This window comes from Pyrus communis, chromosome 7 (assembly GCF_963583255.1).
Source record: "Pyrus communis chromosome 7, drPyrComm1.1, whole genome shotgun sequence".
Taxonomy (NCBI): Eukaryota; Viridiplantae; Streptophyta; class Magnoliopsida; order Rosales; family Rosaceae; genus Pyrus; species Pyrus communis.
In genome coordinates this window covers 3,650,830-3,755,243 of record NC_084809.1, presented here as the reverse complement: position 1 = coordinate 3,755,243, position 104,414 = coordinate 3,650,830, and the positions used below count along the sequence as shown (strand labels likewise).

General features: G+C 36.8%; 13 protein-coding genes and 1 non-coding gene across 14 annotated transcripts; 4 read left to right on the top strand and 10 right to left on the bottom strand.

The window, feature by feature from the left end:
- Positions 1 to 12,990: 12,990 nt before the first annotated feature.
- On the bottom strand, positions 12,991 to 18,585 carry LOC137741191 (agamous-like MADS-box protein MADS2). Its single transcript, XM_068481001.1, has 8 exons — positions 17,931 to 18,585; positions 14,714 to 14,795; positions 14,555 to 14,616; positions 14,328 to 14,427; positions 13,919 to 13,960; positions 13,790 to 13,831; positions 13,481 to 13,623; positions 12,991 to 13,378 (listed from the first exon to the last, which is right to left on the bottom strand). Exons 1-8 carry the CDS (start codon positions 18,113 to 18,115, stop codon positions 13,294 to 13,296), a joined length of 741 nt encoding a protein of 246 aa, XP_068337102.1. The 5' UTR covers positions 18,116 to 18,585; the 3' UTR covers positions 12,991 to 13,293.
- Positions 18,586 to 28,884: 10,299 nt separating this feature from the next.
- On the bottom strand, positions 28,885 to 29,884 carry LOC137740972 (uncharacterized). Its single transcript, XM_068480777.1, has 2 exons — positions 29,731 to 29,884; positions 28,885 to 29,371 (listed from the first exon to the last, which is right to left on the bottom strand). The coding sequence occupies exons 1-2, from the start codon at positions 29,841 to 29,843 to the stop codon at positions 29,143 to 29,145; spliced, it is 342 nt and encodes a 113-aa protein (XP_068336878.1). The 5' UTR covers positions 29,844 to 29,884; the 3' UTR covers positions 28,885 to 29,142.
- Positions 29,885 to 29,977: 93 nt separating this feature from the next.
- Positions 29,978 to 30,051, top strand: TRNAI-AAU (transfer RNA isoleucine (anticodon AAU)). Its single transcript has one exon. It is a non-coding gene; the product is annotated as a tRNA-Ile (tRNA).
- Positions 30,052 to 31,298: 1,247 nt separating this feature from the next.
- LOC137739385 (MYB-like transcription factor EOBII) lies at positions 31,299 to 32,280 on the bottom strand. Its single transcript, XM_068478953.1, has 3 exons — positions 32,139 to 32,280; positions 31,904 to 32,033; positions 31,299 to 31,761 (listed from the first exon to the last, which is right to left on the bottom strand). The coding sequence occupies exons 1-3, from the start codon at positions 32,278 to 32,280 to the stop codon at positions 31,299 to 31,301; spliced, it is 735 nt and encodes a 244-aa protein (XP_068335054.1).
- Positions 32,281 to 35,325: 3,045 nt separating this feature from the next.
- On the top strand, positions 35,326 to 40,695 carry LOC137739796 (tRNA (guanine(26)-N(2))-dimethyltransferase 2-like). Its single transcript, XM_068479508.1, has 12 exons — positions 35,326 to 35,722; positions 36,398 to 36,700; positions 36,811 to 36,898; positions 37,155 to 37,276; positions 37,538 to 37,677; positions 37,769 to 37,841; positions 38,218 to 38,306; positions 38,396 to 38,501; positions 39,121 to 39,333; positions 39,420 to 39,614; positions 39,864 to 39,941; positions 40,129 to 40,695. The coding sequence occupies exons 1-12, from the start codon at positions 35,627 to 35,629 to the stop codon at positions 40,363 to 40,365; spliced, it is 1,740 nt and encodes a 579-aa protein (XP_068335609.1). The 5' UTR covers positions 35,326 to 35,626; the 3' UTR covers positions 40,366 to 40,695.
- A 397-nt stretch (positions 40,696 to 41,092) lies between these two features.
- Positions 41,093 to 43,558, bottom strand: LOC137741141 (UDP-arabinopyranose mutase 3). Its single transcript, XM_068480945.1, has 4 exons — positions 43,247 to 43,558; positions 42,012 to 42,262; positions 41,756 to 41,924; positions 41,093 to 41,614 (listed from the first exon to the last, which is right to left on the bottom strand). Exons 1-4 carry the CDS (start codon positions 43,556 to 43,558, stop codon positions 41,276 to 41,278), a joined length of 1,071 nt encoding a protein of 356 aa, XP_068337046.1. The 3' UTR covers positions 41,093 to 41,275.
- Positions 43,559 to 47,012: 3,454 nt separating this feature from the next.
- Positions 47,013 to 49,959, bottom strand: LOC137739718 (cytochrome P450 85A-like). The gene is made up of 9 exons (XM_068479399.1): positions 49,624 to 49,959; positions 48,972 to 49,293; positions 48,557 to 48,706; positions 48,215 to 48,460; positions 48,031 to 48,117; positions 47,853 to 47,931; positions 47,644 to 47,750; positions 47,405 to 47,529; positions 47,013 to 47,218 (listed from the first exon to the last, which is right to left on the bottom strand). Exons 1-9 carry the CDS (start codon positions 49,812 to 49,814, stop codon positions 47,131 to 47,133), a joined length of 1,395 nt encoding a protein of 464 aa, XP_068335500.1. The 5' UTR covers positions 49,815 to 49,959; the 3' UTR covers positions 47,013 to 47,130.
- Positions 49,960 to 62,843: 12,884 nt separating this feature from the next.
- On the bottom strand, positions 62,844 to 66,745 carry LOC137740938 (PI-PLC X domain-containing protein At5g67130-like). The gene is made up of 8 exons (XM_068480743.1): positions 66,316 to 66,745; positions 66,096 to 66,218; positions 64,507 to 64,644; positions 64,220 to 64,318; positions 63,804 to 64,107; positions 63,314 to 63,534; positions 63,120 to 63,206; positions 62,844 to 63,003 (listed from the first exon to the last, which is right to left on the bottom strand). Exons 1-8 carry the CDS (start codon positions 66,445 to 66,447, stop codon positions 62,971 to 62,973), a joined length of 1,137 nt encoding a protein of 378 aa, XP_068336844.1. The 5' UTR covers positions 66,448 to 66,745; the 3' UTR covers positions 62,844 to 62,970.
- Positions 66,746 to 74,463: 7,718 nt separating this feature from the next.
- LOC137738833 (uncharacterized) lies at positions 74,464 to 75,350 on the bottom strand. The gene is made up of 3 exons (XM_068478306.1): positions 75,259 to 75,350; positions 74,874 to 74,962; positions 74,464 to 74,775 (listed from the first exon to the last, which is right to left on the bottom strand). The coding sequence occupies exons 1-3, from the start codon at positions 75,280 to 75,282 to the stop codon at positions 74,628 to 74,630; spliced, it is 261 nt and encodes an 86-aa protein (XP_068334407.1). The 5' UTR covers positions 75,283 to 75,350; the 3' UTR covers positions 74,464 to 74,627.
- Positions 75,351 to 79,036: 3,686 nt separating this feature from the next.
- LOC137739299 (COBRA-like protein 4) lies at positions 79,037 to 81,366 on the top strand. The gene is made up of 6 exons (XM_068478852.1): positions 79,037 to 79,088; positions 79,175 to 79,254; positions 79,442 to 79,898; positions 80,326 to 80,473; positions 80,564 to 80,844; positions 80,923 to 81,366. Exons 1-6 carry the CDS (start codon positions 79,037 to 79,039, stop codon positions 81,204 to 81,206), a joined length of 1,302 nt encoding a protein of 433 aa, XP_068334953.1. The 3' UTR covers positions 81,207 to 81,366.
- Positions 81,367 to 81,480: 114 nt separating this feature from the next.
- On the bottom strand, positions 81,481 to 84,607 carry LOC137739298 (COBRA-like protein 1). Its single transcript, XM_068478851.1, has 6 exons — positions 84,353 to 84,607; positions 83,849 to 83,928; positions 82,849 to 83,305; positions 82,609 to 82,768; positions 82,233 to 82,510; positions 81,481 to 82,070 (listed from the first exon to the last, which is right to left on the bottom strand). The coding sequence occupies exons 1-6, from the start codon at positions 84,456 to 84,458 to the stop codon at positions 81,781 to 81,783; spliced, it is 1,371 nt and encodes a 456-aa protein (XP_068334952.1). The 5' UTR covers positions 84,459 to 84,607; the 3' UTR covers positions 81,481 to 81,780.
- Positions 84,608 to 87,578: 2,971 nt separating this feature from the next.
- LOC137739300 (uncharacterized) lies at positions 87,579 to 90,616 on the top strand. The gene is made up of 6 exons (XM_068478853.1): positions 87,579 to 87,906; positions 88,278 to 88,659; positions 88,752 to 88,948; positions 89,621 to 89,765; positions 89,885 to 90,038; positions 90,282 to 90,616. The coding sequence occupies exons 1-6, from the start codon at positions 87,866 to 87,868 to the stop codon at positions 90,305 to 90,307; spliced, it is 945 nt and encodes a 314-aa protein (XP_068334954.1). The 5' UTR covers positions 87,579 to 87,865; the 3' UTR covers positions 90,308 to 90,616.
- A 129-nt stretch (positions 90,617 to 90,745) lies between these two features.
- LOC137739301 (uncharacterized) lies at positions 90,746 to 92,733 on the bottom strand. The gene is made up of 3 exons (XM_068478854.1): positions 92,276 to 92,733; positions 92,108 to 92,155; positions 90,746 to 92,008 (listed from the first exon to the last, which is right to left on the bottom strand). The coding sequence occupies exons 1-3, from the start codon at positions 92,627 to 92,629 to the stop codon at positions 91,826 to 91,828; spliced, it is 585 nt and encodes a 194-aa protein (XP_068334955.1). The 5' UTR covers positions 92,630 to 92,733; the 3' UTR covers positions 90,746 to 91,825.
- A 1,448-nt stretch (positions 92,734 to 94,181) lies between these two features.
- LOC137739384 (metalloendoproteinase 1-like) lies at positions 94,182 to 95,075 on the bottom strand. Its single transcript, XM_068478952.1, has one exon. It carries the CDS (start codon positions 95,073 to 95,075, stop codon positions 94,182 to 94,184), a length of 894 nt encoding a protein of 297 aa, XP_068335053.1.
- Between the last annotated feature and the right edge of the window lie 9,339 nt (positions 95,076 to 104,414).

Sequence of the window (104,414 nt, the reverse complement as noted above, 5' to 3'; positions counted from 1 at the left end):
AAAATAACCAATAATGTTTAACGTACCCATAATCAAGTCCGGGTTGTTCTGAGCATCCTGCAGGGAAATATTGTGAATACGCCCCTGGCCCTGCTGTCGTCCACCGCGACCTCTGCTCGCTTGAACACCACGACCTTGAGCTCCACGCCCCTGACTGGGCCGACCCATCTGTCTCGAAGACCCTGCACTACTAGTGGCAATCTCACCCTGTTGATACTGTCCTCCTTGGTACCATTGAGAACCACCAACTGGAGCTGGAGGATACGGCATGTAGTTGCTGGGATATGGGGGATAACCACCTTGTGAATACGGGTCCTGGGGGTACTGATACGGTCCCGGAGCATAGGGAACAACATCACCCTGATAGTGATAGGCACCACCTCTACCTGCTTGACCATAATTACTCGGACCTTGGATTTGCCGAATCGGTGCAGGTGGCGGCATAAAGGTCTGCTGCGGCTTCTGCTGCTGACCCTGGGGACAATTCACAGCTATATGTCTCATCTGTCCACACATGAAACAAGCACCGTTGCCACGCCTACACTCACCGAAATGTCGGTTATTACACCTACGGCAAAATGGAACTCGGTTTCGACCACCATCACCTTGTCTCTGGCCTCGAGCACCTCCATAAAACCTACCTCCACGTCCTTGTCCAGAGGCACTGAAACCACCACTAGACGAACTCGAACTGGCACCACCCCTTTTAAAGTTCTGAGTTTGGCGAGGCCCAAGCGACACTTGACTTTTCCCTTTGTCATCTTTCTTTTCATCACTGTCACTCGACATATTCTCTGAGTCCTCTACCCTCAACAGTATCTCATAGAACTCCTGGTAGGACTCACAGTGAGTAGTAGTCGCCATAGAACGCCATCTCTTTCTAGTGCCCAAGCGAAAACGACGAAGCATCTCCGCCGGATTACCAGCGACATCAGGATAGTAACGAGACAAATCAGTGAACTTACGATAATACTCGTTAGCCGTCATCTTTCGCTGTTTCAATTCAGTGAATTCCTGTTTCTTACGATCGATATACTCAGGGGGTACAAATCTCCTTTGAAATACATCCTTGAAAACATTCCAATCGGTCTTCTGAGCTGGAGTCAACCTCCGAAGTTCTTGTTCCCACCAAGCTGCAGACTCCATCTCCAGAAACCAAGAGGTTGTCTCAACCCACCTTTCCATATGAAGGTTCCCCTGGTTATGTAACACCCGGAAAGTCTTCTCTAGGTGTTCCAACCAACGTTCTGCGCCTTCGTGACCCTCGTTACCTTTAAACTTATCCAACTTCAGGTTATACATAGTCTCCAGAGGAGTCATCTGGGGAGGGCGCATCACTGTTTGAAGGGCTGTAGCAATCATTTCCCCCAACTGAGTAAGATCAGGGAAACTAGACTCATCTGAGCGACGTGGTTCCCGACGAGGCGGCATGATTCTGACAGAAGACACCAACTATTAGAATACTCACAAAGACACAAGACTGCCAAACCTGGCTCTGATACCAAGCTGACACACCCCGACCGAGATCAGGGCGTGCTGGCCGTCACTCGAAGGTGACGTAGCCATGTGCGCGTGCGAAAGCTAATGAGAAGGTAATATAAAAGTACTAATAATTAAAATCCTAATAACATACAAAGTACTAGTGTATGTGAGACACAATTCAGAGCAAGTCTACAACAGTCCAAAAGAAAAGATACGACATATGTACACCCGAAGGTGACCCTACAATGGTGAATGTCTGTCAGAAATGCCGGGACGCCCTCTGGGATAAACCACCGAACTCGCTAGACCACTAGAACCTGGAGGGGCGCAAAAACAAAAGCGTGAGTGGGCAAAAACAAAGTTCTTTGAAAACTCTTTAGCAAAATACATTCTAACCCCTCGTCGTAAAACCTGTATACTTCCCAGAAAATGAACATATATACGTATGTATAGATATGCCATTCATGCTCACAATATGCCATTCATGCTTGAGAATATGCCACAACAGAATCTCATAATCAAATATGAATGCTCAAGCGTAAATTCACATCAATAACATATAATCTGGCAGCCGGGAGTCACCTAACGTGACATGTACCGCTGCCTATAGAGCTCCAATCTCAACTCAACATCTGAATCTGCACACAAGTCGGAGCCACCTAACGTGGTCTGTACGACAAGACTGGGTGTAATATATATATACGCTCTAGTGCTACGATCACGTGAAGACTATGCGAATAATCGCGGGTCACCTACGAGTCGGAACCACCTAATGTGGTCTACACGACAAGGCTTGCACCTAACTTGGATCCAAGGCGAGCGTGTGGTGCTGGTGAACATCACGTGAAGGACTATGCCCTGGCCCTGGGCGGGAGCACTAACACCGGGGGTGCAGATTATGAGCTCTCTAAGCATTTCAAACTACGATTGCATAATAAACAGGAATGCATAACCACATGAATACCGCTTACCTGGCACTTACCTGTGCGTCCACAGCACCAAATACACATATATATATATATGTATGCCACTACTAATACAGGCGATGATGAGTAAACAACATTCATATGATGCATGGCATAAAACAATTAACCTTTTCTATTTAATTTCTGGGAATTAATATGTATATAGGTATATACGGAAAACAAAAGCCCACTCACTGATAATTAGAAGGGTCGTAGCCCCCCTGCCTCGAGTGTGTACGCTCGTCTTCGGAAAACGAATCACCTAAACGCGACAAAGTTACGAAAACATTAATTTAAAAGCACCTAAGCAACTTCTCGTAATAACTTCTCATACATTGCTCAAATTGGACAAATGAATATACCAACGTGACCTACACAACCTCAGGATCACGCCCATATTTTTAGAAAAATTTTTGGACCACGCACGCGCCGGCCAAGGCACGGACCTACGCGCCCCCCACGCACGGCCACGTGCCAGGCACACTGACGGTGTCAACAGACGCCGTCAGGAATATTCCGTTAACTGACGGAATATTCCGTCAAATCTAACCGGATTCCGTCACTGCCGTTAGGAATATTCCGTTAGACTTAACGGAATATTCCCCTTTCTTCTCCGGCGAACCTCCGGCGCCGGCGACGGCGCCGGAAAACTGGGTAATTTTCAAACTAAGTTTTCTCCTTCGTTTTTCAACCATTTTTCACGTTCTTTATACCAAAATGAAGCTTAGGACTAGTAGAATCACGTTAGACTAGTTTTAAGGCCTAAAAATTGCTAGATCATACCTGTCCACAACTTCAAAGTTCGGCCAACTTCGAACCTAGCCTTCCCAACGTCCAAATTCACCCAACGAACCACTCCGAGGCTCCTTGGGACCTCACAAACACATCTACAAGCTTAGAAATTCCAAAAACACACTAGTTTAGGTTTGCATGAACAGTGCAATAATTCGGCCATTGTTGAAACGACGTGAAAACGTTCGAATTCTTACCTGGAATTGGTATGGTTGTGCTCCTCACAACCTCACGAGTTCAATGGTGTAATTGGTTCCTTGTTTGGTGAAGATTTGATTAGGTTTGTGTGTGGTCCGTATGTTGAGAAGAGAAGAAGAAGAGAGGACTCGGGGAGGAAGAGAGAGAGAGAGAAAGAGAAAGACAGAGTGAGGGAATGAGAGAGGGAATCCCGGGAGAAAAGTGAAGATATAAGTGTGTGAGTGTGTGTGTGGTCCTACAACACCACACTACACAAAACTACACGTACGTTTAACGAACTAGGGGGGTAAATTTGTAATTTCAATGTACGTTTCGATATTTCCGGGACGGGATGTTACATAATGCTATAGAAATTAAAATTTTAAACTAAATTTGAAAATTAAATGATGTGTCACCAACAAAAGTAAGTACATTAATCAAAATTTAAATAATAATCTAATCATCAACAATCACATAATTTAATTTACCAAATTTAACTTAAAAATTTAATCTCTCTAGTATTACACCTAATATAATTGGGTAGATTCATGAGGTAATAAATTCGTAACACTAATACTTCTGCGTTGTTGCGTTGAAAATGCACAATACCAATTTGTATCTAATTAAATCAGAGGATAGGTTTTTTTTGTTTTGTTAAATTCAAATCATGATGGGTTTTCCAACCTTCACCCAGCATTATTTATTTGGAAAATAAAATCTATATTATTTTTAGATATCAATTTTGTAGCTTTCTTAACATGAGATAAAGTTGGACAAAGAAAAGGTCGAAATTATAATATAGCTGGATACCTAAAAGTCAAACAGCAGCGGAGATCAACACTCAGCAATTCAGTTTCATACCATAAAAGGGCAATTAACATGATCCAATTACATCAACTTCCCCAGCAGTCATATGACGAGGCTCAACTTTATTTCTTCGTGGTAAAGAGGGGTAAAACACAAGCATCATCAACTTGAATTTATACGTGTAAATTGCGGTGTAGCTAAGTTAGCGATAACAATATGTTTTACTTTTTGCATTCAAGTTTGCATTTTTTTTTATATATTTTAAATGAATTTAGTAACTATACTATTATTTGTTAAGAAAAAAAAAGATTTATACGTCATTAATTAAAATATTCTACCCCTCATTTTTTCTTCATCTTTTATCTCAATCTTTTATACGAAAATATTTTATTTTATTTTATTTTTAAAAATAAAAAATAAATGAGACGAAATGCCGATAACTTGTGGCGCCTGTCTAGCACCACGATGGCAGTCTCCTGGCCACACCCACACTGTAAAGGGAAAAGGCAATAGGGAGGACTTCATTTATCAAGTCTTCTAGTCAGCTACTTTTATGGATAATCAGCCAACACTTATTGGCATGTTTGTTTACACGAAAGCATTTGAATTATTTTGATTTTTTTTAGTGTTTACTAGAGGCTGATATACTCAAGACTTCTATTGTGTTTACGGACAATTACGAAACCAAGACGTATACAGTTAGACTTCACATTAGAATTCGTAATCCAATGTTTGAAGTAACAAGAATGAATAGATTGTGCAGTAGTTGATCTCACACTTATTTACTTTCTCTCACATTCTTAACTTTCTCATTGGATATTATTATTCACACATTTATTTTTATTTTCGACATACATTTGTTAACATTTTACCATAAATTTTCTTTAATTTATTATATTTGATGAATGAAAATAAAAAATAAAAATAAATGTTTGAATAGGACTACAATTCTCATTTCATGACTTCCCTCGTCCAATTTAACTACATAGGAAGAGACTACTAGCTAGTAGCTGCAATACAGCCATCTTCAATTTACGCCCATAAATATAGTTACTTTCTTTACTAGTTTTATGCACAAAATCCATAAACAAATATGGACATCACAATAAAGGGAGAATCTTTGGATGAGCTCTTTGATCGCGTGGCATATTTCATCACTTAACATCAACAACTGTATCTTAACTATTGAAACGTTGTTTATTTTATTAAGGGAAAACTAATGAAAATGATTTGAAAGCTTTGAGTTTTAATCAAAATGATGAAAATGTGTTGTAAGTGAATGATATCATGAGTGACTTTTTAGAGTAAAAATATCATTTTTGCTAATAGTAAACAGTACCAGAAGTGTTTCGTTAAAACTCCCTTTAACAATTGCTGCATAGTTTCTCTTTTCCAATTGTTACCTCCTGCTGCTGCTGCTGGTGGTTGGGTCTCTCTCTTTTGTCAAATTAATTAAATTGGTTTTGTTTTTCGTTCGTGAGGTGGCTTCTTGTGTTTGTACATGGGGCTGGGCCCTTCGATAGAGGAATGACCTACCTGCACTCTTTAGGTTTTGACGTTTCTTGTGTTTAAGAAGGCAGACGTTATGGTAATGTTCCGAATCAATAACACTGTCTTGTGCATGTTTAAGTTTATATCAAATAGCAGTTTGCTCTTAATTTGTTTACTTTTATGCACTCCTTTGAGCTGGTTTGTAAATTAACTCGGGATTTCTGTATTATGCTTCTATGTACTCTATATATCGAAAATTTTTGCAAACTAAATACGAGCTCAGTTGACAACTACCTAATCCTTTACTACTAGTGTATAATATTGATCAAGAGAAGATCGACAAACAGGGGCGGAAGCACTATATGCCTAGCATAGGCCTACGCCTACTCTCACTCTTTAAGCCCTCCTAAATATTCAGTATTATATATTTATTTATTTCTTATAAGCTTAGTATTATACGTTTTTTTAGTTTACACAAAACTCTTAAATTCTATTCACCAATGGTTAAAACAAGAGGTCTTTTTTTCTTTTAACCCAACGACACTAATCCTAAAACTGAATTTAACTCTTATTTTGTAAACAAGTCAATAACTCTTAAATTTAAAATTTGAAGTCTACTTTAGTTTTATCAAAAAAATTATTTTACATTGCCAACCGAAAGAATAATAAACCTTGAGCTTTTCCTTCTTTCCTTGTTGAATTTCATATATTTTGTCCTCCAAATTTCCAACCCAAAAACAATATTCAGGTTTGTAAATATATTTTTTTTTTTGTCGAATTGTAAATCTCTTTGTTCTCTTTAACTTTTTACTAACAATATTGTCTAAAAGCATGATCTCCCTAGCATTTTTCATTGACTTGATATTGGAAGGTTAATTTCTTTTTACTCCTCTTTAATTTTGATTAACTACTCTCTATATTGACTAGATATTGGAAGGAAAATTTAATTAGCTCACAACTCCAAGCATGTATTATACCCTCTTGTAAACATTATCTTTCTTTCTTTTTTTTTTAACATTTAGCCACTGAATACGACGGTCTGGTGGTATTCCTCTTCATTTGGAAGTGGGAGATCTTAGGTTCGAATCTCGTAGACGGCGAATTCGATACCAAATTAAGCTGCCCATTGTGTGGCTTAGCCGAACTCTCATTCCCTTAGTGTAAAAATATCAATGTACTAAAAAAAAAAAGTGAGGCCCCTCCTCACGTAAAATCTTAGTTCCGCCACTGTCAACAAAACTAATCAAATTTAAAATCTTTTACAGCTACCAATGCATAGTCATGGCATCTGCGACCGTGACCACCCTACTCTTGAACTTGAAATTAATTATTATCTGACTACATTTCCAAAAGCACCGTATTCCATACCTTTTAATAATACGGCTATATGCATAAGAGAGGGGACCATTTACTACAAACTATGAAATCCTAAAATTTCAAATTAGTATGGTGGAGAACAAGTGTGATAAAAAAGGAAGATTTCTCACTTTTTTTTGTGTGGTTGTGCACATTTATTTATTTTTATATTGTTTGGTTAGTGATATTCGCTTGCAAATTTTTAAAGTGAACTAACGGGGTTTGGGTTTGATGTTAAATTCTGTTGATGAGTTTCGCATTCGATTACTTGAAGTGCGTGGTAGGCCTTCAAGAGCGCCCAAAATCTATGAGATTCTTTGGCTTTCCCTGTAAATTTGAAGCCAAGCTTAATACTGATGGTGCGGCTTGTGGCTCTTCGGACTAGGTTGGGTGATAGGATTTTTGTAAAAATAAGATAAAAATACTTGCAAGAGAACATCATAATTGTAATATAAACGGTTCAAGTAAAGTCATTTTCCACATAGATTGATATGAATAACTTGTATTTAAAGCCAATTCTTAGTTAACTATTTAAAACAGATTTTGGAAAAGAATTTGAAATTGTGAACGAAAACTAATAAAAGCAGAAAATTAAATAAAACACATGAAATCAACTTTTAATTGAAATCAGCAGCGGAAAATTAAAGAAGACTCGTCAAGACCGAGTATTCTTGGATTTACGCTTATCAAGTTGCTCCATGAATATCTCCACTAGCCGGTCTATATTAGTTTCTCATATATATCGTGAAGGTAGTCAAATGGTTAATTGTTTAAGCAAACTTCGGTGATGGCCATATTGGGGTTCATTTGTGAAATTCTTATCCTTGGTGTGATGATGCAACCTTTGTTCATGATTTTTCAAGGCTTTCGAACTTCCACTTCTTTTGGGAGTTGTTTTTAATGGATTTCCCATCTTCGGAATTTGAGTTTCGGTGTTGGTTTGAGCCGGGTCATCCCTTTCCCCGTAACACTTTATTTTTCCAGAATAATTGAAAGACATGATTGTTGCTGCCATGCTCACTTTTTTTAACCGATCTGTACTTTCAGTGGAGGAAAAAATATCTGTTATCACAAACAAACTTTTCGCACTATCGAGTGAAGCAGAGATAGCTACAGTACAACCAAATTACATTCACATGTGACGTGTGTGGTTGCACAGATATGTATGGCAATTTCTCTTATGAAGGGGAAACTTTCGTGTTACTGACGCAAAGTGCCAGTGAACTTTGATGTACTTGGGGAGTGAGATAGATAAGAGGATGCATTCACCCGGTGAACTTATTTTATATAGGATTAGGATTTTCTCTTCTTTTTCCATCTCATTCCATCTTCTCTTCTCACATTCTTTATTTTATCTTTCTCTTTCTATAAAAAAAATTAATATAAAATATTAACATGATTTAACCGTGACCGTTCAAATAGGAGGGAAGATCATTGAATTTTTATAGCATGTGTGTGCTGAGATCATTGAATTTTTTTCAGAAAATGCTTTTAAATGGCTGAAAACATTTTTAGAGAAAATATTTTTAAAACCAATCTTTAGTAGACATGTAAAGTTAACTCTGGAAAAGCACTTGAAGTGCTTGCAGGAAGCACATAATTAGTGTTTCTTTCGGGAAGCACTTCACGTGTTTTTAGTATAAAAAAAATATTTTCTCTAAAAATACTTTTAATCATTTAAAAATATTTTTCAAACGAGTCCATTATTTATAGACTTACTCCTAGCTAGATAGGAGTATAAAGTTTTTCTCCTTTTTTTTCCCTTCTAAATTTCGAATTAAACGAAGTTTTCCAAACAAAAAGAGAATGACCAAGTTATTATTTTTTTCTCTTTTTTTTTTTAAAAAAAAAAGGCACCGTTGGGTGGCTTCACCATTGCAAATCATCTTTACGAAGGTCGGAAAGCCTCACAAGGGCATTTCAGTCCCCTCTTACTATCATCTAGTGATTCACTAAATCTATAAATCGAACTCAAAACGTACCGTGTTGAATACGAACATGTAATTCGTTCACAATTACTTGACCACCCATGATGTTTGAGAATGACTAAGTTGTTGGCCATGTCATTGTTTGTTGTTGTTTATTGCCTTATATTTTCTTTATATACATATCAAAAGATTAACATGATTGAATTATGCAATTAATAGTGGATAATACTCAAGGATGTGGGGAAAATGTTGCATATTATGAGTAAATTAAGCTGAGAGACGGGGGCCCAAAACATCATGCAATTAAGCTGCATATTTAGTACTTAGAAACCTTAAAGCAATGATGAGAATAGGGGTGCAACTTGAGTTGGACCAATCCGAATAATTTTATGTTCAATCCGAACAAGTGGGTATTTTTTAAGTTATAACCCGTCCAAACGCAACCCAATTTTAACCTGTTCATTGATTGGGTTGAGTTAGGTTGATCAATTGCCCGTCCATCCCCCCAACCCAACTCAACTCACCCCGACTAACCAAACTCAATCTAACCAAATTGTAATCCATATCAATTAATGCTTATACTACACTCAAATGAGCCAAGTCCAAAAACCAACGCGATTTCTAATTTTTTTTAATAAATTACGCTTTATAATTACTTAAACTTTTAGGGAACAAAAGGCTTTGATTAGTCAGCCCATATTTGCAGTTTCTAAATCCTAAAGTTTTATAGTAGATGGATTTATGAAATTAAAGTTTGCTAGCTTTGATGTTACTTGGCTTTAGGAATTCTTGAAAACTATGTTGTTACAAGATTAAACTACAAAAAGTTGGGCAACCCAAATCCTACCCAAGTAAACCTTAAACCAATTAAACCCGAACCCAAATGAACCTGAATGAAACTCAACCCGAATCCGGACCCGAATGGTAAAAATTGAGTTGGGATTAGAATAGTACACATGCAAACTAAACGGTCCCAATGAATCAAACGTTGTTAAATCAAACCTCGTAAATCTATGTACATGTATCTCTTTGGTCTAGCACATGCATATATGGGACCATCTGATTCTCTTCACGCGTATATAATTCAACCCTTCACACTATCTCAAATATAAGGACAATTAAATTAAAATGTGGCCCTTATTGCTTTGGAATATGCACCTATATATGTAAGGTACAAATTATAAATATAAAAATAAAATAAATTTTTTTTTACTAATTTATTACTGGCAATACGCGCCTCTTAAGATATTTTGAACACAATATTCATCATTTTCCTTATTTTTTTATTATATTTTTCTTTCCCCTTCACGTGGGCACCATCAACTTTCACTTATCCTTTCATTTTTTTTATTCTTTTCTCTCTTCCCACTTATATTTATATTATATTTTATGATGACCAAATTACCCCTGCATTATTTGATATATTATATTGAGCTGCTTTTGGCTTTTTTTTTGTTGAGGGGTAATTTTGTCCTAATATTTTTGTCAAGTGCATGACCCCAAAGTTTTTGTCAGCATGCGTGACCCCAAATTGGTGCTTTCGCTTTCTATTATATATATATATATATATATATATATATATATATGTATATATATATATATATATATGTATATATATATATATGTATATATATATATATATATATATATATGTATGTATAGATATATACATACATACATATGTGGGGTTTATGTATCAATGTATAGGGTAGGAGCTTCAATGAAGGATCCTCAGGTAACTTTATTTTGAGATACACTCTAATGAGAGGAATTAAATTAAAGATGAATTGAATTAAGAAGGAGAGTCAAAATCAGATTCCCGTTGAAATGATTTACTAAAAAATTTCTGCAATAAGGATAGGAATGGTACTAATTCCATATAAATGGTTTACCATTTAGCTGAATCAGAATAAAAATCAATATGATTATTAAAATGTCCTTTTTATAAATTATTTGTATGTTCATATTGTTTTCTAATCATTTATATAGTAATTAATTATTATCCATATATAATAGAAATTCGATTAGTTTTATTGATTTTTACCCATATATTTCAAATAAAATTGGTCTCTTTCTAGGGTTAATAAATTATTATAACTTTTTTGGTTAATAAATCATTTTTGGTTTAATTAATAGAAAATCAAGTGAGGGCAGTGTTGGAATAAAAAGAACCAAGTAAGGGCATAATTGGTTAAAGGAATTCATTCCGATTCCCCCACATGCCAAGGAATTCAAATACCTTCCTTGTATAGGAGTCCAATTCCTCCAAAAGAGGAGTTGGATTTCTAAATTCGTGTGGACACCACATACATTTTGATCATACCAAAGTTAAGTAAACAAAAAAGTATTCCGTAATCTAAATCCAATTTTTTAAATTTCTGTGATTCACTAGGGTCTTCTTTCAAAAATTATTGTAGCAAAATATTACCTAAATTTAAAGCCATTTAATCTTCCAACTAAATGGTGGTCATTTTTTTGATTCATATGCCCACCTATATAAGAAAGGTGATCAACAATGTTATCTGTATTTTGTGTCTAAATGATATTGTTCTTCCTTAAGATATTGCGTTCGTCTAAGTTTTATAAGAATGATCTTTTTGTTGTGTTGTAAGCCTATTTGACTGAACAACTAAAGGGCAAAGGGAGGGGGTGTGGCACGGCTAGAGAGAGAAGATAGATATGTGATTTTGAGGTGTATGTTATCTTAATGGTGCCCTTATTTATAGTAGTAGGGACGGTAAATTCTTTAGGATTGCAACTCTAATAAGATAATATCTAATCTACAAGATATGGTAGAATTCTACAAGGATATTTCAAGATATAATAGAATTTACACGATCACATTCATAAACATTAAGACTACAACACTTTGATCGAGATTAAAAAAAAGCGATTCGATTCATTGAAATAAAATTCGCAGCAAGCCCAACAATATATCTCTGTCAGATAAGGTGATTGAAAGAATTTCTCAATAGACTCCATGATCTTAAAACCACCCCACCACCCCAAAACCCCTCTCTCTCCTTTCTCTATATTCACATGCTTCTTCAAAATACTAAATTTATAAAAATTTAATTGTGCTTTATACGTGATTGTACTGCCACTTATTATGGGCTTAAGTTATAACCAACTTATATTGGGCTTATGGAGGAGAGAAAATGTTGTAAACCCGAGGACAATACAAACACATAGGCCCAACTTTTGTTTTGTACAAACTGACCGGGCTTGACATAATTAAGAGACCTTTGATTCAACTAAGGTCCCAATTTTCTGCACAAGCAAGGTATTTGTTTAGAGATATTTCTCTTCTCAATGGCGAAAGAGGTCCCAATTTTGAATTCTTCGCTACAAGGCTTATCATTGGATGTACTTGACCCCAATAACTCAATATTTTCCCCTTCATTTTTTGGTCTTCAGCCTTATATCTTTATGCACAAATTTAATGTGCATGAGAATAAGAATTATCTATCTATCTATTTATCTATATAGGTTAAGGTCTTGGGGACACACGTTTCTGACATACGTTTGTACACGTTTTTTGTGGGAACCACTCCGTTATGTATTTCATGATCCAACCGTCTATTTTCTATTTTATACTCAAATTTCATTTCTACCAAAAATTACCCAAATCCGAAACCATATGACCGTTGAATAAAATTTATTATTTCTTTGTAGAACCGTATTTGTCCATTTTTTTCACTACAGATAAATATCTTAATGGTTTTGGATTTGTCTAATTTTTTTGCAAGGATGATCTATGAATACATTACAAAATGAGCCCTACAAATTGGGTGTCAAAGCAGGATCCTAACCCTATACATATATCCAATCTTTCTTTCTTTCTTTTTTTTTTTTTTTTTTTTTTTTTTTTTAACAAACGATAGTGTTTGTGAGTTAGATTGTTAAATGTTAGGGAAAGGGGATTGATGGGCATCAAACCCGCACCAATATGCATAGAAATCATTGTTTTCTGCCACTGCGATAAAGTGTCATCTGCAACCAGTCTTCTTTTAAAAAAAAAGAAAACATTATACAACCATAGCTAGTCTCAAAGCAAGAAATAAGTTCGCAATATTGTAAACTTAAGCCCTCTAACAAAAGTTAAAAGGACTTTAGGCCTTTGAAAGGTCCCCTTGAAATTCAGTCACTGCTGATTTTATGTGAAATTAAGTTACATGCAGTTTATATATTGCCAGAAAAAAAGAAAAAAAGAAGAAAGAAAAAAGCACAAACTTGGGTATATGCTTTTTTATGACTGATTAGAGGCACTGATCAGATTCATCAGCAGCATAATCTCAAAGCATCCATCCAGGGATGAAACAGTTCACTTGTTGGGCATGAGTTGTGGCACCCATCTGCTCTGACCCCTCTGCGGGATACCTGTAAATTAGTTAAACTAATTAGCTTCTAATTAAGCTATTAGTGAAGTTTAACATAACTTATTCAGATGAATAATTAAAAATTAAATACTTGTATAATTACCCTATTTGCAAAGTGGGATTGCAATCTAAAGGCTGGAAGAACCCTTGGGATTGAGCATGGTGATGCTGGGTTCCATATGCCATACCCTGGTCACCTCCTTCCCATGACTGTCTAAGTTGATTTCTTGAACCAATTTCATCCAACTGCAATATTCATATGCTAATATTATTGAATATAAATATTCAGAATTAATCAAGACAGCACATTGGACCGTTGTGAGACTCGTTAGTTTTTTCTTACTGATGACGGTGTCACAATCAAAAGAGCACATTAAAATTTAACCGCAGTGAGCCTTGAGACAGAAATTACCTTCATTGTCAAATCCCTGTTGGCTTCGATTAACAGTTGTTCCTGTAATTAGAACAAGGTAGATAATTCACTTTTAAGCACATGAAACTGCAATGCTTTCATTTCTCGGCAAAACTGGAAGGCACATACCTTGTTCTGAAGGTCAGAAAGTTGGTCCAGCAGATACTGGGTCTGCAAAGCAAGATGAGATGAACAATTAAAGCAACATCTCCTAAAAGAGCTGAAAGGGGGTAGTTCAAGCCAATACTTCATTAAAATCTAAGGGTTTGCGCGAGAATGCTTTCTGAATGGCTAAATGCACTTCCAAATAACGAAAATTGGTTATGGCTATGCTAGGCATAACTAAAAGTTGTTTTGATTCCTAAAAGCACTTTTACCAAAAGATTTGTTGTGTTTCCATTAAATCACTTCGAGCAGAAGTACTAATAAGAAAAAATATTTTCTACATAAGCAATCTCAAACGGGCCCTGAAAATGGATGATGAATTCTGCCAAATGGTCAATGTATAACTCATAATTTGATATTAAACTGAAGTTACCTTAGTGGACCTAACTTGCTTCAAGGAGGCCTCAAGTTGGCGCTCAAGCTGCTCAAGCTCCTTCGTGTTTAATGGACCCAAGTCCTCACCAAGAAGATTTCTACATGCATGGATACAACATAAATTGAAATTATTCATCAAAAACGTAAATTTCTAAGCGATAAACAATTCCATGAAGACCACAGTTAATCCATTGGCTTAATTATAATTCACAGATGATTAATTACCTCTGAGTTCGTTGTAGGGACTCACATCTACCTTTGAGTTTCATGTACTCACGATAGCTGCTCTGATATATATATATACATGCAAAGTAGCAAAAATGTATTAGCGAAGTTTTAAAATTTATACACGATATAGAAAACTAGCAATTTATTAGGTGTTACCTCAAGTTCCTTTGCAGGTATGTTGACTTGATCCACCGCACCATAACTGCACTTTTGGTACCTTTCTAGGGTTTTGAGAATGCTAAAGAAGAAGCGAGGAGAAAAGGAAGGGGGAAAAAAGACCAATTAATTAGGATAATAAAAGATGAAATTTTTTGTATATGAGAAGAAACCCTAACATGCATGCCAATCCATGTTGTAGAACTATTTTCCCAGCGAAAGACACCAAACCAAAACTCACTGCTATCATTTGATATGAACTTCTCATGTCTCAAATGATTACACATATATAGTCAATTATTGTACATATGATTTAGTGTGCCCGAAATACGGGACAGAATAACATATTTCATAATGCAATTGGAGGTTCTCCGATTGTATAATAATATGTAGTGTTATGTGTGTGTGTGTGTATATATATATATATATATGATATTATAAGAACAAGAGCTTGTTGATTTCTTTGCATAATTTCAATGCAGCAAAGTATTTTCATCAATTATAAATCGAAGCACCCTGGACACAATAGTCATCATAATCACTGGATTCAGCATATAAATACGCCATGTATTCTTTCATGCGAGCAACATAATTGTCCTAGTTTAACTACATTTCAACAAAGCAAGGAGTTCGCTCATTATACTCAAGAATGGTTAAGTAACATTCTCATCCCGATTTACATATTATGATGTCAGACATTTAAATTAACAACGAATCCACACAAGAAAGTACATGATTAACGTTCGAAATTGACAACCTAATATAAATGTTTTTCCTAAATCCTTATAGTTAGTATTAACAACAAATATATACATACATTTTTTTTTTCACACATGAAACATATCTAAACCCAAGAATCTCATTTCACAAGTAAGGAAGTAAAGGGCTTCCTGTTAATAGTCATTTCAGGTTACGCCAAATAGATAAATTATATTAAAAGAAAAAGATACTGAAACAAACAAATTCTTCAAGTATCTGCGTAAAGATAACAAAAATAGCTTGTCAGCACTCAAATATATTGTTGAATCTCTTTACGTAAGCCAAATTTATGGTTCTGATTGGACATCTTTTCATATTAGAAAGTACCAAGCTTTAGTTTAAAAACTTGCCTCTCATTACTTACATTGGATTTATGAACGTGTCCAATCCATTTTTTTTTTTTAAGAGAGACTAGCGGGTGGCTTCACCATCATAGTCCACTCTTTTGGGGACCATGTGGACTACAAACCTGAAATTCATCTCTAACTACTGAGCTTTTGCGTGGTGGTTCATTTACTGGTTAAATATATTTGGTTTATGAATATCCTACACATACCTAAAAATTACTAATAATTCCTGAACCCCCATATGTAAAAACCCTAGAATATTAATTGTCTCCTGAACACAATGAAAAACTATAATCTGCACTGTTAAAACTTAACAAACATGATTTGCTTGCACAACAGACATACACATATAATCACAAAGATTAATGCTGAACAGAGAAAAAAACTGTCTTTAATTAAGAAGTGGTGAAGCAAAAAGGAAAAAACTTTAATTTTTCTTTTAAGTAATTCATGATTTGAAAGATGTCACACAGCTTATAATCCACTGTACAATAGATATAGTTCTTCTTTGATAGATGTGTCAAATATACGGGTTTCAGAGCAAAAATAATCACAAGAAGTAACTTTCTCAAATACATGCATGCCAGAGAACTCTTGAGTTTCAAATTCTATGGAAAAAGCAATATAGGATCATTATGATCTCAGGCTTTTGATGCTCACACCTCTGGAGTCGATCGGCCATACTCTCTTTAACTCAATCAATTCATACAAGGGGACTAGCTTGAACAAGATAGTGCAAAAGATGAATTACTTTTTTTTTTGTCAAAGCAAAAGATGAATTACTTAAATTTTATTTAATTAAATAATTAGAAAAGTTTATATGAAATTTAATTATAGACTAATAATGTTTTACTTTCTCGTTTCCTTCTTTTGCACTTCTCCCTCAGGGTTTTGTTCTTTAAATCCCTTTAATATTTGTTCAATTAATCCTAAGGATAGAAAATGAGGAAGGATTGAAGGGAGAGAAAATGGGAGTGCGAATATCACTTTTTAATTATATTTCAGGACTATGCATGCAAGGGGAAGAAATTAAGCAGAAAGAAGTAAAGGCAATCTTTTTTCATTTAACCAAAAAAAAAAAGAAAGAGACAATCCTTGCTTGCAAAGAAGAAATCAAATTAGAAGAAAGAACTCCAAAGGGTAAGTAAAATAGGAACATTTGTGCTTCAGATCCAGTAATGCAAGAATTAATACCCAAAAAACTGACAAAATATCAGTTTGTGCAATAAGGTACATGAAATTAGATGAAAACCCAGAACCTTAATCAGCTAATGCAACAATTATAGTGTCCCAAAAAATGCAAAAATTAGCCCAAAAAATGAACAAAATATCATTTGGTGCAATCAAATACATGGAATTATATGAAAATCCAACATCTTAAATAGCTAATGCAAGAATTAGTACCCAAAAAATGAACAAAATATCACTTTGTAAAATCAGATACTAAATTATATAAAAACTTAACACCCTATTTTTTTTTGAACAAAAACTTAACACCTTAATTAGCTAAACAACATATACACATATTTATCACAAAAATTAATTTTAAATAACGGATAAGAAAATGAATCTTTTCAGGTAATGGAACTTAAAATTTATATCATCAGCCTTGTGAGACTATTATAATTAATGTTTCCAATATATATAGCACTAAAAATTAATTTCAAGAAAAAGTAGAAAATTTACAAATAGATGCTTTTGCAATAGTAGAAGCAAATATCATATATATGGATCCCAGTGCAGCCCATGATGAAATCTAAATTTGTATCATCAGCCTTATGAAATTAATTAATTAAACAAAAAAGAGAGAAAATTTATGGAAGAGGCTTTCATTTGTAGAAGCAACTAAAATCATATATGTGGATCCCAATGAAAGAAATTATAATTTGTATCATCAGCCGAATGAAAATTATTAATTAAATAATTAAAAAGAGAGAAACTTTGTGAAAGGATTACATTTGTAGGGGCCATTAAATCATATTAAATTGATCCCAATGAAACCCATGAAGAGATCAAAGAAACTATAGAGAGAACAATTAACAGATCCCATCTCAAATCCAGAAATTACAGAAGGAAAATTTTGATCAGACCATATACATATAAGGAATTACCTAGGGCTGCTACAAAACTCATAGAGCTTGCCACGGTTGGAAAAGACGATGAGAGCAACCTCAGCATCACAGAGAACGGAGAGCTCATAAGCTTTCTTCAGAAGCCCATTTCTTCTTTTTGCAAATGTGACTTGCCTGTTTATCTTGTTCTCTATCCTCTTCAGCTCCACTCTTCCTCTCCCCATGTCCTTAATTACTAAAAATATTATCCACCCAAAAACCACCCCCGCACACCAAACACCCACAAACCCCTTAATTATTTTTCTTTCCCTTTTTTTAATGTATATATTTCTTAATTTTGTGTATCTAATCACCAAAAGTTTTGATCTTGGCAATATTTTCTTTCCCTTTCTTGTTCTTCTCTCTCTATCTTTGGTACAAATAATCCTCCTTTTCTAGGTCAGTACCAAACTGTAACCAAATATGTGAAAAAACAAGAGAAAGTTAGATACTCGCTCAGTTGGAAAACCCTAAAGAGATATGGAGGAGAGAGAAGAGAGAGAGAGAGAGAGAGAGAGAGAAGAGAGAAAGATCAGAGCTTGTTGTCTTGTAGTTCTATCTCTGGAGTCTTGGCTTATCTTTTAACCTCAGGTTCCGATCTACACCCAGAAACTCTGAAATGAAATTTAGGGTTGGTGTTCTTTCCAGTTTCATATAAAATCTCATTTTTTATTAATTTTTTGTTTTGTTTTGTACTATTTCTTTTGTGTGAGAGAATTCTACAACCAATTGAGCGCGTTTGGCAGTGTCATCTTTTGTAGGAAAAGACTTTTGTGACAATGAAAACTCACATGTACTATTGTGAAATTATATGATGAGAAACGCTAAGGTGATTCTCTTAAATTGGGGTTATATATAAACTCTCCGTCATTTCATTTTTTTAGCATAATATTTTATGATGTTGGCATGTGAATTGTGTAAAAAAAAATAAGGTGACGGAAAGTTCATGAAGAGTCCCACTTTTGAAAGAGTATCATTAGCATTTCTCTTATATGATTTACTAATTAACAATTTTGCAACATGAAATCATTATTTTGGTTGTCCATTGTGGTTTTCCGTGAATGACGAGTTAAAACTAAATTATTATGATTGATTATTGTACGTCTTAACCTAACTTTTACCCTTTATTATAGTTACTTATATATATATATATATATATATATATATATTACTTTTCATGTTTAGGGTGATTACAAAATTGTGGCTTTCGCTTTCTCCTTACATTATGAGGTTTTGAAATTGTATTCAATCTATATTTTAACTGTTTGGATGCTTGAATCTTTGTTAATTTGATGACTGGACAGATGATGTAAGGGAGTGTAAAAGCCATACTTGCAATATTATGACAAACTCTGTAACTAGTTGTCGTTTTGGGATACAAATTTAGCATGAATTAAGAAGTTGAAGCTTAGTGATGACTATTTTAGGTCCATATAGATTGTAGTGTATAGTGTGACGTCTACATCAACTTAAAAACGGTAACTTTGTGGCTCATTTTAAAATACCATCCTAATCACATCAGGGAATTTGCGAACAAACGTTCTTTTTGAAAAAACATTTCTAAAGGGCATTAACAAAGAACATTTCGCTTAGTTGATCAAGAGCATTATCTTGCTTTCAAAATACTGAATTCGAATCTCTCCTATCCCAAAAATTGCTTGTATAAAAATAAGGATTAAAAAAAGAAAAAGAAGATCATTTTTCACAAATGAGTTTGGGAGGTATTACACACGCAGTAGGGCGCGTGGTAATTTGAATCAGTTGGATGGATTTCATGGTATGTACTGTTCTCACAAGTAGCATATCGTCGTCACCTACCTTAAAACAGATCTCACGTGTTTGTGTCTCACTGGCCTGATCTTTATTTTGAAAATTAGAAATTAAAAATAAAATGGTTTCTTAGACCAAAATGCCTCTAAAACATTAGGTCATTTCTAATCGACCCGGCCAAATAGGGCTAAAAATAACTCGGAATGACACAAAAATCGTCTCCAACCGAGGGTTAAGGCAAAAGGTTTGTGGGCCCCACTGGGCCCAAACTTCCAAATTAAGCCAGCGGGCTGGCCGTTTCCAGCCAGCCAACCAACCCTCCAGCTCCAAAATGTCAAGCTGGACATTTTGCTAGCCCTCCAGCTCAGCTTATTTGAATGCCAACGGCTACCTGGCGTCAGCATAATGCCAGCTAGCAACGGCTAGCTAACGTCATATTGCCGTCAGGTTATCGTTGGAATTTGAATTTTTTTTTGGACGAATTAAAAAAAAATCTAATTTTTTTTTTCCTATAAATACCTACACCATTCCTACAACATTAAAAGCTGAAGATAAGAAATGTTACGTATATAAGAATCCAAACTAAAATTTGCACAATCAATTATACCTCGACATGTGGCACTTGAAATCTTATCTGCAAAATTATTAAGATTACATAAAGATAAGAAATTTGGAAAGTTATTCACTTTAGCGACACGTGTCACTCGAAATCCTATCCGAAAAATTATTGAGATTACATAAAGATAAGAAATCTAGAGAGTTACTCATGTTAGAGACATGTGTCACTCAAAATCCTATCCAAAAAATTATTGAGATTACATAAAGATAAGAAATCCAGAGGCTTATTCATTTGGCAACAAGTGGCACTCAAAATATGTCCGAATATCTTATTTTAACATGGTAATTTAATTTAATTAACTATATTAATTTAATTAAAATAATAAATTATGTTTGCCCTATAGCCCTTGGGCCCCCTCAGTTGGAGATGGTATAAAATATGGCCTAGCAATGTTCATTAAAATATAATTTCTTGCAGGACTATAGGGCTAAAGGGAGCCCTTTGGCCTCCTTCGGTTGGAGATGGCCTTAGGGTGTTGTGGTGCACGGGGCTATTTCAGATTGGATTAGATTCAGGGACTAAGTTGGATTGGACTTGACATGGACTGAGTAGTATAAGAATAATGAAGCATCTAGTGCGGTGTCGAACTAAGTTGCAGACTACATTATTTTTTAGATCCAAATATGTTTTTTTCATTTTATTATTATTAACCCCTCTCTCTACCTTTCCTTTCTCTTCTCTTGATTTCTTTTTTCCGTTAGTCAAATGTCCAAAATAACCCTAATACAAGTCATGTGCAAGTATTTTGGATGAAAAACTTAATTATGTTAGGATATAAGATGACAAATTAATAATTTCGAAAAGTTGAAATGACAAATCCCTTAAAATTTTATTTCATACGACAAATTGAAAAAAAATGTATAAGTTCGTATGATAAAATTTCCCAAACGATGTGTATAGTATGAACTATGAACTATATATGCAATGTCCATAATCTAAGAACTTATCCATAGGTTGTTTAAATCAGAAATGTGACTAAGAATTTGAGACATTTCAACTCCTAAATGTAAATTTATAGCCGCAAGAAGAAACAATGTTACAAGTGTTAGATTTATTGATTACATTGTAAGAGATACAAGTGTGGCTTAAAGACTTTGTAGTAGTCGATTTTGTTTGGTTGGAAGTCTAAAGATCAATGTGCATACGAGTTATTAGTCTAGTTGTATTTTTCTTCCAGCACATTGTTGAAAGAAATCTCAATTTCAAACTTCTTTTTCTTTAATGCCTTATTTTTATGAGAATCTAAACACCCCAAATAATGTATGACCACAAAAATGTAAGGGACAAGAACCAATGAACAACCATTTTAGAATGAAAGATGCATTTCAAGAACAAAAGGATAGAACAGAAAATTTAATAGGGTTGCATAATTACGGCAATTTTGACACAGAGTGAGGACCGTCGTGAAGTTGTGAGAGATCAAAATATAGAAAGTTTCATGCTTGTTATTAGATCGATCATTCAATTATGACATTAGAACGAGGTCGTACGTGAGTCAAACGAGATGCATAAATAGAATGCCAAGGATTGGTTTTACTTCGTTCTACAAAGCCAGAAATGCTACATTGCTTAGACCACAGGTTAAACCAGATTTGCTGATACACAAAGGGCATTCATATTATACTCAAGAATGGGGAGATATTTTTTCAGTGTGCCGAGAACACGACCCGTTACATCACGTGTCATAATACAAGTGGTTGGATACTTAAAAAAAAAAAAATATCAATCACTTGTACTGTGACACTAGGTATACCAAGCTTTGTTCCTAACCCACTAAAAATTTCTCCAGAATGGGTAGTTCAGTCAATTCACAACCTAATTGCCAAATGAATGCAACCCATATGGGAGTGGAATAATGTAACATCCCACATCAACCAACAGAGAGGGAGTGATGCGCCTTATATGTACATGACCACCTCCATATAGCACGAGGCCTTTTTGGGAACTCACTGGCTTTGGATTCCATCGAAACTTCGAAGTTAAGCGAGTTCGGACGAGAGCATTCCCAGGACAGGTGACGCACTGAGAAGTTCTCATGTGAGTTCTAGAAACAAAATCGTGAGGGTGTAGTCGAGACCCAAAGCGGACAATATTGTACTACGACGGAGCAGAGACTAGGATGTGACAAATAATCCATACCAAAAATATAAAAGGATGTGTGATTTTCTTTGATGAAGCATTGCAACAACTGACGGAACATCTGGCATATGTGAAAAAGGCATTTGTGGCAGCTAAAAAAATTAAAAAAATTAGGAGGCAGGTGGGAGATATACGTATATGTGTGTGTGTGTGTGTGTGTGTGTATCCTTCTGATGGGTAGGTTTCTAAAGAAATTATTGAACAAAAAATAGAGGGTTTCAGAAATTAGATTAGGTCAGTTTCTGGAATAAAAGAATATTACCAACGTCCTCACGTTTTGAGGTCCATGCGTCTCCACAACTCGCTATCACTCAATTGCTACAAAAGGGCTAATAATGTCATTGGAAAGATATTTTTCTTTTGGACAATGCTTGTGTTATAGGGACTTACATAATTGTCCCTTTATTTACGACTAACGAATTTTTACTGTACGAATATCATAATTGAAACAATTCATTCTCGTGATCATCATCTAAGGATCAAAGTATGCAAAATATTCAATTTTGAGATCTTTTAGCTATTCATATGCATATAACAAATAGACGGTTCATCAAGATGATGCTACTTGTTACCAAAATTGTTGATTGATTTGATATGTATGGATGACTAAATGATCTTCAAATTGAATGATCTTTTGCATATATAATCATTAAATGATGATAAAAACAATAAATAATTTTGATTATGGTGTTGGGACGGTAAATATTCATTAATCGTATGTTGAGGGACAAGTAAGTTCTCCGTAAGAAAACACATGTATTATCCTCATTATTTTCCCTTGACAAAATAATTAGGGTTTCTTCATATATTATCTTTAAAATGTGGATTTACGATACTACATATTGCGATTTGCATGCGATCCTTCTTGCCATGCGTGATCTTTCACGTAATGTATTTTCGTGGTTTAGGGTTTAACTTAGGTCAAAATATAATAATGAGGAAGAAAATGGCGAAAATTAGTCTGCTAAAATAATAAATATCAACAATAGAATTAGTTATATTATTGTAATTAATATTAAAAATAGTGTGATTGTGTAAATCCTAAGTAGAGATAAATTATAAATCTTTCGGAATCTAGAAAATCTTTCTTATTAGACTTTGTATTACTTGGAAAAACAAGTTATTTTCTCTTTTTACTATAAATAATGACACTAGTCATAAAAATCATATCCTAGAATTCTCAAACCTTTCTCCATTTTCTTTGCCGCACTCTCTATTTCTCTATCTAAATTTAGGTGGCCTATAAGTAATGACACTAGGCATGAGAAATTGTATCCCAAAATTCTTCAAGCCCTTCTCAGTATTTTGGAGGCAGATTGTCTGCCCTCCTGTTATGGTGCCCTCTCCATGTCCTTCTATTTGTGCGGTCACGGTTAAGCCATGTCAACATTTTATATTCCTATTACTTTTTGTCTTATTATCTTTATAAAAAAAATTAATATAAAATATTGACGTAGCTTAACCGTGATTGCACAAAATAGGAAAGCGTTTCATTTAGAGAAAAAATCAATAAAAAAATCAATAAAAAATCAATATATATATATATATATTTTTTTTTTTTTTCGGTGACATGAGAAGTGACTGGAAGGCGTTTCATTTATGGGAATATAAGAATCCTAGAGTTAAAGTAAAATATTTGGTACGTACGACAGATTTTTAAAGTTGTAAACCAGAGTCATGCATGGGCATGTACTTAAAGATGAATGAGTACAATTATTCAGTATGTGGAACCCCATCTAAATTATTCCTCTTCAGTTTTGAATTTTATATCTAAAGAATTGTACACGTAGGAGAGATTTTTGAGTATATATATCCCCTTGTGTTTTAGGTACACATTAAAGATAAGCCGATATTTTCGTCCAACTAAACTCAAAACTTACCCTAGAAAATAAGCCGGTCATAATAAAATATTGGTAATGAAACACAATAAACAACCTAATTATATATATATGTGCATATGTGTGTGTGTGTGTATAGATGAAGATTTTTTAAAGGAAGGGATCTCTATTTTTTTTTAAATGGAGATTAGTTGTGGGGGCCACAAATCAAATTTTAACGATCCGAACGTCTATTTTTCAAGTTGCACCTCATAGATTATCCTTGCAGAATATTAGCCAAATTGGAAATATTTGAGGCATTTAATTGAGTTCAAAAAAATTTGACGAACACTATGTTCCAATAAACATTGAAATTTCATCGTAACAATTAAATGGGCAAATGATTTCAGATTGAATTGAATTTTTTCATTGATGACCTATGAATCGAGATTTATAAAATAAACAGTTCGGATCGTTAAAGTTTGATGTGAAATGAGTCCCACAACTAATCTCCATTTAAAAAAAATAGAAATCTCTTTCCTTAAGGAGCATGTATATAGATGAAATGTATGATAGAATAAGGGCTATATAAATATAGAGAAGAGTGGTGAAAGAATGGTGAAAGAGATGTAAGGAAAGGTATACCAAATACATTTCAATATTTTGTTCTCGTTCTTCATTATTTATTTTTTCTTCTCCCTCATTCAACCTTTCTTCATTCCCCGTGTACTTTTATCGTATCTCAAACAAATTAAAATTAAAATCAAAATTGTTATCAAACGAGTTTTTAAGTTATTGGACTACGAAGTATAACTATTGTTTAGCCGGAATGATATATATACATATTAATTGTCTTGATTTAAAATATAACAAGTTAGGAATGAATTGTACTCGAGGTGTTAAGAATTTAATAGTGTTTTTCGTGCATTCGTCATGTTTAAATGCCCTCTCGTTCAATATATCTTATAGAAAATGCATTCGACATATTTATCGCAAGATGAATTTTTTGTTGCCTATAAATTGGCCAGCTTGAGATTCACATACACTCTAGGACTTGTCAACTTTGAGCAATCCCCCACTTGTAAGCAATTCGTAATGGCAAATATTGTCGGATTTCTCGAGCTCGAGATACTATTTTGTAATTCTCTGTTTTGATGGGCTACTAGCCCCAATGTTTAACAAAAAAAAATTAATCTAATGGGTCATTAGGATAGAAAATTCTCATGGTTTTTATTTTCCTTGCAAGTTAAATGCTTAAAAAACTAAAGTTCACCCTCACATTTGATCCATGCTTAATCGTATTTAAGGCCAACCAACAATGAACATTATCATTAAAGAAAAAAAAAATCATTGAACAAACTTAGTACTACGGTCAAATGATAATCATATTTACTTACAAGTGAAAAATTTTAGATTCGATTTTCAACAAATACAAATTTTAACCACGTTATTACTAGCTCGTTATGAGATTAAATCATAAATAAAAATGAAAAATAATGAAAAATGCTTGAAAACTTTGAGTTTTAATGATAAGAACAAAATAAAAGGTAAATTGAATAGTACATGATTGATTTTTTAATGTAAAAATATAATTTTTCGTTAAAATTAACAGTACTGTTAACTTTTCGTTAAAAATATCTAAATAAAAAGACAGTGCTGGAACCAGGCAGGCAAAATCGAAAACGGAGATAAACCAGTTAAACACGCGTTTCCATAGGAAGAGTCCGTCTTATGTTCCGACCTCAGAGAAGCGCCAGTTTCCAAGGCCCAAGGTGACTGCTGAGTGTCAAAGCAGCACTCCACCGACTACGTGTCGACCGCCCATTGGGGGTCAGAACAGTACCAGGTGACGGACAAGATTGATGGCGAAACCTCCGTACGCTCTCAACCGGCGTCTGCCCCTCGAACAGTAAAATGCTCTGTTCGGACGCGTGTCGCTAAACGACAGGGGTAAAAACAGAGTTACTTGGTGTTTAATTTTGGCTGTCAACGTCTTGTCGGACGCGTGCTGGGAAAAAGCTTGAAAACTTGAAAGGAGTCTTTTGCCCGTTTGATTATGCTTTTTGGTTATGGAATTCACGTAGTCGTAAACAGTAAATGGTAAAAGGTTAATGGTAAAAATGGTCGTAGTAGACGGAAAAGGATTTTCTGGGATTTTAGAGATTTCGTGATTGTGATCATTTATTGTATATCGTACAATTATATATTATTTTAAAATTTAAAATTAAATATAAATAATACTTAATAAAAATTGATCATACAATATATGATGAACGATCACGATTACGATCACAGAATCCTTAAAATCCCAAAAAAAAGGATCAGATGAGGATCCTTTTCCATAGTAGACTAGTAGTAGCACTGTACCTTGTAAGATGTTAAAAGTCAAATGGTTCTCATTATTTGAAGGGAAATATTGTAGTAACACTGTACCTTGTAAGATATTAAAGTCAAATAGTTCTCCGTATTTGAAGGGAAATATTGTAATTTTATTTTTCATTGGAGAAAGTCAATTTTAAATTATTCTAATTTGTGCAGAAGTTGATTTGAACTTGAATGTAATTTCAAGTAGTTACTCTATGTCACATCATTTTTGTTGATAAAATTGGTTTGTATCAACAAGAATTTAGTGTTTGGTAGACTTAAATGCATTTCGAACTGTAATAATAATCTTGAAAAGAAATCCAACATAGGAGGGACATGGATTCTTTGATCCAAGCTCAAATGTGTGTCACAAATGAACCTGAATCAAAACTCAATCCTAGTACCCTAGTCATCCTTGCTCAAACTCGAAGCTTAGTCTAGTATTGACTAGGTCGAGCCACCAAATGAGGCCCGGTGTGGCATTTCACATCTTTTAATTAAAGCGATAGTGAAGAAAGTGAAGAATTAAACTCATGATCTCAGATGCATAGATGAATGTTCTTAATCGAGGCCATGCCATTTTTCTTCTTTTAATTCCAAATTTATGATGGACCACAATTTCTGTTTATTTCTCATTGCAAAGTCATCCGAATTTTCTGAAATAGCATTACAAATCTTGTCCAAATAACCAAATACATTTGAATTCTGGTTCTCTTATCCTTCTCCCATCAAGTGTGCAAGTATCTTCTTAGCTTAGGTTACCAATATAAGAAAGGCATATTACCTTGCTATATTAGGGAAGAATGAGAGCTCCAATATCCAATACAAGTTGAGTATTCACAATTCGGAAACAAAGATTAACTTTTATTGTCCCCGAATGAACACAACGGCATTCTTATACCGTATTTTTTCATTGTGTTCATTCAGGTTCATGTGATGCAAGTTATTCTCCGAAAGAGAAAGCACAATTCTTATTAATCGCAATGTTGTAATTTAGATTCCTTCTGAATTTCGCAATACGGATCTGACGGATCGAGTAATTTGAATAGTTTAAGAGAAGGGGAGAGAGATCAGGACTCTTGATTTGTATAAGGTGGACCAATAAAATTGGGTATGAGGCTGTAAGATTTAAAATGAGTTTTCCGGATTTCTCGATCTGTCGGCTTCAGACTGCAAAGATCCGGATAAGATCTCGAGTGGTCCTAAAAATAGTGAGGGCTAATATAGGATACCCACAGTGGCACATATCAAATCCACCATAGCAGAATTATCATCTTAGTGAACTTAGTCAAGTTGGGCCCTGAGTTGCTGCTCAGTGCACCAACAGGCAACAGCAGGTTCCAGGTGCCTTGTCACTTCGCAACATTTATAAGCATACATGGAAATATGCGTAGCACAAATGCGATATGATTCCTCCCACAAACACAATAGTGCCGTGCTTTAAGCTTCGCCCGTAACACATGTGAGCATGTCTGGGAATCAAAGTGACACATGCTAAATGCAAGGCCATTCTATCACTTACAATACCCCGTCAATATATCTAAGCATAATTTCAATGTATCAGTGCGAGTGTTTACGAAATCTGCAAATTTTAGAATCATAAAGGCAAAATGCCAAAGCACAACCACATACAGTAAATATCACCCCTTCGGCCGCTCCCCTAAACCAGCCTTCCTACCAATTTCAAAGGGTATATATACTTTCCTTGTGAGCTGCTATCTTTGGCAAAAACCTTCTCTTTCCAGCTAGCAAGGCACTTCCTAATAGTTTTGCATCAGTGTCCAATCTACCATTTGGTCTTACAACAACACACTCCGGATATCTTAAATTCCTAGATCAAAGAAAATAACTGTGGTGTGAGGGTGGTGGGAATGAAGAAAAAGCCGTACGATATCACTTCTAATCAAAACCAAGTTTATGACGGTGTTATCAAAGACGTGCATCGGGCACCCCTTGAGAGTTGAGGCACTGTATGGGCATACTGAGACCAAATATCAGATCATTAGCAGGAGCAGATGGAGGGAGAGGAAGGAAACCGTTCATCTGAAGGTCAGATGAATGGTCATATTATAGCCCCATAACTTCTTGTATATAATATATGCCATGCCCCCTACTAAATTCTCAGGCTCCACCATTCAACCGGGAGCATAAGGGCATCAATCAAATTCAAGCACATACATTATATCAGGCTTATCAAAGATGAACATTCCACGAAAAGCAAGAACAACATAGGACCATAAGGACATCAAACAAATTCAAGCATATTATCAAGGATGAATATTCGACGAAAAGGGAAAGTGCAGAAAGATTCAGAATGTATATATATGGATTATGCACCGCTATATCTCTACTGTCTAATTTGGGTTCATAAATTTCATTGGCCTACATCACTGGTACCAAACAAGTATGGTGACTGAGGGCGAAGAAAGCTTTGACATTGATTAATCTTTCTAAGATAACACAAATAGCCTGATCAAGTTTTAGTTTACACAACCAAGCAAGCTCAAACAGATGTTGGTTTAGAGCAATCGGGGCATGAAAAATGACCTCTAGCTTGACAATTGGTGCAAGAGATGGATCTTACTTTCGATCCTTCACCACCAAGCGATTCATACATGTCGTCGATGAGATTTGATCCGAGCATTTGACCTTCTTTGATCAATCCAATTCCTTTGCATCTTGAGCAAGCTATCAACCTCAGATTGCCACATCTCTTGCACATTCCCAAAGAACTGAACATTCAAAGGTTTGACGTACACAAAACATAAATTAGAACAATAATCCTCGAGTCACCAAATTTGTTCAAACGTGTCCTGTGTATGCGTCGAGCTCCTTACTTGTTCAAAACAAATAAGGTCTAAAGCGGACGTCAATTTAAATCAATCAAACGCTGTCACGTCATTTGGTGGATCTTTACTCAAATCACCAAAAACGTCTAATTATATTGAGGCAGATAGGAAATTTTCATTAGTACATGGGGTATTTCTACAAATCTTGGAAACTAATCAGAAGTTGAAGATTAGTAAGTAAAATCATTAGGAAGACTAGTGTTTAATGAACAGATATGAAACGGGGTATTAGTAAGTGTTACCTGCGCTGAGAGGCGGAGATGAAAGCATCGATCTTCGGGGCGGCAATGGTGGCGCAGAGGAGCAGAGTTCCGACACCAAATCCAGCCAGCTCGCTCGCCGTTATGTTATCCATTTGCTTGGCTCTCTGTCTCTCTGCTTTCCTCTCCGGTCGACCAGAACATGCTGATAAGTGATCAGTGAAAAAGCTCCTTATCCGAAACTTAAGTTTCCAACATAATAAATAATTTGGAGCTATTGGACAACAATGGCCTATTAGCTCAGCTGGTTAGAGCGTCGTGCTAATAACGCGAAGGTCGCAGGTTCGAGACCTGCATGGGCCATATTTTTTAAGTTTCTTTTTTTGGCTTCTGGGCTTTAGAATTACGGGTTTAATCTATCCAGCCCAAGTACATTTTAACAATTATGTTAAGCAGTCCGTGTTCTTCTCTTGCTAGATAGAATTCTACGAGCCCATAACTAATAATAGTTTGATTCTTTTATTTGTGGATGAATATCCGTTGATTCGAACAATTAAGATCATTTGCCTTTGCGTCCGTAGTTTTACTATTGATTTCCCCCTCGGTTTCTTTTCTTTTCTTTGCTGAAAAGGACTACATTTCTTATATATATTATTGATTAGTGCATACAATTCAATGTTATCGTCGTTTACCTCTTTACCAACGTTGTGATAAGGTAAATCTAATTAAGAAGCGGTCAGATTTGTATCACGGTGAAACAGAGGTACCAACGACGTACCTGCATGCATGTATCTAAGCTCTTAATTAACTGATTAATTACAGTAATTACATAGTAGTATATGGGCAGGCTGATCTGACCTTTAATCTTTTGGTTTCACCGATCAGTCGGTTGTTCGCATGTCTGCCTACCTCATGTCAACAGTCAATTAGCTTTCAAAAGATATATACTTATAAGTGGTAGTGATCAGCTTCGATTGTGTATATAGACAACTGACTTAGTACTTGATGAGGTTTTGATCAGTTCAGCTATTGGTGCGTTCTCAGTCCCCTTGGTTGGGGTTACTAGTGATAAAATCGATACTTTTTCTCTATCAATCTCCAATAATTTTCCATTTAAAAATAATTGGTTAAATTGTTGCAAAACAAATTGTTTCTATTGTTTGGTTACAGATTAGTGTCTTTCGTTGATCACTGCATAAAACTGTGTTTTCTTTCAAGCTAATTTAAAGTCCATATATATGCTTTGTTTTCTTCCTTACTGATCACTCATCTAAAACAAGTTTAACGGATACAAAAGATCACACTACCTCTTATATATATATATATATAGAATTTTATGGATATGCTTATGATAGCTAGCTAGCTGGATCAGATCGAGGTTCATAATCGATTGTGTCAGTTGGCGACATAAAAATAAAGATAGTACCAATCTAATGAATGATCAGCATTTCTAATTAGAAGATGTAGCCTCCTCCGTTATAGAATGTGTTGGAATGTCCTCCTCCCCCACATAAAGCAGGTGATTTGGTTTCACTTCAATTCTGCATTGATATATTGCTCAATTCCCCTCCAGAAGATAAAGCTGCTGCAGTATTTCCTTGATTGTTGATCTACATGGCTACTCTGTTGCACTGGTTTAAGCTTGTATGTTGCTGCGGATCCATTCGACCATTTACGTCGTCTAAGTTCCAGAGCTTGCCCATGTAAAACCCTTCTTCTCCTAATAAATCTGACCAAAATTCCACACTTGCTTGGTGCATCAACTTAGGCAAGCAAAATTTGTATTCCTCCGTATTTTCTGGCCTTGTTGCTTGTGTTTTATGGATATCAGTATTATTCATATTGTTTACTATTCTTTGGCTGCAGGCTTCCAAATCTTGATGTGGTGGTGGTGTGGCTCTTGTTTTCATGTTTTGATCTACCTCTAATTGTTGTTGTTTTGCTTCAAGAATCTGAGCTTTTCTTTTCTCTTGCTTCTGAGTGCATTTCTCTTTCCTTCTGAAATGGGTTCTCCAGAAGTTCTTTACCTCATTGTCTGTTCTCCCTGGCAAGTATCTTGCAATGGTAGACCATCTGTAAATTCATATAATAATTCACATCAGAATTATTTTTTTTAATGTACTTGATAAATATTTAATCGAGAGAGAGAGAGAGAGAGAGAGAGAGAGAGTGTGTGTGTGTGTTATCTAGCAAGGGTATTGTTCTTATTACTTACTTGTTACCCCATAAAGCATGCAATTCAACGATGATGTCTTCCTCCTGAGGTGTTATATGCCCTCTCTTTAGTCCTGGCCTCAGATAATTTACCCATCTGAGTCTGCAACTTTTCCCGCTCCTGTTCAAACCTTAAAATAAAAAGAAAACCCTAATTGAGCATGCATGTCTAAGACTATCAATTAATCCAAAATTAAAGCTAAAAAATTAGACTAATTAACTTGGTTAATTATTACCTGTACACCTAGCCACAGAACTCCATCTTCCCTCTCCATGTAAGCTGACATATTCACTGAGCAGCTTATCCTCCTCACGAGTCCAAGAACCTTTCCTCCATCCTTGTTCTGACACACCACCCCAACCCATCATAGCTACCATCTTTCAGCTCAACTCAATAGGTAGTACTTGCTTGTTTTCTTTGTATTCTATGGGACGCTGGTTATATTGCACAATGCATGGTTAGGTTAACTTCATTCCCTTTATATGCACACATAACACATGGTAAGTATCTTCCCCCTGAATCAGTGGCTTGAATATATTTTGCTTTGTTTAATACATTGATGATCTCAGTCAAGATCTTTGAATCGAATCTCTGCTTCTGTCTCTCACCATGTCATGAAATCGAATTGATCCTTCCCCCTACAAACCTGAGTACACGTGTTGAGACATGGATCTCAATCATCTCAACACTTCCAACCAATCCCAGTACAACAGCTGGCTCGTCGAGCCCTAGTCCTTTTACTATATGACATCACCCTCTCCGGATCCTTTTGGTGAGGATCTTAGAAATCCATGAATCGTGTCCGTTCATCGTACATCTTGCGATTAGTTTTTATCAGGTACTGTTTGCGTTTAATTTTAAATAAAAATACTTTAAATGATTTCTGACTGCACGATGTACGATGAACAAACACAATTCACGGATCTCCGGAATCCTCACAAAAAGGATCTGGCGAGGATCCAAATTCTGACATCACCACTAGATCATACCTTCTACATAACAAAAAAGCCACATATCAATAAAAAAAATAAAAAAAAGCCACTTATTGATAAAAAACACACTCATTTTTACTTATTACACATTCATCTTCATTCGATTCGGCAGCCAAATTAAAATTAAGAATGGTGTGTGAGAAGTAAAAATGAGTATGTGAATAACATTACAAAATAAAAACACACACACACACAAAGCCACGTTGTATAACTAATCTGTCATTGTTATTTAAGATTAATAAAGAAGTTTCTTAATAAAGGAATGAAACATAAAATTCTTAACTAAGCCGAAATGATTTAGTGGGTCTCCTTGGAAAGTAGCTCTTATCCAACTAGGGTTTAACATCTGTGTAAAACTATTTGCGTGCTTAATCACCATTGTTTAGGGTAATGAGGGGCAAAAAGTTTTGAAAGGAGAGGGGACACGATTCACCTATCCTACACCTGGCCTTTGGGCTTCATCTACTTACCTAATTTGGAAAGTTGAGAAGTGCTTCATTGGCTTAACTCATTTGTTTATGCATTATCTGCCTACATATAGGTATTGATGGTTATAGAAACTATATATTAGTGCTAATATTTGAAAAGGTTACAGAAGATCTTGTCAAGCTTCAAGATTTACAGTGTGAAATGCACGATTCGATGGGGCCGAAGAAAAGAAAATATTTTACAAAAGCTTTTGCTCCTCTAAACCCTTTGAGTAATATTACTTCATCAATGACGAAACCCTACTTTATGTTGAACAAATAGGTTGGGCTAATTATAAATGTAGATATGAGAAGAAGACTTATAAGAAAATTGTTAAAATATCTTCAACTGGAGATGCAAAATGCATTAAGTTAAGGTATTTTGTATTTTTGGTTTGCTGAAAAGTTCTCCAATAGACGAGATATAAAAAACTATTTTGGTCGAAAAATGTAGATAAAGATGTAGCTTTACATCCTTTGAAGGTAGGCGTCGTCAGTCAAAGAGAAAAAAGTAAATGGAATACATCTCTCTTATTGAAGATGATCTTCATAAGCCTCACAATAAGATAACAATAATATAATTTAAATTCGCCTTTAGCGAAAATCGAACTTAAGACCTCTCACTTACAAGTGAAGAGGAATACTAGTGACATCAACAAAGGGATTATGTGAGGGAGATTGCTAAGAGTTGTATGATTTAATATTTGGGAAGCGTCTACTGTTGTCAATAAGGGGATTACATGTGGGGGATGTTAGGAGCCGTCCAATAATATCCGCCGATTGATGTACAACCGATTGATGTACCAATTCGGTGTTATGGTACAAACGGGTCAACATGACCCATTAAAAGTACTGGCAATAACGCGAATGACGATATTGTATCCACTTTGCAGGGCTATGCATGTTTGCCAAATGGGCCTCCTCATCTGAAACTCACTTGGGTACATAGCAACAAAGCTCTTTTGGATAAGTTGAGCCCAAACTTGCGAAGGAGACAGAGTCCCTACACATTCCCTTACAATACAACCCACGAAATCGTTTGTCTCAATTCTCAATTTACATTCTGTCTAGCCCAGGATGACCGTCATGTCCAAATTGATGGTCATCTTGGACATAACACAAGCGGTGGAGTCAAGGAGTGTAAGCCAATGGATGAATTTTTAGGCATGGTGAGGTCAATGTCACGAAAACTGTTGTTGTTGTTAGAACAATATGCTCACCAGAATTTGAGCCATTTAGTGGACAAGTTTATTGAGGACTTGCACTAATCTCCAAGCGAGGAGAGATTATGTTACAAGACTGTGAGTGAGTGACGAAAAAGAAACGTCAATTTATAACTTCTCATTTTGTTTATTACTGGCTTATTGTGAGGCTTAATTCATTCTCTCATCCTCTTAATGTAAATAATATCGTTTGTTTAAAAAAAAAAAAAAAACACCATGAATACATGAAATGATTTATTTCATGCACTATAACATTTATTTTCAAGACATTATTGGGGTTTGTCCCATAAATTTGTTAACTTAGGCCTCCCACAATAAGCCAAGAAAAGTGAGTCTGAAACGAATCACGCTCTTGCAGTGGTCAGAAGATTTGAGTGTGATACCAAACATATTGAACTCACACTTGTGCATTATTAGTGTTATATAATTTATATGTATCAAACTTAAGCTGTCTAATACTATATATAAGTATCACACTCACTCAAACTATTATGAAATACTATATATAAGCATTACACACTCAAACTATTACAAAAGACTTACATTTATATGAAATGACTCAGTTTTATAACAAAATATGTTTGTATTTGGCTATTTGGCTTAGTGATACTAATAATTTAAAAAAAAAAAATTGTTTACAACTTTTCTTATTTGGAGCCCCGGATTGGGGGTGACCCGACATCCCCGCCCACTCCGCGCACCACTTTTACAACTTCCCGTTCATGTTAGGGTTTAAGCAGAAAAAAGAAGAAAAAGAAACGTCAATTTATCCGAAAAATCAAAACATCAAAACATAAATCGCGATTAGCAGCAAAAGATAGGGTTAATTAATAAGCATATTTTTGCTGTCTACAGTCTACCTATAAAAAGTCTTCAGTTTGAGGCTCCTTGCACAAATTCGCAAAATCCAGCCAGGGGTTCCATAGAAGAGGACGAAGAATAAGAAGGGAAGAGAAAGGCTCCTGCTTTTTAGAGTTTTGAGTTTGTTCTCGGAAGGAAGTGATTTGGGGTTGTTTTTTTTTGCTTGGAAGTGGAGGAACAATGGCGACCGATCTCAGTGATTACGCCATCATCAAGGAAGGAGAGGCTGAGATTCTCATGCATGCTAAGAACCAAGTGTTTTACAACAAAACCCAGGTGCCAAAATCTTCTCTTTTTGTGATTTTTGAATTGGGTTTGTTGGGTTTGGTGGGATTTTTGAGATGATATGTTTGAGGTCTTTTTGTGTTTTTGAGTAGTTCTGAATTGGAAGTGTGTCGGGTCAGTGTTAGTTGGTGAAAAGTTGGGTTTGGTTGCTGGGGAAGTATTGTAGGAATAGGAAAGATTAATGTTTAGAATCGAAGAATTTCGATATGCGAACGGTTTTATTTTTGTGATTAGTAATCGTTGAGGAATGTGTGTGATGAAGCCTTGGATTGGAAATGTTAATTGTGTCTCGCATTTGGGAGCATGTAAGTGAAGGAAACCCAATTCATATATTGAATTTTGTGTTGCTCAATTGGCTCATCATTTAGATTAAGTATTTCTGCTTACGGTTTATATATGCAGTGCAAATTCAATATGGACAAGTTAACCTAGTCTCGCCCAAAGTTCTTTGCTTTCGAATACTTAACATCCCGTTTTGATTATGTTATTAGCAGTTTTTTTTAGTATGGTAAATATTATGTAGGGGGTGATTTGCGATGCGTGACTGTTGAATTTTCAGGATTATTGATCACTATTTATTGGATACATTCAATCACTTAAGTATGTTGGCTGACTTTTAGATTTAGTAATTCAGGAGGCTTGATTGTTTCATTGTGTAATAATTAGGTTAACAACAGAGACGTATCCATTGCTGTTCTGAGGACATTCATAACCAAACGCAAGGAGGAGCATGAAGCAAGATTGTCCAAGAAAACAAAACCTGCGGTGAAGGAGTCTGACAAAGATGCTTCAAACTGTGTCGTAGAAGAAGTACCTATTGAGCCCGCTAATCATGAAGAAAAAACCAATGGAGATTGTGAAATGGCAGCAGAGGTATCTCAAGATGAACCATGTAGCGTTTCAGAAGAACCAGAGAAGGTCACTGAGGGAAAATGGTGTGGGGAACTGAAGCCACCAAGAGTTCTTGAGGTTTTTTCATGAATTTTGATCAGAATCGATTAATTAGTTTCTTTCATCTTTGTTCTTTAATCTGGAAGATGCAAATGCACATTTCTGTTTTGTATCATTTGCGTTCACAGGCCTTGTCAGCTTCTGGTTTAAGAGCTCTTAGGTATGCTCGTGAAGTGGAAGGAATTGGTCAAGTTGTTGCTCTAGACAATGATAAAGGTAGATTTTAGGTTTTCTCTATCTACTGCACTTAAATGTATGTGGCCAGTTTTTTTGTTAACCTTTTAGAAGGTTACTTTGTTTGTTCAAAAGAAAAGGAATAATTAATGGACATATAGACCAAATTAGATGAGATTATGGACTTCTAGTTTCTATTTAAATACATATTGATATACCCAAGTTGTAGATCCATATCAGCTTTTCTTATTACTTGTAAACATCAGAACAGTTATCACTATTATTCGTCTTCCTGCAGATGCTGTTGAAGCTTGTAGGAGAAATATCAAGTTCAATGGTTCGGTTGCATGTTCAAAGGTGGAATCACATCTTGCTGATGCCCGTGTGCATATGCTCACCCATCCAAAAGAATTTGATGTGGTATGCCTATGCTGTTTTATAGTTTATGCTATTTCTGAAGGAATTCTCATTTAGAATATTTATCAGAATAAAATATAATATTCTGAAATTATTTGAATAAAGAAGGGACTGGAATTGGTTTCATTAACGGGCCCACACACTTCCCAATGATTACCCTTATTCCTTTCTTCCCTGGAGATAATTCTTTTGTGCGGATTCCTATCATTTAATACTTTTTAGCATAAAGAGTAACATACTCTTTGCTGGTTATTGGTGTTTCAGGTCGATCTTGATCCTTATGGTTCTCCCTCTGTCTTCTTGGACTCTGCGGTTCAATCTGTTGTTGATGGAGGATTGCTAATGTGTACGGCAACTGATATGGCTGTGCTATGTGGTGGTAATGGGGAGGTTTGCTATTCAAAGTAAGCACTCATACCTTTTTGCTGATCGATTTTGATTAGGCATATATTCTGATTCTTGGACTGAGCTATCTCAAACTGTTCTGTTGATTAGATATGGTTCCTATCCATTGAGAGGGAAATATTGTCACGAGATGGCTTTGAGGATCCTCCTAGCTTGCATTGAGGTATCATCATGTCCTTGATTAGAGATTTTACGTTGAACATGCAAACTACTTGAAACCTGTTATTTAACAATTTAACCTGAAAGGTAGCAGAATTGATATTGCATTTGTATTGGTAATATAGTCGCTGACAAATATCTTTTCTATAGCAAATATTTACTGTATTTTTTTTGGCGTAATGATGGTGATTATAGGTTTTCAATTAAGTTTAGCTTGAAGTTAGTTAACTCGATAGGAAAATGACTTTATAAACATGAAGAGTGCCCCTAATGGACCATAAGTTATATTTCAACTCATTTAAATTGGATGTGTGTGTGTATCATATCTTTAAAAAAAAAGTTTTTGGGTGCATGGTTAATTTCTTCTTTGTACAATGCAGAGTCATGCAAATCGATACAAACGATACATTGTTCCTGTGCTATCTGTTCAGATGGACTTTTATGTCCGAGTTTTCGTCCGTATCTACTCGTATGTGAACTATTTTCTATATCATTCAATGTTAGCTTTTAGGCTTCTTCCTTTTGCTGTTGTATGATAGTTCAAATGATTGGTTGCAGTTCTGCAAGTGCAATGAAGAACACTCCCCTTAAGCTCTCCTATGTGTATCAGTGCATTGGTTGCGATTCTTTTCATCTTCAGCCTATTGGAAGGACTGTCACAAAGGTATGGTGATGATATAATATACCTTGAGAGTTAGGTTGTGCTCATCTATTCATGACAAATATCATGTTAAAAAAGTTGATTTTCTTGCTTTTCCTGAACTATACGTAAACCCCTCGTCTAAATTATAGTTGTAACAATGACTTTAAAAAGTTAGATTGACCGTTATGAGGGTTGATTGATTGACACTACCTTTTAGGACAGGTATATTTCAATTATAGGACAGTTAACTTCAATTATAGGACGTTGATCTCTCATAGTTATTAATTTTATTTATTAGCAAGCTTTGTCCCCTTGCGGAATATCTTCTTATAGTTCTCCCTGTGTGTGTATTAGACATGTTTGACTGCTTTGATTTTTACAAAGATTTGTGTCTGTAGCAGGCTTGATGCTTCGGATAAATGGATTTATTTTATTTCCTTTATTTATAAGGAAAACTAACGAAAAGTCCAAAAAAACTTCCCTTTTAATGAAAAGCCCTTTTTAAAGGTATAGTGAATAGTACCAGGGAAATGTATAAATGTGGTTTTTCGTTAAAAGTGAACAGTACCGGGACTGTTTTGTTAAAACTCCCTTATTTATATCAATAATTTTCTGATAAGGGATTTCTTTTCTCTTTCAGAACACCAGTGTGAGATATTTACCAGGTTTTGGTCCCGTTGTTCCTCAAGAATGCAGTGATTGTGGAAAGAAATTCAGTATGGGTGGCCCTATATGGTCTGCTCCTATTCATGATCAAGAATGGGTGACTTCCATACTATCTGATGTGAAGTCTATGAAGGAGCGGTATCCCGCTTATGATCGCATCTCTGCTGTACTAACAACAATTTCAGAGGTGTTCCCTTTTTCTAAATACTGATCCTTTTAGACACAAATTAGATGTGCTAAAGCAGTTCCACTGATGTCTGTGTTTGTTTGCAGGAACTGCCCGATGTTCCTTTGTTCTTGAGTCTGCACAACCTCTGTGCCACACTTAAGTGCACTTCCCCATCTGCTGTGATTTTCCGTTCTGCTGTGATCAATGCAGGATATCGTATATCTGGAACTCATGTGAACCCTTTGGGGTTGAAATCAGATGCTCCCATGGATGTCATTTGGGACATAATGCGCTGTTGGGTGAGCTGTCACTTTCAGCTCTTATTTGTTTCTTGCGTGATGCGTGTATAAATTTTTCAACTAGTTCACAATCTTCTAAGATCCCTGCACATAGATTCCTTCCCACTCCCCAATTAACAGTGTGGTTGTGTTGTTGCTTTCCCTGTCTCTACTCTCTAAATTATGTAGACTTTCTATGAGATTAGTGCTATTTACTAGTTCTTGCATTGGGCGTGCGGTGGTATCTTATTGTGCCTTCATTTTGTGTAGGTGAAGAATCACCCGGTGAAACCTCAGCCTGCGGATCAGTCAGGAACCGTGATACTTGCCAAGGAACCTGTTCTTCAAGTATGTTTCTCCCATTTTTGAATATTAATTATGATTTCTTTTTTCTTCTGATTATATATGCCTTTTCTTCTTTTGCTATGTGCATTTAATTTCATGGAACAAATCACCCCGTGTGTATGTGCACGTTTGAGAGGGGCAGAGAGAGATATCTAGCTAACCACTCTTTTTGACATTTTCTGTTTTGCAGGCTAACTTTGCTCGAGCTGTTGCGTCTCTGAGCAAGGCACAAACCAAGAAGGTAGCACGCTTCCTGCCAAATCCAGAGAGGCACTGGGGGCCAAAGCTTAGGGCAGGTCGTACAATCACCAGCAAACACATCTCTCTCTTGGGTCCGGAGGCTGTCAATGAACATCTTAACCATGAAGATGGCGAGGAACATGACGCCAAACGTCAAAAGGTTGAAGATCAACCCACCCCAAATTGAAGATGAACGGTTTTAAGTTTGTTGACCAAGTTGGCCTAGAGCTCCATCCTCCCATTACCGAAACAACGTACATAAGCCTTCTTCCTATTCCTTTTTATTTGGAGACGGCGGGAGGAGAGAGGGAGGCTTCTCGCAACCATTAATGAAGCGACGAGCAACTGGAGCGGCAACTTTATATTTAATTAGAAGCCAATTTTCAGCAATTTTGAGTTTGATAGACGATTTTTATTTATGTTTGCGTACTTTTGAGTTTGTAAGCAATTTATCTTGGTCACATTGACTTCAATTTTGATTAATTTCTGTCTGATATTAAACTTTAAGTTCCAGTTACTTATCTCCTATGTTTGAGTTGTCTCACATCAAACAATTCAAACTTGAGTATATGGGCTCTTGGAGCTCCCTTCTTGTTAATCATATTTATTAGCGAACGAAGAGGAGCCCTGCAAATGAGAGAAACTTAGATGCAACGGGATGGTGTAATGATGCCAAACTGTAGATTGACTTGAGTTTTTACTTTGGGCTCTTGGGAATACATTACATGGTCATCGACCTCGTTATGTAAAAAGACTTAAATAAAAAATAGAAATTATATTTGGATGTATAAAACTGACATTTCCGATCAAGATAGTAGAAAGCTGGACAAAATATGCCCAAATACTAGGAAAACATTTTTTCTCTGGATTTGAATTCTATATGAACTACATACTTTTATTGCACTAAGCTCATTGGACAAAGTTAAATAAAAATTACATCTGCCGATATGCAACTCAAAGCGATGACCAAAATGGCTCAGGAGGAGGGTTAAAAACAAAGATTACAATCACTAAACTAACGATAAGATATAATCCCAGAAAGTACAGTAAAAATATAGAGCAAAATGCAGTTGAATCAACTTTTTTTTATCATTTTTTCACTTGGCCTTGCCGTTGGCCAGTTTAGCTCCAGGACCATTAGGGTTGAGCTCATCCCAAGCTTCAATCCATGTGACCATGGCGTCGGCCAGCTTGTCGAAGTAGGGATCGACCTTGCTGAGCTTCTCCTTGACCTGCTTGGAGAGCTCAATGTAGCATGCTTGCACGGTGGTGCAGTCTTTGGGAAGGACAGCAGATTGGAAGAATGGGATGATCTCTTCCTGCCAGAAGATGCCCTTGTACTCCTTCCTCAGGTTCACAAATGGATTGCTGGCTTTGCTGTGGTAGATATATGGCAGCCCTGTCTTCACTCCAAGCCCCAAATGATCTGTTATCACCTGAAATATTCATGACCGTACATTGTTAGTATCTGGGATGACACATTGTTCTGAAACTGACCTGACCGATATATGCAACATAATATATTATTCAAATGAAAAAAAAAAATTGTATGGTTAAAACAAGAGAAGAAAGGGAACCTTGGTGCACCAGCCAGCCCACATATCGTCGTAGCGTCCAATTGGTTGACCGTCACCCATGAGTCCAAAGTACATTGCAGGGCCGATGAGGTCGCGGTCGAAAGCCAAGTTCATCCCACACATTGGGAACAATGTGCCCTTTGGGATTGTCAGAACAGCATCCACAAATCTAGTGGAAGCATACGCATATAATTTTAGGAAACATATATTGCAGAATGCGTACAATGCAAAAGGTAGGGTTTTAGGGCGTGTCTACCTGGTGTTTCTCTCAAGTGGCTTCACAAGCTGTGTTGGTGCATCATAATCCGGGATGTTGAGCCAGAGACCGTGAGAGACAGCAGTCGGAACACCCTCACGGAGACTGAAAGGGTATCCACGAACAAAATCCGCACCGTCTCTGAAGGGATCATAAAGGGTGTTGAAGAAAAATGGGGTGGATGGTGAAAGGATGTTCTTGATGTGTTGCTCCAGTGCATTTACTGGTTTGCCAGATGGGTCTGTTGCAACCTATAAGCATATACACACAGAAAATCATGATCACTTAAAATATATGCTAACAATTTCACAGTTGTAGTACAAACAAATTGAAATTAAGTACTTCAGAATTGGGAGGAAAGGACAGAAGCAAGTTGCATATAAAACAAATGCATACGCTATATCTTTATCTAGAGCCCATTCCAAATATAAAATAGTGGGGATGGAGAGGAGAATAATTTTCTTCCAATGAGAATGTCACTATAGCTGCAACATTCTAAAACAATTACAAATTAACATGAAGAAAAGTTAAAAGGCATTACAGTATGTAATTGACTTGGATGCTAATCACACATTGATATGTGAGACAATTAAAAAGTAAGACATGTGTGATTGATTTGAGATACCGTCATTGTCGTTACAGTTATTGCATACAATTTTCTCTATTTAAGGAGAAGGGGACTATTATCTAAACTGATTTAAGATAGGGATTTACCTACACACAAATGCTACTGTTTGTAATGATATCACAAGTCAAATATGGCAGTTTCATGTGTTTAATTTGACACTAACAAACGTTATTCAATCCAAATAAACTCGATCACTATTGAAATTTTTTTGTCAATTCAGATCAAACTAGATGCCATCAACAGTGCTTTTAGACGTACAATCTCTACAAATTGAGGAAGCTTATACCATTTTATATGTTACAGTATTAGATGGTGTGTCAACAATGCCGTCAATATTCATATAATTAAAATATATAAAAACAACAATTTAAACATAGACTCCTAGAGATCAAACACATAATTAAAGGAAGAAAAAAAAAAAACGATAGTGACAGAAGAACGTGCCCCATGTATGATGCAATCATCTATATTTCACGCAAAAGTATGAAATAGAAGATCGAATAATACCAAGATCCAGAGTTTAAAAACTCGAAAAAAAAAAAAAGAGAATTTAAAAACAAAAACAAGATTGGAAAACCTAGAAAAATAAGAAGAGGAGAGGATATACAAAGCAGTCATCGTCGATGGTGAAGATGTACTTCTTCTTGGACACCATGTAACCGAAGCATCGGCAGGCAGAGTCTTTGAACGAAATGCAGGACGACCTCGGACCCAGAATCCTGTTAATGTCGTTGCGGTTGTAGAGCTCGTAGTCGAAGCCGTCGGGGACCTTGATGGTCTTCGTCGGATCACCGTCCTGGACGATGATGAGGTGGTAGGGCTGCAGGAACGGCCGCCACATCTCGAGGAAGTCGAGGTTTCTGATGGTCGGGATCACAATGTCGAGCTCATCCGTCAAAAGGGGTGTCGCTGAAGCCATTGGAGGATCGAAAGGTGCAAAATGAGAGAGAGAGAGAGGAGGGGGGGGGGGAGTGAGAGGCGTTGGAAGGAGGCGAGGGAGTTTGTATAGGAATATAAATGGAGGGGGACGTGGTGGCACTTGAGGAGGAGGAGGAAGCGGCACAAGTGTGGGGAGTTAGGGAGGAAACGTGTCCGAGGTTTACAGGTGAAAGAGAATGGTTCAAACCCTCCCAAAAGCAAGCTGAGATTGAGATTTGCAACTGTAAAAAGACCAGATTTTGATTTTATGAGGTTTAAAAAGGACTTTGACTTTAGCTTTTTAGATTCTAATTCTAGTCATCCATTGTTAACGTCCCACGTGTTGTTTATGAAGAGTTTATGGCATTCGTTACAATAAATTTTCAGTATGACCGTCTTATAACATATCTTTTTGTTTACTATTAGTATACGTTAGGTTGGGAGCATAAGAAAAACTTCAATGTAGCAATGAGTCACGTCTTTGACCTTCATATTCTCTCTCACGCAAACACACATCTGTTTTTTGGTTAATTAGACACCATTTGTGTCAACTTGGTAACACTTTATTGGCTTAGTATACATGACCGTTCACGAGACATCTATGTAAGATTGTCTCTTAGTTTGGAAAGTATACTTTATCATTCACATATATTATAATATGCAAATTAGTAGCAACGCATAACGGTGTGACTGTCATATTCAAAAAATTATTTATGCTTGTCACGCTATAAAAACTTTCATGTATATACCTGAGATATTGCATTAGCAGTATCTCGATTAGACCTTTGGGTTCGGCTCTAGAGGAGTTAGGTTTCATGTCCCCCTCTTTTCTTGTTGATTTTGTTTCTACAAGGTAAAGGTTTATGTCCTCCTTTTTTTTCATATATATTTTTTTAATCCTTTTTCTTGTATTATGAGAGGTTAGGTTGTCCTCCTGACTAGGTGTACCCTTTTTTTTTTCTATATCAATAAAATTTCTCTAGTACCGTCGAAGTTTTCATAAAAAAAAGACGAAGAAGCATTAGCAGTATCTCAAACTAATCATACCTTCTTATTTGAGAAGGTTAAAGACTTAAGATATGACTTGTCTCTCCACACGCGGCCACATGTGACTTACAAATTTTAAATTATGCGCGAAATGTGAGACACCACATAGCTTTTTTTTTTACAATTTGGGAGGAGCTAATTTACAACAGTACGTACGAATTTACCACAAGTTAACTGAGGATGTATAAATTACGGGTAAATTATGGCAGCGGTTTTTGAACTTATACTAGTTTTTCACTTTAGTTTAGTCATTCAAATATGTAACTTCCCACTTAAATTGTTCGCATGTAACAGTTATGTAACTTTCGTCTATTAATATTTGAGGTTAAATGTTACATTCAAGATAGTAATTGGGACACTTGATGCAAATGGAGGGCAATCGGACTAAGTTAGAAGACCAAAGTGAAACACGATTACAAGTTGACCAACTTGTAACGTAGATTGCAAAGTAAAAGAAACCAAATTTACTACAAGTGTTAAACCAACACATTGTACGCAAGGAGGAGGAATTGTTGAGTATGGACAATCTGTACGGTTAAAAAAGAACAAATAAACATTAGACATGGAGAGAGGAGAAAAATACTTCGGATAAGGATTGTCTGTCCTTCCACTTTCGATGCTCTCCTATTTTGTGTGATCACGGTTAAACCACATTAATATTTTATATTGTTTTTTAAGAGATAATAAGACAAAAATAAATAGTAATATAAAATATTGACATGACTTAACCGTGATCAGACAAACAGTAAGGCATATAAAGATACCGAAAATGAAAGGGCAGACAATCCTTGTCCAAATACTTCTAGTATGGACCGGTGTAGTTTACACCAAAATTTGTAACTTGTTGAATTTCTCACTGCACATCCAGCTCTCCATACAAATAGTGCATGTCGTACACTTGAGTATGATATCGAAAAACGTGTAGGATTAGAAAGTTACACATGTAATAGCGTAGGGGCTCGAGTTTTTCTTTGCGTCCAATTCACTTTCAGTTACAGTGTATATGGGAGTCTGGACTGGACTCTGGACTCACCTTGATTCCGACACATTTATTTTGGGAGGCTTAATCTTCATATTAAGCAACCTAGTAAGTTCATGTATGAGACCTTATTTACGTTTCCTTCCTCCATTAGTGGGTAGAATTTTCAATGACTCGGAACAAAAACCCATATGGTCTACAATTTCACTTGGGTACAACTTAGCCCACTAAACTAAGGACATCTTGATCAGCCCAAAGGAGAATGTTTGGATTTTGTATTTAGACGACCTGATCATGTATTTTGTCCAACATTAATACAACAATATTACATCGTCTTTTAAATTTTACTTAAACTTTTATTGACAAGCATATCAAAACAACGAAAAGGTGGTTGGACAATACACACGACTAAGCGGCCTGAACCAAGATTCTCTCTTATTCCAATCCAAAAGTGGGATCCTTGCTCTCAACCACTATGATTGCGAGAGTGTTTCTAATTAATGGAGAAATGAGAACTTGAACTTGAAGCAACTTAGAAGAAAAACATTATTAGACTAAGATTTAGTTGGTGGGATCGTACTCTATATTTAGTAAAATTTGAATCTCAACACACTTCCATACTGCCAAATACCACAACCTTCTTTCGTCCTTTCAGGTATACTGCTACTTGGACACTATGGAAAAAGGAAAACATTTTATAGAACCCAAATAAAATTCTTTTTGTGCATATTATTCTTTTTGTAGAAATATTCTAGAATTCATTTGAAGATACCTTATATTAACTGCAAGTCTGTAAAATATAGGTTGGAGCCTGCTATGCAAGGACCTAGGGAAAAACATTTTGTCATTATAATTATTTGTCAGTTGACAGTTTTTCTGTGCATCTCAACTGCAGAAATAAAATAGGTTGCATTTTTGCTCACTATTTTCGAGAAATTTTTAGTGTATTAAAAATACGATTTAATACATCAAATCTCATTATATAATTGGTTGTAATTTTTTTTTTTTAAATTTTCAACTAATTGTATTATTACACTTGTTGTATCGTGCCGTGTTCTGATACATTGAAAAATCTCTTACCATCTCCAAGTGATGGTGATGCTCATCACCATGAGATTTTTAAAGGTACCCGGAACACGGATACATACGTCATATGTCATTATACAAGTAAAGAGACACTTGGAAAAAAAAAAAAAACTTTCCTTTCCTTGTATAACAACATATAGCGTAACGTCTCATGTTCTGGACACATTGAAAATCTTTCCTTACCACCTTATTAATTACTGTTAAATTAGTTTAAATTTCAAAATTAGTATAATTGACAAATTAAATCAAATTCATCTAACAATATTCAATTAGATAATAAATATCACCATTACTTTAGGTTTAAGGTAAGTTAAGCAAATATTTTCAATAAGAATATCCGACAAAAGGAAAATGGTCAAATTCCATTAATTTTCTAATGTGTTAGCACCTTATCATACATCATATTTCTCTCCCATGCCCTATATATTGTGTTCTCCCTTTTTTCCATGTACATAAATTAGTCAGTAAGATGAAACCCTAAGGTGCAGTCCATTCGGGGCCTCTACTCTTGGAAATTTCATCAGTTTGTCTCCCCCAACTTCTTCCCACCTGCAAGGATATTAGAACTTTATCTTTAATAATTTAACAATCAATCAACGAGCTAAAGCTATGTGATGAAGCTGACTGCTTAAGTTACACCCAGAAGAATAATTGATCAAATTTATGGGCGGTCCTATGAAAGAAACACTTATTATACTTTATTTTTCTTTTGGTAAAAATCAGATCAAAATTTACCTGTATCTAGTTACAAAGTAGTGCAGGAACGTTGAAATTTCTGCTATCCCCAACTCCCTTCCTGGACAGAGCCTGGTGCCACCTCCAAATATAAAGAAGAAGTTTGAAGACTCCAAGCTCTTGTCCTGCATTTTGCATTCAAACCTAGTTTAGAAATTCCGACTTTTGTTCAAATTCCGAGTTTATTTCCCTCTTCAAAGCCGAGGGGGTCAGGGAAAAATACAAATAGTTTCACTAACCAGCCATCTCCATGGGTTGAAGGTTAAAGGTTCCGGATACAGAAAGGAGTCATAATTAATCTCTCTTGTATACACATAGATTCTCCATCCTTTCGGAATCAAATATCCTGTTTAAACATACAAAAACAATTGTTACAATTAAAAAAAAATATATATATATATTAATCATTAAAAATAATCTTAAATATGTAACATATATATTTTCTTACCATTTAGTTCCATATCTTGAGTGGTTTTTCTTAATACCCCATTCACAATGGTGGCCAATCTTGAGGTCTCAAATATTACCTGCAGGGTAAAAAACAGCATGAAAGATATTAGCAAACCAGCTATCATAACCAGAGCAAATGGTAAATCCAAATTTATCAAGGGTGAGAAATTTCTTACCGCACGAGTAAACTTCATAGATTTCAAGTCGTTCCAGTCAATTGGGTCCTCTGGATTTTTCTTTTCTCTAATTGCCAAATGCTCTTTCTACAAAATGTGCAGTTAAAAAGTCAGAACCAAAACTCCGAAGTTAAGCAATTTTGGACGAGACTAGTAACAAGAGAAAAGCATATCATAAACTTACTCTGAGTTCTTCAAGCACTTTGGGATGATCATGGAGGTACTTGACAGCCATCATGGAAGTAGTCGAAACGGTCTCATAACCCGAGTACAAAATCGTGACGACCATATCGATTATTTCTTCGTCACTTAGTTTGTTTTTATTTTCATCACTTCTCAGTAAGCAGCCAAGCATGTCCTGATGGACTTCTTTGGAAGCTCTTCTCTCCTCTATAAGCTTTTCCAACATGCTTACAATATTCTTCCTTGCCTGCATAGAAAATGGTTCACCAATCTCAGTTGCTGGACCTTCCACAACAACTTCCATCAGAGATTTTAGTGATGAGAAAATAAATCGGATGTATACCTGAAAACCGCGGCAATAATTCGTGCCAGGAAGATCAATAGGCAATGAAATGGTGCCTAGCACAAGCTTGAAGAACTCTGTCTTGAATGCTGGAGTGATTGAGCTTGATTCAATGCCTGCAATCTGCTTCAGAGATGATAAAAGTGCCATCTGTATAAAACAGTTGAAAAAAAATCGATTACAAAAGTGAATATTGAAGGAATATTACCATAATATGTTTACTAATCCGTAATCAGCAACGAGGAATTGAACTAAGGAGTTCAACTCCACCATAATGATATTTTGCGGGCCCGACTTATATTTTAACTCCACACAGTTAGTAAACACACAAGTAATCCGTAATTAGAGTCAAACTAACTACAGTTCGACTCTGAATACGGGTTAAAGGAAAACATGGTAATGTTGTTACACAAACCTCTTTGGTTTTTTCTTGAATGTTGATAACTTGGTTGTCCCAGCCAGTGAGGTGGGATCTCATGAACTCATCAATTTTGGGCAAAATCTGGTCTCTGATCATGGTAGGGTTGATGAGGGCAAGCAATGCCCCTCTCATGTACTTGTGAGTGGAGCCATGGACTGCTGCAATGTTGCATTTTCCCAAAATATCCAACATGGATTGTGGGTAGCCAGGAACAAGCCCTTTGGCTTCATTCATTAGGATGTATCTGTTCACCTCTGGATCCATGGACACCACTGTAGGGCACCCCAATATGTGGGATTTGAAAAAACTCCCATACCTAACCAAAAATTAGCAAATTAATCAAAAGAAGTTTACTGAAACTAACCCATAGAAATATTCTCTTTGTCAATTGGTGACCAAGAAAAGCACGGTCACTGACTGTTGATTTGATATCAATAGTGAAGAATAAATAGATAACCATTAACGGTTTAATTTTGACCGTTAATATCAAATACAATGGTAGGTGACCACAAATTCTTAGTCACCAGGTGATTGAGAGAACGAGACTCGAAAAATCCACCCATTTTTGAAAAAAAAAAAAACAAACCCAGAGAAAAGCAGAACAAAACTTGTATGGAAAACAGAGGAAAGTGAAAACTATAATCACCTTGCTCTTTGGTTTTTCATGAAGTTTGGACCTTGCTTGAGAAACTCAGTGGTTTCACCAAAGACTGGCCAGCCCATTGTGCCTGGAGGGAGACCTTTCTTTCTGTATCTAACTTCGTTCCATCTGAGAAGAGCAGAGCAGATGCAGAGCAAACAGAGGAAACAGAGAACCACTACCATGAAGACAGCCATTGATGCTTTGCTCACCTAGAAGCTGCAAGGAAACCCTAGACACAGGGAGCAATCAATGGTATGGGCATGCTCTAGTTTTGTGATGTAGCCAAAAGTGTTGCACACATATATATACATATAGGAGTAGACCTCTCCCAATTCTCAACCACCATATGAGAGAGAGAGAGAGGGAGCATATTATAGGCCAATCCATGCACCCTATACAAAGTGAGGGACCCTAATCTCTGACCTCGAGTAGTAAAAGCTCACTGATGACTAAAAAGTGTTTAGTTACATAGAAAACTAGAGCACAATACGTGTACAACTGGGCTAGAATATTATGAAAAAAAATTGAGATTTCATCGTAAAATTATTTGACAACAGAACTTAAGTAAATTTAAAGTTGACTAAGGTTGTGTGTCCGCTTATTTACAGTCAAATACAAACTCACTCTTTACAAATTAGAACGGTTTAATTAAAACCCCATGTTTTATAAAAACTAAAGAAGAAAGCAATCTTTCCAAAACTTTTAACTTACCGCACGACCCAACAAAGATTTGAAGTTCCAAAGCCAAAGCAATTGAATTAACAATGTTTTTCCAAAAGTGAAAAATTAAAAAGGTTTTAACTATCGTATTCATAAACTAGTTTGGACTTTGGGGGAAGGATGCTGCGGAAAATTTACTGCTGTAATATTTAAGTTCGAGGGTACGAAATTCCAAGAAATGCTATAACCTTAAGTGGTGAATTTGAAAGGCACATGCAGACCACCCTATAGGGCCTAATAGAAAAGTGACTCCTTCACATGTTCGTCAACAAGATCTGGCAAATGGAATTACGAAAACCAGAAGAAGACACAGGAGCTTGTTTACCATGTGAATAAGTGAGGAGAGAGAGAGAGAGAGAGAGAGAGAGAGAGAGAGAGAGAGAGAGAGAGAGAGAGAGAGAGACGTATTTTTGGTTCCATTCCAACGTTTGAAACTGGAATGCCCCTTGTTCTAGTTTGAAGCTGTGGACAGTAAATTCCTAAACCCCACTATTGACTTTTGGACTTTTAATCTCAAACACTTTCCTAAACCCCTTGTTGTAGTTTTGGATCTCTCTGTCTTTGTCTCTGTCTCTCTCTCTGTCTCTCTCTCTCTATATATATATATACACACACGTACATATACATATATATATATATACATACTTCCAAAAATAATCTCACAATACCATAAATCATGCCTCATATATGAGTATGGAATAACATATCCCCTAACTAACTTCGACTCATATTATAAATTTGAGTCATTAGTTGAATTAATTCTTATTTGAATATGTGATTCTACGATGAATTCATAAAATGATAAGATAAGTATTTATCGTGTTTGAATTACCATTATCATATACTGAGGCCTCAACCTTCTTCTTCAATAATTGATGAAAAAAGGGCCACAAACATTTATCATCCCGCCCACCATAGTTAGCAATTTACGTCTAAATCCCGTCATTAGTAGGGCATCTTTACCATTAACAATCAAGTTAAGCAGCATACGCAGGCTGAACACAGGAACATCCTTACATTGTAACATAGTTTACGATCATATTTTACAAAACATAATCTGCTGATTATATGCATCTCGAGTACTCCTTTTTCCTTATCATTTGGTCGACGGATAACGATATGCCAGTGTTCTTTAAAAGCTTTAATGGTATCCATTGATCATCTGTGCAAGATCAAGTACCATAAATGTTACATTGGTTGGTGTGAAGAAGATGCTTTGCGACTTTGAAGTACGAGGAAAGAGTAATGTTAGAGAGATTAAATATGTAAACTAAATGGTGTGACACAAATAAGAAATCGGCACATTAATCGATACTTTATTAATTATCCAATAATCAATAACCACATCATTTGGTTTACACAATTTAATTTAAAATTTTGGTCTCCCTAGCATTACCCATGAGGAAGTATATATCTCTACTTGTTCTTACTAGAAGCAATCCTCAATAGGTCAATATGTTGAAACTTAAACTTCAAATGCCAAATATATGAATGAAAATTTTGGTCACAAATAAAGCCAAAAACCCTAGAGTGCTAACTAGACCTAGCTAGTTATAGAAATTTTCCATTAACTTCTGTCTACTTGTTTTTATTGAATAATTTGTTTCAACAGAAGAAATCTATGGTCACTTGTTGCTTATGATATTAAGGGTGTAAAGAGAACATAATTGTTTTGTTTCAATACTGATTCTCTATGAATCAAAATACTGATTATCTATTCTCTCTCGTTTGATAAAGTGAGGGAGCTCAATCAATGTGCTAGGGTTCATCGTGATGATCAGGATCATGATTCATAATTAACATGCACCACACATTATCTTCGGGCGGCTCCGTACAGTAGGTATCGATGATCGTCAGTCTAATCAACATGTTATATTATTTTGATGAGACATGGCTCGTCCTGTAATTTCCCGTTTATCTCTTCTACTCTCATTTTGTTTCTTGACATTGGTTTGAAGCTGATGGCTTGTCTTTGAGTGGCACAGAAGGTGGATCGGATGGTGACTTGAAGAAAGGTGTGGATCCATAAAGAGATCCTTAGATAGAGATTTGACAAAAAGGGTGCATTTACCAATTGAACTTGGTTATCAAATTAAACAGTCGGTAATTGTACTAGGATAATGAGAGTTATTACGGTGACGATAATGTTATGTGTGATCCTCATGCACTTGTACACTCGTAAAAAAACAGAAGGAGATATTTTGTAGTTCGTCATTTTATGTACGTTTCATAATCGAATACAGAATTTCAACGTATCGTATAATCCAAAATCTATAGTATCATTTTCTCTTGTATTTCGTTGAATATGGTACCTTTTATCTTTTAATGTACTTGTTCCAAATGGAGAGTAGCTAGATTTCAAAAATTGAAGAAAGATATGTCCCAACAAAGCCTATAGGGATGGGATGTATATCGAAACTCCTTGGAGTTTTCCAGTGCACACGGGTGTCTTTTTTAGCAGGTGACAAATGGCACATAGACACCCCTTAATTCTGCAAGTTGTTATCCAATTCCAAAATATTTTGCTAGAATTACCATGGCATGATTAGGAAGAAGATTGCATGCCGACATGAAATGCATAAATAGATTGATTGAACATGCTAAATTCAGGAAAAATGGGGGCCAAAGCAACTTAATTATGAAGAAAATAATAATAAGAGAGGAAACTAAGGAGAGAATAAGAGAAAGCGATATGTGAATGATAAGGAGTAGGGGGACTACTTATGTGAATAAAAAAAAAAATTGCACGGAACGGAATTTGCAGATGGAATACATACGATACTGGTAGGCTGCAAAAGGTTATTATGAGAGAGAGAAGAGGGGGGGGGGGGGGGGGGGGGGGGGGGGGTGGTAAGGGGCCATATGGTTGGCTGCTGCAGAGGGGCAGAAGAGAGAAATGGAAGAATGTCTACCCACACAAACGCACACATGCACTTCATGCAAAAGCTCTTTGCTTTTTTGATGAAATTAATATTTATATGAATATGAATGAATAATTATGTGATATAAAGTTGTGATGTACATTGACACATCCAGTTGCACGAGGGCCTCTATTTTGTTCTCTTCTACTTTTTCAGGCCAGAGCGGCAGAGATGGGTACCCAACCAATTATTTCCTCTAAATTATTGATCTCTTATACAACACGGGTGGATGGGGATGTGTGTGTGCGTACGCAATTCATCAAGGCACATTAAGTTGTAATTGATAACTTAATTTGTTTTATTAATTCAAAAGCATGAACATTATGCAGATGTGGGATTTGGATGGCCATGATAGGGTGTTAGTCCTCGTAATCTCTCTTATCAAATAGTTTAGATTATCTTTTTTTTTTAAAGAAAAATTCTTAAGGCTATCTCCAATCCAAGGATCTAAAATTTAGGTATGTATTTTTAATTATTTATCTATACCTAAGGTTAGTCAAAATTTTCCTCAAATGATAAGGGACCTGTAACTCTCACCTACAACTTTATCTCTATTAATTAATAAAACCCTCTTTGTCAACTAAAAGAGGGTGAAAAGACAAATTAGTCTTCTATTACTCAAAAAAAAATGATGGGCAATAATGTAATTTCACAGGTCCAAATTTTAGTGTTTTTATTGAAACCTTACTTACAGGTGATGTTAAAATGCCTCCAATATTAAAAAAAAGAAAAAAAAACCAATAACAAAAACCTCCCACTCCTCCCATGTTTTCTCTCTCCCTCTCTCCCTCTCTCCCTCTCTCCTTCTCATTTTCTAAAAAAATGTGTTCATACACACAAAGTGTGTAGGCAAATGCTAGTAATTTATTAAACTTTTGTATTTCATTGTTTGTTTTTTTTTTTTGGCTAATAATTTTGGAAATAGTTTTGCATAATCTATCTTGTTTTATTAGTATGAACATTTTGTTGTAAAAAAATTTAAATTAAAAAAAAAAGGAAGTGAAATATGAGAAAATTGACTTTTTATTTTTTATGGATTAGTGAACAAATGGATGGGTATTTATAGAATTTTGGAGGAGTGTTGGTTGTGTGTTAGTCCTTGTAATCTCTCTACCACAACCTAGGCTCGGTTCCGCCGTAGCACGATATTGTCTGCTTTGGCCCCTACCACACCCTCACGGTTTTGTTTCTGGGAACTCACACGAGAACTTCCCAGTGGGTCACCCATCATGGGATTGCTCTCTTGCAAACTCACTTAACTTCGGAGTTCCCATGGAACCTGAAGCCAGTGAGCTCCCAAAATGCCTCGCACTAGGTAGAGATGGGAATATGCATATAAGGCTTTCACAATCCACTCCCCTAGGCGATGTGGGATGTAACAGCTAACCAAATTTATAGTAGATAGGCCATTTCAACTTTCAAGCATATAAAATTTTAGATAACCCACTGGGAAGTTCTCATGTGAGTTCCCAGAAACAAAATCGTGAGGGCGTGGTCGGGGCCCAAAGCGGACAATATTGTACTACGGTGAAGTCGAGCCTAGGATGTGGTGGGGACTCGGGCCAGGATGTGACAATTTGGTATTAGAGCCAATCCCTGGCCGTGGTGTTCGTGCGAGAGCATTCCCATGATGGGTGACCCACTAGGAAGTTCTCATGTGAGTTCCCAGAAACAAAACCGTGAGGGTGTAGTCAGGACCCAAAGTGGACAATATAGTGCTACGGTTGGGGACTCGGGCCAGGATGTGACAATTTGGTATCAGAGCCAATCCCTGGCCGTGGTGTTCGGGCGAGAGCATTCCCATGATGGGTGACCCACTGGGAAGTTCTCATGTGAGTTCCCAGAAACAAAACCGTGAGGGTGTGGTCGGGGCCCAAAGAGGACAATATCGTGTTACGGTGGAGTCGAGCCTAGGATGTGGTGGGGACTCGGGCCGGGATGTGACAATTTGGTATCAGAGCCAATCTCTATCCGTGGTGTGCCAACGAGGACGTCGGGCCCCTAAGGAGGGCGAACTCGCTTAACTTCGGAGTTCCGATAGAACCCGAAGCCAGTGAACTCCCAAAAAGCCTCGTGCTAAGTAGAGATGGGAATATACATATAAGGCTTATATGATCTACTTCCCTGAACGATGTGGGATGTAACATTAGCTCTATAATGTTCGAAACTTTAGGTTGCTCACCATTATGTTGAAAGATTGTTTTCCTGTTACACAACATGATTTCTCCATTATATATGTGACATGCATGATGCATAATGAGAAAAGATTAAGTGAAATAAAACATGGAAAACAGAAAGTGAAACCCTAAAGTGAGGAAAACAAAAAGTGGAAACCCTAAAAGTCAATCTTTTGGCCGGCCAAAAAAGGGCAAAGAATAATCAAAACTCTCTTTTTACGACAGTAAATTGAAGCAGTCGGTGTAAAATATGTCAAGTATCAACTACATGCCAGTGCCACTGAGAAACGTCTTGAGACTCACAAATCTCAGTTCCCAAGCTCTGAACTTGGAAAATAAATAGACAAAACAAATATTAAACAAAAACTATTTTTATAAAATGAAATAATTAAAAATATTTGTGCAGAAGTGGTAAACGGGTGCCCTAAAATCCAAAGGATCCCTTGACAGAAAGATGCATGGTAAAGATTTTTCGCTGTTTCTTTGTTTGTTTTGTAGTTTCTTGACATCTTTATCCAAACCACAAACCCACTCCCCATTCCCATATGATGATTGTGTGCACGTGTGGTAGGTCTATCCACGTGCACCTGTTTTATTCGCTGAATTGATTGATTTGTTCTTTGCTTCTCTTTCTCTCTCAACCCTTCTTCTTCTTCTTGCCCTGGCTCTCTGATAAATTTTACCCCTTTGCTTCTGTCTCTTTGCTATCTGTCACCTCTTTCACCCACGCTTGTCTTTACTTCTTACCTGGGGTTAATAACAATATTCTATTTTAACCTTGTACTGTTACTCCGGCAAAGTCGTACTGTCGGTAAAGATGGGCGACCAGAAGCTATATGTAGTTAAGTGCTCATAGTCATGGCTCATTATATTTTTGGTCAACTCATAGCTCGTCAAATCCCTCTGTACAAGTTGCACCTTTTTGTTTGTTTGAGAAATTATCATAGCCATAGTATACCTTAGTATGTACAACCTTTATTGTTCATTCATTCATTAAGTTACGTAATAAGTTATACAAAAACGTTATAAGATGAATTGTTATTTTATCTCTACTTAAGAGAATAGTACCTCTTAAACTACTTTTAGTTCCTTTATTTTTCAGTTAGAGAAATAACAAATCAAATGAATAAATCCTGTAATTAATATGGCTTAGGTTAGAAATCTTAGCATATACAAACACGCACTTATATATATATATATATATATATATATATATATATATATAAACACACACACACACACACATAATACAGAACAGAAGTGACTACTTGAATTCCATTATTGTTTCTTTGCCCTTTTATGCTGAATGAGTGATTAGACAAAAAGAAAACTACGTCCTATTGGTATTACAACACGTGTGTTTCCCCTACGAACAATATCACCTAAGCAGAATTGATCCTTTCTCATTCACTAAGGGGACGTTTGTTGCGCCGGACTATCTCGGACTGGATTAGCTTCAAGGACTAAGCTGGACTGGCTTAGACTAGACTAAACTAGACTAACTTAGTGAAGCGTTTGGTGCAGTATTGGACTAAGAAACTGGATAATAACAAATTCTAATATTATTTTATTTAATATATAAATTATTAATATTTTACTATGATCTTATCTTTTTCTCCATCTTTTCCTACCATTTCCGTCCCACTCTTTTCCTCTTCTCTCATCGTCCCACCCTCTCCCTCTTTTTTTCCTCTCAGACCTCTCAATTCATGTCTCTTTCTCATTCCTGGTCAAACTCCTTATTGATTCCAGTCTCTATTTCTCTGTCCTCCCTCCCTCTCTAGCTATGCTTTGTTCGAACGGAACCTCACGACTCCAATTTTCCCGACGAGTTGCAGGTTTCCCGATGTGTTTTTTGGCCAACCCTCATTAAATTGGATGAAGTTAGCACCGCCAAAAAATTCATCACCATCCCTGGACCGAGATCTTAGCTTTGCATGCTCAAATTTGTCATGGATTTGAAGAAGCCCAAACAGGCCGAGACTTCCAGGCCATTTTCCGGCCACATTCGACCACATTTTGGCCTCGATTCAAGTAAAATCGTAATCTTGTCACTCCCAGCTTCAATTTGGTATATTTTATATGAAAGTTGGTTGTGAAATGGATCTAAAAGAGAGTCGGGAAGTTAATGATTGATCTAGGTGACTGACAATGACGAGGAGTCTGTCGGGAGTGGTCGTTGAGCATGACAAGGACGAGAAATAGAGGATAGTCTTAGCTAGTCCACTGGTTATTGGAGGGTCTCACTAAGACCTCTTAGTGAAGGGTTTTGTCCATGCTAGTCCCCTTTAGTCTCATTAATGTTAGTCCCAGCATGGAACAAACACAGTATTGGACTAATAGCTAGTCCAGTCCAGTCCAGTCCGAGTTAGTGAGGGCAAACAAACGCCCCCAAGAGAACTTTCAATATACCTAAAACACGAGTACGTACGCAATGTGTGATTATAGAAATAGAATGATAATAGAAAGAAAAAAAATCTCCTTATTTGTATAATGACATATAACATACTGTTCCGTTTCAGCCACATTGAAAAGTCTCTCTTCATTCACAAACAGATTTAATTGTTCCTAGGAATATTTGGAACCCACTATTGTTTGGTCATGGATTCTTCGTAATATTAATTGCATGAACAATTACTTAATAATTTCCACTGGTAATTACTATGTGTTAATTCAAAAATCAAGGGGTATACATTTTTTGTTTCATATTTTAACATCGTCTAAGATTTTTTATTAAACAATTGTGCTTTCTCATTACTATTCTTTTCAAATTACAATTTTGTACGCTTGACGCATTGCACCGAACTCCCAATTCTGTATTTATTCATGTCAAACGGGCTGCGCATGGGGCACCACTGTATAATTTTCCTTTCTCGAAGATCAACCCATCCCTAGCTTGTTTTATTATATAACCGAGGCTAACTTGCATGTGTCCCTTGTCATGTGTCGCAGCTTCTAAATTGGAAGATTTAAACTAACAAAACCAAAGCTGCAATTACGGTTGAACGTAATTATGTCGATCGAGGGAACTTCTTGATAAAAATCAACCATATATCCAGATAGTTACTTACGTTGGTAGTTGCTAGTTGTAGAAGGGCCACTAAAGTACCACAAGTCCTCTGGCTTTGCCAATTCCTAGCTAGCTAGTTTTTGCTCGTGGCAGTCCTGCAGAGAAGAGGTCAGGTCACGCGTGCTGGTATGTGGCCAATTGGCCAGGGCCATGGGCATTGACATACATACGTACGTCCGTTTGCATAACTAGGGTTTCCTTTTCTATCTTATACTCCAGTAAACTTTCAGCTACTTGATGCCCATAATAAAGGCCTACTACACTCTTTCAGATAAAATACAAAAATAAAAAAATAAAAAACCTAATCCCAATATTATTGTACTCCCATGCAAACTCGTGCATGCGATGCGTCCCTTCTCTTTAATTTGTACGTGCTCTCTCTGCCCTAGACAGACAAATCTTCCAATTTATAAATATATTACATATCTAGGTACCAGCTAGTTTGGGTATATATATAATATCCAGAAACTAACAATTGATATACATATAATTAGTGTTTATAATTATGTAAGTTGGAGAGATTATGATGAAAAGCTTGGGGAGGCAATAAGTACGTATGTGGTTCCAAGCAACAATTTTGGAAAAGATTCTGATAAAACTTTAGGTACCTTGGTTGGCTCCACAGCAGAAGGGTGAGCACCCCCACTCCCATGTGTGAAAGGGTCCCCAATTGCAATTTGTAGTGATGCATAATTGCTTGTCTTTGCTGTTGTTTCTTTCATTCCTTCCCACTATTGTATTTTTAAAATTATATTATTTATGTTGCTTGAATGTGTGTTTGTGTATACATTCTCATCTCCATCTAGAGTAATACTGTACATACTCTCTTAAATTGGAGATAGTCTTTTTGTGTCTGCAACACTAATTATTTACCACGAGTGAGGAACTTGATGAGTGATGCTCGTGAAGAAAATATACAACAGATTACGAGCAGACTCGCTCGCCATGCATGCATTGAGCTTGAGCTGCTTGGGTGAGTTGAGTCCAGGAATCCAGATTAGGTAAGCTAATGGTTACATATGGGCATGGGTGCCAAAACCCACGTGATCGGGTGGCTGCTTGGACACAACGAGTGAGCAAGGATGAAGCTTGTGGTGGGGCTCTCCACACACAGACAGGGGCTGGTCTAGTCCTGTGGTGTAGTTGTGTGCATTAACAAACAACAATGGAATTATCAATTATGGATCAAACGATATGCCCAATTTCATTTGCATGTTACCCCCTCGTGGGTGTTTCGTAATCGTCCTTGGTACCTTTGTGGAATATATAATATTGACAAGTACCAGACACTCAGCTCCTAGTGATCGATCGATCGATATCCATCATCCCAACCCCCCCTACCCACAATATCCAACCATTGATTGATCATTTCAATGTTTTGTCACAAGAAATTTAATTTTCATTTCATTCATAAAAACAAACATCTTTAATTTATACACTTGCGCATTCATGTGTTAATATATAGGATGCGACATGTTAGTTAGTCTTGTTAATGCACACAAGTGCTACACATGCCTATGCCGTGAACATGAAATGAAAAAATATGAAGAGAATTAAGTTAGGTCATGATGAGGGCTCGTTTTCAGAAATCCAAACCAAAGAAAAAGGTGGAAAGAAATATACTTAAGGAACGTATTAGTAATAACCCCTGCATGATCTAGATTCAGACATGATTATATTTTCAACTAATCTGTACGTTTTTGCAGTATAACAGATTAGAGAATGTGTTGTGTGCCAATAAAAGATTTCTCAACAGATCTTGCATTATTCAGCCCTTTTGAGCGAAATAATATAATGTGTATAGGGAATTCTTCAATCAATCCGTAGCTATTGAGTAGTGCGTTGACGACAAGAGTACTCCACGAACACATATTCATAGTCCAAATGATATAAAATACATGCAGTGAACATTGCATCACAAAATACCCATGAATATGTAAAATTAGAAAAGAAAAAAAAAAAAAAAAACATTTTTCTAATGCTTCATTCATGATACACCAATAACATGAAACCCATTATTCTGGCACAAAAGCAACATCGAATTCGAAGCATGTTACTGGTTAAAGTAATATTAATTAGGTAATCACAAGTTGATCTGATATCCTATATTATTCCTATCCACTGTATAATTGAACCTAAGGACATTGATTTTACAAATAATATAAATATTTTTATTCCTTCGCTCAAGATTGCTAGCATGTGTTTGGATGCCTCCTAACCTACCAACTCACATGCTCCACACCAATTAAGATCCTTAAGATGAATTGGGAACATAATATAAGATTTAATTAGCTACTCGACTCTAACTAAACTACTGGGAATGCATGCATTGTTTGACTCTGGATTCATCAGATTATGACCTCTTTAACTTCGAATCTCTTAGTTAGCTAGTTTCACGACTACCCATCCAGTCGGTGATGCCAGAAATGTTAGATCTTGGATGGCTAAAATTCTGAACAAATATAAGTTCTTTAGAATTTAGCCCTGATTTCTAATAAGTTAAATTTGACCACTGAGTCACTGACTAGTGATCAGCAAGAATTTCAGTTTTTTGGGGAAGCTTCAAGTCTATAACAATACAGTGTAATAAGAAAAATTAAACTTGGTCACACTCACGAGTCATGAATTTGACCGAATCAAATCTTAGAAATCACCAAATTGAGCTGATAATTTGATTACTTATAGTCAAGTGCACTTGTTTTATTGGTATAGACCTATATCCTTTAATCAAACTTTATTCACGTTCTTTTCTTTCCTTTTCTTCGTTTGGGTAGTAGGTCAAAGATCATAAAATTCAACCAGACATTAGCCTACTAAGGTTAAGGTTAGATTATCCAGTTTGTTGCTATGCGTGGAAATATTGCCCCTGCAGGTCCCTAGTGATTAAGTGAACGTGACATCCACTTCAATATGTACGTTTACTTTGGTTTTATTCACCAAAAAAAAAACTTTACTTCAATTTTAGTTTTTTAATTTGCTTGTAATTAGCATCGATGAGACATCAATTAAATCCATCAATCTACTCCTAATATAGGTCGAACAAAACAAAGAAATAATACATTGCGATGCAAGTGGTAAATTGTTATGGTAGTTAGGGTTTTTCTCGACAACTCATTGCCATACGGAATTAAACTCTCTCTCCTCCTAGTTGTGTAATATGGATTGTGTTAAAAAAAACAAATTAAACAAGAAAAAAAGGAAAAAAAAAACACAAAACTATGTTAGAAAAAATAAGGATTGCAAGAGGCTTATAGTCTCAAGTTTGTTATAGTATGTACTCACTAAGATGTTCGATTCTTCTTCTCCAAAATCAACCGAGAGAGAGAGAATTAATGAACTAAGGGGAACAAATGAAAACTAAAACAATTATAGATTTTGGATACAGATGTTGTACAGCTCAATTATTGGTACAGACTAAACCTAACTAAACAAGGTGCGATCATTTTAGTACTATCAGTGGTTGGTTGGTTCCCATGACAATGCATGAAAGGATAATTAAGGGGTTTTCCTTGTGTTATCTAATACTCACTTTCCATCAATGTAGCCCATTGTTTGCACAAGACAGCATGGAATACATTATACTTTGTTTTTGGTTACCTATACAAATACAAAATAATTAAAGCCAAAGTTCTGAGCTTTTAGTTTCATGCAGCATAAACAAATTAAGAAAACAAAATTAAAATAAAATGATTCTGATAAGTACTTTGAAAATATATAGCATAGGATTCCATCACAGGATGTTTTGCCTTCAATAGACAGCTGGAAATCATTACAAGTTTCCACATATTAAACGTGTATGAACTAAGTTGTTCATGCACTTCCATAAATTCTCTCAAGTTAATCATGTACGTTCTGGAAAAATATTTCATGTAATACTAATGCAGTTTTTATTCACTTGGAAGGACACTTGTTGGTTAATTTATAAACCATTTTTCTTATGTAATACTGTTGTTCGTGGACTTCCATATTGTTTTCTTACGAACCCCTAAATGTCATATTGTATAAAAAAAACAAATCTGGATTTAGTATAACTATATATCGTTAAAAAATGAGTAATGTTGTTGCTAACATTAGCCATCCGATCCCCCTTGGAGCTACTTAGTTATGACATACACTGTTTGTGACGATGTTTTAGATGACATCATTTAATGTTGAAGTCTATATCGTAGAGGTGCTCAAATTCGATATTGAATCCATTTTGTATTTTATCCATCTAACTAATTATCATTAACACAAATAGTTCGTGTGAAAAAATCGAGTTATATGAGCCTTACAGGATTGAAGAGTAAACTGGTAGTTTTCGAGTGACAACATCTTTCATCTACTAAGAAGGAAGTGACAAGGAATTTCAATATATATTTTTTTTTCCAAAGAGCAATTACAAACCATGCTGATTCCTTGCAATATTCCTACAGTTCTCTTACAGATTTAAGCTTTATTAAATGAATTTGTATTGTCACTCCTATGGCTTGCAAGACCCTGGAGGTGATCCTGGCTGCAATCGAGAACATAAATTATTAAAAAAAAAAAGAAGATATATTTTTATGAAGAAACTTTGCTACAATACAAAAAATTATTTTGGTGAACAAGAACCAAAGTTTCTTAGCTTACCACACATGCATGTATATCGTTACATCCACACAAGAGCTCCCCATTGAGATTGTCTAAAGCTTGAAACGATCCTCCTCCATCACTCCTCTGCATCAAGAACCATACATGTATAAATGAGTAAAGTTTCCCTAATTTAAATTTCAGACCTAAATTTAAATCAGAGGTTATTAAACAGGGGAGAAAAAAAGGCATGCCTTGTAAAAATCAACAGAAACAAAGTTAGCCCATCGGTTGCCAGCAGCTCCATGACAAGTGTAAAGCATGTTAATCAGATTCCCAGAGTTATCTACGCAACTGCCTTTCTTAATGGGAACAGAAGCAAAATAATTCACCAAAACCAAAGATTTGGTCTTGTCATCAAGAGGTGATGATTGTCCTCTATTTGAACAAGCTTCCTTCATTCCATCATCCCCATCTGCAAAGTTTGGTGTTGTAAAGTAAGACATTCATTCATACATTCCCCTTCCTTAAGAGGCATGCTGACCACGGTAGATGTAGCGGGATCCATATCAACAATTATGTACTCAAAGTATCGATAGTATATCAACAATGCAGGCAACATTACCAATACTAGATAATGCAATATGCTTGTCGATATGGATCCAGCTCCAGGTAACTTAATAACAGATGGAAAATCATTTGATAATATTTTAAAAGAATGAAGTTGGTATGTTTGCTTCTTACATTGGTTTTCAACCATGTAGTTCCACTGGTAAGCGATTCCTTCGGATTGTTCCTTGGCTTTTTTTGAAGTAAACACAAGTAGCCTTTGGTTCTTGGCAACCATGTCACTAACTAGTGGCCAGTCCTGGCCATTTTTGGGCATGCTTGTCACGGGAAACCAATATTTCTTCAACCCGGAAGCGTCGAAGACCTTTGTCAATCCATTTGGAGCTTCCACATAGTCCTCTAATATCAATGTCACAATTTCTGATGGGTTGGCTGATAAAAATGCTTCAACTTCCTTCAGTGTATCTATAGCTGGTCCCTACATATTTGGGAAGCAAGGTTGAGGCAAATACATTTTGTGTGCAAGTTTCTTAATCTCAAAGAATATATATACAAGAAGAAAATGAAGTATGGCAGATGGTATTGCTTACAAATGCAGTAAAGTCATGGCATTCTCCTTTAAAAGAATGGCACAACCACACATCATCTTTAAAATCATACGTATCCAGCATCAAGGCTCGAACTCCACCCTGTAAGAAGTCAATGAGTAATGAGATACACGACTAAAAGAGAGCTGCTATTAACACTCTTAACAAGTCATCATGCATATAAGGCTGCACTTTGTGCATGATGACCTTTTCGAGAGTGCTAATAACAACTTCTGAACAAAATTGAAAAGGCACAAGGCCTACACGTATATGAATGAAGGATGCAATACATTGAGCTGTTGAGTGACAGTTTCTTCTTGATTGTTGAAGGTAACGCGAGGAATTCCAGTATGAGATGGCTCTCCGTCAATTGCAAAGGCATTGTGGGTTGTCAAAAACGCATACTTGTTGAACGGCAGAGAATTGTTCTATGTCAAATGAAAAAACACAACTAATCAAATATACTATTAACCTTTCGAGGCAGATTCGGTGCTAATTGAATAAAGCTCAACTCGACGAGAATCCGAGTTAAGAGAAGGTATAATTCAAGGAAAATGATAAATAGACATCATGTTAATTTCTTTTAAAGTTTAATCATGCTCGGTGTTTCTGTTTGATTATTCAATCAAATATATAAAAAAAATAAAGAAAAGTGTGTTAGAACTTAAAAATGTGTGTAAAATTCACCTCTCATCATTCAACCCTAGCTAATTGCCAAGCCTATTAGGCCATCTCTAACCAAAGACTGGTCAGAGGGTTCGTTTTAACCCTTTGGCCCTCCAAGAAATTAATATTTTAATGAACAGTGCAGGACCATATTTCTTACCATCTCCAACCAAGGGCCATAGGGCTTGTTTTAGCCCTGTCACAAAAAACCATCTTCAACCGAAAGCCAAAGGGCTATAGTATGGAATGTGAAGAATTGAAATAAAATGAAGTAAAATAGTATGGAATGGTGAAAAATATGTGAGAAATGGTGTAGGAAAAAATTAGAAATTAAAAAAAAAAAAAAAAAGGCTATTGGGCATAAAAACAAAAGGTGGGCTGGGACCATAAAAAAAGACTAAGCCCTAAACCCTAAAGTGGGCTGGGCAATGGAAAAGAACAAAAAAAAAAAAAAAAAAAAAAAAAATTTGAAATTAGGCTAGCCAGCAGGTTAGCTGGCTGGCTAAAAGTGGCCAACCAATTGGCCCTTTTAGATTTCGTGAGACCCACGAGCCCTCTGGCCTAGCCCTCTGTTGGAAACAGTTTTCGGACGTTTTTTAGCCCGCTGACCCTATAGATCATTCGGTTGGAGATGACCTTAGGTCAAAGTGTGAAAACCCCAAATTGACATGCATGAGTGTGCAGTATCCTCTGCCCTTATTGGGCCTAAACGGGCCCAATTTCCAGGCCCAAACCAAACTCCTTAAGGCCAGTGAATTGTGGGCATAGAAAACTGTAAAATTCTTTTCAATGGTTGTGACATCCGAAGACTCGACCCAAAATAAAAAAAAAGACATCCGAAGGAGCCGGCAGTCATGCTCAGATTCCATGGAGTCAATGTGACATAGTGGACCCCACCCCATCCCTACTCAAAATCTCCTGTTTTTCCTCTTCATGATACGGTCATGTTTATCTCAATTTTTCTCGTCTTTTAGAAATTTAACCACTCGAAGGCATTGATTATACTCAATGGGGTTTTGAGTATTGCTCGAAAGGCCTCAAGAGCTGCTCAAGCAGTTTCGAGTGGTTGTATTTCTATATCTTTAAAAAATCAGACAAAAATCTTGAATATATTACAAGAAACGGTAAGTGTCCAAATTTTCTAGAGAGAGGGGGGTAGGTAGGTTAAGTGTCCAAATTTTCTAGAGAGAGTGGGGGTAGGTAGGTCACATACCAATAGTTTGAACTGTTCTGTAATGGCTGATCTTATACATCTAGTGCCTGAGAAGCCTTGTGGGCAAGACCCGCAGAGAAGTCCGGCCTCACAATCGGCGTCCGTCGAGCATTCGTCCAAAAGCTACACATTTGAAAGCAAAATATCGTCACTCTTTCTTTTTTCTGTCACAAAAATTACATAATTCAGATGCATAGATATGAAAAGGAGAGGCACAAACCTTGCACTGTCCAATGCTTAAAACCGCTGCGAAAACCGTGACTAACAAAACGAGGTTCTGCTGAGTAAACCCTAAGTTCTGCAGAGTCTTCATGTTGCAAGTTGCAACCCAAAAGTGATGCAGAGTCTTCATATTGGAAGTTGCAACCCAAAAGTGATGAAGGGAAACTGTGGTCGTTGGGTTTTGGTGACCGAACTTAGGTTTCTCAGTTTTGGCTGAGAAAACGAAGTCCGCAGAACTTCTGAATGTAGATTAAACTGTCTGGGAGTTCTTACGGGTACGGATATAAATGTTCATCCCAAACAAAACCAATCACATCCATTCACAACAAACACGTTGGGATGGAGAAGAAGAGGAAATGTTTGAATCACTCGAGCCGTAACGGAACATCCTTAACCTTGGACCTTCACTCCCATGTGAAAATATTGACCTGTGGCTAAGGACTAAGGAGAAACAAAATTAAAATGGCATAATTTCCATATTCCATATATGTTTTGTTTATCCTGTGTTTAACTATGTATAGTATGCAAGTGTCTACCTTTCTTGGCCGTTTGGCTAAGAAGGAATGATTTTTTATTTAATTTATAAGACGCGAATGAAATTTATCTTTTCTAACCTTATCATATTAACATAGTATTTTCATTCTTTTTTTGTTTTTGGCATACCTTGAGACTTGACGATGGTAAGTTATTCAATTCAGTTGAATCTAGACAATAAATAAGGGGTGGTGCTACATATATCAAATTCATGCACCAAATATTGTGGCACACTCTACATTGTATATATTTTTATTACAATTATTAATCAAATTTTAACTTGAATTAAAATATAAATTTGATTGTTTCCACATCACGTAGTTGCAAAATATATATGTAACTATTTGATGCGCCTAGTATTATTCATAAACGAATACCAATGGCTAATATGTATGTAGAAAGAATATAGGATGCTACATTGAATGTGTCCAAGGTATCAAAATGTGTAAAATTAACACATTAAAATAAAGGGGTAGGTGATGGTGATGGTGATGGTGATGGTGATGGTGATGGTGATGGTGATGGTCTTGACCTTCTTATTTTTTTGTGTTAGTCATTGGTCAAAGTTAAAGGAAAGAAAACTGCAATTTTACATCATAAGGTTTGGAGGTCATTTTCAAAATGAATCATGAGGTTTTTAACTTTCGCATATTACACGTTGCTTTTGAAGTGAACCAATTTAATACTTTTGTCGATTTTACTACCTAATTAGACGTTAAATGTTGATATAATATAAATTAGGCCCACATAAGAGACACACGTTGATTGTCAATTTTATAAAATGGTTAAAAGAGTAAAATAGTAAACTACTAATATGCAAATGTTGGCTCAGTCTATACTCTGTCAATACTTAACATCTAATTAGACAGCGAAATTGTTAAATTAATGTACTTTAGAAACCACATAATGTCATATACAAAAATTGAAACCTCATAACTCACTTTGCAAATGACTCTTCAAACTTTATGCTGTAAATGCAATTACCAAAATAGAATCACACATTCATTGTCTCACATGGGCCGAACTTAAACAACAATAAACCTATAGCAATGGCCCTGTTTTTTATCCACACAAATTGTTTTCCTTTATGGTAATCTGATCCAACAAATAGTTAACAGACTACAATAGTAGGTAGGGGGAGCCCAAAACAAGCCCAGGCTCCATACAGTTTGGCATGCATTTTTTCTCTTTTAAACGTACACACACTTTCTGTTAATTTTGTCCTTTACACTCTTTAATTTAACAAATAGAAAATTAAAAGGAGTGTAATAGATAGTAAAATAGAGGTGTTTGACAAAACCGAGTTCATTGACATTAAACAATTCATAGCTCGACCTCACTTAGTTGGGTAAGTTGTTGTTTTGAACAACTTTTGTTTGTGTCACGCCCCGATCCCGACATACGTCCAGAATTGACACATGACGTCACAAAAAACTCGTACATCTAACATACCTCACCTCCGGGATATGGGCCAAACATAACTAACGATCCAACTGCGTAGTAATTTTTCGCATACTTTATGGCTGCATCTAACCTCGTTGTTAAACTGCTTACGTACACCAAGCAGGGATCAAGCTATTCGTAGTCCACCGTTTGTTAGACTTTGAACCGTTCATAATACACTTCCTAGTAGACAACATAGAGTACCACGTTACACATGAACTATAAGCCAAACAAGAACTGTCATCTAGCCATTCACACACACATGCTTTCCAACATCATCCAATAATCAAACCAATCAATAACATATATAAAACACCGAAATGCAAGGCTAAAGTGACACAGTTCGGCCCAAGCCTACATCTCATAAGCTATCTTAATCCAACCTCAATCCAAGGAATCAACGAAGCAAATAATAGGGTTCTAGACCACTCAACAAAACCATAACACCAAACGGGATTTTGGACTACTCAACGGAATCCAAACCAGGATACGATTCCGGGCCACTCAACAAAATCGTGGAGAAGAAGGGATTCCGGACCTCTTAACAGAATCGTGGAGTACGATGGATATTGGACCACTCAATGAAATCCAAGCTAGATAAGATTCCGGACCACTCAACGGAATCGCAGAGTAGAGGGATTATGGACCACTCAACAGAATCCAAACGGAGCAAGGAACCGGACCACTCAACGGAACCTCAGCAGAACCCAGTTCTGGATCATTCAACAGAACTAAGCGGATGTCCAAGAAATATAACAACGCTCGAAGAACAAGACAAGAAACAAGTACTAAAATTACAAAAGCTCAATGAAACAAGAAATGGAACAAGGCACAAGTTACACATATTAAAATGGCTCAAAGAAACAGGAAATGAACAATGAAACTAGGTATGAAACAAGTTTCGAAACGACAAACCCCATGACAATGGGTTATCGGTCCACTACTAGCCCTCACATTTCATCACATTATACCAATCAGGCAAATCAAACCACAATTCAATTATGCACGTCAAATTACATTCCATAAAAATAAATCGATGGCTAAATATTAAAAATAACAATCCAATAGAAACCATATTCATAATAATATCCACATAGAATAATAATTACAAAAACAGGGTAATCACCAGTATCACATACATTAAAGTCGTTCACAGAAATGATAAACCTGCATCAAGTCAAACCATCTACTCTATAACATTGCCAAACTAGAAATAACCAAATGTTGTGCACAGAGTTTGTCTTCATAAATGGTAAAATGCTACCTATTGGTGATCACACATCTTGTTCCTTTGTGGAACAATATTTATCATGATATGAGTAATGATCCATCAAAGCTATCACTGAGATGTGAAACCATGCTAACTACACAACATTTTTCTTAAACATAAATGTTGGGACTTCATTAATAGCAAACTAGATCATAAAAAAAAAATCCATATTATTTATAGCACATTCCTGCCTAGCAATTACAGGAAAGCAAGACCACCTTGGAAGAAGCATGAGAATAAAACTTGATCCCACTTTTAATCCCACATGACTTATAGAATAGCTAGCTAACGTACCACAATTGAAGTCATCCGGAAAACATAATCAAGACCAATATACATCTATGAGGGTTGGGAATGTAGAAGTATGGTTAAACTAAAACTATATGGGACTTTCCAGCATGCACTATTGTACTATTAGATTACCACATAACACAAGTATTTACAGCCGCTAAGGCTCGTCTAACTCCAGCTAATATCAATAACCACTTCCCAATAGTGTAAAAGAGTTAATTCAATACTACGATATGTGCATCATCATGGTGCAAAGACTGCAGCTCATGTCTCACAAATTCTATAATCTATACAAACATTGTGATCTGGTGACAACTAAATAGAGAGCACCTCCCTTATTGCTTCACTTATCTCCCCAAGATAGCACGATAATCATCCAAAACATTTCAACCAAATGTATGTTCTCACAGTAAATTAATAATCCCAATTCTGCAGATATATAGTATCTCAAGAAATACGCACTCCAATCTCTACTTAATTATTGTAATTCCAATTCTTTAATTCAAAAACTACTTCTCATACATACTGAAGCATGCCAATTTGAAATAACAAAACTCATTGGAAAAAAAAATCAAAATAACATAACCAAAGCAATCCAAATCCAACAGATGACAAGAAACCAGAGTGGAATGCCTTATCCCAATAATTTGAACTTGGAAAGCTAGAAACTTTAGATACCATGCTGCTGAAGCTGGATCAAGAACTTGTTTCATTTCTCTTTGAAACCAAAAACCCAAGGCTGAGACTTTGATAAATGATAGGGGTATCACTATCACCTTATCAGTGAACAAAACAAAGCAGATCGAAAATGATAACGGGTGGAGAAGTTGAGTTTAGGTAGGAAAATAGGAAGAGAGTAGAAGACCGCAGGCCCCCCTGCACTCGTCCACTCCCTTCTCCGATTGGTCTCCTTTCTTTTCCCTCATTCCCTCATTCTGATTGGGCAGCTCTTCTCTCCCCCAGACACAGCCATCCGCCTGGCTAAAAATTGACAGGAAGGCTCCCAAATTTTCTGGAGCCTTCCAGCAAAATGGGCCAAATTTACCATTTTACTCCTAGCCTTTGCCCGTTTATATTTCATTCCAAATCACATTCCGTTTGCGCTCATGCGTACGTATCAACGAGTAATATCCAAATACGTAAAGAAAAGTGGAAAAATATATTGACACACCCTGACTCGAAATGTCCACTAGGACTCCGAATCAAGCTGTGTTGGCCGACACCTAAAAGGTGACAAAGCCATAAGTGTAGTGATGTGGAAAATGGAATAAATTTAAACCTAAAAGTGCCTAAAGACAAGAGTGCGCTGTGAGCGGGAATGAACCCATTTCACACGTGACGTCAGAGCATAAGTAAAGTACAGTAGTGTGGGTAAGGATCATACCCTTAGAGGTAGCCACCTATACTGAGATTTGTCAAGAATCCTCGTCGATACGAATTTTCAGCAGCTAAAACCTGGAGGGGCGAGAAACAGAAAACGTGAGTGGACAAAAACAAAGCTTTTTGAAACCATTTCTCTTTCCAAAAATAATAGCCTTCACCGTAAAACTCGTATAATTTCCCAAAAAATAATACTACATACGTATAAAGAAATCAGGTTTGAGAGCAATGAAAACCAAAGTATGTGCCATGTCAAGTATCTCAGTAATAAATATGTAAGCCAGGTGTTGTGAATCAATATAAAAGGATATGTCAGCTGGAGTCACCTAACGTGACTTGTACGACTGAGCCTATAGCTCATCTACCAATTCCTGCACATAAGTCGGAATCACCTAATGTGGTCTGTACGGCAGGCTGGGTGTAAATAAGTATGCTCAAGTGCTACGATCACGTGAAGGCTTTGCGACAAATCACAAGTCACCTACAAATCGGAACAACCTAATGTGGTTTGTACGACAAGCTGGCACCTGCCTTGGATCCAAGGTGAGTAGGTGGTGTGGGAGGTGAACGATCATGTGAAGGCTAGGCCCTGGCCTCGGGTGGAGCACTAACACGGGGGTGTAGGATAATGAGCACTAAATGCATCTAAACATAGCCATACACACTGCAATCGCTATCATCAATATGTACTCACCTGAAATTTACCTGGGCGTCCACAACTTCATGCAATAATATGCATATCTATACTAATGCATACACTAAAATGAAATGCAAGTATGACATGACACTTAAAAATATACGCACATTAAAACAGTTTCTGGGAAAATGTAAAACATATATACGTATATATAGAAAACCAAAGCCCCACTCACCTGGAGTCCGTGCTACAACTCCCTAGCACAAACATCGAGGCATCATGAACGATCGGCGCCTAAAACAATTATCAAGCCACATCTCAGATTCCTTATCTATAGAACACGTAAATTACATAAAACAAATCCCCAAGAACGTCCTAGAATGATTTGAGACCCATTGACCAAAAGTCAACCGTCGGTCAATGGTCGACGGTAGAGTCCACAACCCTACGTAACTCGATCTGGAAGATTCTCTCCTAGGATTTATGATCTGTAACTTCCAAAGATCCACATTATACTTCTAGAATAACATACTAAAATTTCATTACGATCCAAAGGTTGGATCTCCGCCAATTACAAATTCAAGTGACGGTCAATGTTTTATTTTACGAACTTACAAGTCTAATTCGGAAAGATCCCTACGTCAGATTCCCAATCCGTAAGTTCCTTTGGTCCTCAAATATTATGTACTATAACGTATTAAAGTTTGGTGACAATCCAATGGTTGGATCGTCGATTACTATTCTAATTAAGTGGCGGAGCTTAATAGAACTTCGCCGGATTCTGCAGATTTTGCAGATTTCCTGGGCAATCTTTAGAACTCCATATCTCACTTGTTTCTCAACCAAATTTGACTTATAATATACCAAATCGAAGCTACAGAAGTATAGAACAAAATTATACTTGCTTGGATTCCAAATGATTACCGGACATGGCCAGAAAATGGCCTGAAAGACGGCTGTCCGCAGGAAAACAGGGAAATTCGTCAGAATTTCTGGGCAACCTTTCAACGTCCATAACTTTGTCAATACTGAACGAAATCAAGTGATTCAAAACCGAAAATCATAGTTCTTGATGAGAGGAAGAGATTGGTACCTTGTAAAATGACTATATCGCCGTTATTTGACCGAAAAATGACTCTAAAGTGGCGGAGGTCGCTGGAAACTGGGCAAACTTTAAATCGTTATAACTTTCTCATTTCTTCACCAAATTAAACGATCCGAACATGAAAATTTATCTAATCGACGAGAGGAATAGATTTATACCTGTTTAGAGTTCAAAATATGGCTGGAAATTATCTGAATCACGCCTAGAAGTCTCAGCCCAAAACCTTGTTCTTCGAACTTGTGTTTCGGGTTCGTTTTCAATGAAACAAAACTCAAAACTGGGTTTATGGCAGTGAAGACATGCAGATAGCGGTTTTGATATTCAACAAGTCGAAGGATTTGGTGATGATGGTGGTTTGTTTCACGGGAGAAAGGAAGAGCAGAGAGAGAGAGAGTTAAGAGAGTAAGAGAAGAGCTACGGAAGAAAGAAGAAAAAGAAAGAGAGAGAATGTTCCAGAAAAGTGGGGGTGGCTCCACGTGACAGTCATCTAACGATCCAACAAAATACCGTATATTTAATTAATTATTAATTTACTAAAATATCCTCGACGTTTAAAGGTTCGTAAAATCTTCGTTATAACTTCAAATTACATTCTGTTTGCGCCCACACGTTCGTAGCGACGAGTACTACGAGAATACTCCAAGAAAACGAGTCTTAAATGACATGACACAGCAGTCAACAAGAGTCAACACTTTACCTCGAAGGGCATTTCGTAAATTCACATTTAAAAATTATAAAAATCATAATTTTTAGGGACGGGTCGTTACATATATACACACATCAAATATGTCCTCGAAAATTCCGTTTAGTCCATTAAGGGCTTTTTCATTCTTTTACTAAAAAAAATTATGCGCTGCAAATATAAACGGGTCGAACTTAAGAACACAAAATATGTAATTTTAAATAGTGAAGTCCGTGGACGGAATTTCACAGTTTGGAAATGTTTGGAGTTGATTGCTTGGTGTTAAACTACTTCTGCTTGTTACCGGAAAAAAAAAAAAATTAGTTTAGTATAATGTGTTGAGAATGAGTCCCACATTTATGGGATGAGGGATCTTGCATGGGCTTATAAGAGGTTGGGTTACTCTCCAAATTGCCAATTGGTTTTATGATGGAACCTCAACTTTCTTCAAGTATCAGAGTAGGTTGTCCCACGTGTGAAGCCAAATGGCCTTATGTTGTCCACGTGTTAGGCTCGAAAATTTGCTACACGTAAGAGGGGCGTGTTGAGAATGAGTCATACATTGATGAGATGAGGGACCTTGCATGGGCTTATAAGAGGTTGGGCTAATCCTTATATTACCAATTAGTTTTATGATGGAACCTTAACTTTTTTAATAATTTACTAAATTATCAGAACAACAAAAAAAAGATTGATTTCTTCTTTTTTTTTTTTTTTTTTTTTTTTTTGCTACGGATTGTTTTCTTTTTAATAGGATTCTTTCCAAAGTATCAAAACGGCAGGCTCATTATTAATAATTTAATTTTTTATACAAAATGGGGAAACATGAATGACTTCTGTGGAATTTCACAATACACGATTAAACGGCCCAAAGCAAAATAGTATAAACCGAGATGAACAAGTTGCTATAAAACTCTTAAAAAATAAACCCCCCTTTACAAGTAAACTTTTCACGAACGCGTCTGAAATCATTTTTCTTGAGAGAAGAAGTGGTTGATGGTAGGCATGATCTCCGGTGGCCGTGTGCGGAGGAACTTCCGTAGGCCGTGCTCGGCGTACTTCTCTCCCTCTTCTTCGTTTTCAAGTACCGCCATTCGACGGTGAGCTTTGTTGATTCTGCAAATTAATTAACCAATGAGCACGTTTATAAATTAAGATCTTTAAGGGAAAAAAAAAAAATATATATATATCTGTGTGTGTATATGAATCTGTACCTGACTTCAGGGTTGAGGAACATGTTCCTTGTAAGCTGAAATGCGCACAAGCTTGTAACAAATGTCATCGCAGCCATTAACGGGTACACCTAAATATATATGTCACCCAAAAATTCGGATTAATTAGCTTTATTGGATATTTTTATTCACAAAACTAATTAGTCTTGAGAAAGTGATTTTCACAAATTCATTTTCTCCTTTATTAAAAGACAAAAACAACGAGATGAGTATATAAAATAAAAATAAGTTTGTGAAAATCACTAACCTAGATTTATTCTAAATTACTTTATCTTACAAGAGAGATTCTAATTCGAATGCAAAGAGTACCCTAACTGCTAACATATTTAAAAAAAGTAATTAAACTAAAAGCCGAAAGCTTTCTCACCTCAGGCCTCACCCAACGCCCCATCTGAATTCGAGATATGTGAGAAGAAAGTAATTTGCTTTTTTTCTTTCTGCTTCCTGCTTTTTCCTGTTGCGTTTGTATTTCTATGTGCCATGTATGTATATATATAGTGTTACGTGGATTGGAAAATATGGTATTTGGAAAATTAGGAGCTACTTACTGTGGGCAGCAATATACTTTTGACCACCTACGGCTAAAACCAGCGGCTTAGCCTCTGGATTTTCTTAAACGACCCAATAGGAAAGAGCGTTTTGCCTTGTGGGTTGACAATTTTAGACTTAGACCTTATCACCAGAGTGTTCCATTTGCGTTGGCAATCAAACTACTTTCTATAACAAATCCAAAGCATGAAATAGACTCCTTGTGAATTCTAGCATGTTCTTTCGAGGAAAAACCCTTATAAAAAAAAATTCAATACTTCTCTTAAAAATATGGCAAAACTTATATTAAAAATTGATTAGCGTAGAAATAGATGTGTTGGTTCACGAAAGAATACATTTACAAAAAAATATATAACGGGTACATTTTTGTTTATAAACGTTTTCATTAGAAGCATGTTAGAAATGTTCTTGTTGTTTCTTCATAAATCACTGATTTTTGTTTTGTTTTTGTAATTGGCAATTACTTTTAAGTTATTTTGTGAAACTCGAGAGTAATCACATTTGCTTGAAACTTTGCCGCTTTTGTTTGAAGTTATAAATTAGCAATTAAGCTTTATGACCCAATGCAATAAATAACCATGTTTTTACACATAACAATAAAAATGTTGGGATTTAATCATAAAATTAATTGGCAATATAGGCAATAACTCAATTACTTATAAGTACATGCAATGTTCCTTCTTTCTTCGATGTGAGATTCACTCTCAACACGCTCTCGCCCCGCACATATGACAAATTTTTAAGTCTTACACGTGAACAACACAAATTTGGTAACGTGTAGTACGTGTAGTCATTGAGCTTCACAAATAAGACAATCTACTCCAATACTATGAAGAAAGTTGAGATTCCACCATAAAACTCATTAGCTATATGGGAAGTAGTCTAACCTCTTATAAGTCCCTATATGGTTTGGTCCCTCATTGATGTGGGACTTTATCGTTACACTCTCACACACCCCCTCACGTATAGAGAATTATCAAGCCTAACACGTGAATAATACAAATAGAATTACGCTTCACACATAATAACCGGTTGAGGTTTACATCCAACCTTTTGAAGAACTAATTCACAACTAATGGGCTAGCTATCAATTATTTTCCAAGCCAATAACTATGTTGATTTGTCGTTATACTATCCATAGTTTCATGGTTTCGGTGGCGGAACCTCCCATATATTCATCAAAGCGAATGGAAAGGAACTGCAAATTGAGGCCAAAAAGACAGATATTTTGCTGTTGAAGAGAACTCAATTCAAGCCTTTAAATTGCAAGCAGTTGAGTTGAGCGGTCTTTTCTATCAGAAAGGGACTCTTTGTATCTACACTAGTGTTAGAATTATTGAGGGTACAAATGTAAATGTAGATATAAAAGATCCTACTTAGATATTGGGTAGTTTGTTAGATATTGGATAGTTTGTTTTGTTTGTTAGATAGCTCTCTCATTGGTTGCAATACTTGTATATATACAGGGTGTAATCTTATTCCAAAGGAATGAAAAGTTTATCATTTTCATGCTCGTACTAAGCATGTCGAAATCGACTATCACTACATTCGGGAAAAAGTTTTGGCACACGAAATTTCTATGCATTTTGTCTGTTCACAGGATCAAATAGCTGACATTTGCACAAAGGCTCTGTCCAAATCCAGATTTTTGTTTCTCAGGGCCAAACTTGCTCTTCGACATCCTCAGATTAGTTTGAAGGGGGATATTGAGGGTACAAATGTAAATGTAGATATAAAAGATCCTACTTAGATATTGGGTAGTTTGTTAGATATTGGATAGTTTGTTTTGTTTGTTAGATAGCTCTCTCATTGGTTGCAATACTTGTATATATACAGGGTGTAATCTTATTCCAAAGGAATGAAAAGTTTATCTTATTCCAAAGGAATGAAAAGTTTATCTTATTCCAAAAGAATGAAAAGTTTATCATTCAATAAGAATAAGGTTAAGAATTTAACAGAAAACTGACTTTGAGACACGTTAATACGTTTTCCTTAAAGTGATATTTGCCCCCACTCTAATATGAGTTTGCTAACGGGTCTAAAACAAATCACTTTCAGGATACAACAAAGTTTGGAATATTAGTTTAGCAAGAACTGAAATTCCCTTGAAATCTTCTAAAGGGAAACTGTATAATTTTGATGGAGAGAAAGAGGATAAGAAACTATTGTTTGAAGAATTGTATATATATCCAAATATGCAGCCAACATAAGCTAGATATAGATACTATGAAACCCTTTGAAGATGGATCAAAGTGTGCATAAAAAAAAGTTATGTTCTTTCCTGCTTCATTAACACCGAATGAATGCATCTTTTAATCAAAGTCGCACCCTGCTGCATCTTTCATTTTCTGAAAAGATGCAATCCCATTGTTAGTGACACGGAACTGCAAGAAGTCATCACTTTTTAATTTCATAGCAAGCGACATATCCCTTGGTTGTGCTTCTTCATCCATGAGACATGGAACTGCAGCCATGCTCCTTTTACCAAAAGACACGTCATTGCACCAGAAACATGGAACTGCAGCCATGCTCCTTTTGCCAAAAGACACGACACTGCAGCCTTCGGTTGTGTTTCTTCACACAAGGCACTGCAGCCTTTATCCCATTATGCACGCAACACCACATACACACACACACACACACACACACACACACATGCATATATATATATATATATATATATATATATATATATATTAATGAAATATACCAACAACAAGAGCAAGATATCTTCCCATGCAGAAGTAACTTGTTTTGTAAGAAAATATTGTGGACTTTTTTTTTATAAAAATCACAACGAACACATTTTGATTCGACCAAAATTTTATTTTTGTTGATACAAACGATGATAGAAAAAGAAAAAAATTGAACACAAAACCTTATATGCATCATCAAAAGTTAATACTTAGTACTTTTAATCAAGAGAAGAGCCAAAATTTGGGTTGGGGGGCTGGCAAAATCCATAACCAATAATATTCACACATGTGCATTAACTTGGATTGGGAGCCACCATCTACTTTTTCACTAAAAATCTCCTACCATATTGTAAATAACTTTGCATGTCAAAAGGTTAGAAAAAAGTTGGGGTGGTGGCCATGGCCACTAGGAATCTAGTTGTGAATCATAATCACTTGAGTTACAAGCCTACGAGTCATTTGTGACTAATTTCGATTTTTTTCAAGAAATAGGGATCTCTTCCCTTAAAGACTTTATAGAATTTCTCTTAGCTTGAACTTCTACTCTCATTACCTGTCAACTTCAGCTGTAAATCAGGGACCGTTGAAATGATGTGCTCACTGCAAATATATTTAGAATGCCTAGCGAGCTAAAGCAGTTGCTTTTAGGACTTGGAAAGCCAAACAGAAGTCTCGAGAGATGAGAGAGACTGAGAGAATTGAACATGTAGTTCTAAGTATGCAACAACCATTAGGTAATTCATCTGTTCACAAAGCTAACAAAATTTTCCTTTGCACAATCCCTATCTTCCTTAAATGCATACACTTCCATTTCCCACTAAATGCTCCTGCTCATGGCTTAAGCTTACAATCCAAACTCAATCACCGCAAAGTTGATAATTAGGGTTTCGGACCGTGAAGATGAGAAGTTTGGTACCAGTTCTCTTCTTTCTTGCCATGTTTTCATGTGCTGGTAAAACTCTAACTCCTTAGACTACTACACATTGGATTGAAGAAAGAAAAATAATCACTTATTTGATGTTTTCTGATTTGATGAAGCTGCATATGATCCGTTGGATCCGAAAGGAAACATAACAGTAAAATGGGATATCATGTCTTGGACACCAGATGGTTATGTGGTGAGTATCACTTTTTTCCTATAATTAACTTGATTTCTCTCGTACTCGATATCCATTACTCGATCTCATTAGTTGAACGAATTTTACCTTCATCAGTTGTCTAAGAAAATTGTTCTAAGAAGATTTAGAGGGTGCATACAAAATGCATCAACAATGATCGATTACGCCTCTAATGAATTTGTTACAGGCGGTTGTTACCATGAACAATTTCCAAATGTACCGCCACATCATGAGCCCAGGGTGGACGTTAGGATGGATGTGGGCTAGAAAAGAAGTGATATGGGCGGCGGTGGGAGCTGAAGCCACGGAGCAAGGTGACTGCTCCTGGTTCAAGGGGAACATACCTCATTGTTGCAAGAAAACCCCCACCATTGTGGACTTGCTTCCTGGTACTCCTTACAACCAGCAATTCACAAATTGCTGCAAAGGTGGCGTGGTGTCTGCGTGGGGCCAAGATCCATCGACCGCGGTCTCATCCTTCCAGCTCAGTGTTGGATCAGCCGAAACTACAAACCGGACAGTCAGACTTCCTAAGAACTTCACGCTGCTAGGCCCCGGACCAGGGTACACCTGTGGCAGGGCAAGAGTTGTGCCTTCCACAATATTTTTGTCACCTGACCGACGCCGCAGGACTCAAGCTTTGAGTAAGTTCCTCTGTGTCACATGACTCAATTATTTGCGCAACATTTTGTTATAAATAGGCAAAAGTTAGAGAGATAATCTTTTGCTAGGGACAGGAGAGAAGCAAGTGCAAAATATCACATCGTTTAGTTTCGTAACTATGACACAAAAGATTGCAAGAAAAAGAGGAGGGAGGGATACTGATATTATTGCTTTCACTTCTTTTCTTTGTTGTGTATTGTAATCACACACAGAGTGCTCTTTATATAGAGCCACATCTGTGACAAACCAAAAAGTGAAAAGAGTGCTCTTTTTGAAAACTTCACATAACAACAATTATACTACTACGGGCATTCATTCTCACAATTTTGCAACACATTTTAGATTATTGGTTCATTTTGATTAGTATGTGACATGTCAAATGCATAACGGCTATCATATTTTATGCAGTGACATGGAACGTGACCTGCACATATTCACAACTTCTGGCCAAAAAGTACCCAAGCTGTTGTGTCTCTCTCTCGTCTTTTTACAATTCCACAGTCGTTCCTTGCCCTTCTTGCACTTGTGGTTGCCACGACAAGAGCAATTGCGTCCAGTAAGTCCTTGAACAAGTGATGATATATTGCCTAATCTGTGCAAAGATATATACATAAATCACATGTCAAAAATGTTGATTGTGTTGCAGAAGTGGTTCCAAAATTCTTAGCATGGTGGAAGATGACGCTACGAAGAAAGGCAATGTGCAGCCACTACTGCAGTGCACACGCCACATGTGTCCGGTGAGAGTGCACTGGCAAGTGATGCTGAATTACAAGGACTATTGGCGTGTGAAGGTGTCGATTACAAACTTCAACTATCGGATGAACTACACGCTTTGGACTCTGGTTATTCAGCATCCTAACTTCAACAATGTCACACAAGTTTTCAGCTTCGATTACAAGCCTCTCATTGCTTACGACTCCATAAGTGAGTTCCAATCGATTTCCTCCTCCACATTATAATTATTGTAGTCACAACCTAACGTAGCTGTCACGTTATATGCAGATGACACTGGCATGTTTTATGGCTTGAAGTTCTTCAATGACCACTTAATGGAAGCCGGGAAATTTGGGCACGTTCAGTCGGAGATGCTGCTTAAAAAGGACAAGAGCACCTTCACTTTGAGGGAGGGGTGGGCATTTCCTCGCAAAGTTTACTTCAATGGCGATGAGTGCCAGTTGCCTCCACCTGCTGTCTACCCGTTTCTTCCCAATTCTGCCCATGAAATTCTACTTTCCTTCTCAACGTTGATGTCGTCATTCACTTTCGTGTTCACAGCTCTTTGGTGATTTGGTTCCGTAGATTCCAGAATCGTGGTACGAATGATATTTTGCAGAGAGAATTGGAGCACGGGTGCTTAAATTTGAAGCATTCTTTGAAGAAGCAAACTTAACTTACTTGTATGTGTATCCTGTGAACAGAGAGACTGAATGAGTCTGGTATATGAATTTCTCTGTCCATATAAATGATAAGTACATGACTGGCAAATGAAATCTTTAAGTTAACGCAGAAATGCCATGATTTGGTTAATCTACGCGATCATACGACAGATTAGGTAAACAGTAACAACAGATAACAATACTCTGATCAGATTCAATTGCTCGTTTCGGATTTACAATCATGACTACATCATCTGGTAAACTCTACAACCAAAAGGGTCTGGCTACATGAATATTCATACAACACAACAGCCAGAAGCAGCCCATTTGACGACATCAACAGCACATTTGACGACATCAAATTTCACGTCGGAAGCACTTCACCAATACGCATCAGAACATCGAGTGGCTTCCAAAAATTCCCTTCTAAACTATAGTACTATACCCTTTGAAAATCATAGATTGGAACATTTTCGAGCTCAGGTTAAGCATAAGCATACATGACTGCAACGGTCGATAGAAATGTCATGATTAGAGTAAGTAGAGAGACATGCTGCTGGAAACCAGAATTTGGCAACCGTGGATAGGCATCCGGAGGTGGCATCACACAGTTATCACCATTGAAATAGACCCTTCGAGGGAACGCCCAACCCTTATCAAATGTGAATGCTTCACCCTTTTGGAAAAGCAGTTCTGACTGTACATTACCAAGAGGCCCAGATTGCATCAGAATATCATTGTAGAACGTAATTCCCCATAACATGGCAGTATCATCTGTTTGAAAGAAATCCAGATCAGAGATTCGTAACTTTCAATGTTATAAAGGACGAATAACATACGCAGGTATTTTAGAAAACCATACAAAACTTCAAGTTCTAGTCAAATCATGTGAGCAAAGAACATATGAAAAGTAATAAGAAGTAAGGGTTAACATACTAATTCTTCCATAAGGAGTCATCGACTTGTAGTTGTAGCTGAAAATCTGGGTCAGATTGTCAAAGTTTGGGTGTTGGACAACCAGGTTCCAATCCGAATAATTCATCCTGTAATTGAAGTTTGTAACTGTAATCTTCACTCGCCAGTATTGTACGTAGTTTTCCTTGACATGCCAGTGAACTCGGATTGGGCACATGTGATTAGTGCATCTAACTAGAGGCGTGTAGCTATTCTTGTTGGAGGCTGAGACAACTGAAGCCAAATGGGGGGAATCTGATCTGCAATTTCACAGAGAACATAAATGTCTTAACGAAAAAAAAATTAAAAGTAAAAGCTAAAAGAAGTTAAAAGAAACTGATTCCGGAAGAGAGCTCACTCTACACAGCTTCCTGGATGAGTTGCGTTACTTTGGCAGCCACATGAGCATGTTGCGCAGGGCACTACGTTTTCATTGTAGAAGGATGAGAGAGAGACACAACATGTAGGAGCTGCCTGAGCCAGGAATTGCGAATATATGCACGTCACATTCCATGTCACTGTCACGAACAAAGGGTAAGAACGACTGACAAATTTATTAGCGCAAACATTTATGTTTGAAAGGATTCATAACACTTACTCATAGCTTGAGTGACTCTCCTTTTATCTGGACTGATAAATTGAGTTGGTTTGACGACATTGGCCGGACCACAAGTATACCCAGGACCGGGTGTGTTAAGGGTGAAGTTTTTAGGAAGTCTGACGGTCTTGTTCGTGGTTCCTGCTTGACCAACACTTATTTGAAAAGACGCTGCAGCATTTACTGGATCTTGCACCCATGAACTAAGTACTCCTCCTTTGCAACAATTTGTGTATTGTTGATTGTAAGGAGTTCCGGGCAATAGATCAACAATAGTAGGAGTCTTCTCACAGCAGTAGGGAATTGTTGTTCTGAATTTTGAACAATCCCCTTGATCTGTGGCTTCTCCTCCCACCATGTTCCATATAATCTCCTTCTTTGCCCATGTCCACCCTAGCAACCATCCTGGTGCCTGAATGTGCCGATACTTTTGGAAGTTAAAAAGTGTAACAGAGGCCTGTGTATTCATTCAAAGAGAACACTGATTAGATATTCACTCAATTCAACTGTTGGGGAAAGGTAAAACAAACCCATGTTATATGCTGCTGTCAACAGCTAATCGAGATTTGTTTCACTAAAGCAAAAGTGGAACGTCTAAATTTGAGTGCAACTTGTGATTCAGTTTTTAATCTTGAGGGGACCAAGACTTGATACTCATACTAGTGACTAAGTTCCATAGTTTCATTCCTGAAGATCTCGGAGTAGGAATGACATTGCGAGTGACAGAAAGTACCAAAGGACCTCAATACCAGACTACGAAAAATAACTGAACTAGAGTCACTATACAGACTATGTAGTTTGTGCAATCAAAAATCCAAATGGAAGCATGAAGTAAAGATGATGTTCAGTGTCAGGCTACTGATCGATGCTTAAAGAACTTCGACAAGCAGCTCTTGTTATTCCTCAGAAATTCATTGCACGTATATTTCTTCGTACGCAATGATTTTACACATTCCGTGCAACTAATGTAAAAAACAAACACTTCTCAGATAATACTTACAACATAGCCATCAGTAGTCCAGCTTAAGATATCCCATTTGATGGTGATATTTCCGTTCGGGTCGAGTGGATCATACGCTTCTGGCAACACACAAGCAAAACAATGAACAATGTGATGATTCGAATCAATAAAAAACCATGTAAAACAATAATTTCAGAGCCTTGTTTGCCACAGTTTCTTCTGTTAAAATTCAAAAAGTTCGAATTCATCCCGAAACACAAGAACTTCATAACGAAATACAATTTTTCCATAAAAAAAAACCCATCTGATAAAACAAATTAAATTATAAATAAATAAATAAAAAATCATCCTCGTATGTAACAGTGAAAACCCAAAACCCCAAAGCTGCCAAAACCTCACAAACAATGAAGAAATAAGACACATTAGGCCAAGAAAACCCACCAAGCAAATTAAAGATTCAAACTTTGAAGAAATCACAAATCACCAGCTTAAAAAATTCAAACTTTGAAAGAAAAAAAAGACCGAGTCCGAGCATATATATACCTGTAGCAATGAAGGTGCTTGTGCAAGAAAGCACAAAGACGAGCAAGGTGGCGAAACTGACGAATTTCGGGACTGATCGAATCATGGGCAGGAAGAGAAACCCCATTTCCGGCAATTAGATTTTGTTCTGATCAGAATGTTTGCGTTCTAATTTGTCTTGGGTGCCGCAAAGTTTCTTGCGGTTTGGTCAGAGGTGGTGGCACAGGTTTCGTTTCCGAAGCAGAGAAAATAAGGAGTGAGGAGAGAGAGAGAGAGAGAGAGAGAGAGGAGGGAGAACGCGGTAGCGTGTGCGATACTGATCACTTTGCAAGTCTGCTAAGACAGTTTAAAAGAGTAAATTTTTAATTAACTAATTTTATTCTAATTTGGAAGTCTTTGGTTTCTTAACTAACTTGTTTTATTCTAGTGTATGATAGGTTACTAATTAAATTATCATAGTTAATTCAATATATAAATTAACTCAACTTATTTTATAATTTAGTATCTATCAGTGTAAAATAAACACAAAATTTCAACGATTAAATTCTTATTGTCGAATCGTTACCCTCATTTATTCGGCATATATCACATACTAGACATGATAAAAAATTTCAAAAACTATGTGTTATGCTGAGAGCCTAAGAATTCATTTTACAAGTTCTTCAAAAAAAAAAAAAAAGAATTCATTTTACAATAATTATTAATTTGTGGGTTGTTTTCTGCTAATAATTATTTTATAGAATGGGTTAAAAAAGATTAATTGACTGTTTCAAAGTAAATAAAGTCGTTGACAGTTGTGATGATCACAAATCAAAATCAAAGGTCTGGCTATTCGTATTTGGCATCTTCTCCAGCACAAAAATATGAAATCGGCAGCTTCTTAGACTTCTAGTAGTTACTTGGTTTGGAACTTAGTATTTTGTACAATTTTGTTTTGTCAGATTTTAGAAGACTTCTAGTGGTTACTATGATTTGGAACGAATTTCAGGGCCTTATTTTAAATGGCGCGTCTTAAATTTAATTCATAACACTGGTGCATCACAAAATAATGACCAGAAAAAGCTAAAACATCTCTGCAAATCTTCTCGACCCATAAAAATGAACTGTCATAATGAAGCCACTAATTGATCATCTTTGAAAAAAATTGTATGATAGTAATAGACCTTATTGAAATACTAAGGGCAAAAGATTGGATTCATGCATTCTTATTTTATGGTTTTAATAAAATATTTCTGTGGGTAATAAGTTAGGGGGATAAAGTCAAGTCCCGAGATTTATTATTTTTATTCCAACATTTACAAACACCTTGTCCAAATAGCACCATTTTTCTTTTTATTTGTGTATGAAATGTGTATGGTACTAGAAGAAGGGTAATGCTAAGGCAGCTAAAATTTTAAATTGAACTTTGGAAATTAAATAATGTGATTGTTGATGATTAGATTGTTACTTAAGTGTCGATTAATTTGCTTATTCTTAGTAGTAAAACATCATTTAATTTACAAATTTAGTTTAAAATTATGGTCTACCTAACATTATCGAGGATAAAATACAGGAAACAACCAGCTCATATGCCACGCGTAGACGCCAATAGACATTCCTAAAATCCAGTTTTCAACATATATATTTGTAATTTATTGACGTGGTCGTAGTCAACCAATATAGTTCGGCTACATATTTTCTCTCTACTGCCCAACCTACCCTAGTTCTTAAAACTAATTTTAAAATAAAAATAAAAAAATTAGGCCCCACCCCCCTCAGTCCCACCACACGCCCATAACCATGGCCTCACTGGCACCTCCTTTCCCAGCCTAACCTCCCCCGCAACCAACCGCCGCCAGCCCACACCCAACCCTGCCACCGTCATCGTCTCCAGCCCCATATATTATGTTTGTCATAAAATTACACCAGTGAGCACTGAATTCTACTTTTTTTTTTCTTATGTGGAAAAGTTCTGACATCCCCGTCAGCATTAATGTGGGTTCCAAGCTAGTGAGATCATCACTTAATGGTCAAACAAATAGATTAAAGGTAAAATATGAAGGTTGCAATCAAACCTAATTGAAATTTCACGGGTCATAATGCACTCGTCACAAAACAAATCTACTTTGAAGTTGGCTTATTCGCTCAACCAATTGTCGGAATGCGCACAAGATGTCGTAAGGGCCCAATATCTCAAAAGCACCTTTGTCTAAAGCTTCGTACGAGACTTCATATCCAAAACGCAGTTGGCTTCCGCAGCATGCATGCAGGGGCTCGCTTATTATGTTAAGGCCCAATGGAATCAACCCAACTGGGCTATCTGGCTGTTCAATTGTAGCAAACCAAGCCCGGACCAAATTTATTGCGGGCCCTATTTACATGCAGCCCACTGACGAGAGCTGGTCCAGCGCCACGCGGTACATGAAGAAATATGCACTCTCACAAACAAATGGTCAAGATGAAGGATCCATTCTGATCCAACGGGTGCACGCGGAGTCATTGTTACGCGCCGCACTTGAATTAGTAAGGCTGATCAATGCTGACAAGACATCTCAAATTTTTGAGCCAACAAATTTAAAGGAATTGTTTTTTTTATTTTTTTATTTTTTTTAAGGAGAACAACCGGTTTCCACACGATTATCCATCATTTCCAAGGGCCGAAAATTTACAGAAGTATTTTAGTCTCTTCTGATCACAAATCTGATTTCCACACTAGCATCGGATTTTGAACCCGAGACCTCCGGTTATTGTTATTGACACTCAATTGGTTGCATGCAATGATTTTGTGCACAAAATGTGGAAATGAATCGGTCTTTAATTCTTAAAAAAGATTCAGTCTTTGAATTCTAGATTGCAATTCATGAAATTATAAAATCCGAAATTATAAATCAGTTGCATACGATTAAAACGGATGACCTATGAGGCTAGATTTAATGATCCTTAAATTAACAATCGAGTTTAAATGATTTGTTTACTTGATAGATCGGTTCAAATTGACCTAAATCTAAATCAACCCATTTACAGGTCTAGATGACGATCGTATAGTTAATTGTTAGTTGGAATATTAAAGAGTAACGATATTCACATACTTTTTTTCTATATTTGTGTATTTATATTTTTTATTCATTCGATCCAACGATTTAAACTAAAATAAAAATCAAATATGTATGCGCCCACTCTAAGTATTCAAAGAGCCGAAAAAAGAAGAGCCTTCTTAACATTTTTCTTTTGATTTTGGTCAAAAACAAGCTCCTGACCCGCGTTGAGCCGACGTAAACAGAAGAAGAGTCAGCAGGTTGACTTTGCTCCAATTCCCCCTCCTGCAACTCCAAGCATTCAAATTCTCCCAAATCCAAAATCCAAAATCCAAATTCGAGAAGAAAACTCCTTCCATTTCCACGCGCTAATCGCTCCAACAAAACTCGGTACCCGTTTTGCAAAACGCATCCCGCTTCCCAGAATCTTGGGGCCCTTTTCGGATTCGGAAACAAGATGCGTTCTTGATTCGCCAGTCGCCGCCTTCCTCCTTTCTCTCTTCGATTTTGAGCGACGTCCATGGCAGTTTCCATTGGCAACACCGAGATTAATTGGGACAAGTATGTTATTTACTTCGATCAATTTCAATTTTTGTTCATTAGTTGAGAAATATCCCATTTGTTATCGTTTCGTTTATGAACGCAAATTATTGAATTTTATGCTTCCTTTAATAATGCTATGAAATTCAATTAGTTAAAGAATTCGAAACCCAATCCGAAACCCATAATTTATATGTAATGGTTGAGTGCTCAAACTATTGAATTTGTGTGCTTCACTGAATTTTGACAATAATGCCATGAAGTCTTCAATTAGTTAAAGAATTCGAAACCAAATCCGAAACCCGTAATTTATATATATATATATATATGTGTGTGTGTGTTGGTTGAGTGCTCAAATGAGTGAATTTTGTGGTTTATTGGATTTTATGCAGGCTTGATAAGACTAAATTTTATGTGGTTGGAGCTGGCTTGTTTACAGGGGTCACAGTGGCACTGTACCCAGTTTCCGTGGTGAAAACCCGCCTACAAGTTGCTTCCATAGATGCTCTAGAGAGAGATGCATTGTCTGTGGCCAAAGGCATTTGGAAAGCAGATGGTATTCCTGGTTTGTACAGAGGGTTTGGCACCGTGATTACCGGTGCAGTTCCTGCCCGGATTATATTTCTCAGTGCTTTAGAGGCCACCAAGGTGGCTGCTTTCAAGATGGTTCAACCCTTAAAGTTATCTGAGGCTACAGAGGCAGCTTTTGCTAATGGAGTAGCCGGAATGACTGCCTCGCTTTTCGCTCAGTCTGTCTTTGTGCCCATTGACGTGGTAAATTATTTTATAGGATCTATCAGTTTCATTTGAGTACTTTTGTAGTTAGGGGTTTGAGATGGTAATTTTGAGTAATGGATTTTCTTTAGATTAGTCAAAGGCTGATGGTGCAAGGTTATTCGGGCCATTCAAAGTACACCGGAGGGCTGGATGTTGCTCGTAAGGTGATAAAGTCGGATGGCATACGCGGACTTTATAGAGGGTTGGGACTTTCTGTTATGACTTACTCTCCATCTAGCGCTGTATGGTGGGCTAGTTATGGTTCAAGCCAGCGCTTAATCTGGAGGTGAGAAATGGTAATTTGTTGTCTATTAACTCTGGTTGTGCTTATTCTTAAACTAGGTCACCTAATTGATAATTCTTTAATCAGTAAATTTTATATCTTTCAAATGAATGTCAGCAATACATAACTTTAAGATTTTTGGTTGAACATTCGATTTTTCTGTTTACAAGGGCATGAAAAGTTGGGAGGTGTATCAGTTTAATATTGATTTTAGATGGTCTCTGGTTTGAGTGTGTTAGTGGAACATATTAGTTATGTTAAGAAGTAATGGTTTAGATTCATTTGTGTTTTGTGCAAATTATCTCCAGATCAAGAAATTGGTTATTGGAGAATAGGTACCCATCTGGTACCTGTTGTACTTGTTGTTCTTGGTAATGAAAACCCTTATCGCTTCTGTCAAAAAGAAGTAATGAGTTGTTGGATGTAATCATCAATACTGCGACTTTGTCAATTGTTAGGTTGTTTAGCAATTCTAAAGTCCATCAAGCCAATGAATATCGATAATTAGGTTAATGAACTTTGTTCCGCTTAGATAAAGTTATAAGGTGAAGGAGTTTAGGTGATTCAAATACCCTTTTGTCAACAGTTTATCTTTGTTGCGTGACAATATCTCTCTCTCTCTCTCTCTCTCTCTCTCTCTCTCTCTCTCTCATATTATCTTTGTTTATTAAGCAGTTTCTTAGGCCATGGAATTGGCTCTGAAGAAGCTGTTCCGAGTGTGGGGAATATAGTGTTGGTTCAAGCTGCTGGAGGAATTATTGCGGGTGCAACAGCATCCTGCATAACAACCCCATTGGATACCATCAAGACACGACTGCAGGTATTCATATAACCAGTTCATGTACCTGGTTACTTTGCTAGCTTGCAGCTTGCTCATCTTCATTTGACCAAGTTATTGATAATCCGTGTTTTTAATAAAACTTTGTCGCTGCAATGTAGACGATGGGACATGACAAGAGACCTACTGCAAGAGAAGTTGTTAAGAACTTGATTAGAGATGATGGCTGGCAAGGTTTCTACAGAGGGCTAGGTCCAAGATTCTTCAGCATGTCTGCCTGGGGAACTTCGATGATATTGGCTTATGAATATCTGAGTACGAACTCTTACCCATTACGCTTCTTTGTTATATATTTTGGGTCCTCTTCTCTTGATATTTCTGTCGCCTCATGTTTACCCAACTTCGAGGTTCAATCTACTTTTAAAGTCCTATCTCAAAATCCATAGATACAGAAATAATAAATTCCTGCTGTTCAACTTCTCAAGCAATAATCATCGGACTTGCGAATACCCGAAATTAATAACTGATTTCTATTTTGTTGTTTCCTTGTACTTTCAGAGCGCTTGTGTGCAAAAGATGAATAGGTGCCATTCCTTGTGCAGCCAAAACCTTTTCTTCTTGCCGTGGAGCGACTGTGCAAAGACGGAAAATTTGGTTATGAAACAAACTGGTACCGGACATTTTTGATTGGGAAATTTGATCCCGAGACATCTTAAAATGCATTAGTTACTAACCTTTGGAAAGGTCCTCAGAATTCTTTCAAGAATTTTTCTGATAGATAGTTGTGATATCGTTTCTATAAAAATTGAATTGAATTCATTTGAATAGTAGCAAGTGTACCTTTACCCTGAGCAGGGAATTTCAACTTATTAATACAAAAGTTCATTTAATAATTTCGTTCTTCTATATTCTTCTCTATAGAACATCAAATTCATTCGCCCGATTGAACTAACGACAATTATTACTCGTTTAAACATGAAGATGTTGAGAAATTTACTCGTTAACGACAATAATTAACCTCTGATTGGCTTCTCCAAAACAGCTGAGAAGAAAAAAGCTCATCTCCAAGCTTAGCAGTCTTGGGAGCTACCCCGAGTACCCTCCATAGCAATGGCTTGTAACCTAACCTCTTAAAACTCATCCAAATACAACTTCATGTCCTCCTTGTGACAGAAGCATCTGTCTATCCAGTGAAGACCCTTCGGCCAAAGGACGCGTTCCCAATCAAACAACGTAAACTGAAGGATTTCAGCTCCGATCCAGCCTTCCAAGAACAAAGTGGAATGGATAATGTTGAGGGTATTGTCGAAGAAAGGCAGCCTCGAGCCGATCTTCCTCTTAGGCGATTATCTCATTAAAAGGAGCCCCTATGTTTAAGGTACTAGAGGGAATGGTAATGTTCTTTTCCCTCATGATACAGCAAACGTTCCCATGGTCGGGCTAAAGTCCAGGCCGATTCTTATCTCCCCCGGCTTTAAGCTTAGAACTTCGTCAATGGTGAACTCTGCTGATTCAGACTCATTCGTTGGATTGTCCCAGGCATGTTTCCAAAAAGGCCTGAGCATTTGAAGAAGCCTCTTTGGGTCGTGGTTTCTTTCGAAACAAGACAAGAGTAGTCTTCTTCTTGGCAATGGATCACACCATGAACTAAAAGCTTCTGAGCTATTTCCGAATCACCTGGGCACATGCCGTGGATCATTCAACCTCGAAGCTGTTGACTTGAAGAGTGAAGTTCGATTTCTCTTATTTTTCTACTGAGTTTTCGATCTTCCCTAGGTGCCTAGCATACTTTATAGGCAGTTTACTTTTAACCCAAGAGACCCCTAAAACAAAATTTCAAGGTTTCTGTGTCGAAAATTATGTATCAACCACTAAAACAAAGAAAGAATTACGAAAACAAAAAGACGTTGATCATTTAACTTCTTCAATACCTTCTACAACGGTGCTGAAGAAATGAGAATATCATTGACCAATTTGTCACTGATAGAACAAAGTCATGCACGCCATTTCGAACCTGCGTGCAAAAGATGGGCACACTACACGATCATAACCAACTGGCCTAACCGACATGTTTGCTACCGAAATAGTACTCAGTACCTCTTTTAATTGCAAACATGCGTCTCATCTTCTTCACCTTCACCTTCACCATCCTCCTCCATATCATCATCATCGTCTCTGGTTGCCGCTGCATATTCTTCAAGCGACGCGGAGGGGAACAAGTCCCCCGCTTTGCCTCCTTTCTCGCCTGCAGCTTTCGCTACACCCGCAGATTTTCCAGCATTCATCTGTTCAAGCACAATTCGAGGTTACAAATTACGCAACTTTTCATTCACAATCCAACACAAGAATCCCAAAACCAAATGTGCTTAAATTCGAGAACATACCGCACGCAACAGACTCCTCCTATCTCTTTCTCTTGCATTTTTGATCGCCTGCGCATCACAAATTCATAAGACAAAACAAACCCATCAAATTTTGCCAATTTTCGAACCGAAAACCAATTCAAAACTGAAAATTTTGCAAAAAAATAAAATAAAATAAAAGAACCAAACCTCTTGAAGCTTCTTCTGCTCAGCCTCCACTTCCGCGAGGTCTTTTCCGACGATTTGCTCGACACGGCAGCAGCACTTGGCACAAGCACCTTGTTCCTTGGCGCAAGCAGCGCAGAGCTTATGGTGGGACTGCCGGACGGCTCGTTTGGTACAGCGTTGGCACTTGGCGGGCTCCGTCAGGGTCTTGTACTTTCCGTAACGGCGCTTCCACTCGATCTGTTCCTTGCAGCGTTGGCAGACCCCCGTGATATCCGACAGCGGCCGGAACCGGCCTCCGACCTCGGTTTCGTTGATCTTGACGCCGAGGTTGGGCTTCCATGCGAATTTGTTTTGGTGCCGACCGCCGTTCATCATGGTTCCGTACGATTTTCAAAGATTCAAACTTTGCGTTTTTGTGAAAACAGAGCAAAAGAAAGTCTATAGGGTATTTGGAGAAGACTGACGGAGAAGATTAACCCGATTTGAAAATGGGTTTTTCTGACCCGTGTTTGATTTGGATGTGGGTTGCTTGGCATGCGATTGGTCTTGTGATTGGCTTGATTTGATACGGTAAATTTGGCCCTTGGGGAATGTAGACACCAACTAGCCTAAAGAGCTTGAGAAAAGTAAGAGGTTTATTTGACAATTGGGTTTTGGGTTGGAACTGCGAAAGACAGTGCCCGAACCTTTACGCTTTTGTACGTGTCAAAGTTTATTCGACAAGAAATTTTACTATTTTAGGACCGTTATAGTTATGGTTGCTGCTCTGGAGTTTTGGTCGTCGGCTGCCATGTTATCAGGTCACTGCCTTTCTTGACCTTCCAGCACTAGACAAGCGTTGGCCCCTATACATGGTCATATAGCTTTGCATATTCCATAAAATCTACGCAAAATTTGATTTACTAATAACAATATTAATCACATCTCATACAAAACACTTATGTTGATAAACAATATGTTATAAATTAGGAGATGAGAAACAGCACAACTTAGAAAAATGACCAACGATTACCATGGTATTTTTTGGGTAAATATTTAATCACAAATTAACCCATAAAATGTAGTTACCTAGCTAGTTTAAGGAACAGCTTGGTAATACACACATATATATATATATATATATATATATAATATTTTACTATCATTAAAGAGAGGGGGAAGGGAGAGAGTTCGAAACCTAATCTTGTTCTATCGTTGATAAGAGATTTCTCTATGAACAATACAAATCGGAGTTTGAAGAAGGGGAAGAAGTCCTTGACCCGCAACGGATAGAGGAGGATTTATTCAATCACATAGTTTAGGCTCCTAGAATATGGTGCCCTTGGCACATTCTATTTGATTGTATCAAAAGGCCCAATGAATTGGAATTTCCTTATTGGGTTAGTTCATTTTGGGGCAAGCGGATCATTTGTGATGAAGAAGATGGGTTTTAAGAGAATGATTCAGAGTTCTTGTAGAGTGGAACCTTTACAATAATTTAAGGGAGAAAATGTATCAAACCAGGACACATTGATAGTATGTAGTTATCTAGTTATTGACCAAAAAGAAAGTACCTCGTGACCAATTTAGATGCTCTTTCACATTTTATTATAATTAGGAAATTTAATTTGGGGAACGAATCCCCTCTTGAGCTTAGGAGGCTGAGCCTCCTGAGCAAATCACACGGGCCGATAGATTTTGATCAAACGGCTACAATTATTATAACTTTTAAAAAGGCTTCTTATTTGTAGTCGTTGGATCAAAATCCAACGGCCTGTGTGATTTGCTCATGAGGCTCAATCTTCTAAGCTTAGGGATCCGTTCCCTTTAATTTGAGCCTATTAATAATCTTTCGACTCAACTTGAAAATTTGTCCTACAAACTTATTAATTATTTGAGCCCATCAAATATATCGTTGTCATGTAAAATCCAATTTTGCATGGTTCCTCTACGGCTGCAGTTGGTACAAAGCTTTTATCCCTGCAATATCATCACTGTGCAACGCCCTTCTAGTCTTCCCAGCACCAACGTAGGCGTACATAATGGCATCAGACAATGTACTGTGCTGAAGTCCAAGAACATGCCCTAATTCGTGCGTAGCCACCCACACCAGGTCGTACTGGTTCTTACTTGGAGGCCTGAAGCTCCAATTCTCATCTCCATCCAAGTGCAGCCTTCCATCCGTGGGAGCAAAAGCATGCGCCAAAACCTTACCGGCCCCGTCAAATGGGCTCCCATCTCCATGATCGCGGCGTTGAAAGCTAATCAAAATGTCAGCTGGTGAACTCGGCACTAACTGTTGAAACGTAAAGTTGGTAACTTCAGCCCATAGATCAAATGCTTGCCGACATGCCATCGATAATGCATATGGCGCAGCGGGATTTTTGGCTCCGGCGTTGAATTTGTAGGTAAGATTACGCTTTGTAGGTGGCCATTTCCTGTTTCCTTCGAAGACTGTGTAATGAGAACCCGTACGAACACCATGTGTACGTTGTTCCGTTGCATTTAGGTTGACAAAATTATCAGACACACCACACCTCGGAGTGCTTATTAGGTCAACCGTACCGGAATCAAGCTTTCCTGTGACATTCAGATGATATGTTTTTTGAAATTTTTTCAGTGCAGTTTCCAAAACCTCATCAACCTCAAAGCTGCTGATAAAATTTCTGGAGTTTTTTGGAACACTGTCGGTTAGGTATCCGAAGGTCCCCAGGTAGCTTCTAAGCTCGTCGAGCCCTATTGTCTTTCCCTCTTCCTTTTGAATTGACTGAACTGTGAAGGCATGAATTGCTAGAAAGGAAAGTAACGCTCCCAGTAGATTACAAATAATATTTGTGGCCATTTGTCTCTCAGAAAATACTACTCACACTACACCACAAACCATTTTTTATAGCGGCCCATAAATGTTATAGAAAGTGCTCCATAGCATTTTCTCCAATGCTATATTAGGCGATTACACTTTCTAATTTCTATAGCATTTTTTCAACTTCTGTAGAAAAATATTTGTCATGAAATGTTTTTTTATAGCATTTATTGAATTCTATAAGATATCATCCATAGCATTTTTCAAATAACCACCCTTTATAGCATTTAAAAATGGCACTTTTATACAATCCATAACATCTAGCAGCATATAGAAAACATCTATAGCAGTGAATTTTTTGGTGATTATGTTATTGAAATCAATTTTTAGTAAAAATCAAAGTGGATTCTGGAAAAGCACTTGAAGTACTTTTGAACCCAAAAACAATTTCACCAAAAGCGCTTTCAATCATTTTAAAAACACTTTCAAATGAGCACATAATCTACTATTTCTCCAAAATCAATAAGACCTGAGCTGCTAAGACTTCTCTCATGGCAAAGAGAAAGGTCAAATGTATTAACTAAAGATAAGATTAATACTAAAAAAATATTATCTTTAATGTTTTTCTTTTTGAAGACCAACTCAAGTATCTATAAGATATCACAACATCTTAAAGATACTTTCCTATTGCATCTAACGAATGACTCACATTATCCAACTAGACGTTAACACATAGCATGGCAATCCTACACACATGGCCAACTAGCCCCTATAAATGTTCTATTTTCACCAAATTTTAATAAGTTTTTGTTACGCAATAAGGCTCTAAACTCTTCTTCTTCTTTTTTTTCTTCTTTTTTTCTCTAGAGGAACTGACTTAGCATCAAAGATCAGTGACCAAACCCCGCTACTACATGGGTGTGTGACTTTGGTCTTTGATCAAAGTTGTTTAATTGTTTTGTAGGTACAAATTCGCCAAGATAGAAGACGACAGATTTATACTACCAAAAATTGGTGCTTTTATTGAGAGCTTGATTCAAATATCGAAGAAGCGCTCACCATCTTTTTTCGAATGTGCCCCTCTTTGATTTTCTCACATGCTCGTAGTCCTTGAATTTTTTTATTAATTCCTGGAAAAAAAAAAAGAACATGGCTGGAAATTCAAAACTAGCTACAACGAACAGTACTTTCTACGTGCCATGGTCTTCACCCACGCGGTGGACCATGGAGCAACGACGACTGCCACCACCACCATGGACCACCGCAGCAGCCCAAACCAGAAGGCTACTGCTCAAATTTTGTCCATATTGTCCACCACACTTCCACCACCAGTGGAGATGCTCATCGCTAGGAGTAGAACATCCAAGTTCTATTAGATATGTTTTGATTTAAATTTAAATGAAAACTTGGGGTTTCATGAGTGTAGTGTTTTAAGAAAATTTCGAGTTTCTATGACACTTATTCGATTCAAATTTATGACTTCAAGTACATGGGTATCTGCAAGCAAACTCAATATATATTGAACAATAATATATACAGTAGGTAAATAAACGTAGGTTTGCAGGCCAGTCTCCATAGTCATGCTGTCTAGTATTCTTAAAGGTCCATGTTGATAAGAGCGCAAGTACACCATACACCCAAGAATGGACTATGGAGAGTCAGTACCGTGCTATTATTGGATTAGGTATATGATCCAATGACATCAATGACGGATCCATATAGGGACCTGGGAGGTCCCGGGACCCTTCGAAAGCTCGAAGAAACACTTGTGATCAACCTTTGAGACCCTCCAACAATTTGGGCAGGTGCAGAGGGATAGATTTGTTAAGGGGCCTGGGTGGTTCTAGCACCACTGGAAGCCGAGATAAATTTCTATGAGGACCTCCGAGGATCACCCAAGTTTGGGCATATATGGTGGAGGAGAAGAGGAGCGGAGCTGCAGAGTGTTCTGGTATTCTGCAAACCAGAAAGAGGAAAGAAGACTACTTTTTATTCAAATGACTTGGGAAAACGGTGCGCTTGATGTATGGTTTGAAAAAACCTTCTAAGTAAAACGGCGCGTCGATACAACGTTCTTTAATATATAGTTTTTGTAATTTTTTATTAAACAAAATGGTTCAACTTTCAAACAGAGTTAGAAGTTTTCCAATTCCATATCTAACTCCTAATTGGCTAATCCCATTCTCCATTCACCTCCCCACCCACTAGCACAACCCCAGTCTCATCCTCTGTCTTCACAAACTAAGTAGTTCAATTCCAATTTTAGATAATTTCAATTATATTCTGGATATTTTCGTTCTAGTTTGCAATAAATCTATAATGACACATTTTCTAGTATGAAACTTCGTCATGGACAAATTTAGTTTTTGTAGTTTATATTTTCGTCTAATATTTTTTTGAACTTTTATATTGAGACCACTCAATCTTAAAATCCTACATCTGCCATTGGGTGCAATGGAGAGGCTTGTTGCCTTCATGGATGTGTAAGCAGCAGTGGAGAGGACATTTTTCGCTATAAATATCATTGAGGGTCTACTCCGCAACAAAATAGGAGATCAATAGTTCCGTGGATAGGACATTTTTCACTATAATTTTTTTTATCTTTATTATTGGGACCCCCTGAGTCTAAAATCCTGGATCCATCACTGAATGGCATAACATATTATGAGCAGCCTGGAGAGCCATAAAATGTGTCATTGGCGGCACAGAGAGTCCATGACCCACACCATGGTGGCCCGGAGAGTCCATGGTTCATTAGTGGCATGAAAGCCCATTTACCTTAGAACAAACTACGCCTTATTCCCTTAGAATAAATTTGTGATCTACTCACAACATCAAAGGTAAAATCGTTATCTAGAGCATATATTTTATGTGTCGCCTTCCTATTACATGTGGTTAATTTGTGTCTTTAAAATTGTTATGCCATCCATGAATTACATATTATTACAAATTTTTATAAATATTAACTACTAAAGGTTTAGTGTTGGTAGCATTTACTGAACGTTTAAATCATAAATTTTATCAAATCGTCGATGTTTTTGTAACTTGCTGGTTTTCTCTTATATTTAAAGTTCAGCGAGTCTCGAAACATATATGAAGATTAAAACAATGTCAGTTTAGTTATAAATAAACACCATATCAACAGAAAGACTAAAGTACAAGATCAATCTTATATAATTGATTTTTTTTCCTAAACCAATTGAGGAGATATATACCCTCAAATGTTGTTGCCAATATTATTAATGACAACCAAGGGTATTTATTTTTTTATTTTAGTAAAAGATATATTTTAGGAAACTTTCATGAAAAGAGTTTGGACTAAGTTTATCTTAATAAAAAAACTATGATATAACTTTATTTAATGAAAAAGACTTAAATTTTAATAAAAATGACAAAAAACTTAAATTTTAATGAAAAGACATAATTTTAATATTTAAAAATAAAAATAAAAACTGACGTGTGGACCTGCGTGCCCCTCACACAAACTGTTTATGAAACTTACTACATTGTTTATAAAACTTAATGGTACTACACTATTTATGAAACTTACTACACTGTTTATAAAACTTACTACACTATTTATGACACTTACTGGGCTGTTTATGAAACTTAACAGTACTACACTGTTTATAAAATTTAACGATACGACACTGTTTATGAAACTTTCTACAATGTTTATAAAACTTAACGGTAAATGCTCGTCCCAGATTTTCAAGTTCTTTCACGAGAATGCAATAAAAAGATTTTAAATAAAAAAAATAAATAAAAATAAATAAATAAACCATGATAGAGATCAACGTCCATGCCGTTAAAGTCATGTATGGCTAATAGCTCAATATCATTACTAGGAAAATGGGTGATGAGTCCAATGATGTTGCCCCACCCTTACCCCCCAACCATCCCAACCCACACCTGACTGATTCCCTCCCAACCATACTGCCAGATATGGTTTTGAATCGAATGAAACCCACTTCAATTTGAAATTTTAATTTTAGAGGAATAAAATATGCTTGGATTATGTCAAAGGGTTATGCAACTGAAGGATTGGTTGGGTGCTCTTAGCACGCGCCTTTAGTTAGGTTTTTTTTTGTTTTTTGTTTTTTATTTTCTTTCTCGTCCTTATCATTAAATAAAGTTATATGCTGGTTTAATTTTTGGTTAAAACTCAAAGTTTTGAAGTTTTTTTCATTAGTTTTCCTTATATTTTACCCTTAGGGGAGGAGGGATTTCGACTAAGCTACACAACGGGCAAAACCTAATTTGGAATCAAATTCGTCATCCACAAAATTCAAATCTAAGACATTTCACTTACAAGTGAAGAGGAATACCACCAGATGACAATACTAAGTAGCGACAACCAAGGGTATTAAGCATTAATCAGTTAAGTACCCGATAAAGATAAAGTACGTTATAATTAGCCGTTCATTTACACACAATCGATAATGCATTCAAATTTAAGACCTTTCACTTACAAGTGAAGAGGAATACCACCAGATGACAATACTAAGTAGCGACAACCAAGGGTATTAAGCATTAATCAGTTAAGTACCCGATAAAGATAAAGTACGTTATAATTAGCCGTTCATTTACACACAATCGATAATGCATGTAAAACACCCAATACATCAATGGTGACCTCACTAAAAGAGATCAAATTAATTGAAGAGTTGTATCAGTCTATAATCGATACTGTTATATTAGTGAATGTTGGTTGTGTACATCTTTTGTCATATAGAATTTGAGCCCCTTGACATTGCTCACATTTCACACGGCAATTACGGCACTATATATTGTATTAGAATAATCAAATATATCATTGTCATGTAGAATCCAATTTATGTTGGTATTTGACAGTTTACTAACTCAATACCAAAATATGTGGGTGATAAGTTTACAAACTCTATCACACCTCTTTCTCTTTGCACTCTCAAATAAAATTGGACAAAGAAAGAAATAGAGAAAGGAGGGAAGCAACAAGCTTTGGCAAAACACTTGAACTTTGATATATGAAAAAGGTTTACAAACTATTGGAATAAGAAAGCTTACAAGCTTCTTCACAATTGGAAGTGGGATGGGATGATTTACAATGCTTGAGAACTTGGGTATTTATAGGAAACCAAATGATTAAACTAAGATTATTTATTACAACACAAAACACATTAATTGCACCTAATAATTTTTATTCAACCATACCTAACATTGCCTAACTTTCAATGCCTAACTTTGACATTGATTTTCAACAATGGCTAGCACCAACTTGTTTTGAGTTGAATTTCCAACACACCTCCTCAAATCAAAACGCCTTCATTCCTAGCATTTCACGCAGTAGCCGGAATGTTTCAATTGACAATGGCTTTGTGAAGATGTCTGCCACTTGTTCCTTGGTGTGACAGTAGACAAGTTCAATTGTCTTTTGCTTCACATGGTCCCTTAGAAAATGGAACCTGGTATCAATGTGCTTGCTCCTTCCATGTTGAACAGGATTCTTTGCAAGTTTGATTGCAGACACGTTATCTACGTGAATCACAGTCGATTCCACTTGTGGATGACACACTGACTTCAACAGATTTCTTAACCAAATTGCCTCACACACGGTTGAGGCTACAGCAACATACTCGGCTTCACATGATGACAAAGCAACAATTGATTGCTTCTTTGAAGTCCATGAGAAAGCTGTTGATCCTAGAAAAAACACATAGCCAGTTGTGCTTTTCCTTTCATCTTGGTCACCTCCCCAATCACTATCTGAATAACCAAATAATTTTGCATCTTCACCAAAATTATAAAATAGACCATAGTTTAGAGTGCCTCTTATGTACCTCAAAATTCTCTTGGCGGCCAGCCAATGAGACTCCCTTGGTGTTTCCATGTATCGACTCACGAGTCCAACACCATAAACTATATCAGGTCTTGTGATTGTAAGGTACCTTAGGCTTCCAACGAGGCTTTTGTACACTGTTGAGTTTACAAACTCACCCTCTCCTCCTTTGGACAGCTTCAATCCAGTTGCGACTGGGGTATTGACAGTGTTGCACTTGTCCATATTGAACTTCTTCAATATGTCTCTCATGTACCTTTGTTGAGAGATGTAGATACCATCACTTTCTTGCTTCACTTCTATGCCAAGAAAGTATGACATTAATCCATTGTCAGTCATCTCGAACTCACTGAACATGGATTGCTTGAACTCATGGAACATTGCCTCATTGTTTCCTGTAAACAATAAATCATCTACATAGAGACAAATAATTAAGAACTCCCCTTTTTCACCATTCTTCATGTAAACTGAATGCTCGTATGGACATTTCTGAAATCCATTTTGGTGAAGGTAGTTGTCGATCCTTGAGTTCCAAGCTCGTGGTGCTTGCTTGAGGCCGTACAAAGCCTTCTTCAAACGATACACCTTATCTTCTTCTCCTTGTACTTGGAAGCCTTCCGGTTGTTCCACGTACACTTCTTCCTCAAGTACTCCATTAAGGAAGGCTGACTTGACATCTAGTTGATAAATTTTCCATTTATGATGTGCGGCAAGAGAGATTAGCAATCTTACCGTGTCAAGTCTCGCAACTGGAGCATAGACTTCATCATAGTCCACTCCATACTTCTGTTTGTAGCCCTTTGCTACAAGCCTTGATTTGTATCGATCCACACTCCCATCTGCAGTGCGTTTGATCTTGTAAACCCACTTGACACCAATAGCCTTCTGATTTGGTGGGAGCTTTGTCAGCTCCCAAGTGTCATTCTTCTCGATGGCATGGATCTCTTCTTCCATGGCTTTCTTCCAACAATCTTCTTCCACAGCTTCATTGAATGAGAAAGGCTCGTGGTCTGCATACAAGCAGAAAAGGTTGGTTTCTTCTTCTTCTTCTTGTCCATAAATCTCTGTGAGACTCCTTAACCTCACTGGAGTTGAGGAGCTGCCTTCCTCACTAGATGTAGGACCACTCCTTGCAATTCTGTGCACTGGAGTTGTTGTGATTGTTTGAGCAGGCTGTTGCTCAATCGGTGGTACAACTTCTGGTTCTTCAAAATTAGTGGAGACGATCTTCTCTTTACTGACTTCTTTGTTGTTCCACGTCCATGTCTCTTCCTCACTGAAGATGACATCTCTACTAACCACTAGTTTGCCAGTTAGTGGGTTGTAGAGCTTGTATGCCTTGGACTCTTCACTATAGCCCACAAACACACACTTCTCACCTCTATCATCAAGTTTCCTCCTCTTGGCTTCTGGAACTTGAGCATATGCAACACACCCAAAAATTCTTAGGTGTGTAACATTCGGCTTGTATCCACTCCAAGCCTCTTGTGGTGTCATCCTCTTGACACTCTTTGTTGGACATCGATTCAACAAATAAATCGAACAAGCTACAGCTTCTGCCCATAACTCTTTTGGCAAATTCTTCTCCTTAAGCATGGACCTTGTCATGTCAAGGATGGTTCGATTCTTTCTTTCGGCTATTCCATTTTGCTGTGGGGTATAGGCAGCAGTAAGTTGATGCCTAATTCCTTGCTCCTTGCAGTATGCTTGGAAAGCATTGGAGGTGTACTCTCCACCTCTATCTGATCTCACAGCCACAAGCTTGTGGTTACTTTCTGCCTCTGTGAGTGCCTTGAACTCCTTGAAAATTTTTAGGGCAGCTGACTTCTCCTTGAGAAAATAGACCCAAGTCTTTCTACTGAAATCATCAATGAAGGTAATAAAATACCTATTACCTCCATAAGACATGGGATCCAATGGACCACATATATCTGTGTGCACCAACTGCAGTGGTGCCTTTGCTCTCCATGTATCACCAACAGGGAACGATAGTCGTGCTTGCTTGCCAAGCACACAACCTTCACATACTTGGCGTGTGGCTTCAATCTGGGGTAGACCACGAACCATTCCTCCACTTGACAGCAACTTTAGGCCATTGAAATTAAGATGGCCAAATCGAAGATGCCATTTCCATGACTCATCTTCCATTACACCGATGTTGCAGCTTCCAATCTTTGTGTTCAAATTCAACGGAAACATCCGGTTCTTTGACATTCGAACACGTGCAATAAGCTTTCTCCTTGCATTCCTGAGAGTGAGAAGCATGTTCTCCATATGTATAATGTACCCTTTCTGGAGCAGTTGACCAATGCTCAGAATGTTGCTCTTCATACCTGGTATGTAGTAGGTATCGGAGATGTATTCTTCTCTTCCATCCTTCTGGATGATCTTGATCTTCCCTTTGCCTTCAACTGGCAACTTTGAGGAGTCACCAAGACTTACAGATCCATAGGCCCCTTTTTTGAGTTCGGCAAAAAACTCCTTCTTTCCACACATGTGATTGCTTGCACCAGAGTCCAAATACCAAACATCTTGTTGGCTACTGGAATCATGGTGTGCTAGTAAGACTGTAAGTTCTTCATCAGTATTTCCACTTGATTCTGCCATGTTGACATGCTCACCATTTTTATGTGAACATTCATTGGCATAATGTCCATATTGCTTACAGTTGTGACACTGGATATGCGCCTTTCCTCGAGTAGATCTCCACTCCTGAGACTGACCTTGATTTTGTGCATAGCCTAGACCTCTTCCTCGGGCTCGTCCTCGGCTACGGTTGGATGAGCTCCCACGACGTGAGTTCCACTGCCCACGACCTTTATTTGGTTTGTCAATATTCAACTTTGACTCCAAAGCTTGCTCTAGCGTTGTGGGGCTTGCATTCTTCTGAATGCGTTGCTCGTGAACTAGGAGGGATCCTAGTAGCTCTTCTGCGCTCATCACCTCCAAATCCTTGGATTCCTCAATGGCAGTCACCACATGCTCAAACTTAGATGTGAGTGACCGGAGTATCTTCTCCACAACTCGTACTTCATCGAGTCTCTCGCCATTTCTCCTCATCTGATTTACTATCACAATGAGCCTTGAGTGATAGTCGGAGATGCTCTCCCCTTCATTCATATGAGCAGTTTCAAAATCTGCTCGAAGTGATTGTAACCTCACTTTCTTGACTCGATCTACTCCTTTGTAGATTGTACTGAGTGTATCCCATACTTGCTTGCTCGTTGTTGCTTCTGCAACCTTCTCGAACGTTGAATCTTCCAAACCCTGGTATAGAAGATACATCGCCTTTTGGTCCTTCTTTCGTAAGTCCTTGAGAGTGTTCCTTTGATCCGCAGTATATACGGCTTCTTGCTCGGCAGTGGGTACAACATACCCACTACTGACAACTTCCCATAGCTCCTGTGATCCAAACAATGCTTTGAATTGGATGCACCATCTTTCATAATTTTCTTTCTTCAATGTGGGAACTTGGAGTTGCACTAAGTTGGACGCCATAACTGCTGCACCTGCCAGAATGGTATTCTGGCTCTGATACCAATTGTTGGTATTTGACAGTT

Coding starts and splice junctions, on each gene's coding strand:
- LOC137741191 (XM_068481001.1), bottom strand. CDS start 18,115: ATGGGGAGAGGAAGAGTGGAGCTGAAGAGGATAGAGAACAAGATAAAC. Junction 13,961..14,327: donor AGCAAGTTAGGTCCACTAAG/GTAACTTCAGTT, acceptor CTTGCTTTGCAG/ACCCAGTATCTGCTGGACCA. Junction 13,379..13,480: donor AATCCCACTTTGCAAATAGG/GTAATTATACAA, acceptor ACTAATTTACAG/GTATCCCGCAGAGGGGTCAG.
- LOC137740972 (XM_068480777.1), bottom strand. CDS start 29,843: ATGGATAACATAACGGCGAGCGAGCTGGCTGGATTTGGTGTCGGAACT. Junction 29,372..29,730: donor ATCTCCGCCTCTCAGCGCAG/GTAACACTTACT, acceptor TTGAATGTTCAG/TTCTTTGGGAATGTGCAAGA.
- LOC137739385 (XM_068478953.1), bottom strand. CDS start 32,280: ATGGTAGCTATGATGGGTTGGGGTGGTGTGTCAGAACAAGGATGGAGG. Junction 32,034..32,138: donor TTCTGTGGCTAGGTGTACAG/GTAATAATTAAC, acceptor TTTTATTTTAAG/GTTTGAACAGGAGCGGGAAA. Junction 31,762..31,903: donor CATGCTTTATGGGGTAACAA/GTAAGTAATAAG, acceptor ATGAATTTACAG/ATGGTCTACCATTGCAAGAT.
- LOC137739796 (XM_068479508.1), top strand. CDS start 35,627: ATGGCGACCGATCTCAGTGATTACGCCATCATCAAGGAAGGAGAGGCT. Junction 38,502..39,120: donor TTGGAAGGACTGTCACAAAG/GTATGGTGATGA, acceptor TTTCTCTTTCAG/AACACCAGTGTGAGATATTT. Junction 39,615..39,863: donor GGGACATAATGCGCTGTTGG/GTGAGCTGTCAC, acceptor CATTTTGTGTAG/GTGAAGAATCACCCGGTGAA.
- LOC137741141 (XM_068480945.1), bottom strand. CDS start 43,558: ATGGCTTCAGCGACACCCCTTTTGACGGATGAGCTCGACATTGTGATC. Junction 41,925..42,011: donor CCACTTGAGAGAAACACCAG/GTAGACACGCCC, acceptor TGCTTCCACTAG/ATTTGTGGATGCTGTTCTGA. Junction 41,615..41,755: donor GGGCTGGCTGGTGCACCAAG/GTTCCCTTTCTT, acceptor TGAATATTTCAG/GTGATAACAGATCATTTGGG.
- LOC137739718 (XM_068479399.1), bottom strand. CDS start 49,814: ATGGCTGTCTTCATGGTAGTGGTTCTCTGTTTCCTCTGTTTGCTCTGC. Junction 49,294..49,623: donor ATGAAAAACCAAAGAGCAAG/GTGATTATAGTT, acceptor ATTTTTGGTTAG/GTATGGGAGTTTTTTCAAAT. Junction 47,530..47,643: donor TCAACCCATGGAGATGGCTG/GTTAGTGAAACT, acceptor TGCAAAATGCAG/GACAAGAGCTTGGAGTCTTC.
- LOC137740938 (XM_068480743.1), bottom strand. CDS start 66,447: ATGAAGACTCTGCATCACTTTTGGGTTGCAACTTGCAACATGAAGACT. Junction 64,645..66,095: donor CAGAACAGTTCAAACTATTG/GTATGTGACCTA, acceptor CATTTGACATAG/AACAATTCTCTGCCGTTCAA. Junction 63,535..63,803: donor CTACATGGTTGAAAACCAAT/GTAAGAAGCAAA, acceptor CAAACTTTGCAG/ATGGGGATGATGGAATGAAG.
- LOC137738833 (XM_068478306.1), bottom strand. CDS start 75,282: ATGGGGCGTTGGGTGAGGCCTGAG. Junction 74,963..75,258: donor GGCGTTGGGTGAGGCCTGAG/GTGAGAAAGCTT, acceptor ATATATATTTAG/GTGTACCCGTTAATGGCTGC. Junction 74,776..74,873: donor TTCCTCAACCCTGAAGTCAG/GTACAGATTCAT, acceptor ATTAATTTGCAG/AATCAACAAAGCTCACCGTC.
- LOC137739299 (XM_068478852.1), top strand. CDS start 79,037: ATGAGAAGTTTGGTACCAGTTCTCTTCTTTCTTGCCATGTTTTCATGT. Junction 79,899..80,325: donor CCGCAGGACTCAAGCTTTGA/GTAAGTTCCTCT, acceptor TATTTTATGCAG/TGACATGGAACGTGACCTGC. Junction 80,845..80,922: donor CATTGCTTACGACTCCATAA/GTGAGTTCCAAT, acceptor CGTTATATGCAG/ATGACACTGGCATGTTTTAT.
- LOC137739298 (XM_068478851.1), bottom strand. CDS start 84,458: ATGGGGTTTCTCTTCCTGCCCATGATTCGATCAGTCCCGAAATTCGTC. Junction 83,929..84,352: donor AAGCACCTTCATTGCTACAG/GTATATATATGC, acceptor GTGTGTTGCCAG/AAGCGTATGATCCACTCGAC. Junction 82,769..82,848: donor GAGAGTCACTCAAGCTATGA/GTAAGTGTTATG, acceptor TGTTCGTGACAG/TGACATGGAATGTGACGTGC.
- LOC137739300 (XM_068478853.1), top strand. CDS start 87,866: ATGGCAGTTTCCATTGGCAACACCGAGATTAATTGGGACAA. Junction 88,660..88,751: donor TCTTTGTGCCCATTGACGTG/GTAAATTATTTT, acceptor GATTTTCTTTAG/ATTAGTCAAAGGCTGATGGT. Junction 88,949..89,620: donor AGCCAGCGCTTAATCTGGAG/GTGAGAAATGGT, acceptor TTTATTAAGCAG/TTTCTTAGGCCATGGAATTG.
- LOC137739301 (XM_068478854.1), bottom strand. CDS start 92,629: ATGATGAACGGCGGTCGGCACCAAAACAAATTCGCATGGAAGCCCAAC. Junction 92,156..92,275: donor AGCAGAAGAAGCTTCAAGAG/GTTTGGTTCTTT, acceptor TGTGATGCGCAG/GCGATCAAAAATGCAAGAGA. Junction 92,009..92,107: donor GGAGGAGTCTGTTGCGTGCG/GTATGTTCTCGA, acceptor GTGCTTGAACAG/ATGAATGCTGGAAAATCTGC.
- LOC137739384 (XM_068478952.1), bottom strand. CDS start 95,075: ATGGCCACAAATATTATTTGTAATCTACTGGGAGCGTTACTTTCCTTT.